A 142,337-nucleotide genomic window follows, 5' to 3' on the forward strand; every position below is an offset into this window, starting at 1 on the left:
ATGCCCCAATGCGTTTCATGGGAAGAGGAGCCTGTGGCCCAGTGGCATGGTTTATCCTGCAGGGAGAGCCCACAGTTGGACCCCTGCGGCACATCTGGAGGGTTCAGGTAGCTGAACAACTGCAGCAGTTCAGGTAGGAAGGGGCTTTCATGTGCTTAATGTGATTTCACAGGACCATAGCCAGGAGCTGCAGTCTCTCACCACCTCGCCTTGTGCCAGATACACACTTCTCCTCCTCATCCACCATGTGGAAAGTAATAAAGACAGGGGGTCTGCAAACTCATTGCTGGCAGAGCAGTGAAAAGGAGCGAGAGACGTCTGTGACTCCATTTTTCTGTCACTCAAAGCGATGATCTTCTCTGCTGCCATGCACCTGGAATAGGGAAATTTTGCTCCTCTTGTTAAAATTCCATGCACGCAGTCTGCCTTGCTTATAAACTGAAACACAAGTTGGGATCCACCTGCTTAGTATAATTCAGTGCTTGCAGTTTAGTGTGATTATAGCTGATTTGTTTGATCTAGTGTATGAAAACTGTTTGTCATCTGCTACTTTACCCGATATGGAAGGTTTGGGGACATCTGCACAGACAGCAATATAGATCTCTGTGTTGTATTAGCTCATAATACACTAATTATCATGTGCTCTATTTTATTTCCTTTCTACACAGCCTGCTTCACTTCCTCAGGGGTTTCTCTGCACCAGGAAAAATACAGAAAAAATGTAGTTTTCATCAAGACCTCTGATGTTTCTAAAACAACGTTATCCCATGACTTCTTCCTGCCAGGCAGGGAATAAGAACTACATTGAATCATCTTGCAACTAAAACCGGTGAGGCTGGGGCAAAGGAATCCTGACATCTTCAAGAGCTGTCTTGTGGGGGTTCCTCCATTTGGTGCTATTAGGGGGGCTCAGGAAAAGAAAGCACATGGCCTCCAGGCTTGCTGGCCTGCTCTCAGCCTGCGTGTCCAGGTCTCCTTCACTCCAGTGAGTCACGAAGCAGTGACCAGCACATGTGTGAGTGCTGTTCCCAGGGGCACCCTTGGGGAGATGTGCACACCGTGTCACTGAAGAGCCTTCCCAGGTGTCATGCTTTAGTGCTACCCAACAATAAAGCAGGTTTTCCCCACAGAGGATACAGCTGAGTGGTTTGAGCACTCTCATGTACAATTCACTTTGCCAGTAGGTCTTTTCCCTCTAAAAACTCCATTTGATTCCTGATAAGTGTTTCCAGTGAAACTTGTCCGATGGTGTCCATCACTGACATCTTGGGTGGTACCACTACCAGCTCCCAGGAGCACATCTCTCCTCATCCTCGCCGGGCTTTGAGGGAAGCATGTGAGTTCCTGATGGCAAAACTCCTGTCACCTTCAAGAGGACAGTGTCAGGCCTTTTGCATCTTCTGCTGCGCTGGTTTTCAATCAGGACCATCAGGCTGCAGCAATTAGCCTGTTCCTAAAACTGATGAAGAGAAACCATGTGTGGCTGCCGATGACATTCATCTCACCTAGTTGGATGGGGGGAAAAAAAAAGAGAGAAAGGTTGTGCAAGTCTGAATTTGGCCACCTATCTCCTCAGACACAACATGTGTTTCCATGCAAGCAAGAAGAAAATGGGTGACTAACACACAGTTCTGCTGCTCGGCAGCTGGCCCCCGGATCCTCCTCCGTGGCGCTAAATGTGTCCCTGGCAAACAGAAGATTGAGATTTTAAATGAAGAATTAATGAAAATGCGCTCTTTTCCTGCTTGTTGTCCCTTTAAATTCAGTTTCCATGGAAACGGGTCTGGAGAGGCTGCCTGGAGGGAGCCAGGAGAGATCTCTGCCTGGCCGCCTTCCCCTCCGGGTGGCCAGCTGAGCCACCCCAATTGCCAGGCATTTACAGAGGTTTTTGCTATCATCATTTATGCCTGGAATAGGAGCGATGGCTCCTCATGGGTTCCTTCTTTAAGGAGTCCCGAGGTGGTCAGCCATGCTGCTGTTGCCTGCAGCTAGGCTGCTTGCAAGTGGAGCTCTTCTCCTTCCATTGCCTGTCCGGTGGAGCACAGGCTAGTCTGAACCTGCCGCACTGCCACGTCGCTGAAAATGTCACTCCTGTTAGAAACGTCCATTCTACTGCTTTTTTCTTTTTTAAAAGTGGTGGTGGGTGTGATCTGAGCATGCAGACCGAGCTGGGAGTGGTGGCAGAGGGACAACTTTGTCGTTAATTCAATGTTTATCCTAGGGGAAAATTTGAGACCCCACCTGGAGTCCTGTGTCCAGCTCTGGGGTCCCCAGCACAAGACAGACACAGACCTGTTGGAGCAGGTTCAGAGGAGGGACACAAAAATGGTCAGAGGGCTGGAACACCTTTCCTGTGAAGAAAGGCTGAGAGAGTTGGGGTTGTTCAGCCTGGAGAAGGCTCCAGGGGGACCTTATTGTGGCCTTTCAATACTTAAAGGGGGCTTATAAGAAAGATGGGGACAGACTTTTTAGTAGGGCCTGTTGCGATAGGACAAGGGGCAATGGTTTAAACTGAAAGAGGGTAGGTTTAGATTGGACATAAGGAAGAAATTTTTTTATGATGAGGGTGGTGAGGCACAGGAACAGGTTGCCCAGAGAAGTTGTGGATGCCCCATCATTGGAAGTGTTCAAGGTCAGGTCGGGCGGGGCTTTGAGCAACCTGATGTAGTGAAAGATGTCCCTACCTGTGACAGGGGGTTGGGCTAGATGATCTTTAAAGGTCTCTTCCAACCCAAACCGATCGTATCACTGAGCCCCTCATTTCTGCCAGACCCATCACCAAGTTGTTTTATAGCAGGGTGGGGAACAGCACGTATCCTGAAAAATGGCCTGAGAGCTTTTGGCTGCAGTCGAGGGTGCAGTGTTTCTTGGAGTTATGCTGGAGGACCGTACCGGGTACAGAGAGCGAGGCGGGATATGGCTGCATCCATACCCTCTTGGATAGCCAGCCGTGCCTCTGGGTTTCTCTTAGAGGGAATTCACTGGCTTGTTCTCAAAAAGACCCCAGGAACAAACTGTCCTATGTACAGCACAAAGAACCAGTGGAGTAGGACCCACTACTTGTGGGAGATGTGGTGGTCGGAGGCCGTCTTGGGTTTAGCGACCATGAAATGGTAGAATTCTCCATTCTTGGTGAAGTAAGGAGGGGGGGCAGCAAACACGCAACCATGGACTTCCGGAGGGCGGACTTTGGCCTGTTCAGGACGCTGGTTGAGAGAGTCCCGTGGGAGACGGTCCTGAAGGGCAAAGGGGTCCAGGAAGGCTGGACGATCTTCAAGAAGGAAGTCTTAAAGGCGCAGGAGCAGGCTGTCCCTGTACGCCGTAAGAAGAACGGGTGGGGAAGACGACCGGCCTGGCTGAACGGGGAGCTCTTGCTGGGACTCAGGAAAAAAAGGAGAGTCTACCACTGGTGGAAGAAGGGGCAGGCAACTCAAGAAGAGTACAGGGATCTCGTTAGGTCGTGCAGAGAGGAAATGAGAAAGGCAAAAGCCCAGCTAGAACGCAATCTGGCCGCTGTCATTAGAGACAACAAAAAATGTTTTTACAAATATAATAATGACAAGAAGAGAGCCAAGGAGAATCTCCATCCCTTATTGGATGCGGAGGGGAACATTGTCACCGAGGATGAGGAAAAGGCTGAGGTACTCAATGCCTTCTTTGCCTCAGTCTTTAACAGGCAGACCAGTTATCCTCAGGGTACTCGGCCCCCCGAGCTGGAAGACGGGGACGGCGAGCAGGATGAACCCCCCATAATCCAAGAGGAAGCAGTCAATGACCTGCTACGCCACCTGGACGCTCACAAGTCTATGGGGCCGGATGGGATCCACCCGAGAGTGCTGAGGGAGCTGGCGGAGGTGCTCGCCAAGCCGCTCTCCATCATTTATCAGCAGTCCTGGTTAACGGGGGAGGTCCCGGACGACTGGAGGCTTGCCAATGTGACGCCCATCCACAAGAAGGGCCGGAAGGAGGATCCGGGGAACTACAGGCCTGTCAGCCTGACCTCGGTGCCGGGGAAGATTATGGAGCAGCTCATCTTGAGGGCGCTCACAAGGCATGAGCGGGACAACCAGGGGATCCGGCCTAGCCAGCACGGATTCATGAAAGGCAGGTCCTGCTTGACCAACCTGATCTCCTTCTATGACAAGGTGACCCGCCTAGTGGATGAGGGAAAGGCTGTGGATGTGGTCTACCTGGACTTCAGCAAGGCCTTTGACACCGTCTCCCACAGCATTCTCCTGGAGAAACTGGTGGCTCACGGCTTAGACAGGTGTACTCTGCGCTGGGTCAAAAACTGGCTGGACGGCCGGGCCCAGAGAGTTGTGGTGAATGGAGTCAAATCCAGTTGGCGGCCGGTCACGAGCGGTGTTCCCCAGGGCTCAGTACTGGGGCCGGTCTTGTTCAAGATCTTTATCAATGATCTGGATGAGGGGATTGAGTGCACCCTCAGTAAGTTTGCAGATGACACCAAGTTGGGCGGGAGCGTTGATCTGCTCGAGGGTAGGAAGGCTCTGCAGAGGGACCTGGACAGGCTGGATCGATGGGCCAAGGCCAACTGTATGAGATTCAACAAGGCCAAGTGCCGGGTCCTGCACTTCGGCCACAACAACCCCATGCAGCGCTACAGGCTTGGGGAAGAGGGGCTGGAAAGCTGCCTGTCGGAAAAGGACCTGGGGGTGCTGGTTGACAGCCGGCTGAACATGAGCCGGCAGTGTGCCCAGGTGGCCAAGAAGGCCAATGGCATCCTGGCCTGTATCAGAAATAGTGTGGCCAGCAGGAGTAGGGAAGTGATCGTGCCCCTGTACTCGGCACTGGTGAGGCCGCACCTCGAATACTGTGTTCAGTTTTGGGCCCCTCACTACAAGAAGGACGTCGAGGTGCTGGAGCGTGTCCAGAGAAGGGCAACGAGGCTGGTGAGGGGTCTGGAGAACAAGTCTTATGAGGAGCGGCTGAGGGAACTGGGGTTGTTTAGCCTGGAGAAAAGGAGGCTGAGGGGAGACCTCATCGCTCTCTACAACTACCTGAAAGGAGGTTGTAGCGAGGTGGGTGTCGGTCTCTTCTCCCAAGTAACAAGCGATAAGACGAGAGGAAATGGCCTCAAGTTGCGCCAGGGGAGGTTTAGATTGGACGTGAGGAAAAATTTATTTACTGAAAGAGTGGTTAAACATTGGAACAGGCTGCCCAGGGAAGTGGTGGAGTCCCCATCCCTGGAGGTATTTAAAAGACGTGTAGATGAGGCGCTCAGGGACATGTTTTAGTGGACATGGTGGTGTTGGGTCAATGGTTGGACTCGATGATCTTAGAGGTCTTTTCCAACCTCAATGATTCTATGATTCTATGATTCTATGACCCAAAAGCAAACTGTAAAGTGATGGTGTTTGTCTGTGTAGATCCACCCTTTTTCCAGGTGAAGAAAACCTAAGGGTCTTAGACCTATAATATTTGGGGGTCGCACAGTCCCAGGAATGGTGGCTGTTTTTACCGCTGTTGAGATGCATCTGCTTCCATTTTTGTTAGCCTTTGAGGAGATACTTCTAGTGTGTCTGTGAAAGGTTGTCTTAATGAAATCTGAATTTTTAGTGGAAGGTGACTAACAGTATAAGCTTCATCCACCCTCCCAGCTGAGTTCTGCAGACAAGTACAGTTCCAATGTAAAAACAAAAGTAATTTTTAAATGTAATTAATTCTAATCAGAATAGTTCAATGTTAGCTGTTGTTGCTTCAGATATGCATAAAAGCATTGCCCTCCTTGGTTACCTAGATGCTTGCCTATAATTAGAAAGACAGACTATCATATCTGAGATGTAATACTGAAATTGTTTTCTGCAAGCCAGTTGAGCAATATCTTGCATATTGTACCAGAAATATTCTCTGCTTGCTGCTGGTGCAGTCTCAGGTGGAGTATAACCTTCACTGTTGTGCAGCCAGACTTCAAGGAGGATGTAAACCCGTACTGGGGAGAATTCAGAGAGCAACGGGTATGACCAGAAGTCTAGAAAATACGACCTATGAGACAAAATTGAACAAACTGATATTGTTTCGTATAAGTGGAGACAAACCAAAGGGATACATCTCAGTGAAGGGATGAAGTAAAACTACAGAGAGGAAGGTAGTAAAATGCTTTCCATGTCCACAATGGATAGAAGAGAAATAATGAGCTTAAACTGCAACAAGGGAAACAGTCTAGATGTTAGGAAAACTTCTGCAGTGATAGGGACAGTCATAAAATAGGGACTTAGAGAGATTATCTAAGCCAAATACCCCCATCTCAAAGGAGAACTGGCAGATGCTTGCGCTCTCCTGACTTAAGATATTCTCAGTATCCAAGATGCCATCCCATCTTTGGACAGCCTGTTGCAATGCTTCACCGTGAGTTCCCTTTGAGGAAAGCTGTGCTTAATTCTTCACTTTTTATCCATGGTAAACAATTCACCTTCTCTTTTTTCCTCACTTTTGCGACATTTGGGCACACTGTGATGCTTTGACCCCTTTCCCTGGCACTGCTCCCCAGCCCGCCATTTCCTGCCGACATGGGAGAGCACTGTCATGGCGGTGTCTCCTCTCTTCAGACTGCTCCTCCAGTTTCTCTACATCATTTTGCATGCTACTCCCGTTCTCCAGCACGCCGGGATAACCCTTCCTGTACAGGGAGAGAATAACTTTTTGCGGGCCCCGTGTCGAGGGCCCCCCCGCCCGCGGCCGCGCCCGGGCGGGGACTCGAACCCACCTCCCCGCCTCAGCGAGGGACCGCCGTGCCGCTCCTCCCCCCGCCGTGCTCCGCGAGCGGAGGAAGTTTGTCCGCTGCGGGCCACCGTCTGCCGGCGGTGCGCAGCCGTGCGGGTCCGGGCGGCTACAGCGGCCGCGGGAGCAGGAAGAGCTGCTCGTGTGCACCCACCGCTCGCCCCGTCCTCGGCCTCGGCCCGGCCACCTGCCCCGCCATGAGCGAGAAGGGCGAGCTGGACCTCACCGGGGCCAAGCAGAACACGGGCATGTGGCTGGTGAAGGTGAGAAGCCGCCGGCGCGCCTCCGGGCCCGGCCCGGCGCGGCCTGCGGCGCCCGGGCTTCCCCTCCCGTCCCCGTCCCGCCGTGCCCGGAGCGTGGGCCGTGCCTGGGGCGCGGGGGGAGCCGGCCCGCGGCGTGGGACCGGGGCTGCCCGCGTCAGGCTTGTCCGGTGGCCCCGGGCAGCGGTTGTGACCGTTTCCCTTCTCGTGGGCGCGGGGGCTGGGCGAGCAGCGACGCGTGGCATCTGCCCGGGTAGCTGCTGGGGTAAATGAGCCAAAACAGGGGAAATTGGGTTACCTGGGAGCTGTCCTTGGCTCGTGCTATATTAGGGGTAACGTGGTAGCATCACTTTTATTTTCCCAAAGCTCTGAGAGCCTGAGAAAGTTTGAGCGCTTCCAGATTCACGTCATTGTTAAAAAAAAAAACAGGAAGAAAAATGAGCTCCCATGTCTCGTCACTACAGCTCACCTTTGTGCTAGAACAGTACAGCTATAACGAAGGCACTATGGAAGGGTATAAAGATCATCAAATCAAACCCAAGCACCGGTCTGGTGCAGGGCCATGCTCATGTCTGCTGCTGCTAACTAGGCCGCCACTGCCTCTGCCTCTGCTCTGTTCTGTGGAGGGTCTTTCTGTCAAGATGTCTTGGCTGCTTCTGCTGGCAACAACAAGCATTGGTTCAGGAAAGAAGGAGACTTGCAGCCAGTGGGGGAGTATGTGCCCTGGTCCCCTTCTAGTGCCCTGTGGATGTGCCCTCGTTTTTCTAGACCTGTATTCTGTCTGGGGAGAAACAGAAGCGGCCTCCTTTTCCTCCTTCGGGGACAGAGATCAGGCTCAGACCATCAACTTGAAAATCTGTGGGGACAGGGGAGTACCCAAGTACTCGTCCTGGGTGGTGAGGGGGTGTGACACCATCATACTTCAGCTAACAAAACATCTTATTGTGGCACTTGAAAATGGTGGGGAATTTCAGAAATTCTGCCCAGCAAAGCAAGTCTGGTGGGGGGTAGGTTGCTGCACCTGGCTTCCTCTTTCGTACTGACACCTGAACGTCTGGTTTCATGAAACCTTACTGAAAACTGCATAGTGCTCTAATTGTAACAGCTTATCCAGGACAGTAAAAATGAAAGCTGACAGCAGAAAGCTGAAGAAGTGTATCATGATACTGAGCGACAGGATGATAAAATGGCAGGTGAAATTCAGAGTTGAAGAATCTAATCTGATGTGCATAGAGAAAAACTATCCTAATACTTACACAGCAAGTTGGTCTCTGCTGGTTGTTGTCATTAGAAAGGAGGTTTAGTTTCACAGTAGATGTAGATAACTGTGAGAATGTCATGTCAAAAGAGCAGATTCAACATTGGGCATGATTACAAAAGATACAGAGAACAAAAGGGAAAATATTATTATGCCATCATATCGCCTGTGTCCTGAATACTGTGTATAGTTCTGGTCTCGTCCTCCACCGTGGAAAGTATGCAGTAGACTAAAAACAGTACAGAGAAGAGCACCAGGGATGATCTGGGGAACAAGGAATGGTAGCTGTGGAGAAAACTCCTAAATACATTGTTACCTTTCAGGCTGGCAAGATGATTGATTTGGAAATCTTACAGAGGTCTGTAAAGTAATGAGTAACGTCACAGGTAGATAGGGAAGAAATGAGTAGGGAAGAGTCAGTTCTAACACAAGAATTAAGGGTGTGTCAAATTAATTCATCTGGTGGGGCTCAGAGCAAACAAAGCAGGTACCAGTTTTGGAACTTGTTGCAATAGGAAGTTGCGAATGTCAAAACTTCACAGAAGCTCAAAAAGCCATTAGACAAATTCAGGCAAAAAAATCAGATTGAGATATTAAAAATGAATATGCCCCCATACCTCAAGGCTGCTGTGTTAAAGATCACAGTAATTAGAATAGCATGCTGGGGAAATACTTTTTTCTTTTTATGTTCTCCTGCTCTTCCGTAAGCACTGCTGTTGGCGGCATTTGGAGACAGGGCACTGAACTTACTTGTCCTTTAGTCTGCTACAGTTTGGTGGTTCTTGAAGCAAGCCAGGAATTCTCAGGCACATCTGTGCTTCTAGTTGATGCCACTCTGTGAGCACAGGGTATTGCCTGGTTTAATGAGAAAACTAGACCGAGAGGAACGCTTAAATATTGTGCTTCCAAGTAAGTGTTAATGTAATCCTTCATGCATGTGGTCTGAATTTATAATTTGGCTGTCGTCTTGTATAATAAAAATAAAAAAAATTACAAAGTTGCTAACGTTGGTAGACCATAGCAAGGGATGTGCAGGATTTTATCCTTTGAATTCCTTCAGACCTGAACTTGGAAGCAATCATCCTTGTTACAAGGACCTTCAACATACTCAGAGGCATGACAGTGTGTAGCACCTGTACTTTTTATCTTCACTAGCTAGGATAATGAGGCTGAATTTATCCTTCCTTTGAGGGAGAGAGCAATCAGCTCTGCTGGAATAAAAAAACTGGCTTATTTAATTTCCTTTTAGCATGTATTGTGATAGCACAGGAGGTATTCCAGAGAGACTACTTAACAGGCAATAAAAAAATGTAGTGATGAGTACTTTAGAAGCATGAGCAGTAAGAGGAGGTACCAGAAATCGAGTGAGTTGCTTTAGTACAAACCCAGAAAGCAACTAGAATAATTTTTTTTTGTGTTTTCAGTGAAAGCTAAGGTATGGGAATATTGTAAGAACTGTTGGTTATGTACTTGTGGTAAAGTGAAGCCCATTTAGTGTTAGCCATTAGAATTGTTAATTTCTTGTTCCCTGTGTGATGCTTTGGTTTTTTAATTTAATCTGCTGCACTGATCTATATTTAGAAAGATGGTATCTTTATATAATTTCTTTTTTGTATGTTCAAAGGAAAACGAAAACATAGAACCCGACATCAGCCTTACTCAGTTTCTGATGTACGTACTGCATACAGATTGCTATATAGAGAAAGAGCATATTTAATTCCATACAGAAAATTGGAAGTAGTTTATTACAGATAGCGGCTGTTTGTCTGTTTTGTTCTAAAGGCAGGCAGGAAGCTGTGAATAAGCTGAAGGATGCGTGGAGCAGGGGCCCTTGTGTCGTACACTACCTGCAGGGTGCCTCGTGTACTGGAGCCTGGGTGTTTGTGTGATGTGAGTAGCAAGAAGAAAACAGCAGTCTGAAGAGGTCTTGGAGTGGTGCTACTTAGTACGTCAGATTTCTTCTCGTGATTAAATTGTATGTTTTTTGGAGAGAAGAGTGCTCTTACCTACAAATCCCAGAATAAAGGCCACTTGTCCTGAAAAAGTTCAGTACCTTTCAGTATGGCGGGTACTCTGTCCACAAGTCAGTCTTTCTGTGGGTGTGTATTTCTCAAAATCCTGCTGTGGGATCTTTGAAAATTCTTTCTGCTCTGTAAAAGCAGGTTGCTTTTCTTTTCTGTACGTTCCTTCAAGGAGCATTAAGAGTTTGAAAACTGACTGTTCTCTATAAGTTAAACTTGTATTACGCTAACGTTAAAAGAAAGTGGCAAGTTAAGATGTCTACAGTGTGTAAGACTTTATTTTATCTTTCCTGTGATTGTTTACGCCATCAGCATGGAGCTACAGAGTTTAGCACATGGTTTTGAGAGTACCGTCTGGTTTTAACTGAAGTAACTGTGTATAGCTAGAAGTAATCCTTCGATCACAGTCCTTCATAACCCTTTTTCTTTCTCTGCATAGCCCTTGATTGCAGACAGGCCAGCAGAAAGACGATTAATTGCACTCTTTGGGACTGTTTCCCATGCAGCTGAAAGAAGTGTGATTGATCTACAACCTCTTAATCTGAATAAATTCCTTGTCTGATTATATTATATAGCAAGTCAGTGATTGTAACAACATGAGAGTCCTTCACTCCTTGTCCACTCATACTGAATGTGTGTCTAGCTTATTACCTGTCAATATAAATTAGATACATATTAGGTGCGAGCACATCATAATATTTCTATTGAGTCAGCTGGGGCACTTGTCATAGCATTTATCTTGGCTTTAGAAAGAAAATTATATCTGATCTGGCATGAGATCCACTGTAGAAAATTACCACTTTGAAAACTGTGGAAAAAATATATATCAGTAGATTGTACCAATTAATGGCTTTCTGTTGTGTATTTGTGGCATTTTTGACCCAGTGTTAGGACTTTATGGCAACCTGGACTTACATTTAGTTTGGCTGAGCAGTTGGAGAACATCTGGATTTTCTAGCTATTCCACAGTACTTCATGGAGTGCTGTGAGACTAAAGGAAAGTGCTAAGCACCAGTACCAAGGTGTTTTCTGGGTTGTTTGGGGTTTTTTGTTGTTTGGTTTTTTTTAAGATTTGAAGAACAGGTAAATGCAAGGTTAGTGTTAAATTCATTTGATCTTTAGGAAGTTAGCAGGTTGCTGTTTGTCAGCAAGTTCCTGGAACAGGCTCTTTGCCTCCTCAGCTGTGCAGTGAAACTTGGCTTAGTTTTATTCTATGCCAGACAAAAATCAGACTACAAAGTGCCTCTTTGCTGCTTGAAACAGAAAATACCATAGGCAGAGCTTAGTACATTTCTTTTTCTCACTGGCTGTGTCTCACACCATTTTTCTACATGGGCACAGATGTTTTCAGTAGCTGTGGACTGTGTGAGCTAGAATAAACTTTGCTGTACCAGTAAAGAACATTGCTGCAAAATTAAAGAATGTAGATTTGTCCTGGTGTGTCATGAGCACATGAAGAAAAAAGATACAAAATTCCTGTATCAGAATACTTCTTTAGTATGTGGCGTTGGAACAGTAAATTATTTTTCCTTTAACAAGCTACTGTTTTGCTAGACACTGAGACTACTGTAGGTCTTTAAGATGATGTTCTCCCAGCGACTGCTGCATCCTTACTAGAAAGAAAGGGGTTTATAGGAAGTAGTAGCTTCTATTAGACTTCTTTCAGCTATTTCCTTTTGGAAAAAAAATCTGTAATTTCCATATCACTTGAACATCTTACGGTTAGTTTTAAATAGATGTGAGATTGTCCTTATTGCCTCAGGTCTGTATTCCATCTCCTGATGTGCCACAGTACTTCTATGTCTAATAGGTTGTGTGTAGGGGGGAAATTGCTCCAATCTCACATTTGTTGTACTAATGTGTCATGTTCAGTCTGTATAAAAAGCCATCATAGAAAAGACAGTCATAACTGCTGAATGGTAGGGAAAAAACCTGTGATCTGCAAATCTATGTGATCTGCAAAACATTGCACTCTGCACTTATAACTGATTGAGCTGGCTTCTTGCAAGGAAAGGTAGACATGACTAGAACTGCTGCCACGTGGTGGAGCAGAGAAGGTAGAGAAGTTCCTCATTCCTCTGGGGCTAAACTGAGAAGCTTGAAGTGCCTCACTGGGGCTGAACACATGGGCTGAGCTGGGAGCTCTTCTCTGAGGCAGGGCAGTGGCAGGCACCAGCCCAGTCCACCTTTTGAAATCCTGGGAAAGTGTACCCTCATACGAGTGCTCATCAGCGATAGCACCATATATCGAAATAAACACTTAACCTTTTGATTTCACAGAATAAATGTTGTTCGCCATCTTTAAGCTTGCTTGGTCTTTAGGGAGAACTGGGGTAACTCTGCCGAAAACTGGACACCTTCTCCTGGCATTACTCTCTCCAGAAAAAAGAAGTGCTGTTGCTGCTGCATACAAGCGTGCATGCATCGTCACATCTGGGACGCGTCTGGGAGCCTGAAGAGCGTGGGTGTGCAGCACAGCGGCAGCAGCAAGGCATTGAGGCTGGCCATGGAAGTGCCAGCTGTTGGGGTCTAGTTTACCCAGCAGTAGTTAGTTGGTACTTTTTTGGCCAGAGAGTAGAGAGGCAGGCTGTGATTTCAGCTACATTGATGGGAAAAGAGGAAAAATGGGTCTGCTTGGAAAGCCAGCTTCCACCTTGTTGGTTGGTTACGTAGGCACCTTTACTGTCCATTGTAAGCCCAGGCCACCTGAGGTTGCAGATACCAAAACTGTTGTAACTGAAGGAATGTGTGTGTAGGTGAGTCAGCATCACTGGAGCAGCTTTTATTCCTTGGATGTATCAGGTTAAGCAGGGCTGCTTGTTCCTGACCCTGCACTGACCTTTGCTTTGTGCAGTTGTTCAGGGAAATGGGTTGGGAACCTGGTTTGGTTGTTCCACATGCTAAATATAAACTCAGCACAGCTAAAATGTAGAAGTCCCCCACACCTCGCAGCCAGATCAGTTTGCTTTTTCCATATGCTGACCAGCTGCACAGACACCTTTCGTGGTAGAGTGGAAGGGTGGGGATGAGTGATGGGAGGCAGATCTGCATAGGGGAGTTCTGCTGTTGAAGAAGCGGACATCTGGTGGGAGTAGGGCTACGGTTTGCTGCTGAATGTGCCTGAGGTTCCCAAACTCTAAGCCTTCCCTTCACACCACCTTTTGGTCTCTGAGCTGTTATTGCCTAACTTCTCATCATTGGGTTTTTTGAGGGTTTTTTTTTTCCTTCGTAGACAGATAAGAATTTCTGATGAATATTTAAAAGTGTAGTATTACTTGATAAAATTATTTGGACTCCTTAGTTTAAGAATACGATGCTGATCTTTGTTTGCCTTTCATGATTGGATAATAGTATTTGAGATTAAAGGTATTATAAGATTTTTCCCTCATTTGGGAAATTTGGGACTCTCCACTGGCCTTATTTTTGTGCTACATTGTTCACTTTGCTCTCCTTAATAGAATATATTGTCTATTATATTTAGATCGTACTGTATTCTGAAGTGGTTAGGGTAAACGCGTTTAAAGTATATACACGTACACAATTTATATAGAATTTTTAAATCTGCTTTTCTTTAAATGTGTCTTCTTTTTTTAGGTCCCCAAATACTTGTCACAACAGTGGAATAAAGCTTCAGGAAGGGGTGAAGTGGGAAAACTAAGGATTGCCAAGTAAGCCTTTACTGTACCTTTATTCGTTGCAATTCTTAGAAGTTACCTGCAGTAAAATAGATTATGTTACACCTCTTTTAATAGATAATCCTGTTTCTTGCAAACACTGTGCATATTTCTCTGAAACCTGAAAGGTACTTGCTTGTACAGTGATTATCAATACATGAATGATATGAAATTATACTAGGGTGTGGCTGTGTACCACTACATGATGTTTGATTTCTTAAACCCAAGAAATATGCACATCTAACTGGATAATGTTCTTTAACTTACTTATGTGCTATTTTGCTGCTTCTGTTCTCACCTGCTGACTTTTCCCATTTATTTTTGGGCATCAGCATAAAAAAAAAAAATTGAGCAGCTCAGGAGTGAAGATGAGTAACAAAACTAGAATTTTAATTTGCTTTTTTATCAGGGAAGCTAAACTTGTGGAATTAGATTATGGAAACTAAAACATTAAATATTTTCTTTTGCAGAAATCAAGGAAGAACAGAAGTAAGTAATTACTAAATACAAAGGCTGTAAATGTCTTATATTTTAAACTCTAAAAATTGTGTAGAACATGCTGGTTTCTAATGTCATATATTTTTTGTTATACCTGTAATGAAGCATTGTACCGCAGAATCAGGAGGAAAGAATTCTGTTTGTAGCTTCTGCCCATAGGTTTACTGTGGGACTTTCATCAAGTCTCTTTGTTCCTGAAGTTTACTTATGCATCTGTAAGCAGCAATGGTAGTAGCGGCCTTCTTTCTAAACATTTTGAGACGTTAGTGCAAAAGGCTGCCTGAGAACTAAGGAGGATGATGATAAAGCGAAAGGAGCTGGAGATGGAGGGTTGCAATTTCAGAAAGTATTTTGTCTTAAATTCGGAATTTGGTCCTACTAAATCTAAAGCAACTTGAAGGTTTTTCTGTATGCAAAGGTAAATGCATTTATTATAGCAACCTCAGTGAATGATGGTAACTTCCTGTGTCTTTTACAAGAGATAAGGAAAGTTGCATTAGTTAGAATTACTTCAAATACCATGTAGGTCTGTCACTGAATTGGAAGACACTCTGGATGAAAAAATGTCAGGGAAGCAGGCTGCATTTGTCATTTGATAACCTGGCCAAACTCCCTTTAGAATAAGTGGAGAGAGTTCTACTGGAGGTTTGGATGTTTGATTGGACTCTTCTAGGCTGGAATACGAGCCAACCTCCCTAATTTTGTGAGCCCCACGCCAAAATCTTGGTATTGATGAGAGCCACAAAGCGCATTTTGCAGTCTGTGTAGAGCCAAGTGGTGAGGAACCCCATGAGAATGGGTGGCTTCCTGGGGACCCTGTTGCTGCATGGCAGAATGAGGCTAAGCAGGACATACAGGGAAAGAATGCACCACAGGTCTGAACAGTCCCTTCTCAGGTTTCTTGCTGTGTCCTGTGACTAGGGATTCTGGCTACCCAGTCCCCCCAGTACCTCCTCAGCTCCTGTATTGGCCATACAATGTAAACATAGCAAAGGAGCTGTATTTGAACCTCTCCTGGGCTGCATGCAATTCAGGAGTCCCCAGGCTAATAACACTTGTGGTACAGCAGCACTTTTTCTGGAACTCAGCTGTCTGTGTGAAACATTTTAAAGCACCCATACTGAACAATGTCTGAAAACCTATTATGCCTTACACTTTAATAAGTAAAATCAAATTGTTCTCTGACTTCACAAGGAAGTAATTTACAATTTTTTAAAAGATGAGTAAATCTTACTAAGTACATGAAAGCTTTGAATTCTGTATTTCAACAAGAGATCAATACATTAAGACTCTTGCCCCACTCTTTATGTTTTTGAAATGGAAATGTGCTATACTACTTGTTTTTTTTATCTGTTTTTGTTTCCCCATAACTCTTAAAGATGTGTAATTGAGTCTGTTTAGTAACACTGTGGTAATTGTGACTGTTAGGTGTCATTTACTTTGAATGAAGAGCTTGCAAGCATCAATGATATTGGAGGAAAACCTGCTTCAGTCAGTGCACCAAGGGAACATCCATTTCTTTTGCAAAGTGTGGGAGGACAGACCTTAACAGTGTTCACAGAAAGTTCAGTAGGTAAGTTAGAATTAAAGTTATTTGTTACGATTCCAGTATACATGATTTCAATAAACTGGCTGCTGTAAAGGCCAGTAGACTCAGAAGGCAGATTTTGTCTCTCTTTTGTTGTTATCTGCATACATATCACTGTTGTTCTTTTTTTGTGCCTGTCTCTCTTCTTCATATGAGCGAGCAACTAATTTGAGTTCTCCACATAGGGTTATTATGTACATTTCAGCTGTGGGTCTGCTGAAGAGAACAGAGAGATTGTGGAGTGCGGTACCTTGTGTGTTCCTTTTTAGGCTTCTCACTGGAAAAAATGTTCTTATGGTCCCACGGACTTTTGGGATCAACTAATATTTTTTTTTTCCTCCTTGAATTGGTCTCTGCTGTGAATATAGTTTTATAAGAATGCTGATTCTTCCTCTGTCCAGTTGAACAGATCCATTTTAGCAATAAACACATCTGTTCACCACATTTTCTTGAAGTATATATGGTTTAAGTGTATTAAAGCTTAATAAGGTCATAATACCAAACAGGGCAGCCGTAAGGTTATAATTTTTCTCACTGGATTTCAGCTGTTTGGCCTGCCTTAAGCTCAGTAGCTGTATGAGTGATTAGGATATTCAAGATCATATGTCCTAAATTGCATGTTAGACTTAAGGTACATGGTAGTGTTACACTGTACAGTAAGGTCAGCAGACTGCCTTGCATGTAATTCCCATGTGCTGTAAGGTTTTCTACTGAGATTACATAGTCATGTTCTGGATGTTGGAGAGAGAAGGAAGGTGTCTGCAGAGCATATCTCATTGTCTGCAGAAGGTACGTCAGTTTCAGGCACTTAGGTTTTGGTGTCCCCAGAAGACAAACAATAGTAATATTTTTTTGATACCTCTGCCTTCTGTGGGGCAGAAAACTACAGTGTGACCAGCTTCTCACGTTTTGATGTTCAAAGGCTGGCAAGTAATTGCTGTGATGGCAGTGTGATGCTTTATCGAATAAATGAGGGAGGGAGAATTGTAACTCACAGGACGGAGTTAGAATACGTAGCAAGTTTGATCACCTCCTTTTTAAAATCTATTTAAAGATTTAATGGCTGTGCATTGAGATATTAAGGTACAAGTAGCTTGACTGTCACAGTTGTGTTTAGAAGTACAAGCTCTTACAGTGCAACTTGGGCACTTTTCAGTTATTATCCCTTTCTCTGAAACTACTGTAGTCATGATACTGGTTTTTCACTTTAAAAAAACTATTGTATTTTCACGTGTGACTTATAAAAACCAGTATTTTTAAGGTGTTGTAATCCATAGATTACAAATGTGGAAAGAGACAGGGAGCAAGTTTTCAAGAATGTTGTAAGCATTTTAGTAGTACCTCATCCTTTTTCATTTCTCTGTGCCTTGACCTCAGAATGCTTGACAGAAGAGAGAGATTTCAGATGTGAAGATGTGTTTAGAATATGCATTCAGTGATTTTTGCATGTTTGCTGGAAATCCCATGGGATTTTGCTTCCCGAGACACCTTTTTATGCTTGCTTCAAAAACCTCTAATGGTAACTTACGCTGCAATGAGTGCAGATGCTTAACTTGAATGTGGAGTATTTGTCATCAGTTAGAATGGAAGTCATTAGAATGTGATAGCTAGAAGATGCCCATTTATTTCTGTTTTACCATCTGTAATACCAGTGTCTTGAAACCTTTAGGTACTTAGAAGCTGTCCTATTTTTATTTACTCAATTAAAAATTTGGCATTTCTTAATAACTACAAAATGTTATTCAAGGACCGTGGATCTATTGAGTAGCAGTTATTATACTAATCGGAAGCAAAGGGTAGTTCGTGAAATGAGAAATATTTGGAGTGAAGCACTGAATAAGCATAGACCCTGTCAAAATTGTTTTTGCTTGAAATTAGCAAGCATAACATGCAGTCAGTGAGTTTTCATGAAACTTGCTTAAATGCAAAATGGCTAAAACGTGTTGCTGTTTTGTTAAAGCTGGCATTGGCAGTACAATCAAAAATAAACTTTAATGTGCTTTTCTTGCATGACTTTTTTTGGTTGTAAAGATGAATGTGACACAAATATTCCAAATTCCAGGCAGATTTCTTACAGACACCGTGTTCCTGCAGCCACACTCGTGGTATCAATACAGGCTGAATTGATGGGATGATGGCTGAATGAAGGGATTGAGAGCAGCCCTGCTGAGAAGGACTTGGGGGTACTGGTGGATGAAAAGCTGGACGTGAGCCAGCAATGTGTGCTCACAGCCCAGAAGGCCAACTGTATCCTGGGCTGCATCAAAAGCAGTGTGGCCAGCAGGTCGAGGGAGGTGATTCTGCCCCTCTCCTCTGCTCTGGTGAGACCCCACCTGGAGTACTGCGTCCAGCTCTGGAGCCCTCAGCACAGGAAAGACACGGACCTGTTGGAGTGGGTCCAGAGGAGGGCCACAAAAACGATCAGGGGGATGGAACACCTCTCCTATGAAGAAAGGCTGAGAGAGTTGGGGTTGTTCAGCCTAGAGGCTTCAGGGAAACCTTATTGCAGCCTATCAGTACTTAAAGGGGGCTTATAAAAAAGATGGCGGCAAACTTTTTAGCAGGGCCTGTTGCGACAGGAGAAGGGGGAATGGCTTTAAACTAAAGAGGGGTAGATTTAGACTAGATAGAAGGAAGAAGTTTTTACTCTGAGGGTGGTGAAACACTGGCACAGGTTGCCCAGAGAGGTGGTGGATGCGCCATCCCTGGAAACCTTCAAGGTGAGGTTGGACGGGGCTCTGAGCAACCTGATCTAGTTGAAGATGTCCCTGCCCATGGCAGGGGGGTTGGACTAGCTGACCTTTAGAGGTCCCTTCCAACCCAAACTATTCTATGATTCTATGTGTTTGAATATATATCGCCAATATGTTTTGAGCTCTAGGGCCAATTTCAACAAATTTTATACTGAATTATGGCTAGTGTGAAAACAGGTGTCTGAAGAGTGGAACGAAACTATATGGATACCCGAAAGAAAGGCTGCTACCCTATTTTGATGCCAGAAAGCTCACGTGGAAAAAACCACTATAATTGTATCAACCATGGAAAAAGACTCAATAAAAGCTTACACATTTCTGCATATCTGTCAGTCTGCAATAAGACACAGTCATAGGAAATTGAATTTAATTCATTCTTATGGTTGCAGACCAATATTTGTCTTCAAATTATAATTAGCATTTTTTTGTGAAAAGCATTTGTGATCTTTTTCCTTTTTCTTTTGCAAAGTGCACCATATAACAGAATCCATATGCCGGTTTGAACCGTGGGCCAAAGATTAAGCTGCTATGGAGCTGCAGATGGCATTTCTAATGTTGCATCTGGAAGGATGCATTTGAGGAATTATGCAAATGAAATATGGATAAAAAAGTGCGTCATGCACTATTGCTCTCAGTCAATACCCTTCTTGAGGACTGAACTTATCTAAAGTGGAGCAAATTGCATAAAACAGTTGGGTTTCTTTTATAAAGGGTGAGTTTTGTTGTGGGGTTTTGTGTGTGTTCTTTTTTTTTATTTTATTTTTATTATTTTTCTGGAGCACATAAAAGCCCTAAGATCTATTCTGTGTGCTGTCCTCTAATCCTGCATTCCTTATGTTGTAGTGACCATCTTTCTGATGGTCTTTCAGAAAATGAGTGAGGAATGACAAAGCTGCCTCTGAAATATTTTGTAATCTTGGAAGATACTGCAGGGAGTTTACATATTCTGGATAATTCAGCACTTCACATTGACTCGTCAGGTCACTTAGAGGAAGCAAAAGAGATCAAACTTGACAAGTAACTTAATATTTTCTGCATTATGTAATTTCCAGACTTCTGAATGGATTTTCTGTGGGGTTTGTTTTGTTTTGTCTTAACTAAACTTGCTTCTAATACCTGTTGTAGTTGGAAGAAATCCTTTAGTTCTTACATTGTAAACCTCTGCGTCTCTGGTGGTCCCATATTAGTTAATGGACAGCAGTAGGGTCTTCTGAGGTGCCATTTATTATGTCCAAAGTCTAATGAATTGCAGTTTCTAGGTCTTCTGCAGTGTGTGTACTAGATCTGAGCTAATACAAAATTTGGGCTTGTCTAGTTTGGAGAAAAGGAGGCTGAGGGGTGACCTCATTGCTCTCTGCAGCTTCGGGAGGAGGGGAAGCGGAGAGGGAGGTGCTGAGCTCTTCTCCCTGGTATCCAGTGATAGGACGCATGGGAATGGTTCAAAGCTGCGCCAGGGGAGGTTTAGACTGGACATTAGGAAGCATTTCTTTACCGAGAGGGTGGTCAAACACTGGAACAGCCTTCCTAGAAAGGTGGTCAATGCCCCAAGCCTGTCAGTGTTTAAGAGACATTTGGGCAATGCCCTTACCAACATGCTTTAACTTTTGGTCAGCTGTGAAGTGGTCAGGCAGTAGGACTAGGTGATCATTGTAGGTTCCTTCCAGCTGAAATGGTCTGGTCTGCTCTATTCTATTCTATGTGTTGGATACAACCAATACATAAATTCAAACACAAATTAAACTCTATTCTAATACAAAGCTGGATAAAGTGGATGCCATCCCAGTTACTATTAAAAATCTGGTCTATGGTGGCTTTCACACATGGTGTACTTTCTGTTTAGACTAACTCTGGGGTTTCTCCTGTTTCTTTTTTTTTCCTATTTCTGTATTTTGAAATAGCTCTAATGAATAATACAGAGTAGTACAATGCACTCCGAAAGTACTAGTTGCAAAATACCTCCTGACTTCCTTTGCGAGGCTGTTTGCACATGTGAGACATTGCGTCTTCATTGCTGGGCAAATCACTAAGACCTGCAGTGGTGTTCCTGAACATCGGTTTAGCAAAGCTGGCGGGAAGTGTGGCTTCTGTGATGGCTGCAGAGGGATCCAAAGCACAGTTGTCTCTTGCTGTCTAGGCTGGTTTCAGTATTATTTCTGCATTAAATATGAACTACATTCTGTTCCATAAACATCACCATATGTACATCAACAGTTGCTATGCAACAATACTATTTGTGCTTCCAGTCATTTTATCTTATCTTTGTCATCAGCTATCATAGCTGTAATTTTTTGGGCGGGAGGAAAGGAGCATTTTGCATATATTTCAATGTGTTGTATTGAACAAAATGAATTTTTCTTACACGTGTATAGCTAAGAACTATCTAGGGGCAGGTCGTGGGCTTGATATAGGGTGTGTTTGGTTAAAATTGTTTTTTTCTGAGCTTCCTACTGGCAGACACCCTGGCATAAGGAAGTGCTATAATTTGACCGTTTCTTTCTTGGTTGAAGGAGTGGGAACATGCTTTTGTTAAACATCTAACAGCAAACTTTTCTGATTGTGATTATAAATTAATTCCCTTACTGCTTTAATTGCCTGTTGCTTAATTTTTCTGCCAGTAGGTAGTTTAGGATTGCTGGCTCTAAATAGAAATAAAAAATACAGCTATGTTATAGTTAATGATAAATGTTTCTTATTGAGCTAGTTCTTGGAAAAATGTGCTACTAATGTGACTTGGGAAAATATAGACCTTGGCAGGCAATTGCATCCCTAACTAAAGGACTGATGGGTGGAGAGGAACATTTTACACTGCAGGCACAAATAAAGTATAAGATATTTCTGCAAAGTTAGGTGAGATGACTCATTTTATTGAAATTTTGAATATATCTTCATAACTCCCCCTTCATAAGTGGGATTGCCTTAATGTCTATTTTAGTGACTTTAAACTCCTTCATGCTCGTTCCGTCTTACTGAAAGTAAAAAGTGTTTAGAGAATTCCATTGACAGAATGGCTACCAGACCTTTGTTTCTGAGCAGCATTCATGCATGGATTGTTTCACTGTTTCATGCTTCACGGAAGATTGCTGGCTCTTAACACTGCGTTCTTCTCCAGTTTTCCGAGTCTTCTCTTCTTTCTGAATCTCAATTCGTGAAATTCAATTTTTTTGTATTCCTGTTCAATAATACACATAACTGCCTATATACCTTAGAACAGCTCCTTTATTACCACACCCCTTGAATATTCTCCCTTGTTTTGGGTTGTGTTTTTTTTTCCTTTATACAGCTTCTCATATATGAAAGGACCTTTTCTGAGTTTGTACATCAATCACGCCTACTATGTAACTTACAATGCGTGATTGTATTCCAGTGAAAATGAATATTCAGAGGTTTGTATTCTGTATTTTGTATATTTGTATTTTGAAATATCAGATATATCCAGCCATTTAAAGAAATGTGAAGGGAAGAAACACTAATAAAAATCCTGGAAAGATGTTTCTTTCTTTCATTAAAGCAGTTACTCCTATAATTACATTTAATTATTTCCAGTAAAATACATAGTGCTCAGAATCTTGATGCCTTGTGATACTACTTCTAATCTTACTAGATGAATGTTTGACTTCTCAAATTTTTCATCAAACTCTTATTTAGGAAATAAACGCCCTCCCTCATCATTCTGCCGTCTTAGCTTTGCCTGCTGAGGAGTTTTGATGTATACCTGCCTACTTTAACAGTACTTTCCAATTGTCTCTATTTGTTCAGGCTGTCACTTAACCACACATTCCGGTCTCCAAAATGCTTTGGGGTCTTACTTAATGCTTCTTTGTTCCTTTATGTACTTCAATCTTTTATGGACTGCTGTTAGCAGAAGAGGAAGACCTATCAGCAGCCTCACGATCAAAAGAAATAGAAGCAACGGCAGCCTTTCAGATCTCTAGCATTTATGCAAATTTCCAAATATTTGTGAGGATCATAAAGAAGATGCAACCCATGATCAGAAAAGCAGAATATGTGACTCAAGCTAGTCTAATTACAGACAGCATTTTGATGGGTCAAGATTTTGTATGTATTATTGTGACATACGGTCCATTTAGAAAATAACTGCGACTGCTTACATCATCTCTCTTCTCCATCTCTAAAAAATGGAAATGATCTTTATTTACTTAGTTCATATGAGTGTTGTGAGGATTAACAAATTACTGTAAAGTGGGTTCAGCTGGCTGGCAGGGGTAAGCTCCTAATTTTCTTTTCATTTTTGTTATTAAAACTATAGACTGTTAATTCCTGTACAAATTTAAACAATTGAGGATATAATGCACAAAATATATGGGATGTTAGAATGGGCTCAGTGTGATGGGAATAGAATTGGCTTTCTGCCTACTTCAGTAACTTTAAATTTCTTTGTTTTTTTCAGTCTCACTGATGTATGTGTAAAAAAACCAAAACAAAACTACCCCCCCCAAACCACCCCAACCTCCTCCCCCCAAAAAAACACAACAAAAAAACTCCAACCAACCAATCCCAACCCGTTGACATTTATCTGTGAATCTTGCATGTTGTGGAGGAGACTCAGCAGCTGTAGTCTGCATTGATAAAATATATTGAGTAGACATAGTAAAACTTCCTTTACCTTCTTCGTGATATTAGTACTGAGAAGATTTTTGAAGCAGAGACTTGTGACCTAATCATAACAAAAACAAGTTGTCTAATGATGAGAAAAAAAAAAATCCACTTTTTTGCAAGGCTTGAATTTTGTCTGGTTTTTTTTTTGTCTCTGCTGTTGAGGGCAGATTCTGTTGCTACATACAAGCGAACACACACACTCCCCCTGTAGACATGATATACATTTATTGTTATTTGAATCAGAGATGCCATTAACAACTTTTAAGTGTGGTGTCTTATGCAGTAGTTTTGGCTAGGTAGCTAGTCTTTTCATTGAAACAGAGTTAAAAAAACCCAGCTTTAAATCTAGCTGCTGCTTACATCTCAGTCCAGGCAGGCGTTGATATCTTAGTATGTTTGCACGTTCTTCATTATGTCCTCTTTGCTTCTTGTGTGTGTACTGAATGTTTCCTTAATTAAGTTACAACTGAGTTAGGATATTGGTTGGGTAATAACATTATGCTGTAAATGTGCTAAATACACACAAAAAAAGGTCAATGAGAAAATACATGTTTTTCAGCAAACAGGCTATCTTGCATGTATATCTGAAAGTTGGCAGGGATCTTAACTCGCTTTGTGAAGGCTCATGGGTGGGAAGAGGCCATATAATGATGTTTTCTCAGTGAGAAAGCACATGCCTTCGGCTGCTAAGACTGAGGACAGCCACTGGTAAAGAAAGAAGGATCTGTGAGGCACTGCTTTTTCCATTTGCATTAGTCCTCAGGCTGTCAGCCATCTCAATGAGTAAACAGGGCCATCAGCCATGAAAGCCAGCAAGAATCAGTGGCAAGAAAAAGGTTTTGTAAAATATTTTGTGTTTTCAGTTCTGTTAATACCCAGCCTGTAAATGGCAGAAATGATCAAACTAACTGAGCTCAAAAATTACCCTTCGAGTTAGAGCAGTAATTCACTCTTGCCTGTAAGTAAATAGTCTGTAATGATAGCTGTGACATGTCTGAGTTGAAAGCTAAGAACAAGTATATTTTACCATTTTTAACTGTATTTCAGATAAGTGAAAATGTTCTTTTTATTCTCTACCTTAGAAGATGCATAAAAAGGAGAAATATAGGAGGAGCAGTCAAATTTCATGTTGACAAATTTATGTAGGGGTTTAATTTCATAGGACTTGGTAAGTGTTAGAACTCAGTTTACCAAAATACATCCGCCGGCTGCCATTTCTTCAAATGTGGGATTGGAATTTCATGCAGAAAGCTGTTTCTGAATCTGACTCTGCCATTCACCCAAGTGATAATTTCTTGGCAAGTCAGTCTGCACCGCTTGTGTCTAGGTTTTTCCTTCATACGTACTTTGATTCTCTGCTCTGTGGAACAGGAGATGTCTCTGATTATGTGTCCTTTTTGTACCTAACAAGTTGGGCTATAGTACCATTTGAGGGCCAATGATCAGAAAGGGAAAAGATTGAAGAAATAAGTCCTTGCATGATCTGCAGAAGGGGTAGAGAAGAGGTTGATCAAGTTCAAAACTTTACCTAATGCCAATTAAGAGCATTCTTTTGCAGAACCTTGATTTTTTTTTTTTTAAATATACAAAAATAATACTCATTTGTCTAGAGTGACCAGTGAGATAAATGGATACTATTCATTGCTTAAGTATAATCCTACTACTGATTTTGTATAAATGTGTAACTTCATTCCTGCAGACCTCAATCAGAGGTGTAATGGAGTTCTCTCATTTAAGTTGTGAGTTTGGGCACTAAAGGAGGTATTTTTTTATTGCTCCCCGTGGCAAATTATTCTTCAGAAAGTAGATTTATAAACATTAATCAAACCCAGTGGTTCTGATTTTTATGATAATTTATCATTCTTTGCTTTGCAACCCACTTTTTAGATGTAATTTCAAATAATCAACACAGAAACATTACGTTTCCTTTTTTTTTCGTTTGTTTTTTTTCCAGAAAGCCAACCAGAAGAAAAATCTGAAAGCAGTACTGGTGAGTGTGAACACTTTCTTTGAAACACTTAAGAAATTACTTATGACTGCAGCTTTTCAGTTTTACTTTTCAAGAAATTGGTAGATTAAAAATAAAAAGGAGTAATTTTTGTTACATTTCTAGGGTAGAATATCATAAAATTGAAAAATTACTTCATGAACAATTGTCTGCTGCAACCAAAAGTTTAAATTATTAATTTTTTATTTAAATGAAGGGGGAAAAAAATGGTGAGGGAGAGCTTTAGAAATGTAATGTTCTTTAGAATGTTATTTTAGATTTTTTTTTTTTTTATTTCTCAACTCTTTTTTGTAGGTTCATTGTCTGTATCTTTTAGTTTGAATTCTTTCCTCTTGATTGGAAAGTTTGTAGCAAATTTCCAAATCTTTTGTTATTTGATTTTAATTGCATAGACTAAGCAGTCAGAAAAATAGTGTTCTAGTATTGTACTTTATTCAGTTTTTCTAATGAAAAAAATCTTTCTTGTGAAAGGTTTATAAATTCTTTGGAAAGAGCCAAAAATGGTTAGTTCGCTGATATTACCTACCAGTTACATGTTAGTCAGTCCAACAATGTCTTTAAGTATGGTTAAAATTTCTAAGGGTGCTTCTCAAACTGCAATTGCTGTAGTAAAAGTCATTTGTTTTTGGGTTTTTTTACACAGTTCAGAGTAGTAAATAAAAGTATTGCCCTTCAATTAGTATATTTTTGTGCAATGGGCAACATGCTTACATCAGATAGGACATCAGGTAACCTTAGTAATCTAAAGATTTTATTTCAGGTCTGAGCTAGTCTGTGCAGGCTTCCTTTACAGCCACTGAAGGAGACCGTTCCAGAAAGTCTTATTCTAACGTAGGTGTGTGCGAGTGCAATTCCCCAGCAGCTCAAGCAGAGCTCTCTCGAGGCTGTGTGTTCCTAGCCTGCTCCCTTCTCTTCTGCTAAATCCTTCGGGCTTACATTAGTGAAATTCCCAGAAAGGTACACGACAGCATGAGACTTTTACAGTGTCAAGTAGTGTTAATAAAAATCCCCTTTTCTGCTTTTATTAAAGAAAGAGATGTTTCAAAAATATCATTAATGTACTAGCACAAATAAGTGCTAATGTTAGCAAGAGCCTGTGAACCTGGGAAACTAGACACAGCTAATACAAAATATATAGACAAATCTCAGTCGTGTTGGTAGAAGGATTACTTCTGATGCACACAGATTAAATAGTGCTGGGACTGGGCTGGTACTTGTAAGTGGTAATGGCAGAGATAGTAGATGGACTGGAAAGAGTCTCAAGCCTCTGCCTTTCTTAAAAAGCAATTCCTAAACATAAGACTAATGCTAGTGGGTTTTCAAAATGTCTTCTTGAAAGTAATTTTTTGGACATTTTAACATGGAGATGTCTGTTTTTTCTTTTATTTGAATTGTATTTCAGCATCAAATGTCAAAAGCGTATACTTTGTGTCTGGCTAGGAGTAGTGTTTGGGTTTTGTTTTTTGTAGGAGGGAATTCTTTGTAATATTGAGATACTTTTTATTACACTGGCTTAAGCATGTCAAAAGACTAGTGTTAGAAATGTTATAGTCTGTAGACTTGTACTGAATCCAAGGTATGTTTTATAACTTGCAATTTTTCTCAGTTACTTGTTAAAACTTGTTCACTCTGATTAAAGCCGCACCACAATTAACATTTAAGGTTATGAAGGGCTGCTTTCTAGAGATTAGTATTTTATACCCCTTGAAAACTGAGACTCACTGCTGTGGGATGTCGCATGTAAAGCAGATCTTGAGGGTTTAACTGCTAAATTGAGTCAGAATTTTTATATTTACATTGCATTTCTCTGATGTTCTTTAGTTGTAGGCATGCACACTTGGTTTTGCTTGGCTTTTGGGTTTTTCTGTTTCAGTTTGGGTTTGCATTTGAATGATTGAATTGTCTGCTCTTAGCTCTTGGTTGTGTAAAAAAAAAAAAAAGCTAATATTATGTAAGATGGCCACATGTTTAGTTGTTTGTATTTTCGTTTTGGTCAGAAGAATGAGTTACTGTATGCTGGGGGCTGTTTAAATACGCTGACAAGATGAAGTGCTAAACCCATTTGATGGAGTCAAGCTGTTTGGGGATTCCATTTCTGAGTGATGGTAGTTAGTTACACTGGGGGCATTTAAAGGAGGACTCAGCCATCAGTTGCACTTATTGCTTATTCACTTTTTTTCTCAAAATCATTGTGGAACTCAGATGACCTTTTCCAAACTACCTCTGAAGTAATTCAGGTTATTGAGTGCTCCATTTTGCTGTTAATCTACTTTATCTTGGCCTACAAGAAGTACTTTTGAGGCAAAGATGATGTCTTTCATGTATTTATGTAGGATTTTAGTATAACAAGACCTTAATGACGGCTTTTAGGTATTACTGTAATAAAAATATGTAAGGTTTATTTGTAGTTAGAAAGTAAATAAAGGAGGTGAATTAGATAAATAACACTCAGAAATCCTTTGATTTACATCCTTAAAAAGTTCCCCCACATTTTTACATTGGGAGGATACTGTCAACCTTCAGAATTTCTTATGTCGTAAATCGTTAGGATTATGTATGACATTTTTAATCACATTTATTGTTGGGCTGGTTGTAAACCACTTACCAAAAGGCAAGATATTACCAGCGTTGCCACTCTGCTTGATACCATTTGGAGAGAGATGTGATACTGGGTCAGACCAAAGATAATGTAGCTGGTATCCTGTCACCAGTGGTGGTCAATAGCAGAGGCCTTGAGAAGAGTAGAAAAACAACACAGAAGCATAGTGATACCTCCACAAAATACTTCTTCCAGCCTTTAATGATTCACAGCTCAGAGAGATCCAAAGCCAGGGGTGCTGGTGTTTTATTTAACAGGCCCTCATGGATTTTCCTTCTGTGAAGTATCCCTGTTGGTTTTTGAGCCCATGTAAACTTTCAGTGTTCATAATATCTTGAATGATGCTTTGGTTACAGTTAAAATAATTAGGAATTAAGGCATACCTTAAACAAGTTTACCTAAACAAAATTTGAGCTCCTTTTGCATATGCAGTTTGATAATTTTAGTTCACTTTTCCCATACAGAAATCCTGTTTGATTAGTGCATATGATAAACAGTGCTCAGGGATTCAACCAATGTGGTTTAGTGCCTGAAGGCTGTTTTTTGTTAAAAGTGAAAGGAGGGTAGCAAATTACACACTCAGCTAAAGGAAAACAGAGATGAGAATTGACTCTGCTTATTCCTGTACGATGCTGAGCGAGTGATTTAAACCCAAATATGTGTATGTAGCTCCTGTTTGCTTATGGCTTCTCTTGCACCTACCTGTAAGTGCCGTCAGTGGTGACAGAAACTGTGAAACCCAAGCATTTCTGCCAGTTAAAGTGTGACCTGGCCGCCACCCCAAAATAAAAATACCCAGAAGCTGCTGCCCTGAGCCTGTGTGGTCTGTTGAGAATGATATGGTGAAGAAATGCATTCTCATGGAAGAGCAAATGTACTTCTGTACTGTCCTTGTGGAAGTGTGTTAAAGGAAAGTTGCATGGGCAGCAGTTGATTATGATTTTGCCTAAGCTTTGAGAATGTAGTTTTGAAAATAGTATTTCTTTCAGTGGGTGGGGGGGATGTATCAGGTCTGTACACAAACTACAGATGCACCTTTGTCTTCAAGAATGTGTACATTAAGGACTGTTACGTGCAACCTAGTAGTTGAAATTCCTGAACCTTCTTCAAACCAATTGAACTCCTGTTGTATCCAAATTTCATCTCTTAAAGTCTTTGACATAAGTTTATAGCAAATAGCAGCCTTCAGTACTTAACATGCTTTTGGACAAGGTGTTAGTCATCTCTTTACCTAAACCTGCCAGTGAGTAATACAAAATGCCTTCCAGTGAAGAGAGGGGCACCACTGGGACTATTTCGGATTTGACTTTGGGTAAAAGGAATAAATTGTCTGAGCTGCTGCAGACAATACAGTGTGAACCTAGTATTAAAGTTTTGCCAATTGTGAATGTACGTGCAGACACAAATATACAGCACTTGAATTGTCTGTGGATCACACTTCATTTTTTGATATTGCAATAAAAAAAATTCAGGTGTTGATTATACATGGAATATTTGAAATTCAGTGTAAGCACTTTGATACACTGAACTGCATGCAGTAAAGTCAGCAATTTTTTGTTAAAGGCACAGAGTTCTTATGTTATGACACAACTGCATAAAGCTGCTAAATGCATATTTGATTTCATCCACTTTAAACCAGTTAACATATATTAATTATACTTCAAAAGTGAAGCTCTAACTGAAAAGTAATCATCAGGAGGAATAAAACAGTAATTCTTAAATACTAGCTCGAAACTCAGTGTTGAAGATGACTTAGTTATAGAATCTGCCATTTTCAAGCCACAGAAACAGTTTTTGTCTTGGAAATATAACTCGTTTTGTTGGTAGATAAATGCAACAAAACTTAAAATACGAGCTTCCCAGTAGTTTTCCAGGAGCTGTAATCAGTAATGAGACTCCATTTGTAGCTGTTAAAACACACAAAGAAGCAACAATTCCTGCTTTAAGATATATGTAGTCCAAGTCTATCATACTGGTTATAATAAATATTGTGGAGAATCAGGGAAATTGCACTGGCAGAACAGCAAACGGGACATGGATTTAATGTAGGTCAACACTAACTGGAGTTAAATTTTTTAAGAACTTGCATAAATGGCCTTAGTCCTTAGGGTCTAGCTATTTATTTTAGTATACTGTATGAATATTCTAACATTTATGTTTGCCTGAGCAGCACTGATGTTTTTATTGTCATGCAGCCTCTATCCTGAGAACAGAACCTGATATAAAACAGTGGGAGTTAATCCCACGAGCCTATTCTGTCCTTCAGCGATGTCTGCGTCCAGCTTGTCGAGGTATTGCACTAAGCAGAAGCATGCTTTTGGCTCGTATCAGAGTTCTTGGTCTTCCCTTCTGACTCTCAAGAAATCCCAGGAATTTCAGCCATGCCTGGCATCGCAGATCATGACTCCACAAATTGTGTTTGTCTTCTGTGAGGGATTTTGCCTATTATTGCAGTTCACCCACTTACCAGCATGATCACATTTGACGGGTTCAGACCTTTGCAGTATTGCAAATTAGAGCCTTGAATGATGGATCAAAGGGGCAGAGGGAGATCAAATGCTTGCTGCCTTGTCCAGTACAAGACTGGCATGTAGCAGATGTAAAGCTAGCAGGAGGCAGTTTCAAAGTAAATAAAAAGAGGTGGTCCTGCACTCAGAATGTAATTGAGCTATTGAATTCCTTGCCAGAAGATGTGGATGTGAAGGTGGTATTTGCTAAAGGCTTACCTTAGAGGAGACCAAAGAGATATGTGAAAGAAAATCCACCAAAGGGTACTAAGATTGAGAGCACATCTGATTTAAGAGACCCCAAGCCACAAAAGCCTGGTGGACACTGGGATGCATACCCAGTAGGAGAATCATACATGGCTGCTCTGTCCTTAGGCTTCTTCACGGATATCCGCTTTTGGCCACTTTGCTGGAGTCACGATGCTGAGCAAAGCAGACCTTTAGTCTGATCCAGTACTGTTACTCTCAGGCTCTGCTCCCCCCCCCCCCTTTTTTTTTCTCGGTTCTGTACTGTTGTTACACAGCTTACATCAGGGATAGTTGAAGTTTTGTCTTTTTAACCATGGAAGTAACTTTTGAGGGGGAAGGCAATGAAGGCAAAGGCAAGAGCAGCTCTTCTAAGGTTGTGTGTAGTCATTTACCTCTGCCTTTGCTAAATGCAGCTGCGAGAGCACTGGAGGCTGCAGCACAGTAGGACCTGAGCTTTCTGTATGCTTTAGGCTGGAAACAGTCTAGCAGAGCTCATTTGGTGCTCTTCCTGAGCTATAAGGCTTTTCCAGCCCCAGCATCTTGCCAACAGTTGTGGTGATACAGGAGCAGGAACAGCATGTAGCTGTGCTACAGCATATTGTCTTACTCATGCAGGTTGTCTTAGGGATTTCTGCATTGTACTCTGTGGGCAAACTGTAAAATCATCATCTGTGCATGGCAGAAAAGTCTTACAGAGGTGGACTTTTACCATCATATGAGAAGGCATAAAATAGCCTACATGTTAGATTCTGCCCTGTTGGGAAAGAAGGTTATTTGCTGTTCATTTTAGAAAATATGTTGGCAATACCACAAGACCTGGCAATGCTGCAGGCCTTAGATAAAGTTAGTATTGATAAGATTCCTAACCTGAGAGTACCTTTTTCTGTGTTTAGCTGATTCTTATCGGCCTGGCTTGCAGGACCTTTAATTTGTCTCCTCTGAGATTACTAGTTTCAGCATTGAGAAAATGTACTGCTTTATCCCTAATACTTGCCAAAGGCTTTATTTAAGTAGTAGAGAGGCAATAAATGACTGGGTTTGGTGTTACAGTTGCTTGTTCTGTTTACGTTTTTTGATGCTTAGCCTGTTCACTGCTAGTTTGTTTGCTTAATTTTTTCTTCCTAATTGAGAGAGTCTGTACCCACCTCTGACCTGTTCTTTTTTTTCTTCATCTGTTCACTATGGTACAAAATCAAGAACCTCCTTTGAGATAACAAGCAGCTTTCTGTGGAGCTGCAGCCATAGATTAGTAGCGCGAGGTTTTCTATTAACAAATTTTAAAAGAAGTGAATGTCTCCATTCCTCTGACTTCTGCTGCAAAAAAGAAAATTGCCTTTCTGAAAACTGACATATGAAAAGCCAAAAGAGAATTTTTATTTTTTTATTTAGTAATTTCAGGATAATTAGACGTTACTTGTCTTGTACAACCTCTGTGTTGCACTGTGCTGGCATCTGTGCCTTCTCCATAAAACCAAGGCCCGCAGGTGATGGTCACTGACACGGAGTCCCTCAGCCCTCCTTTTCATCTCCTAGTGCTCAGGTATTGTAGGCTCTCTCACCACACTGCTCTGTCCCCATCCTCGCTGCTCAGGGAGTCCGGCACTGCAAGCTTCCCTGAGCATCAGGCCCATGGCTCTAGCAAGCCCCTTGGATCCTCATCTTCCTGGAGCATTTCCCTAGTAAGCAGCCTTGGGCTTTTGAATCTGAATTCTCATCTCCTTGGTGCGCTCCTGCAGCTGGTGAAGTGCCACCCCCTTACACAGGATGCCAAATCTCCCTTCAGGAGATGTAAGCAAGAAAACCTGCCGCCTCCTTTTGGCCAGGCTTTCCATACCTGGAACAAAGCTGCTGTTGAAAGCTGGGGGTGGGGTGGTGCCAAAGGCAAAAAAGATGTATCCTGGAAAAGCCTAGCGATCTAGTTTTTCAGGTAACTGAAATAACGCTTGGGGTGGAACTAGTGGAATCCCTCTTTAACGTCCAGAAAGATTGTGGGTTTCACAAACTCTATAAACTGAGGTTATGTCCCCAAAAGTCACAACACCAGTAAACAAGGCAATACTATAGTCATTTTTAGCATTTTCAGGAGAAGTTTACAGACATTCAGAATGGCTCGATTTTTAAAAGTCATCTTCTAACTACTTGGTTTTGAAACCTTAACATGTTGAACCTGCATGTCATCATGCCCTAACAGGGTTTTAAATGAGTAGCTGCTGTTTACAGCTATAATTATTGTACCAGTTTTGTGAATGTTTTTGTTTCTGAAGTAGCAGAGCAGTATTCTTTTCTTAAAATGAACAAGTGTGGTGTTAAATGATAATGGCAATGATGTTAAACTGTAACCAGCACAGATAGAAACAGCTTTTTGGGAGACTGTTGCTTTAGCTGTGTGTGGTACTCCTATTACACACATTTTTAGGAAAAGAAATCAACTGTCTAGTTCTACAGGATATTATGCAATTTCTTTCAGAAAGAAAGGCAACTGCGCTTTCTTTTTCCAAGTGCTTGCTCATCCGCGTTCCTCAGGTGTCATCATACATCTCCCTCCTACCTTCCCCAGTCCTTGCCGCGCTTCTCGTTTTCTGGCATTTTATTGTGAATGATGATGGTTATAGAGGCAGTGTTTTGAGACAATGTTCTGCGTGATAGACATTCTGTAAGTCCTATGTACCAGTATATTTCAAAAGTAATTAAAAACCATAATGTTCGTTTTCTCGTCTTAAATTTCTCATGCCTTATTGATTGCTTTTGTTTCAACCTAGTAAATCACGCAAGCCTATCTCTCCAAATGAAAATACTTTTAGTTTTTTATCTAGTAGTCACTTTCCTGTCAATCTAAGAATTTCTGCCCTGTGTTGCAGGACAGGAGACAAAATTAGGGTTAGGCAATAGTATCTAGCAAAGATGAAATAATTCTAGCCTAAGAAAATAATATTTATTTTGTCATAGACCAAAGTTAACTCGTCCCCTTCATCCCCAGTCCTGATTCATTAGTCAACAGAATTAGGGCAACATGACCCTTCTACGCAAATAAATTCATGGATGAGGCATTGCCGTTATTAAACTGTAGTATTTGTTGCCTGCCCTTATTCTGCTTGTATAGTAACGGGGAGAGAAGGAGGAAGATAATTTTCTTAAGCTGTTCCCATCTTATTGAATGGAAACCTTGTAATACTTTTAAGAAAGAGGTGAAAAAAAACAATGCCACTGATTGCTGCAAATGATGATGTAATTCTTTTTTCCCGTTAGGATCTACAGAAATATTAACTACTGTAGAAAAGAAGCAACCAATTGTCATACACAGTTGTAATAGGTACAAATGCAAAAACACAATTAAAAATAAGACATGAATTTTTGAAAATGTCAATAATGCAATTATGATGCTGTGGAACACTGGTTACTGGGTGAGCAGGTACTGAAGGTGCAGAGTTGGAGCTGTAATTTGACCTTGTTGCACAGCCTGCGTATTTCACAGCCTCAAGGCTACCTCCAAGAAACCACATCTGCCTCTAGAAGTCACTGGGCAGTAAGTGGCTGGAGACTGAGGGAATACTTCAAGGGAGATTCATTGTGTATGTTTTTTTCTGGTTCTTATATTCTTTCCAGGCTTCTGCTTTTGGCCACTGTCTTTGCTGATTTCTCCTCTTGAGTCAGGCTGCTGCCCAACCCTGACAAAGCCCCACAGCCCTCCTGGTGAAAGGGAGGGGTACGGTGAAAGAAAAATGAAAAGTAGCTGTATGATGTGGGAGGAAGACAAGATAAGGGGAAGGATGTGAGGGTCAAAGCGTCAAAAATGGGAATTCTGCCCAGAGATGTGAAGGATCAGGGGATGGAAACAGTTCACAGTCACCAGGGGACACTGGGCTAGATAGACCTTGGCCTGATATAATGCAGCCACTCTTATGTTTTGTCCTTATGTAGGAAAAAGAACAAATAGGTGATAACTATGCCAGTGTACTGCCAAGCATGATAAAAGAGCCATTGGCTTCTCTACCAAAGGAAAAGATGGGCGTACAAGTGTGGGAGGAGAGAATACAACGGGTATTTTGGTCAATTTGGCACTGCTTTTTCATGAGCAGTCATTCAGGGAACTCATAGGGGTGGGGATATTCTTTTTTTTTTTTTTTAGTGTATGGCATCAGTCCTGCCTTCAGCTCCCTCTGTCCCTTCTGAATTGTCTGCTTAGTGGCCTTTTTTCTCACCGGAGAAGGTGGGCAGGGAGGCAAGAGGAGCTGACCTGCGTGGGAGCAGGTTAAGTTCCTCCTTGGGGAAGGGGGAGGAAGTTCCTTTTTACTCCTACCGGAGCAATTGAAGATCATCAGAGAAATTATGGAAATTGCTGTTCTTTCCTGATACTTGTAGGACTGTTGCGAAGTTCATTGTGATCCAACTCATAATGAGAGAAAGATGATAGAAATACTTTGCATGCACATCATATTCAAGTAATGTTGTTAGAACAACTGTTAGTATTTCTGACTTCAGCACTTGATTTTGCAGCTTTCTCATTGTCATAGTAGTGTTAAATATGCAATTTCCAACCTTAAAGAAAAGACAGAAAAGGTAACTGATGTATAACTCGGTACCTTTTCTGGCACAGCCTACAGTGGTGGAACACATGCATCTACCTGAGTGACTGAACGTATGTACAATATATTTGTTATATTGAATATATTTGCAGAGTAAAAAGGAAACATTATGCACGGTATGGAAGTTTTACGTGGTCATTTTGTTCATATACCAAAGCAAGACACTCCCCCACCCTGGTTTGAAAAATTATTCAGGTTCATAACTAGTTTGAAGCATCTTGATTGTAGCTGATATGATGTGATTCAATGTAGTTGTGGGTTTGTTCAGTGTGAACAGGGAAGAGAATGATTTTGTCATCCCCATCTTCCTTCTGTTTCTGTTACGCGAATCAAATGGCTGAGTGATGCGCCTTCAATCAGAGATGGCACGTAAAAATTTCAAACTCTGATGCTTGTAGAAATGTGTGAGTGCTCATGAAAATGGGAAAAGACGACAAGATTGAAGTTAGTGTTACAGCACATGACTTGACATGTATGCCATAGATGTCAGTGTTATTTACACAGAAATAAAAAAAAAAATGCAGTGAAAAGTGCTTAACATAATGAATCATTGAGGTTTAAATTAAAAAAAAAATCCACAAATTTTTTTTTACTAGTGATTAGAGATGTACATTTTTCACTTAAAAAAAAAAAAAAAGGAATTTCAAGTGCTCTTTCTTTTATATAGATTAAGAGGGAAGTAGGTACTCTAAACCAAGGGCCTGGCAAATAAAAGCTTTCTAGTAAATCTTTTAAGAATAGCTATAGACTGTTCTTAGAAGATATTCCAGATGGTTTGAATTTTACCTGTGATTACTAGCTTGTGAATAGCTTATATTCCGGAAGTATTTTCTATAATAAGTGCAGAACCATCAAGTTCTCTACTGCTTTTTCATGAGTGAAGTCATGCTATGATGAAAAACTGGTACTGCTTTCTGTACTAAAGTGCTAACGTTTTCTTGATATTGGGCATCCTAAGAGCCCAACTGAAAGGCAAGCAACCACAGTATATTTTAATTAACATATAAGTATATTAATTGTTTGAAATCAAAATTGATTTTTGCTATTTTTCTTTTTTTCTTTTCAACTGCAATGGCATTTTAAATCTCAATCAAAGATCCATTAGAAGTGAAGGTTATAACCAAAAGCGTTTAAGTGAAAATGGATGATTTGACATCCTAGGAGCAACAGCCTCCTCCAGACTTTGTGCTTATGCAGGCTGTGTATTTGACAGCAGTGAGAGCATGCTTCTTTAAAACTTGCAGATTAGTTGTGGAGCTTTTTTAGACTGTCTTGTCACTTTTTCTTGCTCATGTTGAGAATTATGTCCACAAAGGGCTTTTCATGTAGTTGTTCTGTGTGATGGTGTTTGTAGTTCTTGTCCTAGAAGATCAGCAGGATTTTGGATTTCTTTTAGGGGAGCTTTCACTTTTACTTTTCACAGAAGTCCTAGAGATTCTTGTGTGTACAAGATTAGTGGTTAATAAGGAATTTTTTTTAGGATATCAATTTGAAAATAACTTGGGGGGCGAAGGGAGGAAGGATGACACACAGTGATGGAGTTCTGGCTGGGATGGCCTAGGAGTGTAAAAGAAGTATGTAAAGAATTGTATTTTACTATATATATCTTGTTTGTAGACAGTTAATGCATTTGGACAAACTCAGAGAAGTTTTGGGATACATGAACAGTTCTTCAGCGTGTATGCCTGAAAAGTGGAGCGATCTGATTTTTAAACAGTTCAGTTTGGAAAAGTTCCACTTAGAACCACATCTTTTACGATCCATAAGTCTGTAACATGGGGACTGGATAGAAAAGTTCATCGTTTCTAGATAGCGGGTTCAGTCTGATGGAGTATTCTGGAGAGGTTGGATTTCCCCATTTGATAAAATAATATTGGTGTATGTTTCAGTCACTGCTGCCTGGTCTGGAGATGTAGAGTCCCTCTCTTAATTCAACTCGGGCAAGGGACCCAGTTAACACCACCTATTGTATGTTACAAGTGAAATAGAATTTCACGGTGAAGGGTAAGTGGACCTTGTGTTTGCGTTCCCAGTACTACTAAGGATGGATTTGTTCCTTCTAAAATCCGAAAGAAAACTGTTCTCAGCCTGTCTTGTGTTAGCTATTTTCCTCACTTGTCACTTCTAGCATGGATTGTACTGCATTTTGTTGACATTCTTAGTATTTTTTTTTTCTCTATACAAAATTGATGTTTTGGGAAAGTTGAGAAACTACTTGGTTGTGTTTTCTTTCTTTAATAGCATTTTACTTGAATTTTGGGTTCATTTGAGCTGTGAATGATGGTTGGGTTCAATGATGGACAAAGCTTAAACTTAGAGTTAGTGCAGCTTCTTTTTGCCTTTTGTGATGATTTTTCAGTCCACTTTTGCGGAGTGACTGGTTTGTAATGCTTGTGGTTAAATTAGTTACAGTTGTTCCATAGAAGCTATTAAAACTTTCTTTAAAATATATATGAAAAGATGTGATAAATAGTGGAGATGAGGAGAAAGAAGGTATTTATTCTATTACTTAGTGATGCATCTTAAATGTCAGCAGGTGGTTTATTCAAAACTAATAGTACTAGTTGCTTTTAGTAAGCCATTGTGCAAAGCAGGGGCTCTGTTCATTTCCTTTCCTTACCAGCACAAATGACTAGTAGGAAATAGTGTCTTTAGCATTGTAGGATGTCATTACTGGAAACCTGTTACATGAAACTTTATGTCAAATATTTTTATTAGCCATTTGATATGTATATATAATTAGAAAATATAACATTCTGTGCAGATTCAACTCATTTCCCATAACAGAACTAATCTCTCCAGCATTATTTTGTTGCTTTACATGTTTTTGGCAATTGTTATTAATGTAGTAACACAGCTGTAAATTTGGTTTTAAGTGAGTTGAGAAATCATTTAACTCTAAAATCAAGTTGATTAATTTTAAACCCTCTTGCAATCTCGTCTTTTGCAAATTCAGTACAATAGATTAGCATAAACACTAATGAACATTCAAAATCTTTTATTCCAGTTAAAATCCATTCTGAATTTGTTATAAGCAAAACATATTTTAAGCCTGCTTATTATATGAAAATACTCTCACTGCTGTTCAGCAGAGCAGTTAGGTGTATGAATGTTAGTCATACAAGTACACAAAAATTCAGCTAGACTCTGGTTGAAAGACAGCATCGAGAAAACATCTATTACAAATAGCATAAAGCATTCAATCTATGTTTACAATGTTTAGCAGATAATTTTTATTAAATTCAGGCATAAAATTTTCATTCAGCTTAAGTAAGCCAGAGATGGATGTCATGATGAGATTTACATACCATTAGCTCACATCAGTTGATTAGCAGTCGAGCTCTGTGGTACAAGGCTAGTTAGATACATTATTTGTGATGCCAGGAGGCTGCAGGTCAAGGAGGTTTACTGGCTGCATGCTCGTTTCCTTTGCCTTTGTGATTACTTGATAAAATGAAGTGCATCACTGTGAACAATTGACCCTTTCGAACAATCCAGACTGGTCAGCAGTCTAAATCCACATTTTAAAGCCATCATTATAGCCTCAAACTTAAGAGTTTCCAGGGTGCAGACAAAGGTGTTGTCCTCCTTCAGTACCAGTCGTGTACCGTTTTCAGACTTTATGAAGTACTTGAATTGAATAATATTTGAAGATACTGAAAACTCCTCCGGAAATCCGTCCAGCCTGCTTTTGGACACCAGTACAATTCTGGATTTGATTTTTGCAATGAAATCAGGAGCATTACAAAAGATTCTAAGTCCTTGTGAACGGTCGTGGCTGTCAGTTATTTCCAGGAAAGTAGTCTCTCGAGATGCTAGCTGTTCCTTCTCCCACCTTGATTTCACTGCATCCGAGAGTACCTTAAGCTGGAAAAAATCTGCTTCTTGTGCCAAAAGTTGATTTTCTCGAAACCCTTCTGGTAGAAGAAGTTCTCCATTTCGTAGGAAGTTGAGAATGTGTCTGAAAAGGAGTCCATCTCTGTCTATGAAGTAATGACCGTCTGCATCGAATGGGCACATTATTTTTCCGTTTATGATCCCTTCCAGAAAAGAATCTGGATACTTGGTTAGTGTCTGTTTTTGTGTGATATATAGATAGCCACCAACATTCAGAGTAATCAGAGACGTTTTATAGTCCTTCTCTTGCTCAGAGCCTTCAGAGTTGCTGTGTTTTTCTTCGCATTCCTTTTCTCTTCTATTTATTTTTCTCTCCATTATCGAAGCTAGGACAAAAAGCCAGCTATCTTGCTTTGTTCTTGTCAGCTTGCAAAGAGATTTTTTTTTTTTTTTTTTTTTTTTTTAAAGCACCTTTATTCAGCTCCGGCACAATGTTGGAATAGAAATGCTGCTAGCATTGCTTCGACTGTCAGCTCGGGTTTGCAGTAGGTGGCGTATCAGCTGTGTATGCAGGGAGATATCAGGAATATGACTGTAAAGGAGAATTTGCATTTAACTGTGTAAGGGAAGAAGGGTATAACAACTGTTTGTCTCTTTCTTTCCTTTAAGTCTAGGAAGTTTACATAGTTTGGGGGTTATTCACAGAAATGCATACTACTATTCTAAATGACACCTTAAAGTATTAAAAATAAGATGTATATGTAGTATCAGCTAGCCAACTCATATTTCGTGCTTACAGTGTTAAACAGATAGCTTCATTTATGTTTCAAGGATTTTAATTTTCACAAAGCGTCTTTTCACATTTTTTTGGTACCAATTACAGTACCTGATGCATACAGCAGGACAACACTGAAAGGAAAGGTGTCCCTGTCTGTACAAGGGGGGTGTCGTCTGTGGAGTGCGTGCACATACGTACTCCTCATTTATCAGACACGTGTGCAGTGGTAAGATGTTTTCACAGAAGATACTCTGGAAGTGGTGCTGAGGACTTTTTGGTCTGACTGTTTTAAGTTTGTGGTGAAAGCCTCCATTTGCAGTCGATGGGAGTATCCGCACCAACGCAAGAACTGCGGTCTGATTAGGTTCTGCTTTTTGCCTTTTTCTGTGCCACAGATAAAAACTGTTTTAGAGAGATTTACTGTTTATATCAGTGATTTTTTTTAAGTCACCAAGGCTGTCTATCATCAGTTCGTTCTTTCTCGATAGAACAACTCAGCTGCCCTGCAGAACAAAGGGTTAGTGTGCCTACAGATAGCTTTGAACATCACATAACATTATAGCTTAGCAACACTTGGGTATGGGGAGGGGGGAAACATCGGCAGAGCACGCTTGAATCAAATGGCTGTCTTCTCTCCATGAATCTGTGCTTTGAGGCTCGCTCTCGGTTGCCTCTTAGAAAAGGTTTCCCCTTTAAACATTTGCAGCTTGGAGCAGGAAAGGGAAAGCTCTCCACACATTGCTGTGTGCGTTTCCTTGGGGAGCGGGCGGGAGCCGCAGCATGCATTCCTCAGCACAGCCGGGAGTAAGCACTTACCTTGGGCTGGACCTGGAGAGGAGGTCCTATCTTTTTCGGGATGTATTTTTCACTTCAGAGGTAGATATCTCCCGTTTTGCCCGATTAGCAGTGAAAAGTCAGATTATTCTTCTGTAAATTCTTCTGCTCTATTTCTAAATATTTTATTCCTACTGCTCCCACTGTCTCTATAAACAGGCTGTTTATCGATACTGTAGAGCCATCACTATAATATTTTATTAATTGATAACTGAATCTAGTAGAAATAAATGCACTTTTTTTACTCGCTATTCTCCTTGCCAGGGTATCCCTAACACTGATACGCTATTTTTTTCTGCTGCTGTATGTGATATATGAAGCAGATATTATTCATTAGATTTGATTTATCAGGAATTAGTCATGGTTTTAATTTTAACTCTTTGATGCCGTTGATACGTTTAGCATAACTTCAGTCAAAGAGATTTCAATCAGTTTCTAATTTTTAAACATTTAGACTTTTTCAAAATTAACTCCTTTCACAATTACTGAGTGAATAATTGAGAAAAGGAAAGAGCCAATTAGTTTCAAGTATGAAATATCCATTACAGGAGACATCCATGCAAATTTAGTTTATTGTCAAGTAATGGAAAATTCAGTTAATGTTCTTAGATCGTGCATAGCTAGTGTTGAACCATCTTAGTGTCTGTTAAACCCTAAGAGAATGATTTTTGTGGTGCTTTCATCTTACACAGTGATCTTGAAATACTTTGAAGCTGAACTAGGAATGTCTTGGCACAAATAAGTAGGGATTTCCAAGGAGAGCTGGGATTTGTAAAGGATATGAAATTCTTCATGGCCAGCTAAGCTGTCTACATTTTAAGAGACAGCAGTTACAGAACAGTATCTGCTCACTTAGTTTTTCATGCTCATCATCATCTGAATGTTCTAACACTTGCAGTTGAGATTTTCCACTTTTGTGAACGAGTAAGTATTCTTTGAAAGATCATGCAAAATCATTTTAGTGGTTTGTATGATAAAATATTCAAAAGCGATTTGATGTGGGAAATACACTCTGTGGAGATCATGAATATTTACATTTAAACCTTTGAGACTTGAAAAATGTAGAGCTGCTGTAAAATTTTCATCACCACAAACCCATGTAACTTTACTTCACTGCAGCTGACAGTCATCTGTAACACAAAATTAAAGCCTGGCGGATCTCTGTGAAAATTTTCCACTTTCTGTGCTGTACTACAAGACAACTTTTCCAAAGAGCCCTTGTTCTTCCTATGCAGTTGGTGATACATATGGTATTGCAGTTCATGTGGTTTTAGTAAGGTGGTTTCATATAGCTCACTGTTTTCTGAAGGTGTAGCTATGCCTAGAGGAACTGGATTTCCTTTTTTCTGTCTTTTTGTCCATGCCCTGGAAGATCATCCAGAAGTTCATTTTGGTAAAGGTATGCAAGTCTTTCTTGCAATCGAGTTAGAGACTTTGACCATTCTTGTGCTCTGAGAGTCTTTGTGTTGTGCACCAGGCGTGTGATGGCTGAGATGTGCCCAGTGCATCCCGGATCTTCTTGCTTCCCACTTGCATTGAGACAGAGCAACTTGCAGCTTTGTGCTCTCCCATGCTGTGAGCAAACTGCCTCTGTTTCTGCCCTGTACAGCTGAAGTATCCTGCTTGCCGATGTTGGTAGCTAGCAATCCTGAAGCGACTGCTGCTTCACAAATGGTTAGTGTTACCTGTTTGCTGGGATTGGCCATTCAAGGGAGGAATAGTGCTGGAATCCAGCAATTGCAAGGGTATTGTTTTGGTTCCAGATTAAGTCAGAAAATATGCTAAGCAGTCTCGCACACACTTAAGAGAGTGGCTGTAGTAGTAGTACTCCATTTCCAAGTTACTCACCCTTTGGCCTGCACCAGGAAGGCAATCCACAGAGCTTTTCAGTTTCTTCTCAATCAGACAAGCCACGCTGGAGACAGTGAAAATGCAGTGCTGGTGTCTATCAGCTACACAGGAAAACAAATCCAAGGAGGAAGGGGGCTAGGCATCTGCCCCTCATTCTGTCCTACATGTTTCCTTTTGGAAAATAACTTCACTCCTCCTCAACTTCCATCCTCCTCCTGAACCTCCTGGTCTGGAAGCTTGAGCACACCATGGAGCTGAGGATACAGGACTGCAGCACACCACAGAAAAGTTGGTGCTTTACCCAGGGTTCAACTTACTCACGTGTCTGAACAGCATCAGCTTCACCAGGAGTCTGCTGTCAGTGAAAATGACCTAGGTTACAGAAAACAGCTACTTTATTTATTACAGTACAAAAAGGATATGAGGAGAAATCTGCAGCTATAAGAGATAGAGAATTTTTGAAGTGTATTAGGAAGCAGTGCTAATGAAATCTGTTTGGGCTATTGAGGCAATTTGCTAGTAATTTAATGTCATAACACAGAAAATTGGCCAGGTTGTTGAACAATTAAACCATTCAGTAGTTACTATCTCACAGTGTTAGTAGCATAGACATTCTCATTCCAATAATAACTCTAGGACGTTGATTAACAGCTATTGAAGACAAGCTCTACACACTAATTAAAACTGAAGATTTTCAAATCAGCAAGTCTGAACAGTTTGCATTCAAGAGTTCTAAAAGAGCTGTCTAAGAAACTGTTATCAACAGTTGCTGCTGATATTTTTAATAATTTTTGAGCACTGCAGTTCTACAAGACTGAAAAAGCAAATGCTGTGCCGATATTCGAAAGGTGAATTGGATGGCCCAGGTATTTAAAAATGAAAAGGAACTGTACGAAAAACAATAAAACATCTGACTTGGAAGTCAATCAGTTAAAAATTAAGGGAGAGTAATATAATACTAATCAATGTGGGTGGAGGGAAAATGGATTGTGCCATTTTTTTCCCCTTTTTTTGATTATAATTTGTTCAGCAAAGGAGGCAATGCTTTTTTTTCTGTTAAATTTTCGAGTATGTCCCATTTGTCATCTTGAATTAGAATATATACTGCATTAGTTTCCCTCTCATTTAACTATACAAAAATTATCTGCCAGGTTTCAAACTGGCAAATGTTAAGCAGAGAATTGCTCATTGCTCTCTGCAGCTTCCTGAGGAGGGGAAGTGGAGAGGGAGGTGCTGAGCTCTTTTCCCTGGTATCCAGTGCCAGGACGCGTGGGAATGGCTCAAAGCTGCGTCAGGGGAGGTTTAGACTGGACGTTAGGAAGCATTTCTTTACCGAGAGGGTGGACAAATGCTGGAACAGCCTTCCTAGAAAGGTGGTTGATGCCCCAAGCCTGTCAGTGTTTAAGAGACATTTGGGCAATGCCCTTACCAACATGCTTTAACTTTTGGTCAGCCGTGAATTGCTCAGGCAGTTGGACTAGGTGATCATTGTGGTCCCCTCCAGCTGAAATATTCTGTTCCATTCTATTCTGTTCGATTCGATTCTCACTAAAATGTTGCTGTGATTTGGTTTTTGGTCCTATTTATTTTTAGTCATGGATCAAGAAGGAGATAGTTACTGATGAAGTTTGGAGATGATACAGACTGAGAATGTTATCAATAAGGAGATACGTTGCTGGTGCAGAATCATTTGGATAGTTGGTTAGGATAACATTTTAATATGGCCAAATATGAAGTTTATACACCCAGGAATACACTGTAGATGGGGCTTGCAGTACGCATGTTTGTGGGAGGGGTGGGGCAGAGGCTCTGTCCTATGTGTATAATGCATCATCGTCAACTGAACATGAGGTCATAATTTTGTGCAGTGGTCAGTAAAACAAATGTACTCTGTATGTTTGGATGCCTAAATAAGGGAGTGCTAAGTCAAGACTGGCGATCCTGTTGTATAGCTATGCAGTTAGCAGGAAAGGGTGGTCTGAGAAGGGCACCAGCTTCGAGGCTGCCCGTTGAATAGAAGAGAGGTGTCGCAAAATGCCTCTGGTCCAGAAGAGCAGAGCTAAGGTCTAGTATAGGAGGGGGCTGCCCCTTGTCCAGCCATCACATGCAATAGCCTGGGAAGCTGCACAGGGCAGCAGGAACTACCAGGGCTTCCAACTTGGACGCTGGGAAGCAACAGCCCAACTTCTACCTGCTGAGGAGCTGGAGGTGCACGTGCCCATAGCCTGTCCTTACTGCACTTGCTTCCACTTTTTCCTGCTGCCTGGGAATTGTGCATCCTGAGGCAGGTCTTCATCTCCTCTTTCCCTGGCACCTCTCACAAAGAGCAGGAGCTGGTAAACTCCAGATCCTGTCCCACACGCCGTCAAGTCTGGCTGTGAGGCGTGCAGCTCAGGAGAGACATTAATGAACTGGACCTTCTCAGGCCAATGAGAATGATTAAGAAGCTGAAAAATAAACCTAATGGAAGATTCAAGAAAACATGGTTTATTTATCTCCCAAGTAACTAGCGATAGGACAAGAGGAAATGGCCTCAAATTGCGCCAGGGGAGGTTTAGATTGGACGTGAGGAAAAATTTCTTTACTGAAAGAGTGGTTAAACATTGGAACAGGCTGCCCAGGGACGTGGTTGAGTCACCCTCCCTGGAGGTCTTTAAAAGACGTGTAGATGCGGCACTTAGGGACATGGTTTAGTGGACATGGTGGTGTTGGGTTGACAGTTGGGCTCGATGATCTTAGAGGTCTTTTCCAACCTTAATGATTCTATGATTCTATGATTTTTCATTAGGCTTGATAAAGGTGGAGAGTACATAAGTGCTTGGATGGGCAGAAATGCTTTAATAACAGGCTCTTCAACTTAGCAGTCAAAGGTCTAAAAAGACCGAGTGGCTGGAAATTGGAGCTGGGTGCAGTCAGACTGGAAAACTAACACATTAAAATCTCCAAGCCAGTTCATCTCTCTCCCCCTCCCCCCCCCGCCCCCTCTTCTCTCTCCCCCCCCCCCCATTAGACCATCTTCTGCACAATTCCAGTAAATTTCCCCAGTGCCTGTTTATTAAGATTGCCTTAAGCATTTTAACCATGTTCTGTTCATTTGATGGTGATTGTCAGCAGGATTTGAAGCTGGAATCGGCGTCTCCACAGCACATCTTCCTGTCATCTCACTGAAAGAATCAACATTTGAAATTCCTTTATGAATTGGCACTGGGGTGTTCAGGCAGGGAGGTCGGGGTGAGCATGCATTTGGCAGCTAATGATGAAGCAATGGGTTATGTAGACCAGCCTGTCTGGAGCTGCACTCACAGTGTACTTGTACCTGCCACCCCACACAGGGCAACTGAGAGCATAAAACGCTTGGGAAAATGTCTATTTTCCCTTCTAATCACTGGTCTTAGCCAGTTTTCCAGACCTATTCATTTATCTTGTACTGTCTGCTTTATTTTGAGTAGGTATTTTTAACAGGGAATTGCCACTTTCATGCCTTATTCATCCTTTGGCTTCTAGGCTGATGTGACTGTGGAAATATCAAGGCAGATGTGTAGCACTTCGGATGTCTTTTCATTACAGCTCTGGTCCTGCAACAGGTGAAGACAGACCCAAGTCTCTGAACTTCAGTTTGGTGAATGAGGGCTAATTTGGCTGTGAAGGGAGTAAAAACTGTGTTCCCCCACTACAGTCTTGCATCCGGCATCTTCGCAGATTTATTCTGCTGGACTCTCTGGATGTGTTAAAATCCCCAAGAGGCTCCAAGGAAAGTGGGACATAAACCTTGGCTTTTGAACAGTGGATGAGCTTTGACAGCAGACTAGCTTAGCTGCAAGGCAGTGTTCTTGGAGGCTGCGGACAGCCTTGTACTGTGAAGTGACTGGAACATTAAAAGCCAAATCTGGATCCGTGGTAATTAAAAGAGGGTATTAGCCAAGACATCAAAGATAGGATATTAGTAAGGATAAGCATGTTTAATTGGCAGGTTCATTTCCTAAATAGTTGGTAAGGATAAGCATGTTTAATTGGCAGGTTCATTTCCTAAATAGTTGGTGTGGGGGAGCTATCTGGTTCACTGATCCCGATTCTTAAAACTTAAGAATAATTTGAAAATTATGCAAGATCGATAGCGGCATGTCAGTGTTCAGACAGCTGGGCTGGATGGGTCAGATGAGTATAGGCTAGTTAGCCTTCAACCTGTACCATAGAAACTAGTGGAAAAATTGTCATGGAGTTTAAAAGGTAGAAAACATCAGAAATAGAATGAATGCTAGCAAACGTGGCTTTGTGTAAAGGTTTTCTGGTCAAAAAAACCTAATTTTGTTTATTTTGGAGATTGTGAGGTTGATAAAGTAACAGCATGTTTGCAGCCTGCTTAGCGTTTCGTATTGCACATAATTCAGAAGCTTGTGACATTCTGATTTATGTAAAAAAAAAAAAAAATAGCAAGCACAGAACAAGATTAAAAACTGTCTGACAGTTATCAGAAAGTAATTATCAGTAGGAAGCCTTCGGCTTGTAGTTTCAAGGGCCTCCTCCAGTATTAGCAAGAGGGACAGTAGTAAGTGAGAATCACTGCTTATAAAATGTGTCGTGATTGACACAAATGCTGGTCAGACAGTGAATAACTATGACAGGACTGTCATGGTGTGACCGGGATCACTTAATTCACAGAATCTGTTTAAAGGCAATGCATTTTAACCAAGCCAGAGGCAATTATATACCTAGGAACAGGGAATGTGGAGCACATAGGTAAAATGTGAGGCTTGGAAAAGACTCCAAATATTTGTGATATTGGTGATATAATAGCCAGTCAGCTCCATCAACTCCCAGAGCTTGATTTTTAGAGACAAATTGATCTTAACCCAGTTTTAGCCATCTAAACATGAAACACAGTCATGGGACTCAGATGCACGCACCCCCACAAAAAAAAACCCCAAACCACAAAAAGCCCACCAGCCAGGGGAGATCATTGACTCCTAAAGGACATGGGACCAATTTTCTTCTGAAAGTCTCCCTTCCTCCCTTTCTCAGCTGAATTCAGAGAGTCTGCTGAATAACCTTGAGATGGCTCAAGTGAGGAGAGAGAAATTCCAGGCTCTTCTCCTGTATCTGTTATTTTACCTCTCTATATGGTTTTGGTAAGACCAGTACAAGAGTATTACGTCTATTTTCTGGTCTCTGTATTCTTAAAACATCATTGCAAGATTGAACAGGGTGCAGATGAGAGCCCCAAAACTGATTTAAGTGTGGCATAAAATGCCTTGTGGTGAGATAATGCATGAGCTTGAATTACTTCATTTATTGAAAAGATGATTGAGAAGTGACTTGATTACAATGTGTAAGTACTTTCACAGGGAGAAAACACCAGGTACTAAAAGGCTCTTTAGCATAGTATAGAAGGACATAAGAAGAACCAAATGCTAAAAGCTGGAGGCAAATTTGTATTACAAATTAACCAGCAATATTAGTACCACTTTAGCCACACATAAGTTACTAGGTTCTGTACAGAAGAAAGAGGATAAAATGTATCTGTCTGTGAAACACAGGAGGTCAGGCAAATTAGCCAAGTTGTCTCTCCTGACCGTAAACCTTAGGAATCTGAAAAACCAGAAGTGTTTTCATAAAAATTTGCTTTGTTTCATTCAAAACTACCTGGAAAAGTATGGCATTCTTATTCCTTTCAAGGATTTAGTTTAAATCAAACCAAGAAAATTTAAATAATTTTTAAATACTCTCTGCATTATTCAGGGAGAGCAGACTTAGATTTCCAGATGTAATAATATTTCAGTCTATAAAGCAATAGAGAAGTTACAGGCGTCTCAGAGTGCCTTGTGTTACTTGGCATCAATACTTCTAAGCATTTCTGTTATCTTCTGTGACATTGCCGAATGTCTGAAGGTGGGGGTGACAGTGTAGAACCCTACACCAATAGCAAGAGGAGGCTCTCTGTTGGAACGACATTTTAAATAGCAAGAGCTAATCAAGCTGTTAAAGCTAAGAAACTCATCCTTTCTTGTTATGCAAAGCTGTTCCCAGAGGTGTACATTTTATATATATTGCACTGGCTATGCCCAAAAGAGATGGTTAAGTTGCCACCCCCCCCCCCCCCCCACACACACACACTCTGCATTAGAACGTTGTAGTAGAAAAGCAGGTGTTTGGCCACCATCACTTCTCTCTTCCTTTCTACATCAAGTTGCTTTTAATTTTTAGGCTTTTCCACCTTTACAGAGTAGGCTGGTACTATTGTACTGCTCTGTTAGTTGTCGTTGCTTTAGGCAAAAAGGTGTTCACACCGGATTACAAAGGGACTGTGTTACAGAGGTGAATGTACAGAGAACAGTATTAACTAAAACTTAGTATGTGATCTCCTAGGTTACTAACTGCAAGTTTTTATTTCTTTTCCCTGAGTGTTAGCATATGTAATATTATTACTTTATTGCATTATGTTCCTTTAGTGAACTTTTTTTTTTAAATTGTAATAAGATGAAAATAGGTTAATCTTTTTCTGAGGATAGGAATAAAATCAGCTCTCATTTTATTTTCCACTAATTTTGGATACTTTGATGATCGGATTCTCTTTGTAGATTATTTTTTTCATGGTCACTGACTGTATTCGATGCACATTTCCAGAAAACAGTTCCTAGATAAGCCAAGTGCAACAATCTAGAGAAAGGATGACCACACAGTTACCATCTCTTATTTAAAATTTGGTCTTTGTGATTCATTCTTAACATGTAAAACATCTGATAGCAAAATAAGGAAGTCTAGGGGGTACCAGCTGTGCAAGCATGTTTTTCCTGCTTATTTCTTTGGTGTCTGAGAACAAAGGCCGTGACTCTAGCTGGGGGGTCTGCACCATCTACCCCAGCAGTGGCCAATGCTTCTACACAGACAGAGCTGCTGAAGGGAGAGGCTGCAGTGCAGACCTCAGGCTGCAGGGAGTGCCCAGACCTCTCTCCTGGGGCAGGGACAGGCAGCAGACCTGCCTGCAAAAGGTGTGCACAGGTGGAGGACCTCCTGCAGCAGGTGGCTGAGCTGCAGGAGGCGGTGAGAAGGCTGCGTAACATCAGGGAGGTGGAGAAGGAGTTAGATAGCTGGTTCCAAGCACAGGCTGCAGCGGACCCGCAGCCCACAGTCAAACAGCCAAAAACTCCCCCACCAGCACACACAGAAGGGAGGGGGGCGAATAATGCAGAAGAATGGATGGTTGCAATGGCAAGGACCAGCAGGAAGAAGAGACTTCCCCCGAAGCCTGAGGTGCCCTTGCAGAACCGCTTCACCGCTCTGCAGACTGAAGAGGAAAGACCCATCACAGCAGGAGAGATGCTGGAGCTGAGTAAGGCAGCCTGATCTGCCCCTCGTATAACAACTGGCAGCACTAAGAAAAGGCGCCGGGTGATAGTAGTAGGTGACTCTCTTCTGAGAGGTACGGAGGCACCCATTTGCCAACTGGACGCACTGTCTAGAGAGGTGTCGTGGTTTAACCTCAGTCGGCAACTGAGCACCACGCAGCTGCTCACTCACTCCCCCCACCCGGTGGGATGGGGGAGAGAATTGGAAGAGCACAAATGAGAAAAACTCGTGGGTTGAGATAAAAACAGTTTAATAATTGAAATAAAATAATAATAATAATAATAATATGATGATGATAATAATAATACACAAAGCAAGTGATGCACAGTACAATTGCTCACCACCCGCCGACCGATGCCCAGCCAGTCCCCGAGCAGTGGCCCCCCCAGCCAGCTTTCCCCAGTTTATGTACTGAGCATGACGTCACATGGTATGGAATGTCCCTTGGGCCAGTTTGGCTGTGCCCCCTCCCAGCTTTTTGTGCACCTCCAGCCTTCTCAGTCAGTAGAGCATGGAAAACTAAAAAGTCCTTGGCTAGTGTAAGCATTGCCTGGCAACAACTAAAACATCGGTGTGTTATCAACTTTGTTCTCATCCTAAATCCAAAACGCAGCCCTGTACCAGCTACTAGAAAGGAAATTAACTCTATCCCTGCCGAAACCAGGACAAGAGGTGTGCTGCTTACCGGGTGCACCGAGATGTCACCGAGAGGCTACCGAGCCTCGTACAGTCCACTGACTATTATCCACTGCTGTTGTTTCATGTGGGCACCAGTGACACAGCCAGGAGCAGTCTGAGGACTATCAAGAAGGACTACAGAGCCCTGGGAAGGGTGGTAAGGGACTTGGGAGCGCAGGTAGTTTTCTCATCAATCCTGCCGGTCAAAGGGAAGGAGTTTGAAAGGGCCGGTCAAATCTGGTGAGTCAACAAATGGTTACGGGACTGGTGCCACAGCCAGGGGTTCGGCTACTTAGACCATGGGACTTGCTTTGCGAAACCTGGTCTACTGGGGGCTGATGGGGTCCATCTGTCCAAGAAGGGGAAGAGCATCTTCGGTCATAGGCTTGCCAAGCTGGTGAAAAGGGCTTTAAACTGAAGTTGCCAGGGAGGGGAACCTCAATCCATCCCACTCCTACCAGTTTGATGCCAGGGCCAGCAATAGGTGCCCAGAGCCTGGAGAAGGATCACAGGGCAGCAGGAGAGCGCCTGAAGAGCAGCACAAAGGAACTCCAGCCAGTAAGACAGCTTCATCGGGGGCCCAACTTAAATGTCTCTATGCAAACACACGTAGCATGGGGAATAAGCAAGAGGAGTCAGAGACGTGCGCACGCCTGCAGGGCTACGATCTTATTGGCATCATGGAGATGTGGTGGGATGGCTCCTATGATTGGAGTGTTGAGATGGAGGGATACAGGCTCTTCAGGAAGGACAGGCAGGGCAGACAAGGAGGGGATGTCGCCCTCTATGTCAATGACCAGCTGGAGTGCATGGAGCTCTGCCTGGGGATGGATGAGGAGCCGACCGAGAGCTTGTGGGTCAGAATTAAAGGGAGGGCAGGGACAGGTGACATTACGGTGGGGGTCTGCTACAGGCCACCTGACCAGGAAGACAGAGTGGATGAGGCCCTCTATGGACAGAAAGGAGCAGCCTCACGTTCACAAGCCCTGGTCCTCATGGGGGACTTCAACCACCCCGACATCTGTTGGAGGGACAACACGGCAGGGCATAACCAATCCGGGAGGTTCCTGGAATGTGTCAATGATAACTTCCTTCTCCAAGTAATAGAGGAGTCAACGAGGAGAGGTGCTATGCTGGAACTTGTTCACACTGACAAGGAGGGGCTGGTGGGGAATGTGAAGCTCAAGGGCAGCCTTGGCTGCAGTGACCACAAAATGATGGAGTTCAAGATCCTTAGGGCACTGAGGAGGGCAGCACAGCAAGCTCACTACCCTGGACTTCAGGAGAGCAGACTTTGGCCTCTTCAGGGATCTGCTTGGCAGAGTACCATGGGATAAAGCCCTGGAAGTAAGAGGGCCTCAAGAAAGCCAGTTAATATTCAAGGATCTCCTCCTCCAAGCTCAGGAGCAATGCATCCCAACAAAGAGGAAGTCAGGCAAAAACGCCAGGAGGCCTGCATGGCTGAACAAGGAGCTCCTGGACAAACTCAAACACAAAAAGGAAGCCTACAGAGGGTGGAAGCAAGGACAGGTAGCCTGGGAGGAATACAGAGAAATTGTTCAAGCAGCCAGGGATCAGGTTAGGAAAGCTAAAGCCCTGATAGGATTAAATCTGGCCAGGGACATCAAGGGCAACAAGAAAAGATTATATAGGTACATCAGGGATAAAAGGACAACTAGGGAAAATGTAGGCCCTATCCGGAACGAAAGAGGAGACCTGGTTACCTGGGATATGGAGAAGGCTGAGGTACTCAATGGCTTTTTTGCCTCAGTCTTCACTGGCAAGTGCTCAAGCCACACTGCCCAAGCTACAGAAGGCAAAGGCAGGGACTGGGAGGATGAAGAGCCGCCCACTGTGGGAGAAGATCAGGTTCGAGACCACCTAAGGTACCTGAAGGTGCACAAGTCCATGGGACCTGATGAGATCCATCCGTGGGTCCTGAGGGAGCTGGCAGATGAAGTTGCTAAGCCACTATCCATCGTATTTGAGAAGTCGTGGCAGTCCAGTGAAGTTCCCACTGACTGGAAAAGCGGAAACATAACCCCCCTTTTTAAAAAGGGAAAAAAGGAAGACCCGGGGAACTACAGGCCAGTCAGTCTCACCTCTGTGCCTGGGAAGATCATGGAACAGATCCTCCTGGAAGCTATGCTAAGGCACATGGAGGACAGGGAGGTGATTCAAGACAGCCAGCATGGCTTCACCAAGGGCAAGTCCTGCCTGACCAACCTAGTGGCCTTCTATGATGGAGTGACGACATCAGTGGACACGGGAAGGGCTACAGATGTCGTCTATCTGGACCTCTGTAAGGCCTTTGACTTGATCCCCCACAACATCCTTCTCTCTCAACTGGAGAGGTATGGATTTGATGGGCGGACTGTCCGGTGGGTGAGGAATTGGTTAGATGGTCACATCCAGAGGGTAGTGGTCAATGGCTCAATGTCCAGATGGAGGTTGGTGACAAGTGGCGTCCCACAGGGGTCTGTATTGGGACCGGTACTGTTTAGTATCTTCATCAATGACATAGACAGTGGGATCGAGTGCACCCTCAGCAAGTTTGCAGATGACACCAAGCTGAGTGGTGCGGTCGACACACCTGAGGGACAGGATGCCATCCAGAGGGACCTGGACAAGCTCAAGAAGTGGGCCCATGTGAACCTCATGAGGTTCAACAAGGCCAAGTGCAAGGTCCTGCACCTGGGTTGGGGCAACCCCCGGTATCAATACAGCCTGGGGGATGGAGGGATTGAGAGCAGCCCTGAGGAGGACTTGGGGGTACTGGTGGATGAAAAGCTGGACATGAGCCAGCAATGTGCGCTCGCAACCCAGAAAGCCAACTGCATCCTGGGCTGCATCAACAGAAGTGTGGCCAGCAGGTCAAGGGAGGTGATTCTGCCCCTCTGCTCTGGTGAGACCCCACCTGGAGTACTGCGTCCAGCTCTGGAGCCCTCAGCACAGGAAAGACATGGACCTGTTAGAGCGGGTCCAGAGGAGGGCCACGAAGATGATTGGAAGGGTGGAACACCTCTCCTGTGAAGACAGGCTGAGAGAGTTGGGGTTGTTCAGCCTAGAGAAGAGAAGGCTTCGGGGAGACCTTATTGTGGCCTTTCAATACTTAAAGGGGGCTTATAAGAAAGATGGGGACAAACTTTTTAGCAGGGCCTGTTGTGATAGGAGAAGGGGGAATGACTTTAAACTAAAGAGGGGTAGATTGAGACTAGACATAAGGAAGAAATTTTTTATGCTGAGGGTGGTGAAGCACTGGCACAGGTTGCCCAGAGAGGTGGTGGATGCCCCATCCCTGGAAACCTTCAAGGTGAGGTTGGCCGGGGCTCTGAGCAACCTGATCTAGTTGAAGATGTCCCTGCCCACGGCAGGGGGGTTGGACTAGCTGACCTTTAGAGGTCCCTTCCAACCCAAACTATTCTATGATTCTGTATTTACTAAATGCTGAATTCGTGATAAATATTTCAAATGTTGACCATATTGGTGAATCTTATTTTAATGTCCAGTTTTGCTTTGTTTTTTTCATTCTAGATAAACTTTCCTTGGAAGGAATAGTGGTGCAACGTGCTGAATGCAGACCTGCAGCTAGTGAAAATTATATGAAACTGAAAAGGTAGGAGTGCTCTATTACAAATGGATATGTGATATCTGACTTTGATGCTTTTATTATTGCCTTACTAGGGATGGGTGACTTCAGTATTATCATGGTCTTACATAGGATTTATACAGGATCGGAACTGTTCTTGCTTTTGGGGTGAATTTACTGTAGGGAAGGAATGAAGGCTGGTGTGGGGCTTGTACCTCCCTCTGGTATTGTCTGGTGGGATGATGTAGACTTCTGCGTTCCATCATGTGCAAAACTCTTACTCGAGCACACATCGTGTCTATTCATACCCGAATGTACGAATGTATGGCTATATTCAAATGTGATTAAAGCTGAATTTCCTGAGGACTTAAAGGTTTACATTGGTCAGGTCAGGACAAGCTTCTTGCGTATGGGTTTCTGTGTGGATCGTCCAAATTTAATTCCACTTAATACTGTGCCATGCTAGATGAAGAGCACCTCTGAAAAGATATTTAAAATGCCCCAAATAGGAAAGAGTTCAGGGAGAAGTGCTAGACCTAAACTGGCATGCTTGCTAGAAAAGGTAATGGCTGAAAGTGTCAGAAGTGGCATGGAAACCACAAGACATAAATTTAACAGAATCATTTAGTGACTTTTGAAAATTTAATCCGATACATCTAGAATTTACCATGTGATTCATATATCACGTGGATAATTAACTTGATGATGTTCTCTAGTAATAAATCAGATTTTGAATTGAATTGTGCATTACATGAAATACATACTTGCATATTTTAAGCATGTGGGTTTTAATTAAATCACCCTTTTATATTGTGAGTTTGTTGTAAATAGAGAAATGCAAAGCAGGAAATTTCGGGAAGAGAATCATTTGTGACTAGTTTTAGAATCGTCAAAAGAAATGCACAAAAGGCAAAATCATGTTTTTCCCCAATTCCTGATCTGCTTTCTGTGTATCATATACTACATTTACAGTATCTTATGTTTTATTAACCTCCTTTGTCATCTAAACTGCTCCAGTATTTCTTTACTGTGTTTGTTCAATTCTGAGACTTTCTGTTCTAGCTGTTGGCAAATCAGTACCATAAGTTTGCTCATGTACAGTGAACTACTTCATTTCAGACTGTGTCCTGTGATTGCTATCATGATTTTTGTCATGAGTGTGAAATGGAGTATGAAGCAAATGTGATGTTAGTAGAAAAGGACTCATTTCAATCTGGCAATTTTAAATATATACAAATATAGTCTGTGGGATGTATTTACTTCATAACTGTTTTAATCACAGGTTGACTGATCCAAGTGCTTTTTTGCATTTTGTACACAGTCTTCTATTAGTTGATCAGATAAGCTTCTTCTGGTAAGGCCACAGCAGGAGACCAAAACAAAACTGATAGCTTTAATGACATACTACCCAACCTTTGAATTTTTCAGCATTCTACTTTCTGTCACGCACGCATGCATACAGCCCCTCCTGATCTTTGATTTTGTCGTGTTCAACTCCTATAGGAGCAACAAAGATACAAACATGAAGGCAGGTTTTGTGTTTGGAAGCACTGGCAGCTGAAAACTGACAGTAGTGTTGTTTTTCCTTTCCTGTAGAAAAACTGTCAGGCTGTCTATGCCTAGTTTCTGACTTCCATGTTGTTAAAGATTTTTCGCCTTTTATCAAAAAGTTAAAAAAAAAACCCCACACTTATCTGGTGGGAACCGGCATGAGATTTAGCAGATCTAGCAGTCACAGCCTCAGAAGAAATTGGTTTATGTCCAAATACCGTCTCTGGTATTTCAGTAGTAGGATCTAACTTTTCTCTTCATTCCCTTTACTCTCTCCCACTCTCAGCGTACTGCAGTCTGTATTTGTGCTTTTAAAAAGTGACAGCATTGAAGATAAACTACATAAGTTATAGAACTGTGTTATATTAAACCATTTTTATTCACTTTTCTATTTACTATTGTGCTTTACATGAGAGAGACTCTCCAAAGGTGGAATTGATAATATTGATAAAACAGCAAGTCTGTTGTGTAGGCTTTAAGTGCTACAATAATAAATTGAGTCAGGAAGGAAATAAAAGATAAATGCAGTTGCTTCAAACTTTGAAGATCTGAAAATGAAGTTAAGCTGCACACCCCAATAACTGTAATAATTTGTTTCTGAGAGCTGGCAGTGACCAAAAGGGATTATATGCCTCCCTAGTATTAAATAGAGATATGGAACCCCTCTATTTTACCCTCTGTATCTGGGTCAAGGAAATCGGCTGATGGATACGTGGCGTGGCATTTGATTTCTATGCTGCTCTGTAGAGTTTCAATGAGAGGACAAAGTGATGGTCTTGTGATGGGGCTGCCAGCAGTTAGGTGGGAGATGTGTGTGGGTTTAAGGATGGGTAATGAAAGCACAGAATTTGGTGACACTTACTGGTGAAAGCGTTGTCAAACGTATCAGACGTGAGGGTTTTTTCCCAAGGAGCAGCTTTTGATTGGATTACAGGAAGGTTGTAGATGGCTGATGTTCAGAACACTTTGAATACAAGGTACAAATGTGTGTCTAGGGATAACTAGTCAGAAAGGTAGAACAAAGGTTGTGTGACCTTCACTTGGTATTTTCCATTTTGGAAGTTTTGTGGTTGGCGGGTTTATTTATTTTTTTCCATTGTCCTGAACTTCAAGTTCTAGAAGGGGAACAGATAACCATGAAACACCTGCTATCCTGCACTAGTAAAGCTTCATGCTATTGAATTTTCTAGAAATTTTTTATTAATAATGTGTTTGTTCTTTGTAAAACCTTAGTGATTAGTTATACATTTGCAGTTACTGCTGGTGATGCTGTTGTGGCTAGCTGGAAAATAATATGTGGTTTCCAAGCACCTGTCCCAATTTCTGTTTTGTGGGAGTGGATCTCATGGTCCCACTTAAAAATATTTGGACTGTGTGGTGAAAAAAATAGGCAGACTGTTCCCAACTGTGGATGGTTTTACTGTGTGGTGGTCACAGAAAATACTGTCCCTACACTACTCTTTCTGGTTGATACTTCCCTTCTTGCCCCATCAAGCCTGTTGGATGAAGGAAGGTGGTGGCATGTGAACTGTTGTAGCAGAGGGTGTGTGTCACAGGTGGAATTACACGCATGGCTCATTGTACGGCACACACTGTATTTGCACCAGTCTTGTGCCCCCGCCATCCATGTCACCTTAGGTAGGCTGTCTTTTCCTTCTGCCAAGCTGCCCTAGGCAGGCTCCACATCCACCCCAGCCAGTCCCACCCGAACCGGACTATTTTCTTCATCTTACTGTAGTCAGCTTTCACCATGAGGAGGCATTATCTGTCCCTTAATTTTGTCTTTCTGAGGCTTAAGAGATTTTTGTTTGCATTACCTGTATTCCATGATCCCAGTGTTTAACCGCCTTGGGATTAATGACTCCCCAAAGAGAGAGGTCCTCCAAGAGGCTTGTCTGCACTGGGAAGGACAGGGCACAGAGAGAGAGGAGTCCCCCAAACATTCAGGATCCCCTCAGGCTCCAGATGACTTGAGAGGAGATGAGAATAAGATTTTGATACTCCCAAGGGGCTTTTGCTATGCACAAAAGAGGGAAAATGGGGGACTGGCATGTACCCCATCTCAGATTCGCTCTGCCAAATTACCTGTTTCCATCCTTGCACTGGTCCTCACGTCTGTTCTGTTTGTCCCTCTGACCATAGCGAACCCTCTTCTTCCCCAATTCTTTCTCAGTCCCCCTTTCCCATTTCTGTTTACTTCTGTTTCTCCATTTCCTCACAGAAAGAATTTTATTTTCAAAAATAATTTGAACACATCGTTATCATATATACTCAAACTACATTGCATTTTGAGGAAAAGTTAAGAAGAAGAAAAAAAAAAATCTCTGGGAGCAACTTCTGCAAAGCTCTGATTCAAACTGATATTGTCAAGTTGAGTAGCTGCAACAAGGTCTCCGGGACTGCTCAGGTTCTTTGCAATGGGGTGGCCGGGCACCAGGCTCTTAGTTCTCAGGGGAGGTTTTGAAGGCACATGCAAAGTGCAGCTCAAGCAATTGTTGAATGCAGTGTTTGATAGCACTTCCCCAACAGTAGTGGATGGCAGGCAAAAACTGGGATGAAGTCAGAGCCCTTGTTTCATTCTCAAATGTGCTGGTGAAATGCTGGTCACCTTTTGAAATGGATTTTGGGAGACTCTGATTCAACTACACATAATCTGAATTACGGAACTCTCCCAAACTGTACACCAAATAAAAAAAAAAAAAGAGTCCTGGGATTACAGAAAGCCTAGAAGAGCTGACATTTAACACTGCAGTGAAGCTGGTAATCCCTATAATTCTCTGAAGTAGTTTAGAAATACATCTTGAAGTATCGTTCGTGAAAACGGTAGTTGCCAACATGGCAGCTTGTAACAAGGCTGCAAGAATTTTGTATACCTTCTTGCTTTTTCTTTTAAGAATTTTCTATAGAGAGTGTGATGAAAGTCCTTAGAAAAAGCTACTGGAAAAAACATGTATGATAGGCTTTTAGGAGAAATGGGTTGCAAAACATTCTAGAATAATTCATGAACTTCCACATTTGAAAAGTCACATATTTTTACAACCATATTACAGAGGCCACTAGAAGTCCTGACACTTGGTGGTCTAGGCCAAGCAAGTGAAATTTAATTAGTGCAGACGAGTTGCTCATCTTCTCTAAAATACTGTGAGAGTATTGACTGACTGACAGTTCAGTGTATTGCTGAAAATGAGCATTATGCCAGTTTTTTTCCCCGAATACCCCCTACTAGCAAAAGAAAATGAATAATTTGACCAGCATGACACTTCATATATATTCTTGTAGATATGCTTAGTTGGCTATGAATTCCATTTCAAAATAAATATGTATGAATACATTCGTGCATTTTCCACAAAAGCTGATGTGCTGCACAAATGCTGTTCAGTTTGTTTGAAGTGGGAGGCCATTTTTGGGAGGCAAAGCTGAGATTGCATCTGCCTGTCAGCAATGCAACCTTGATTTTTCAAGTATCGAAGATCTGTTTCTTTGTCTTGAAGTAAGATTCAGCATAATACAAAACGACTTTCCCTAGGATGTTTTGAGTAACTCATCATTAAGTACAAAAAATATATTTTTTTTCCATGTGCTAAAATATTTCCAATCCCAATTTTTCTCGGAGAATAATGTGCAATTTGTAGAAAATTATCTAATAATCATGTTCATAAGGGTTAAGCTGTACTGTTGAGAGATGTATTTTATATTTGCCTTATGTTCCTGGACACCCACCAGTTTTTACAAATCAAGCAAATACCATTCTCCTTGTGAACAATTGGACTGCAAAGTAGCAGGCACACTAGTACTTAAGTTTCTTTGTCCAATTTTGGTCCATTTTTCACATTCTTTGAATAGAGTAATGGAGAGGAGCAAGTAAGAAAAATAAGGTTAAAGTGAGATGGGTTCAGCAGCACGGAGGAGTGGTTATTCCCCCTTTCAGAGGTCAGGAGAGTTGCTTTTGTTGGGTTGCTACATATTTCTTTGTGATCTTAGGCTCTTTTCTCTGTCTCTTGTCCTTTCCATTTTGTCTGTCTTTTACTGTTTTTACAAGTGCTGTTCTGAGTCTGGATTTTAATAGGTCTTTTATATTACCATGCTTTTTTGTTCAGTGGTATGAAAAGGTCCTAATTTTGGTTGCTGCTTCCAGCCATTATAATAATGCTAATAAATAAGGAATAATCTACTGTTCGTAATGCAGCAGATATTTTATCATGTTTCTCTTAACCTTCTGCATCCCGCTGCAGGTTTACCATATCCTTTTTGCCCCATTGTTGTCTTCAGCTTCTAGTAGCCACATGTATTGGGCTAATTTGAGGGGGCGGTGTAGGGAAAAAAAAAGAAGGAAAAAAAAAAAAGAGGCATGAAACATTCTTATTTTTTTGCAATATACTTTCTAGTATATGAATCATATTAGTTATGGAAAACTGATGCTTTCTTAAATTTTGGGAGAGACCGTTGATCTGATTGTTGGATGTCAGTTTCCTTCCTTTTGCAAATGCCTGCAGACAGAAGATGAAAAAAGTAGGCTTCTTTGCTGACTGACTTACCATTCTCCTTTTGTTTTACCTTAAAATGGCTTTGTTAGTGTGGCATGAAATTTGCCTTTTTTCCATCTTTTAAATATCATCATTTCCAGGTGACAGGCACAGAATCACAGAATGGTTGAGATGGGAAGGAACCTCTGGAGGTCATCTCGTCCAACCCCTCTGCTCAAGCAGGGCCACCTAGAGCCAGTTGCCCAAGACTGTGTCCAGACACCCCTGCATTTCTCTGGAATTGAAATCATGTGATAAGACACTGCTGGGATGCTCTCATGTTTCTTAATAGTGGGCATACTGAATGCGTTCTGTGCCTTTTAGAAAGGCGCGTTGTTGAGAGGAGCCTAGCATGAAGGTCATTTTCAGAAAGAAGAGAGATGCTTAGGGATGCATATTTAAGAAGAGTTTAGGGCAAATATTGCATGGATTTTGCCTTATACTCTGGGGAAGGAAATCAGTGGTTGTAATTAGAGAGTTCTCATTGTCCTGTTTCTTTACCACAGAGTTCATGAAATGGTATTCCTCTTCTGCTGGTTACACTGCTCCTTTTCCCCTGCTATCAGAGGCGTTGCATTTAAGAACATATCTAGTTTGCCTTTGTGGTAATTAGCCAAAAAGCATCCATTTCCTTTCTATCTGCTGAAAGGGGGGAGGCTAAAAATAGTCACCCTGGAATATGTTCAGGCTTCAGTCGTAGCCAGCTTCTTCAGGCTGAAAAAAGCCTTATTCAGTACCAGTGCTCAGCACCAGAAGTTCTGGTACTTGTATTTCCAGTAAACCTAAATGTCAGTGGCACAGATTCCTTCTCTTGAAACCAAAGTCTTTGGCGTCATACAGTACTGGAGGTCTTTTTACCTTACTGCTACCAGGGCTACAATAATTACAGGGAGGTCTCTTCTGCTAAGGTGCTTTCCAGATTTCAATGAGGGATTTGTTTAGTACTTAGGGACATCCTTCCTGTTCCCAGGCAGCACTAATTCCTTCTTTTCATCTTCTTTTCCATCTGTAGTATGAAAGTCACACTATAATGGGTGAAAATCCCTGAATGAGTGTGCAGTTTTAACTATCACGAGTTATCCTGTGTTACTAGACATACTAACCTTCTGTTCTTTTCGTTTACCACCATGCTTGACCCTGTCAGGGAAGGTGGGATAACTAGCTGGTGTACAAAAGGCCATTTCTACATCAGTGTCAGAGTTCACATGTAAATCTTCATTTTCTCTGTTGCAGAGCAGAGCTCACTGAAGCTCATGGATCTCTTCCTAGCCGCCATGCCAGATGCTATAGTCATGCTGAGTACTGCTGGTGTTCTGGGTTCTGCAAAACTGCTTTGGCAACTAGCAGGCTGACGAGCTCAAATTTACACAATATGTAGAATGTCAGCACCACAGCACATCTTCTATTTTTAAGCAACTTTGTTCACATACTACTGATGATATTTGCAATTTGTGAGAGATCAGTAGACTAGTATCGTCCAACAGTTACCCTGCTGCCAAGGAGCTCCAAAAATTGTATGATATCACCGAGTACTAAAAGTTATCCTTGTGCAAAACCAAAGATTAGAATTGCCAGGTGGCAAGCTCTGTTGGTGACATATTGATTTCCTGGCTTATTAAAATATTTCTGAAATTTGTGGAACTGCAGGAAGGCGCTAAAACAATAGCCTGAAGGATGACAGGTACATCAGTGTCCATCCAAGTAGCACTTGTTACTTAGGATGTCGCCAAGTTCGAACAAGTTCATAGATGACAAACTATCCATCCTCTATTTCTGGTTCTTTTTTGAGGGAGTGTCTGTCTGTAGGGCTCCAGTTCTTCTCAGACTGGGGTTCCCTGTGATCAGTGGGTGATTTAATTCCTGAAGACACAGCATAATTCCAGCAGGAGCTTAACTCCTGGAGTGCCACAGGGCCAGCTACACCATGGGGGAAGTAAACAGAGGTATCTCCTGTGCTCCTCAAAGGCTCTGTGGATGGAAGAGATCCCAGCTTTAGAAATTAACTACAGCATTACATTTTATGGGAGAATCTTTCAGTCTCTAAATACCTCAGATATTCATACAAGATACTGAAGCACTGCAACCATCAGTTAGTACTCAGACAATCCTGAAATGTTTTCTGAAAGAGGGGATATTGTGCAGCCACCTGCCAATGCTCAAGTCTGGGACATTTTTAAAATGGCTTGGGAGTTGAATTCAAATGAACACCATAAAATGAAAAAGAATAGTGAGTGAGTTTTTAGTTTGTTTTTTTTTTAGAGAGAGATAATGTAAAATCCTTTGAATTTCAGTCAACTAGAATACTTCAACTCACTTTTTTCCCCCTGAATTATCTGGATAGAGAAAATGAGACTGCCGGTATCAGAGGCCAACAAATTGTACCTAAGCTGCTAATACAGTGAAGGAACTTTAAAATCCTAGGGGTTTTATTTACATCTCAAATCAAGTGCAAATCACTTTCAGTAATATTTTTCACAAAAGCTATTCCACAGAATGTTACTTTCTACAGCTTGAAAGAAGCAGAAATGAATACAAAGGGCTACTGCCTAAAATATTTCTTACGTACATTCATGTGCATGCACAAATTTAACGGTACTATAAAAATGATGGTTTTCAAATTCTTTGTATTTCCCATGCCTGCATTTAAATACAGACACATCTGCTTATGGCCTTAAGAGAAATATATGCTGCTATTTTAATTCTGTTACCATCGCAAGACCAACACGGCTGTGAGAGAATGAGATGGTTTCTCTTTGAAATGGTATTTTATCAACAGAATGTCACTTAAATGTCAGTGCTAGTGATGTGCAAATCACGAAAGTATTATTTCCTTTTGAGTCTACATTGAGTTTGAAATTTGCAAGTTGCTTTGTGCTTTTTAATGAAATACATTTCTTAAGTGAACCTCGCAGACAATAAGCATACAGTTCCTGGGGTTTCTGGTTATGATCTATTATGATGTTTCTGCTAAGCTGTTGCCTCCTTTGTTTGCAGTTAGTGGTTTTGGCTGGGATTTAATCATTGTCATTTCAGCATACGTGATGCTTTGCTGAAAATTTTGCACTATACACTAAGCCAGTACCATCAGTGGGACCTAACACAAATGCGTCTGCACTGGTAGAGAGAGCATTACAAATCTGGCCGTAAGTACGTTTGTTGAATAGTACACTATCCATGTGAAACAGTTGTAGGGCTGATGTGCTTTATCCATACCTGAGATTGAAATGAGAAGGCTTTTCTGAGCTAACCTTGTACCTTGAATGCTGTGATGTACCCCCACAGGAAAGCATAAGAGTGCTGTGGACTCGCTGCTGCTCAGTTCCTTCCTTTCCTGCTGCCCATGGCAGAAAGCTGGAACTGAGCACTTTTCTGACAACTACCTGTAATCGTTAAGGTTTAGGATCAGTGTTACTTCAGATTACAATTTTTTTTGAGTTTGTTCTTGTATCATATGGTTATCTTCTGTAGCAAGCACAAGTGTATAATAATATGCAAGGTCCTGCACTTGGGTCAGGGATCCCCAGTGTCAGTACAGACTGGGTGATGAATTGGTCAAGAGCAGCCCTGCAGAGAAGGACTTTGGAATATTGGTAGATGAAAAACGGGACATGAGCCGCAACGTGCGCCTGCAGCCCAGAAAGCCAACCGTATCCTGGGCTGCGTAAAAAGCAGCGTGGCCAGCTGCCACAGGGAGGTAATTCTCCCCCTCTACTCCACTCTCATGAGACGCCACCTGGAGTACCGCGTCCAGCTCTGGGGTCCCCAGTGCAAGAAAGACATGGAGCTGTTACAGCGGGTCCAGAGGAAGGACATGAAAATGGTCAGAGGGCTGGGACACCTCTCCTATGAAGAAAGGCTGAGAGATTGGGGTTGTTCAGCCTGGAGAAGAGAAGGCTCCAGGGAGACCTTATTGCAGCCTTTCAATATATAAATGGGACTTATAAGAAAGATGGAGAGAGACTTTTTACCCGGGGCCTGTAGTGACAGGACAAGGGACAGTCGTTTTAAACTGAAAGACAGTAGATTTCAATTGGACGTAGGAAGAAATTTTTTACAATGAGGGTGGTGAGACACTGGAACAGGTTGCCCAGAGGAGTTGTGGATGCCCCATCCCTGGAAACATTCAAGGTCAGGTTGGATGGGGCTTTGAGCAACCTGATCTAGTGAAAGATGTCCCTACCTGTGACGGGGGGGCTAGGCTAGATGATCTTTAAAGGTCCCTTCCAACCCAAACTATTCTGTGATTCTACGAAAGTAATACATGGATATAAGGCTGGACAGTCGGTTTCATGCCTAAGGCAAGGAACTGACTCCTGCCCACGCAGTGAAGGCAGAAATGCCATATTGCACAGGAGTTGTGAAGATCTGTTTTGCCTTGGAGGCGACTGTTCCAGGTGACTGCTCTGTGCTTTCCCAATGCCTCACAAAAAGCCCAAAATGTCCAAATATAAAGTTAAAATGGATGGCGTGGCACCTGAGAGTTGTCAGCTCCTCATGTTTCAGGTGCTTGCAAGCCACAAGTTTGGAAGCAATGTATAGCATAAAGTGAAACTGAGAGAGATTATATGTTGGTATTTGAAATTAAAGTTTCCAATAGTATATCATATCAGTATATATTGATATATGTCACCTGCCCTATCAAGATTCTTTTGGGTTTTTATCTTTGGGATCCATTGTCTTTACTAAGGTGGTGTAACGTAGCTGTCTAAAGTCATTTCTAGTTGAAATATAGAAACCACTGTGTGCACAGACCAGAACTTACACTTACAAGGTGGAGGAGGGCAGTTGTGAGACCTGCGGTGGGAGACTTACTGAAGTTGGGATGTTTTGGAGGACAGACTGATTTTTTTCAATTGCTCACTCTGTGTGTCTCTCTTCCATCCCCCACTTTTCCTTCCCTTCTCTCATCCAAGCACAGTTACGTCATTCAGACTCTAAGTGTGCTGGGTGCTCCTAGTGTTGCCAAGCACTGTCAAAGATTTGCTGATAGGAGTTTAGGGTGGCCCTTTCTGACTCAGATGAAATCACAAGTGAGTTTATCCAGGGGTCGTCTTCATCAGCAGTTTTGAAATACAAAGCAATTTAATTCTGTGCTCAACTTGTACGATGTATTCTATTGACAATTTACATTTGATTTTACAAATAACTAATGCCAGACATATCAAACTTCCAACTTGATGTGTTAGTCCAGCATGGCAGACGTTTCACAGAATTCATTGTGCTCTAAGTCCAAAAAGACCTGCCAGAAATTAACAGGTATAGCACTATCTCGCAGGTCCTGGACACACTGAAACAGTAACAGAGGGAAGTGTGAACAGACTGGGTCCTAACTGAAGTTAATGCTGATGAAGTATCTACGTTAGGTCTTTGAATACTTTGGTATTTTTGCAGGAATATCTGGCTAACCCGTTTTAAATGCTAGTGGCAGAATCAGGAGGAACTGTACCCTGTGATTTGTAATACAAATTTGAATTACTGTCCTGCTGTTCCCTCAGATTGTGTGTATGCACTTGAGTGCTGACTGAGACCTTGCCAAGGAGGAAGATAAAGAAGAAATAGTAATGAATTAGGAAAAGAAACAGCTCACCAAAAGTTTTCCTCTGCTCCTTCTGCTGTTGGACTGTATTCAATTCTGAGGCTTTGCGCAGCACTCCCATTAACAGGCATAGGGAAGTTTGGGATTTTACAGGGTTCATTTCTGTGAATAACATAAGGCTCTGGCTTCGTGATTCCAGTCTGCAGACAGTGGAGGAGACACATGGGCTTCTGTCCTTCTACAGAATCGGCTGAACCGTGTTAACTCAGGTTAGAATAAGGTAGGAATGTGACAACAGCTTTAAGATGAAGAATCCAAATGTAAAAAAACAGGCTAATGTGAGTGCTTAACTTCTCATGAACCCAGGCTCTTGTTAATCCTTAGACCATCAAGACCATGACAATGCAACCACTTCAGATTTAAAAGCACAGGGAGGTGAAAAAATCACATGCAAAATCATTTTGATAAAAAAAGACATTTAGTTGGAGCTGGAAGCGGTGAGACACACATTCTGGCTGCTAAGCTCATGTTTAAAAGTTCCTGTGTCATATCTGAAAGAAGGAGAAGAAGGGATCCTAGCTCTCTTATAGTGTGAACTATAGCTCTCTCTGAGGTCATAAAAAGCCCTTTGTTCAAAACTTGTTACAAGCTGAACATTATCTGTATCGTGGTTCACTCCATTTTTTTTCTAACTGGAAAACAGACAGGAGAAACGGGAACACAAAAATATCCATGGCCAGATTTCTTTATGTAAAAAATAATGGAAGGAAATCCCAGCTTTCTGGAATATATTTTGAAATGAGAAGTCATCTTGAAGGAGAAATTTCAGTGTATGTGAGTGTAGGCGGGAGTATAAAAACGTGTGATAAAAATAGCAGGCTACATGGAAATCAACACTGATATGCAGATGCATACCTGGAGATGTTACATGACAATATCTGAGAGAGAAATATGTGTTAGGTCTGTGTTTTATATAATACTTTTCAAAATGAAAAAAACTTACATAATTTTCAAATTATATTTCAAATCACCTCTTTATTTTGAATTCTGATTTCAACTCAAACATTGGCTTCTGTTCTCACCTTTGGGAACTACTTAGAAAAATCAAGATCATTTAACTACTTTGCAATTGGTGGCATATGTTGAAAAGGGACTTTTCAACAAAGTCCTTTAAAAGTAGGTACTCTTTCTCAGAAGTAAAATTCAGGGAATAAGTACTACATCCTAAAAGTCTGAAACTATGATCAAAATGCTTAGAGCACTAAGAAATAGCTGTATGGCAGAAATGACCTTTCAGTTGACAAGAGGTTAACTGATCAAATGATTTTCAAAACAAGTGGGTGTTTTTGTAGACTCTCGTGAAGCACAGCTATGGATACAGCAAGCTGAGAATTTTCATACGCAGTCTTTTTGGTATCAGAAGCAAAAGATACATTTTATAGATTGACAAAAAGTATAACTTCATGAGGTTAATTTGTTTATACTGTATAAAATAAACTGCCCTTCAAGTCGGTATGGTAAACCAACTGGGAAAACTACCGGTACTTTTACTTGGCACTGTTTAGTGATTCTCTTACTGTACCTAATGTCTTCAGAAAAACACATTTCAGATGTGCTCTTAAGTGTCAGTTGGTCTTTGTTATAATCAGCATGATGTAGTAGCAGCATCTGTCTATGGGAATGCAATTTATGATAAAATACAGCTAATTAAATCCCTGGAGGATTTATATTCACACATGCTGTGAAACTGAATCATACAAATATTTCCTGTTAAATTGTAGCAGAATTAAAGCGTCTGTTTTAACTTCTGTGTGTGCCTAAACCCTTTTTCCCTGTCTTTCTACCACAAATTTAAAGTAATATGAAATACACTTTATTACCGCAATATCGACCAGAAGAGATGCTCAGGGTAACTTGGAGAGAAACACCTACAGCATAGTTATGCTGCCGCATAATGGAGTAGGAGTAATGGTGTAGGTTTTATAAACTGACACCTAAATCACCTGACCCGAGTAGATTATTAAAACTGGTTTTATTGCTATTTCTTTTTTTAACTCTTTAGCTCTTTTTTATATTAGTAGACAAATATCCAATGTAGTGTCCACTCTAGGGGGGAAAATGCTTCCCACAAACGGTACCAGTTTGTGGTACCATAGCAAGGGCAAAGCTAGCAAATAGTTCTTCGAGATTTGAGCCATTTTATTACAATCGTAAACAGATATTTTTCCCCCTTCTCTGTCCTGAACCCTTAGAGTTCCTTGGTGTGGCACAGAAAGAGTTATCACTCAATACATCCTTTTGCTGTTTTTAAAAAAAAGTAACTTTGAATGTCACTTGGATATTAGTTTGTACTTTGCAGAGGATGTTTATTGTACAGCATTTAGATTTTTTTATTATTACTATTTCATTAAGCTGTATGGAAGTGAAATGCTAGGCTAATAGATGATATATGTTAGCTGTAGCATTTTTGTTCCTGAGCATGCTTGAGAACCAATGCATGTGGAAAATGAGCTGTGGTTTTGTGTATTCAATGAAATATATTAGTTGCTGCATAGCCTGTGCCTATGTAATCAAATTTGTCAGAACATAGATTGGACTATGGAAATTATTTGATTTAATTACTTTGTAGGCTTTTATAAGAAGTTTTTTCCTATTACACTCTACTTCATGTTTATGAATGTGCATAGTACAACTGAAAGAGGGGTTTCACATGCTTTAAGTACCTAAGCATATCATTTGTGGAAGTATAGAAACTGGCAAAATGGAGGATAGGATAAAGTTTTGGCAAAATAAATAGGATTGTATTTTTATCTTCTGTGTGTATACTGGGACTTGAGCTGTATGAAGAAAAGTAAGATTTGTGAAGGCTGCTTGAAAAGCAGCTGCTTGGCCTAAGCAGGGCACAGTCATTCATCTAAATTGATGAGAGAAAAGCAAATAAATCATAAACTAATCTATTGATACTATTTTCCAACAAAGATTTCAAACTTCAAACAGATAAAAGATACATTTCTTTTAATATAATTTAAAAAAAATAATTGTAAAACAATATGTAAGGAATCACAGGTAAAGTGTTACCAGCTTTAGTGAATCCAAGCTGGTATGTTTTAGCTATAGATATACAATGTCATTTTATTTCCTTACTTGTGGTTTTACTTCTCTGAAAGGATCAGTAAATTTAAACGAGTTTATACACCTCAGGGACTTCTTGGTCCCTGAACATCTGGGTGATGAGGCTGGAAGAAGGCCCTTGGAAACAATATCCTCTCTTGTAGAGGAATACAACCAAATTAAATGTATGTAATTAGTGATGTGTTCCAATCTGTACATGGGCAGCTGTGTGATTGGTGTTGTGTAAATATTACAGAGATAAACATAAGTAATGAAAACCAGGAAGTGCCTAATTATGCATGGAGTAATTTGGAGTTACATAGATTATGGGCAGATCAATTTCAGAAACTAATGAGTGAAGCACAAGTGTCCTATGTATCATCCAGAGAAGATGAAGAGGATTTTTAAGCATATTTGCCCAAATGTCACATATGCCATTATTTTAATAAAAGAATAAACATGGAGTTCAAACCTGGGATTTAGGAAACCTGGTAAGTGCAAAGTAGAAGTAATACTTGGTAGAGGTGTCCAAAACTTGCTAGAAAGCAAGCGCTCGAGCTCTTACTAAGTTCTGAAAGACCTATGTCCTTTTTGGAAGCAAGGGAAACATCTTGTTACACAGTCAGCTTTTGATGTTTACATGGGCCTTTTGTTGTATTTGTGTGTCTATATAAAAAGTGACTGATATACAAGACATTCATTTGGCAAAATGTAAAAAGCAAAAATTAAACGATGTTTTGAATTTACTGCTGTGTCAGGATACAATACACCAACTAAGTGGTTATTAGGAGCTTTTAGGGCCTGATCCCTAGATTCTATCAAATCAAGGAGGAAGACTTCCATCAGCTGCAGCAGGTTTTAAATCCAGTCCTTTAATGGTGGTGCAGAATCCTGCATCCTTAGCTGCATTTTGTGGTTGTGCAATACTTGGTTTGCCCTTTTTGCTTTTCTCCCTGGTCTTGCCTGTACTATGTCAGCTGCTGTAACGGTGGGTTTTTTCCCTGAAGCAAAATGCAAGCTGGAGGCTACCCATTCTGTAACACTGCCTTCAGAATGATTAAGCGTTGCTTTGTCACCCAAGTGCTCTTCGGATAACCTGGCTTCTCACACTGGCTTGACAGTTGCATTTCTTCTCTTCATTAATCACCTTCAACACAAGCAAGTGCCCTGGACTCAGTTACTGTCTGAATAAAATAAATTGAACCTGGCTTTGTCTTCAGTTTTGATTGTGAACTGAAAGTCCCCTGTGAAAGGCATTGAGGCTAAAAAGGGTCATCTGCTCTGAGCTCTCAGGGACCAGACAATTAGCACACGCTTCCTTTTTGCCTTCTATTAAGATAAATCAGTAGTTTTCATTCAAAGTATAGAATAAAAGCTGGCTGACAAGAGAATCATCTTGTTCAGACATACTTTCTGGCTGTGGTAGATAGGAGCCTTTTGGAAACAACTCTGTCAAAGTAAATGACCTAAAGCAAGCAGCTAGTACAAATGGATGTGTTTCTCCTAAGAACCCCTACTATACAAACAAAATTATATCTGATGTCCCTAATCTCCTATGTGAAGTACAGAAAATTAATATCTTACGATGGCTGGCTGTTGGCCCTCTTTTCTGTTTGTTGTTTATCTTTTTTCCTCCATATTGTGCCTTTACTCCTTATTGAAGAAATCCTCTTTTGTTTATGCAATTGTGGCTTCTTGGTTATTTAAAAAATTCTTCCAAAAAACCTCCCAATTTTCTGTAACATGTTTCTGTCTACATTTTCATTCTTCATTTTCTCTAGCTTTAGGAGGTGGGCCTATCTGAATGTCTGTACAGATGCATAGGGTTCCCTGCTTGAGACTGACCTCATCAGGTCATGACTATGTTACTTTATCCTACCTAAATGTAGTAACTCCCAAACTTTTTTTTTTTTACTTCATTTTAGTTCTTTTAGTTCTTTTCTATCATGGGTGTAAATACCCAGCTTTGTCGTGGATGTCTATCTTGCACAAGTAATTTAATTTCTCTGCAGTTTCATTGGCCAGCAGGAATAAATGTTTCATTTTTTTCCTCTTCTGTCTGTTTTTGGCTTAACTATTTAGCCTATATGTTACTCCAAAGTGGTATCTCTGTGTTTATTCGCATGTTCAGGGCATGGCCCAGTGGGGTTTGTTAATACTCTGTGTAATGTACCCATATCCAAGGGTCGGGAAAAGTATTGCATTTTAGATGGTCGATTTTATGCTGTGTTTTCAAGTGGGGAAATAGATGTATGAAGAAACTGACCAGTCCAGATTTGGCGAGTGAGCCGATGGTATTCCTCCGCATGTCCTGCCAGAAATTCTGTGGCATGGTCATTTCCCAGCTTCAGGCAAAAACCAGGTTCATCCTATTTTCCTTTGTCTGTATGGGTCATATGAAATGCTTCTTCCCTCCAAGACTCTGGAGTCAAAAGCAAGGCTTTTGAAATAATTATTTTTTTATATTAATATATTAATTGAAATAATATTTTGAAATAATACTTACTTGACTCAGAAAGTCTTCCTTTAAACTTTTCTTATCTCTTAGACTTATTTCCAACAATACGATTGCAACAATATATGCCTTTGTGTCCTTGTATTGGATCCCATCCTTCTGTTAAGAGGTACCTTTAAGCAGAAGCTAATTAAATCTACCACACGTTTGGAATGACATTAAAATTCTTTTTTGTTTTTTTCTCATCTCCTGTAGCTGTTTATGACATTTTATTACTGGCCCAGTAATTAACATTTCTCAGGACTGTCATTTCAAGTGAGTGAGAAGAAATCACAACAATGTCTGATAAGTTTTCTCTTTCTGGATTGTCAATTTTATTGAGCTGGAGTGAGTGCTTAGCACATCCAAATCTTCATCTGTTTCTTACAGGCTTGCATGTAGCTGTGCTGTAGTTACAAAGGAGAGACTCTGCGGCTGCTCCCTTTTGATATGCCCTGGAGGGCATACCTCATGCCTCTAACTGCTCAAGGGAAGGGGGGAGTGCAGAGTCTCTTCAGTTTTCCTGCTAAATCCAGCATGTTATGCTTGTCCTGCGATACACATAATGTTATATTTGATGCATGTAACATGTTTTATGCCTGAATTTAAGACTGCCTCTGCTGGGTCAGAGCAAAAGCTGTCTTACCAAATGTCACGAAGAGTTACCAGTAATGGGTGGCTTAGAGAAGACTATTAGAACAGGGCAAGCACCTGCTGATACTTCCTCGGGACAATCCTTGAGTCTCCAGCAGCTCATACCTCAAGGACTGTTGGGTTGTCCTGGTGTTTTAACAGCCATCAATACAGTTATCTTCTGGGAATTTATCCTTTTGAACCCACATGCACTTTTAGCATCCATAATATCCCGCAGCAAGAAGTTCCATCACTTATTTACAAGTTGCACGAAGAACTGCTTTCCTGTGTTTGCTTTGAATTTTCTGATCTTATAGATTTAATGCCTGCTAGTTCTGGTATTCAAACCATACAATTGTTCCCTATTTGTTGTCTTCCTGGCCCAAATGATTTTGTAGACTTCAGTCAGATCTTCATCTCTCATTTTCTCTTTTCCAGCCCTGAAGAGTCCTACTCTTTGTTTTCTTTTACAGTGTAACTTGTTCCATACCTCTGTGAACTTATACTGGGGCATAATAGTGCCCCAATAGTTCTTGTTTCTTTACTGTCCTTTCAAAGAAGAGAAGACTGCCATTTTTAATGAAATACTGTTTCATTAATTGCGATATCTTACTGGCCTGGAAATAATCATCCTCGCTACTGAGGATGCATAGAATAATAATGCTGAAATCTCACCCTGGCTTCTCAAGCACTTAGCTCAGGTTCATTTTTGCGATGCCAGCGTATCAGATGAGCATCTAACCAATGTGTCAGCCTGACTTTTCAGCTGCTTATAAGAAGGGGTCTTGTGTATGAGATGTCAGCGTTTCTGAAGTCATCTGGCCGGCTGCACTGACAGTGGGTGGAGCGGGGAGCCAGCTGGCCTGGGAGTGCCAGGCTCTGGCATTCCTGGGCAACAAATTCCTGCTCTGGTGAGACCCCACCTGGAGTACTGCGTCCGGCTCTGGAGCCCTCAGCATAAGAAAGACACGGACCTGTTGGAGCAGGTCCAGAACAGGGCCACAAAAATGATCAGGGGGGTGGAACACCTCTCCTGTGAAGAAAGGCTGAGAGAGTTGGGGTCGTTCAGCCTGGAGAAGAGAAGGCTCTGGGGAGACCTTATTGCAGCCTATCAGTACTTAAAGGGGGCTTATAAGAAAGATGGCAGAAATCGTTTTAGCAGGGCCTGTTGCGACAGGACAAGGGGGAATGGCTTTAAACTAAAAGAGGGTAGATTTAGACTAGATATAAGGAAGAAATTTTTTATGCTGAGGGTGGTGAAACACTGGCACAGGTTGCCCAGAGAGGTGGTGGATGCCCCATTCCTGGAAACCTTCAAGGTGAGGTTGGACGGGGCTCTGAGCAACCTGCTCTAGTTGAAGATGTCCCTGCCCACGGCAGGGGGGTTGGACTAGATGACCTTTAGAGGTCCCTTCCAACCCAAACCATTCTATGATTCTAACTCATACGGCTGGACTGCCAGAGACAAGGCACCACGGATGCTCTGGCAGCCCCTGGGCTGGAGTCTAAGATAGTTTTTGTCAGTTTTGTCACCACAGCACACCATGGAAATGGCAGTTGTGGCAGAAATGACAGGAATTGCATTCATTTCAGTCAGCAGCTGCTGAGGATACTAGGAAAGCATATTTTGTTTTGGGAACATCATGTTTGGGTTTCCAAAACAAAATTTTGAAGGATTTCTGTTCCATGAAAACTTTAAATGTTGGCTTACCTCCTGATTCAAGGTTGGTTTTTTTTTCTTGAAAACACAAAAAGCATGTAATAAAAATTCAGATTTCCAGCCAGCTCTACTTACGCTTCAGTTGGAAGATTATTTCTCTTTTTCTCTACGTGTCATTCGTAAGAAACGTTATTACATCTACGCTTTTTGCATGTCTTTCTGTCATCGCTGCAATGACTGTTAGTGTCCCAGTGTGCTGCTTAAATTTTCTTTTCCCTAATTTCGTTTCATTACTTCATTGCACAGCCTTCAAATAACCTAACTGCTTTTTTGTTTACAGCCTTGACATCCACAAATGATGATGCTTTTCAGTCATTCTGTAGCTAAGCTGTGCCTATTTGTTTCATAGTCTTCTGATCACAGAGTAAATATGCAGCTATAGAAAATACACATTCTCTAATGTATATTAGTAGAAACAGATGGTGCAATCTGTTCATCGATGGAATTCAGTTTCTAGAACTGATTTAATCTGGTTTGCAGCAAATACCACTCTGGTACCGTCTGTCATGGAACATGTGCAAAGGGAGACGTTCCATTTCAGGTTGTTTGTATTTCATTGCAGTAGGGTGTTTATTTCATGTGTTAGCCTGGGTATCACATACCAGAACACGTATTGTAAAGGCATGTTGTTTAAATCCACAAGACTACATTCTTTATAATTTGGTATTTTTGTATATTATTATTTTTCATTACTCTTCTTTAAAGCTGTGTACCGCTGGTGCCTTTTGCAAACCTAGTTTTCATGCAGCCATTAATAGAATTTGCACTCAAGAAGAAATGATGGCAAATTATTTTCTTAATATGTGAAGCGGAGAGGAATTTCAAATTAATTATAACAGCGTTTTGCATACATTGGCATTTTTCCCATTGTGAAAAAGAAGTTTCCTCTTTTCTTCAGAATGCAGGATTTTCCAAAATTATCAAGACCAGAAAAGCTGTTTGTGTTCTGATTCTGCTAAGCCAAATGCACAAAAAAAATAGACTGTGTAGTATCTGTTTCCTTCAGCTCAGACAGATCCTGTAACCTCTAAAGCAGGAACTACTTAGGCTGAAATGATGAATTGCCATAGAAGTCTTCAGTCTGTGTATAGCTGAAAAAACATGGTAGCAGAGACAGCTTTCTTCTCCCCACTTACTACAAACACAAAATGTTTGTGGCTCTAGATACAGATGTTGCAAGCAATAAAGATGGGAAAGTGATAGGTAATTTATATTCCATTTCCTTCTGCACTGAAGGATGTGGGAATCCTCCAAAATCTTGTGGAGTTAATAAAATTAAAGGGTGTGGTGGAGTAGAGCAAGTAGTCTGAAAAATATTGCAGAAATAACATGATACAAAAGCATCCATTTGGAAGAAACCTGCTAGGCTTCTTACCTTTCTGAGTAATTGTTTGACTGTTCTCTGCATTTTGAGAATTAAATATTTGCTACAGCTGTTAAGTGATTCTGTTTCCCAGTTCTTTTCTCTAGAGCGTCCTCAGCTCCTCTGGACTTAGGGCTAGAATTTAAAAATCGATCTCCCACACAATTTAAACACTGTCCATCAGCTCCAAAGCTGTCAAATGTCACGACTTTCACAAAAGATGGTTTGCTCCCCAGTTCTCCTAGAGATACTTATAACTTTATTTTTGTACAAAGCCAGTAATTAATACATGAGAAAAATTAATACGCATACTTCAAGGTGATAGTATTGTGTAAAAAGAACGGAACTTAACAGGAGACATATGAGTGGGGAAAATAAAAACTGCCTTTTTGTAAAGTAGTAAATATATGTGATATACCGTAATTGTTCCTAAAAATATACCATGTATGCCACTGAAGAGAGGACGGATACTCAGCAGTTCACATCGTTCTGAGCTGACCTATATTTACTGCTGCGTATCCTCTGCAGACAGTGGTATATGTATTGTTTAGTACAGAGTACTTCTCACATTGGTGTTAAACATTTTTAAAAAATTTACAGCTCTCAAAATCTCTAATCCCAAGGTAACTTTTTATAAAATTACAAATTTATTAGCGTTTCTAAGTGTGGTGAGTTGACCTTGGCTGGCCACCAGATGCCCACCCAGCTGCTCTCTCACTCCCCCCCCTCAGCAGGACGAGGGAGAAAATAAAATGAAAAACTCATGGGTCGAGTCGAGTTTAATGAAAGAAAGCAGTCGAGGCAGTTTAGTGAAAGGAAGCAAAGGTTGTGTGTGGAAGCAAAGCAAAACCGAAGGAGATTGATTCTTTACTTGCCATCAGCAGGCCATGTCCAGCCCCTTTGTTGGAAACAGGGCCCCAGTATGTGTAGCGGCTGCTTCGGAAGACAAACGCCTTAATAACGAATGCCCCCCTTCTCTTCCTTTCTCTTAGCTTTTATTGCTGAGCACATCATATGGCGTGGGATATCCCCTCTGTTAGCTGGGGTCAGCTGTCCCAGCTGTGTCCCCTCCCAACCCCTTGCCCACCCCCAGCCTACTGGCCCTTGGGTAGGGTGTTGGAGAGACAGCATTGATGCTGTGCAGGCACTGCTCAGCAGCAGCCAGCACATGGGTGCCTTACCAACACCCTCCTAGCCACTATATGGGCTGCTATAGGGGAAGTTAACCCCATCCCAGCCAGACCAGTACACTAAGATACGCTGTTCTACACTGCCATTTGGTACGTATATGCACGCTGAATTAAAAATTGTAGAAGTTTGTGGAAAACCATACTCTTTTCTCAATAATAATAGTTTCACAGTATATTGTATTTCATATTTGGATTACTGACTAACAAATCCAGTTCCATGCAGGTTTATGACAAACCAATGAAACTTCTGTGGAGCACTTCTTGTATATGTTTAATTCTTTTAATTGCAGCCTTGGGTGTAATTAAGAAAAACTATGCAGAGCAGGCTTTAAAATATAATGGTCCTGATGCTTCTTTCAAGACTTTTTTTTTCTGTGGAGGATGTACTCAACCAAATTACACATGCATAGAGTCTGCTTTCACACAGATCTTACAGACAAACCCAATTATCCAGCTTCCTATTAGGGAAGCTAGACAACATTTGTGCTTCAGCCATTAACTGGTTTTGGAATTTGTCATGCCAGACGAATCTATAATCAAATCTGTGGGGTTTTTTATTCAATAACAGAATAGGTATGGCTTCACAAAGTCTGGGTGAGTTTCTTCATGTTCACAAATAACAGACACTTTTCTAAAATTCTCTGATTAAGAGGAGAATACTAATGTAGCAGAGCTCAGAAGTGCACGGAGCTAAGTTTATTTCTTAACAAATAAGCTCTCTAGGGAGTGTTCAAAATATAAAGTTCTGAGCTACCAAGCTTATGTTGTTTTTTTCTCCAAAACAAAGGCAAAGTTAGTTTTTAAATTACATTTTTAAAATGCAAAATGAAATCTTATGCTTTCATTTGACTCGGTTGCCTCAAAACCATGTCCTTGTTGTGCCTTGTATTCATTGGTGTGTTTTTAGAAGAAAGTCTTGGAAAGATTTTTTTGAAATAACTTTGAGAATTGTTAGTTTAAAGTTGTAGCAGAGCTTGAAGCTGAGCCACAGCCTTCACATCCTGAGGGAATTTTTGAAATACTGAGTGAGAGCTCTTATCAGGGGCTAACGATGATACACCTGTGGCTGCAAGTAGCACCTTAAGCCCTGGAGGTGATGCACACAAGCCAAGTAAAGCTTTTTAAGAAAACGACACTCACATTTGCCCTCTGCAGTAGGATTTCAAAGACCAGACCTTGGGGAAGGTGACTCGAGCCAGGCTGAATGATGCAGGGCTGGTGTAAAACCGTCCTTCACACAGCCTGGTGAATGGGAGCAGAGGTCTGTGGCGAGCGGCCCCACGATGTCTCTTCTCTCCCCGTTGCCATCATCTCCCAGCCGCAGAGCAGCCCGGCAGCTCCCACCCCTATTCCTGCTCGCTGGGCTCCCTCCGCACGGCTGGTTTCTGCCTCTGGCTTTGCTGCAGCCACGTACCTCCTTGCTCTGCTTGTGGGAGCACGGTCCCCACTCGAACAACAGCTGAGGGATGTCGTAGCAGCGATTTTCAAGCAGAGGTGGACAGGTATGTAATGTATTGGGAGAAGGAGCTGGGGAAGCACTTGTTTTGCAAAACAGGAGGAGGTAAAATGTAGTTAAACTATATGAACAAATACAGCAGAGCAGCAGTGCTGTACAATTGGCAAAGGAAGTACAGTTGGCTGAAAGAATCATGATCAAACTTTAAAAAAAAAAATCTGCTTTCTGCTTTAACTGATACATCTTTCAGTCTGTACTTTGTTTTACTGTGTTACATTTCTTTTTTTTTCTGAGGCTTGCAGGAGAAACTGGTGAGTTTTCCAGTTGGAGGATAAGCAAGACTGCTTTTTCACATGGACTAAGGAGAAAGGCAGGTTTCTTTCCCTTTCTGTGTTTGCTCTGTTGTTTATAGCATAGGGTTCCAAGGGTTGCTGAGCCTACAAAGCTTTTCTTTTTAACGTAATGCTGGTTTTATTTGGATTAAGCGTGTTTTCAGAGTTCAGTTAACAATTTGATTCTCTGTGCTTGAGGGAGAGAGTTAATTCTGCAGTTTAGCGTGAGGTAATGCAGCAGTTTAGTGCAAGCATATGGTTAAGCTATTTAACAGTAGCTGAACTGTGCAAGATTACCTTTTAAGCTACCGACAGCAGTATATAGTCATCCACACATTAACACATAGGCACGTGCAGTGCTTTCTCCCAGCAGTTTTGTTTCAGTGCCCTTTGCAGCAGTCCCTCGCTGTTGTTTCCAAGTTTTTTTTAACAGAACGGAGGTGGATGCCCTCAAAAAGGCGTTCCGCTATCTGGCATTTTAGGTCTGCAGGCTAAGGAAGGAAGAGGCAGAGAAAAACCTCGAGAATTTGAGCCAGCTAGGTTTTCTAGGGAAGCAATCCAAATGTTTCCCAGATTGCCACAGACTGTTAAATTGTTTACAGTAAATTTTAACTGGAAGATCCCCAATGGAGCCAGATGCCATGGCTGTTTGCAGAGCTATCAGGGGAGTGGTGAGGTATTTGGGAAGTGGCATTTTAGAGATGGGAGCGTGTAGTCAGAGGCAGAGTGCTGGCAGCTGTAACTCCCTAAAGACGTTTTGCAGGAGAAGAGGAGGAGAGGTTCAGACTGAGGAGAGTTAGCTGAGATGCTGTAGGGACTTTATTCACTTGAGGACTTGTAGCTAACAGGCTGCCTCTTTCTTTCCAGCTTCTCTTTAGCTGTGAGTGGTTTCATTGCAGAGTGAATTGACTGGGCTTGTAAATCATCCACCTTTTTACCAGTAATTCAAGACCTAGGCTTTTCAGGGTATGGTAAAGATGTAGCTTTTCTGTCTAACAGACTTCTTCCTAAAATTCTCCTTTCTTATCCCCATTAGCAAAACGTTACACTGTTTCTGGATCTGCAGACACCAACAAAAAGTGTTTGGCTTTGTGTTGCCTCGACTTACAAGTCCCCGTTACTTATACCATTGTTTTCAAAGCAGCAACAAGCATTGCAGATTAGTTCTGGCAGGAAAATGAAGATTATGTGATTTTGAGGCAAGTCTATTTATTTTACTTTTAGAAATAATTAATAGATGAGAATGTAAAATTCCTCTTCTAAAATCTAAATTGAAATAGCATCTAACAAATAAATCCATTTGTTATGGAGAAATTTGGGGACTGAGGAAAATGGGAGCAGAAAAGGAAACTGCATCTTTGAAAATGGAAGTAGGAAAGGAGCTTCATCTTTAAAAACATGATAAAAAGGCATAGACATACAGTAATTCTTCATCATTTTTTGTTTTTTTAATCATGACAGGATGTTTTTCTGTAAATGATGTAGCGTAGTGAAATTGAAATTATGAGCCTGAGGTGTCACTGGATACTCTTCAGTCAGTAGTACACAGGAGAAAAATTTAGATTATAATTTCATGATTATAATGGTAATTTCTGTCTTTAAAATATATAAATACTTGAAGGTAACTTCATTTTTAAAGATCTGTTTTGTCTTGGTTTTTACATTAGGATGTCAGATCTTTTCTTCCCTCTTACCTACTCAGGCATCAAAGTATAATATTGGCACTAATTGGTTTATGATATCAAAGAAAATATTCAAGTTGAAGTTTTTCTTAAACAGGAAACAATTTATAGCTGCAAGTTCCCAAGTACAGGTGCACACACTTTCAAACACGTTGTTTATTCGTATTGGTGGGAGAGTGGGCAACCCAGGGTAGTCAGGACAGACCTAAAATATAGCACCTGATGGTTCCCAAAGTTTGGATAAGAACAGGACTCCAAATTGCATAATTTTCAGAAAGGTGTACATGGTGTAACAGGGTGCAGAGCTGGGAATAGTGCTTGACTTTAAACATGTCTTATCCCAGGTTCCTGTTCAAAAATCTCAGGGGCATGGGCATTGTTTGTCACCTAGATCAATACTCAAAGTCCTTGGCACTTGCAGGGTTTAACCCTTTCACCCATGCTGTTGTTTTTGGCAGTCTGCATTTTGTCAGTGGTGTTTCAAATACTTTATTTCTCGGTTGGTTGGTTGGTTTTGTTTGTTGACAATTTAGAATAAACTCTTTTAGTAAGAGGCGAGAGATTTCCAAACATCTGGCTGTGAAGCAAGAAAAAGTCTTGAGCCAGCAACAGGGGAGATAAAACTATTCCTTACACTTTTGCCTTAAAAATAATAAGTACACTTCTTAATATATTTTTGCATGTATTTAAGCTCACTTACGCGTTTTCGAGAAGTCTGACCCCTCCCTAAAACCATGTAGTCTTTATTGTCTTTTCCAACTGACCTTCTAAACCGTCCAGTAGCATAAAAGAGGAAGAAGTGATGTTGTATAGTTGTTTCCTAAAGGATCTTTTTTGACAGGGACAACTAAAATATGTGTGCATGCATGGTTAAAATTGTAGGTGATCCTTTTGAAAGGAATACATCTGGCTTTAATTCAGGAGGATAATCTTCATGTTAAAATTAAAGGGCTGGGCTTTTTCTATCCTGCTTAGATTGTTAATGAGTCACTTTTCCTAGATCTCCAGTCTTCGCCTTCTGTAGTATTAGTAATGGGCTTGTGAGATACCTGGTGCTTCCCTCGAAGCAAGGAAGTGCTTTCACTGGTTATTCATTCCTACCGATCTTTAAGACACAGAGTCTGCGTGTGTTGTACAGACTCCTGTACAGACGATGTCGGATGGTTAGCTCAGTGGTAGAGGTCTGTAGATCGTCCTGTGCATGTCTTAGCTGAACAAACCCAAAGGGAAACTGACTTTTAAACCTACTTTTTGCCCTTCCTTGCTGTTTTTCTGGAGTACGTGCACCAGACTCCTCTTCCTATCTGGCCGTTCCCATTGTGTCGTGCTTCTCTTCCAGCCGCTGTGTTGCCTCCTTCTCTTCTTCCATGCGGGACCGATGTGTGTCATGTACATCTGCATGGCTCTTCAGAGCTCTCTCCGAAATTTCATCTGCATTCCCATTTCTTCTGGCGTGCTGCCTAATTTCTTCTGCTCGTCATACCTTGTCACTCTGCCAGTCTTATGCCTCATCTCATGCGTGTGCTTGAGGTACTCTGCACGCTCTGGACAACACAAAAGGACATCCAGATTTTACTTCACCCTAGTTTTAGACCTTTCTGTCACTGGAATAAGCCACAAGTATAAGCAGTCTGGTATAAAAATGTACTGCGTCCTGCAGTTTTATCCACTTAGAAACTAAGATGAGGTGCCCCATACAGAGATACAGCATGTAACGGAGTGTGCACGGATGCACTTGCACCCTGGCTTAGTCCTCGGAGAAGACTGTCCCCTCTAGCTCTGCTTTTGTTTGTTCTTGAACTTGATCTTCTTGCTTGTGTTGGGATTTGTGTTGCGCTGAAAACTGGGCAGAACAGAGATGATCGTGGTGTGTGTATTAATAAGAAAATGTTGAAAGTATGATAGGAACCAATAACAGAGGATTTGTTTCCCTTCTGGGCACTAATTGATTGAATATGATGACCGTAGGATGGAAAGGACTGTAAAATCCTGACATTTGCAACAATTGCAGAGCTACAGACTTCTTTTCCAGAGTACATGAATTGTAATAAGGAAATGTTAATTTCTTTGCGATAAGTGATAGGACGAGAGGAAATAGCCTCAAGCTGCCCCAGAGGAGGTTTAGATTGGATATTAGGAAAAATTTCTTCACCGAAAGGGTTGTCAAGCATTGGAACAGGCTGCCCAGGGAAGTGGTGGAGTCACCATCCCTGGAGGTATTTAAAAGACGTGTAGATGTGGTGCTTAGGGACATGGTTTAGTGGTGGACTTAGCCGTGCTAGGTTAACAGTTGGACTCGATGATCTTAAAGGTCTTTTCCAACCTAAATGACTCTATGATTCTATGATTGACCGGTCGTGCAAGGCCTTTCTGTTGATCCACAGCATGACAGTGGTGGAAGGGTCTTTTCACCTGGCAAGAGGGCGACGCTGGGTGGACCCAAGTCCTCCTGGAAGGGCAAGGAGGGTGTAGAGGCTACTTTGCTCCACAAGGGTGAATGGGCTTCTGCGCCCTTAAGGGTATCTGGTCAAGGACCCCTTCCAGTGCAAAAAGGGGTGTTGACTAAAGGGGGAAAGCAACAAACAAAACATTCAGAGACACAAACCTGGACAGACAAGCCTAACGGAGGCAAAGACAAGAAACAAACTTTGTCAGCCACGCTAATGGATGGGCTACTTATAACCTCACTTAACAGTCACATTGCATAGAAGATATATCTGAGTTATGATTCCTTTTTAAGCTTAGCCTTGGATTACACGCTTCCACTGTGTCCCCAGTATGAACCAGGCACTGCCAGAGCCTGACTTTGTCAGCATCAGGACACTTCTAGAGGAAGTATCTGTAGACACATGTGAGCTTGATTAGAAATATCCATGGTGTCAAGCAGATCTTGTAATTTTCTTCATGCTAAATGCATTAGGGCATCACTTAAAATGTTTAAAGTTGGGCATCAAATAATAGAGAAAGTTATTCAATTATATTAGTCCTAGAATGCTGAAGTCTGTCTTATTTTATCTTTACATTATTTATCCTCACAACCTTAAATGATTTTTAATCATTTGCAATATTAAGCTCAGAGAGGAAAAATGGGAGCTTAGTGGTTTTAATAAATTATTCCCATTTTATCAAACCAGAAAATAAAATGCATCATAAATTGTTACTTATTGTTGAATTGCCATTCATAACATCTCATGTTCTGTACTGGAGAAAGATGTGTAGAATTGGAGTCTTCAGTTATGACTGTGGTGCCTGTCTCAATATTAGACATGAAATTATCTTATGTTCATATGAGTCATTGCTCAGCCTTCAGCATATATAGTTGAAGATGTCAACTTAAGAAAAACCTAATAGGTTTCCTGAACATATAATAATTGCAGCACTTTTCTTGAAATGCCAGGATTTCAGGACTTACACTTAATTATAAATCAGTCTATATTAATAATCTGAGACATTTTGTTATTTAATGCTGGTAAATGCACTTCTTAATGCCATTTCCATTCAGCTTATCCTCTTCTCTGTCTGCCTGTCTAGTCTTTATAAATGGGGACGGACTCACTTAGCTTTGACTGGGTGTGTGTGCTGGAGTAGCACTCAGCGTCTGAAGGAGAATAGTAGATTCATCCGTGCAACGGGCTGCAGTCATCCACCTCCATTTAATGTGAGACAGTAGGACTTTTCTTCTTACAACAAAACACAACATGCTGAATTTGCATGTTGCTAGTTCTTGTCTTTCAGAATATATGACATTGTTTTGTGTAGCAATAGGTTGTCATCATTATTATTAGATAACGTGGATTTTTACCGATGAAGTCATTCTGGTAATTTCCTATGTTGTTTGTGGTTGAGCACTGCCATGGGGTTGTTTCAGCAGGATGTGCCCCACAGGGTGCTGAGTTCCCTTAGTTCTCACAGAATTACAAAAACTTTGAGAAGTTTCACCATCTCTTAAGAGTTTTCATCTCCTGCCCATCATCTGCTCACTTGTTGTAGTACTAATGCTCTTGCTTGGAAGAAAAGTCAGAAAAGATGCTACCTGAACCTCAGCGAGGTGCGGTAGGCCAAATGAACTCAAGAGAAGTAGGTGTGAAGCTATATTGCTACATTTATTTTGTTAGCTTGTTTTGGATGCGATTCTGCAGGACGTACCTACCTCTATTATGTTTGGGATGCTTAGCAAAACAGGAAGGCAAATAAAAAATCTTTGTTACAGCTATTAGGTATGGTGAAGCTTCATGTACTGCAGCTGCCTGTGTCTGGTTCAAGTACAGAAGTACCGAGTACGGGACTAAGAGAGCATTAGTCCTTGGCTTTCACTCCCCTGGTAGCAGGCTGGGAACTTCTGCGAGGAGTCAAAAAAAAAAAGCTGCAAATCTGTGCAGAGCTGGAGAGTTTGTGTTTCTTCCCCTCCAAAGCTTTGGGCAGCGGGCCGGCTCTTTTCCAGTGCATCTCTGTCAGGTGATGTTGCAGATAGCGAAGCAAACCAACCTTTCCTTTTTTGCAACAGTAAGGTTGGCTTCTTACTTATTGGTGCCCTGTGTAAATACAGCCAAGCAAAAAAGGTGTTGAAACTTTTCAGTCCCATCCTTGCAATAATTTCTTTAGAAAGGTCAAGAATTCAGGCCCTAGCAGCGTTTCTGATTAATACCTGCTTCTAATCTTTGAAACATTTGTTTTGTGGCAGAAGATTAATCAGAGGAAATCATCTGTTCTAAAGGTCTTTGGTTTATTTTTTATTGCTGGAAGATACATGTATTTAAAAGCCATTGAGCATCTCCACCTAGAAGTGTACATATTGCCTTCATCTGTCTCCCTTTATGAGCCTGCTGCGTGTTGACAAGTCCTATAGAATTATTTCCAGCCTGTTCGAATGTTTTTTCCCCTTATTCAACTGTAGGCACAATGACAAATCAGAGTTGCAGTATAAAATGTATTTTGCTGGGAAATGGCCGGGGCGAATTCGATGCTGTGCTGGTTACTTGCTGTATTTCAAGGCAGAAGAGCTGTATTTCATCTTGGGGGTGGAAGAGAAAGCCCCAGCATGCAGGCTGGTGGCTGCTCCGTCACTAATTTATTGGCAGATTTAGGAAAAAAATCTGTATTCTTGTTTTATTTTTTAGGCCAGATATTAGCATGAATTACGGCACTAGCTATTTCAACAAGAGTCAAGTGGAAAATTTAACTCCTTGGAGAGTTGTGTGTAGTTCTGAGCCATAACTAAGGCTTTTAACTGTCACACTCCTGCAAATCATAATAAAGAGTAATAGGTAAAAAGCCACTGCTCCTTTAAATCAGTGTCACCAGTGACTCAGAAATATCTATTGTTTTGTTGGTTTTTTTTTTTATTCCTACCAACAGTTTCAATTAAGATTCAGCAGATCCACTCTGAGAAAATCCTGTATAAAACACCTCATAATATTTTGGTTTAATACTGTTTTTTAAATTCTGTTTAAGAAATGAGCATTGAATAGTAATAATGTCTGTAACACATTAAAATATTGGTCTAAAAGGCTAATGCCCAATTCATAGCTTTTGTTATAAATTTTTGAGTGTATAATTACTAGAATGTATAAATATATGTTTCATCAACTTTTTTTCAGACAACAGCTATACAAATTTAATAAGTCAAATATATTCACCCAGGCATATTACTTTCTGGATACGGGAGAATTATGGCATGGTTTTGAAAAAAAAAAAAAAAAAATCACAACCTATTTTCCCTGCAAATAGTATCTGTACTAACAAATCATCTGGACAAAATGATTACAGGTATTTGTCTTTACCTTTTGTAATGCACTAAGCAAATTTCAGTGCTTCATCCACACATGAACCATTTGCTAATTTGCGGTATATACCACATTTGTCAGGCCCTTTACCTGTATTTGTGCATTTTGGGGAGGCTAACTCCAGATGTGCAGCAGCTGTTGTTCCACATAGGATTGTGTGACCGTATTCTGCCTGGCTTCTAGGCGGAAGGAAGGCAACATGAGGCTCTGTCGTTCTCCAGGAGATCTTGAAAGCTGCAGAAAAAGAAATCAGAAGGGCAGCCATTAGGGAGAAGAGCAAGATGCATGAGTAGAATACATACATATTAATAAAAAGGTTTGCCTGCTGAGTCACTGTGCTTCCCATTTAGATTTCCATATTGGCATGTGGCAACTGCTATAATTGATTGCATTAAAAAGTAATACCAGGGATGTAATATATTTTTAGTTCTCACTACAGCAGGGAAAAAAAGTTAGCACTGTACTGTTAGCCAGTTTTCTGAAGACCATCTGAGATCTGTGGGTTGTAATTTGGAAACCTTTGGCAAAGAACCTTGAAGTACAACAGGGATATCTCTGAAATGTCCTTCAGAGATGCGTACATTTGTAGCTGATACATTTGTTAGTTGGTACACCTAGATCTTTCTGAAATCTTCTGTCATTTCACAAACCAACTTAGATTTCCCGTTTCCATTTTCACTTGGTAGGTTTCCATCCCATTTCCTAAGCAGGCAAGAAGCTTTTCTTTGCTTTCAAGATTGTGTGTTGGGGAACTTCACGTTAAATGTAACTTCACAACCTTTGGAGGCCTCTGAGAAGTGCATTAGCTCTCCTACACATTTGGTTTTCTACTGGTTTGGAAATTAGCAGGTTAAAGTAAAAAAACTGAAATGCATATCCTGCATGGCAAGTGAAAAATGTTACGAAATAAATTGCTGGTGTTCTTTTATGCAGAGAAGGATTAATTTATGGAAGCTGCACTGAAATAGGTGATGAAATTTCCTGTATTGTAATTTTAAAATGCCAGAACAGGAAGGGACCTTCAACACTGAGTGGTGTCCAAAGTTCATGACAGGCTCTAGGCTAAAGAGCTATGAATTGTTTGCATGCTTAAATATCTAATTTATTAAGAAGCTGGAGGAGGGTTCACATCACCATTCTAAATCTTTTCCTTCTGAGAACAGTCTGAGGTGTTCAATCCATACTTTCAGTGTTCTGGCATTTCATCCTTGAAGGGCTAATGTTCTTTGGCTGTTTTCCTGAAGAAATGGAGGCTATTGTAAATTTACATTGTTAAGAGTAGTGAATATAAAGCCCAGTGCAAGGAGGATTTAATCATGGAGAAATGCCACCATTCCAAGCCTAGCACTCCCCAAGAACAGGAGACCATCTGATGTATTTCAATATTGTTATGAACCTTTTTATCGCTTACCTGTGCTGCAGCTGTAATGAGAAGGACTCTGGAACAACAAAACAAGTATCTAAATCTGGTCCATGTGAAGAAGAGGGTGGTGCAATGGCCTGAAGGGGAAAGGAGAGACAAGAATTCCCACTTCATCTCCGGGAGGCCCTGTCTCATGAACAGGAGCAGTATCAGTAAACAGGTTTAGAGCAGGAAATGTATCTCTGCATCCTTTACGGAAAGAAGAAGTGTGAGAGGGGAGAAGTGAGGTGAAAAATAGCTACAGTGGGGGAAAGGGAAGACTGGAAAATTCCCCAGGTCAAAAATAGGAAAAATGGCAAAGAACTGCAAGAAAAGATTAAAAAAAAAATAAAAGCCAAACTATATAATCAGGCTTTTGTTTTTAAAAATTAAAAAAAAAAGTCATTGAGACCAAAAAGAAAAAATCAAGCAATGAAGAAGTGAAGAAAAAGACAGATTTGGAGAATATATATTGATTTAGCTTTAGCCTGTGCCTCTTTGTGAAACTTGAGTTTAGAAGACCTTTGGTAACCAGATCAATAAAATCTTCGAAATCGTTTAATTAGATTGAAGGCCAAAAGATAAACTCTTGTGATAAAAACTTCTACCTTTGTTTGCCAGAACAGGAGTAAAAAGTGTTCACTGCTTGTTTACCTTCCGATTGATTTTCCTTCAAGCTAAGAAAAAACGTGCTACATTTGGACAGAAGAAGGCATTGAGGTACCTTCTCCTGATTTAGAAATGTAGAATACAAGGCAATGGTCGCTTAAGGGTAATGAAAACTATAGAACAAATGACAAGTCTACAAAGATTCAAGAGGAAGCAAGTTTATTTCTATGTATGAGACAAAACTACCGGCAATTATTGTCCAGCAATATTAGCTATGAAGGATGTTTGGCTTTATTTCCAGTTGCTACAACTAGAGAATTTACTTCTTAATTTAATGCTTACCTCAAATGTAATTTATGTAGGTTGTTCACGTGTTAAATCAGAAGCATGCTGAATTTAAATTTACCTTTTGGGGTGTACATTATATTTTTACGAAAAGAAATCAGTGATCTCAAACACAGTGTTTTTTAAAGTACTGTCTGTTTTATCACTTTTGTGTTTTACATTAGTAAACATGTAGTTATTATTTGCGTTAATGTCACCATATTAGTTTTTCTTTGAAAAGAAGCAAACATCACTGTACATTTATTGGGCTATAAGTCTTACATTGTGTTTAATGAAAATTGACTCTTCTGCCTGTAAGATACACCTTTGGAAACAAAATAACGCTACTGATGATAACTTAATTTTATCTCAATATTAACTGTGCGTGCCATTAAGCTATTTTCTCTGAAGGGATGTTGTCCTGCACCTTTCTAAAGCTTGGTTTCGTGCATCATCTTTTCAAGTAGTAATTCTTGAGTAACCTGAAGTAAATGGAGCACTCCTTCTACACCATCATATATAAGCTTTACATTACATAGGGATGAGCTTGACAAAATGTGTTCAACCTCTGACCTTCTCAGAGTCTTTCCCGAAGAGGACTGAAGGTCACCTTTCGTTAACTGTACGATTGAGACTTGATTGCAGTCCTAAGCATAAATACAGGCTGGGCGGAGAATGGATTGAGAACAGCCCTAAGGAGAAGGACTTGGGGGTGTTGGTTGATGAGAAGCTCAGCATGACCCGGCAATGTGCGCTTGCAGCCCAGAAAGCCAACCGTATCCTGGGCTGCGTAAAAAGCAGCGTGACCAGCAGGTCGAGGGATGTGATTTTCCCCCTCTACTCTGCTCTGGTGAGACCTCACCTGGAGTACTGCATTCAGCTCTGGGACCCCCAACATAAGAAGGACATGGACTTGTTGGAGTGGGTCCAGAGGAGGGCCACGAAGATGATCAGGGGGCTGGAGCACCTCTCCTGTGAAGAAAGGCTGAGAGAGTTGGGGTTGTTCAGCCTGGAGAAGAGAAGGCTCCAGGGAGACCTTACTGCGTCCTTCCAGTACCTGAAAGGGGCCTACAAGAAAGCTGGAGGGGGACTTTTTACAAGGGCATGTAGTGATAGGACAAGGGGTAATGGCCTTAAACTGAAAGAAGGTAGATTTAGATTTTTAGATAAGGAAGAAATTCTTCACTATGAGGGTGGTGAGGCACTGGAACAGGTTGCCCAGAGACGGTGTGGATGCCCCATCATTGGAAGTGTTCAAGGCCACGTTGGATGGGGCTTTGAGCAACCTGGTCTAGTGGTAGGTGTCCCTGCCCATGGCAGGGGGGTTGGAACTAGATGATCTTTAAGGTCCCTTCCAACCCAAACCATTCTATGATTCTACGATTGTATGTTGGTTTGAACCTGGGTGGATTTCTCTATCTTCATGTTTTTAAAAGTGCTCGTAAAACAGTTATTTGTGCTCTGTTACTCTACTATAATGCCAAAAGAAAGGTCACGGAAATTTATATTATTACATTAAAATATCTAAGAGAAGGTCATGGAGTCTGATCTTCGCTGTGCTCTGGGAGTCAGCAGAGGTGGATTGAAAGCTTTTTCAGCACTCAACTGAGCAAGCTGGGAGATTCGGGGTTCATTTGGATTGGATTTCATCTTTTTTTAAGAGCACAGGCTTTTCTTCCACCTGAATGTCGGGCTTTTGGAATAAAATTTGTGTTCAGGCATGGTTTTTACTATCTTCCCTTCACAGTTGCTTGGTTTTTAGTATTTCAGTGTCTTCTGTAGCATATCGTGTCATAATAATCCAGTGTCCTTGAGCAAAAATAGAGTAGGAAAAACTTAATTCAGAAGAGTGCATCTGTTTTGCCTTATGATTTGTTTGCAGCTGACCTTTGATAAGGGCTGGTTCATACTTGCAGATTTTTAGAATTCATTTTGAGTGTGTGCTTGTCTGAACTTTTTATTAATTCTCTTCTTCTTTTCTTTTGCAGATTACAGATAGAAGAATCTTCTAAACCTGTAAGGCTATCACAGCAGCTGGACAAAGCCGTAACCACAAACTATAAACCGGTGGCTAATCATCAATATAACGTAAGTAGCTTTCAGTATTTTCCTTTATTCTCCTAGCCAGGCATCTGGCTCAGGACTCCAGAATCACTCTGCTGCTGTCCTGCAGCCCTTTCGCTCACAGTTGGCCACTGTCTTTGGAAATGTTCCATGTTATCTGGTTTCTCCCTGATTTCGTCTTCTGGGGATCTTCTTTCTGTCTCAAGACCAACATCAGCCTTGAGGCTAAGGTCTGCCAATTCTAACTCTCTCATGTTACCTGATGGAGGGCAGACCACCTTTACCTAAGCCTTTTCTAGTGTCTTTATTACATTCTTCCTCTAGTCTTTTTTTTTAAATGTAATTCTGAAATTTGGGGATAAAAGGCAGTTCTGGCTTTGTGCTATGAGATGTGGAAGCACTCCTTTGAGACAAATAAAATATCATATGGAGGTGGGTAAAAAGCTTGAAAAGAATCATTAGTTTCCAGTCCTCTGCAGGAACTGACAACAAGTAGAAAAGAGTAACAGCTGATAATTTTTAAGTTTCATACCTTCATAGTACGTGTTACTTGCATCATTAGCTTTGTTAATATTACATCCACACTGCTGTTCCAGATCAGTTGATGCACATACAAACTATAATGTCCTTTTTCTTAAAGATCCTCTTTGAGTAATTTGTATGTATGCATATATAATTGCTGTTACTGTTGAATGTGAGAAATGTTAAGTCATACTGAAAATGAGTCACTCTGTTAGTCATTTAAACTTTTACACTTTTTATTAAGATTTTATTTACATAAAACAAATGACAATATACTGGATGATATTTAAGCACTATTCTGAAAGGCAGTTTATTTTTACAGAACCAAAAATAATCATTTCTCTCTCTTGAGACTGTTTTGTAGTAGTTACTGTTCAAAGTCTGATCTATACATAGATGATAATACCAATATAACTATTTCAGCTAAGGGAATGACATTTAACCAAAATAGTCATACTGGTATATCCTGCTATGCAAATGCAATTTTATATGAGTATATTGTTTTATGATGCTACTGTTATTCTCCTTCTTCAATTCTGGAATAAGCTACGGTGATGTACAGCATCTCTTTTTAGTGGGATTCTGTGCCATTTCCCTGACACTAGCAGTATGACTTCAACCTGGAGACAATCTTTGAATCTTTATTCCAGTTGCAAACTGCTGTTGTCGTATCATTACAGAAATTTAAGTCTTTTGTGAGATTTGGGGCGCATAACCAGGACATAACCAGGCTTCTTGAAAGTTATGATGCTCTTGTGTCCTAATCGTAATGTTTTTAGCAGTTACATAGCTGTCCATGCTAATGGGAATCCATTGGCAATGTGTTTACTTTTCATGTCTGCCTTAAAGGTGTTCTGATGAGAAAAATCTAGTAGGACATACACTTGAGTCACTCTTGGCCATGCCTTGACTCTAAAGGCCCAGGCATGACTACTTTCTACAACACCTTTCTTTTCACTAAGTCTTTTATTAAGGTTCGGGTTAGATGGCTGAAAGGATGTATGACTGGGAGAACACATCTGTGAACTTTTTAAACCTCTTGGTTAAATTTTTCTGGTGTATTCAAGCAGCAGTTGCTTTCTTAAAACTTGCTGTATTGCTTGTAATCATATGACAGCCCTGTTGGAGACTTTTCACAAGAAAGAAGAAAAAAAATGTACAAACTACCATACATGCTGAGGCATTCGGTCATCTTCAGGGGAGTTTCTGAGGAAAGAATGAGCATCTACTAAGAAAGAGAGGAGTAAAATTTCCTGAAGGAAGATATGATAGAATATTAAATGGGGCTTAAGCGTGGCTGCTCCATGTACCCCTAAATGAACAAATAACAGGAAGGAGGATGGAAAGAAATTACATGTGGATGGGAAATAGCAATAGCTTGTTTGAATACAAGGACAGGGAAAGTGATTTTTTTTTTCCAAGAAATTGTATTAAACCCACATTTTTATTAGAAGAAATTGCAATTCCATTACGATATATGCCAGGATTATAACTTAGCTTCTCTGCAAAAGGGACCTTCATTTTCTGTATCATCTGTAGATGATATACATCTTTAAAAGGTTGCAATGTTAATGTTCTTGCAACTGGAATGTTTCTGTGACTTCATTATTTTCTGTAACACAGCAGAAAAGTTCTCTAGTGGTCCTGTTACCCCTTCAGAGGCTTCTTTGTGGTCTCCCCTCTTCCCGCTCTCCGGTACTATAGAGGTTGGTATCCGTGCTCCAGGGGATGGGAAAACCTTTATGACTTCTTTCAAACAGCTTCAGATGAAACTTTAGATTTAGTCTCACTTCTCTATCACCTTTGTATGAGCTGTCTACCGAAACAGTGTAATACATCGGCTTCGGTATTAATGATATCTTCAAGAAGGCAATTTTGGCAGCTTTTCAGCAAGCTTAGCAACATACTGGGAAGGTAAACAAAGAGAAATTGATTTCTGTATGAAGACTTGCAGGGATAAACTCGCAACTTCTACACTCGCCAGCTTGTTCTAAAATGGTTCTTCCTTGAAAGCAAATCGTATTTTAATGCTTTTTAAATTTAAAACCCACAATTTTAAATAAATGCATGCGTTCTGTAATATGACTCTCAAAAAGTGCTTTAAGCCTACTGCATAAAACATCCTATTTGCAAAGAAAACAGGAAGGAAAAAAATGAAAGGCTGCATTGTAACTTGCTATGAGCAGTGTATTCACAAGACAAAAAGAAGAAAACAGCAACAGATACCATGCTTTTTTTTTTTTTTTTAAATAGCACTTCACAATGCACTCCGTGTTTTTAGGCAACAGTGGGAGCTGTTGCTGAAGTTGGAGGGAAATGCTGGAGTGTTGCTAATTAAAATGTGGGCAACTGGGACGCCAGCTGCAAATAACTTTTCAACAAAGGGAGGGTTTGATACTCAGTTTTCTGTGTGAGTTGTTTTTATACGTTAATGAATTAAGAATATTAAAATATTCACATTGCATTTGTATAGGGAATACAAACACTCTTCCTTGATTTACTTTAGCTCATCCAGAGAATGTAAACTAGAAGCTCCTACTGGGGAGAGTGTACCAAGGCACTAAAATAATAGAGTAAGAAGAATGCTGGGCATTACAATTTACTAGCAAAAAAAGGATTGTGCTTTGGTTAAAAAGACTACTTCATGTTATTTTCCAGGAGACTGTTATTCGTGTAATTAGGATTTTATACTCAGTCATGAAATAGTCCTGTCAGAGACCTAAAATCAGTGAAGATAATGTTGAGAATTTCCTTATTGTTACTTTGTTCCTTTATGTAGGAAGCATCAGTTTTAAAGCGAGTAGTTTTTTTCTCCACATGGAGAGAGCTGTAGCTAGTAGCTAGTTGCTAGCTAAGCACATTTTCGTGATATGTCATTTGAAGAGGTACAAACAGTACCATGGATTTTTTGTTGTTGTTCTCAGAGATTGTCTGGAGAGTCCCAGTAAATTTTCCCATTATGCCCATGTTATTTACCCGTTATTCCCATAGCTCTGCCACGTACAGAAGGAATAACCTCAGTGCTTTGCTCTTGTTCTTGCTCCTTAAAAACAAAACAAAAACCAGAAAAGGAGGAGACGGGTTTCTTCCATCGCTTCAGCTTGACCTTCCACCTGAGGGGGTTGCAGTTTGTTTCTGTTTCTGTTTTTCTTCTTCTTGTTCATATTGTTTTTGTTGTTTGGGGAGGTAGAAAATTGCGGAAGGGTTGGTAAGAACAGGCATAATAGCTGCTGCTGTGGCAGAGTGATGCAGCCTGTAACTGGCTGTCTTTATCTTTCACACCATAACTTTCAACTCATGTTTTTGAGTCAGAGGAAAGTTCCTAACCTCAAAAACAAAGATATAGGCCTTTACACTGAAAAGTGACCTCAAATGTATGCAGGAACCCAGAACTCAGTCAAGCTTTGCAAACAGAGATGCCTTCGTCTCTCCTACCGTCTTCTGGACTTGACCTCTAAAGTATCGGAGGCTTTTCTGGCAACAAATTAAGGCTGGATAATCCACCTCCTCCTCTTGTAAAATGTTAACATGTGCATATGTTCAAAACATTATTAAGTCCCCAGTCCTAGTCTCCCATAAGCCGGTGTCTCAAATGCAGTAGGGCTCTACTGAAAATCCAGTAGTGTTGTTTATCAGTATCAGCCATGACCTGATCAGCAACTGCACAGAGAAACTGGAAAATTCTGTGGATCCCCGAGTCAAAACCGACTGAAAACTCAGGCTCAAGAAAGCCCACTGCAGTTGATTGCAGTGGCTAATTAGAAAACTGCTTCCAGGAGAACATAGTGTCAGTGTCTTGATTTTTGAAGAGGATCCCATAAAGTTGTAGTTCCTGCTTTCCTTCTTATATAGAAGGAAACGTATAATATATCCCACGGGACAGTAATTCCCATTGTTTGACTATGAAATACCAAAGTGAAAAAATCTGGAGCAGTTTTCAGACAGGAATAAAAAATATTTGTTCTACCCAGCTAGATTAGATTATTTTTAATAATGTTTGGGTTGCTGCTGTTGACTCATTTTCTTTTGAAAACACAATGTAACATGGCGCTGTTGGCAACTTTGTGCATGCCAGGTAATTTCTCTACCTTGGTTGCATTCCATGTAAAATGATGATACTGCCATGCTTTGTGATGATCTTACTCATTCGTTTATTTGAAACACTGTCAGTCTTATTACTTATGGGACAGTGGGTTTGCCCTTTGACTCTCCAGCTTAAAAAGCAAAGAAGCAGTTTTCAAATACAAATAATATTAGAAAACAGAAACAAAAAATGTTCTTGTGGATGGAAATACAACTTCCAAAATATACAGTGTAATGGGATTCTGATCATAATGGGTGCTTTTCAATGCTAGCATGAAGTATCAACTTCAGACTGTAGCCTGAGATGTGACATATTAATGTATTTTTTAAGACTGAAGGGACAGCTATCATACTAAAATAAATTTAAAATGCATGTCTTAAACCCTGCATATTTCACTGTCTTCAGGATGCACCCACGTCCTTGCAGCAAGTCCTTACACCATTGCACTGAGTTAGAACATGACAGTGGTAGTAGATGATTGCTCTGGAGAGATGGTTTCTCTGTCAGGAAAAATATAAATGCTCGTCATGTATCTTAGTAAGTTCTGATTTAAGCCAGGTGTAAATTAAAAGCATTTTTAATGCCACAAACTGACTACTGTCAGATCAGATGAAGATAAGATGTGAAGAACTTTTTAGCAATCAGCTGATTCAGTGTATTGCTTATCTTGCAGGTAGCAGAAGAGACAAGTGCTCTCACACATCTCCTATTTCATCCTACATTTCATGCAGTGAAGGGCCAGTGTCCTCCTACTTCTCCCTCTTTGTATCATTTCTTTCAGTGCTTCATACAGAAACCCTTGCTCACCTACCAGGACGTGGGTAGTGCTGTAGGTCATAGTAGGCTTTTAGGTGAATGAGATTTTCCCTAACTCTCCAACACCTGTATGACTACGTGAATATACCCAGTAGAGAACTGGCCAACTGCTTTGTTGGTGGAGTTGCAAGGCAGAGCACACCCCGGCCAGGCTGCTTGGTATTTTGGGTTTGTAGTTTTGAAGAGTGTCCACTGAGTAGACTTGTTCATATATATTTCAACGCCATTGCAGTTCTACTTCATGCGTTTACGACTAGATGCAGTCTACTTGCATTATACTGTGTAGTGAGACTATACTGGTAGAGAAACAGAAAATGAATCCACAGCAGGGCTTCCAAAGCTTACAATTAAAACCTTTTCAAGGTCAACAGAGGTTCCTAATGAATTGCCTATTGTACTTTCAGAAGAAGCAAATGTTTTGACACACTATTGTTAATAGCAAGGCCGATTTCCTAGATTTATGTTCCTACTCTAGTTTCTGTGGCATAGCAGTTCTGTTGTAGATCATGGCAACCAAGATGATGTATTGTGAAGCTGTTTTACTTGCCACTACAGTTTGCTATTGTTGCAAAGCTATTACTGTTTTGAAGATTTAAATGCAGAGGCTAAAGAGTTAAGTAATTACACCAAAGTGTATTAGTGGATAAAAAACAATTGTGTGGGTTTGTGTGGAGGGGTTGTATCTTTTATAACACTAACAAACAGTTGGGAAAGCAGACAAGTGTTTGGTTGCCCAAGCCCGTCTTAGGTTTTAAGCAGAAGCAACAGACTTCAAGCTACAGGTTGAGAACAATTGCTCAGTGTTCAATTTGATGACGTACATCTGTTTCAGGATTTGAAAGAAAGAGTTGGCTGGCCAGAGACCTGTAAGCAATGGCAAAGGTGGTAATAGTCTTTAGCCACTTTGGGACAGATACCAAGAGACAGGCTATTTTCACTCGGAGAGTAGGAGGGAGTTAGCTGGCAAGGAAACATAGGAAAAAATAAATTGTGCCATAAAACTAATCTCTCTTCTTAAAAATAAGATTTTTAGTATCCAATAGAACTGTGAATTTTCATTTCTAAGCTTCTTCTCTGAAGGTCTTCCTTTTGAGGGTCAGGTTTGACACATCAGAGGCAGAACGACTCCCATACAAAGTTACCCACTGGCAGCCAGGCATGTGTCCCTTACTGATCACGTGCATCTCTTCTGCTGTACGTTGTGCCGCTTCGGATTCACCCACACAGTTTGCCCGAAAGCACTTGATGATTACATGAATTATATTACCTTCTGGGTCACCTTTGTTGGTTCCAAGGAGCTTGATGGTTCTCTGTTATCAAGGGTGGAATTGGAGGTGGATGGGGTGATGTGCTGGCAGATGTTGCAGTTGGTGCTCTGCGGTGATTGGGGTTTGTTTGGGGTGTGCTGGTCTGTGCAAATCTTGCTTCTGATGATGAATCTGAGGACATGCAGGAAGTATTTTTGGAGGCGATAAAAGTTTCTGCAAAAATACATGGTCATCCTGTGCAGATTATAATAGTTAAGTACTTTTTAATGTGCATGCTGAAATAGGATGATGTGTGGCAACAAGGGGCCTCTACTGTAACTTTGTGTGTGCTACTCAGGTTTCTCCTGAAGAGATACCATCCATGTCCTCAAAGCGTGTCTTCACTTGGTGAAGATTGGTTTTATATTGCCGGAGTGGTTGCCTTGAGTGCTGTTTCTGGAGCAGATGAGGCAGTGTCCAAGGGCCACTTGAGCATCCTTTGGGCAGGTGGTGGTTATGGTTGTGGATATAGCCATGTTGGTCTGTGGATTTTCCCGAGTATGGCAAATTGTAGGTTGTTTGATATTTGTCATTATACTTCAGAAGCTGGTATCAACAGAGGTGGAGTGAAAATACCGTCTCAGTTTGGATTCCTGTACTTATATTAATTCTCTCTCCAGGTTTGGGCACATCATGCAGGCTCTGCTTTAATCAGTAAAAAACCCCAGAAACAGAGATACGTATCTGAAAAGCTTATTGTCCTGAGGACAGAATGCTTAGTTTATGTTCATTTGAGTGCTCAAAAGAAAATTTTCCAGATGAAAAGCACTGAGTGATTGAACAGTGTTTTATTAAATAAAAGAGGGGGGTTTTTATGTTCAGCAGTGAGAATTATACAGCATTACATATGAATGTCTTTAAAATGTGCTTTGTATCTGATAGATTGAATATGAGAAGAAGAAGAAAGAAGATGGAAAACGGGCTCGAGCTGATAAACAACAAGTGTTGGACATGCTTTTTTCAGCCTTTGAGAAACATCAGTATTACAACATTAAAGACCTGGTGGACATAACCAAACAGCCGGTGGTACGTACTAGTAGTCTTGTAAAATAGCCATTTTCAGTAGTTACTATTGTGTATATTTTCCATATCCAGAAAATACTTTAATTTATACTATATGCCTTTGAAACAGCTCTCTAAATATGTTTTACAACAAACAGAAATCATCAAGTTTTAAGTTCACCATTGCAGGGCTGTGTAGGATACCAAGCATTGCAGCGAGTATGCTTTTTCTTGACAGAGGTGGTTTAAGTAACCTAAATGGTCTCTTTCTTATTTAGGTTTGCTTTAATACTAGAAACCAAATGCCGTAATGCTCTGACATCTCCCATGCTACTCCTGTCCTCACTGAAGTAACAGCCTAGTTCTGTTGCTGTTGGCAGTATAGAGCTTGTGTGAGTGAGTGGTCAGCCCTTCTTTCAGCTTCCAAACTTATAGCAACAGGAGTTAGTCTTTTTCTGTGGGTCTAGAAAATTGTGTTTCATGGAATTAGTATTAAATGCACGTATTATCTGTGTTAGGAGCTCAGGCATCATGTCAACACCCCCAAAATCACTTGATTTCCTTTACAAATAGAATAATTTTTAGACTGAGAGTTTAGGGGTTTATTTTGATTTTTTTTTTTAAACACTGTTTTGATACACAAACAAGAAAAGCATGAAGACATGTGCTTACATGATGGTTTTGTTATCCTGCAGTGTCTGCCAGCCCCTTTGTCTATGAACCCTAACTTTCCAGTTCTTTCCCTTCTTCTCCTGTTCAAGCTTTCCTTGAGCAGACCAGGTGGGAGCAGGGGGAGACAGTGACACGTGAAGTATCTTTGGTGCTTTTGATGTTTTTCGCTGCTGACTTCAATATCTATCCTCAACCCAGCTGCAGTTTTCAGAAAATTTAAAGGGACTTAATTATGTTTGAGTCTAAATGGAGCAACAATTTCAAAAGTTGTTAGAGCTAAGGCAGAAGAAGGAACAGTGACAGCTGGATTATGGAAAAAATTATTCCCCTGTAAAGGAGGGGAAAAAATGGAGATGCTTACTGTTTTTTCTTAAATGGATCTGTATCAGAGGATTTGTATAAGGTGCACAATCTGTTTGGTTAAGAAGCTGCACAAAGATGTTACCCAATTCAAATACATGCAGGTTCACTGTGTTCTAGTACCTTGGAAGAAACTAGTTGGATAATGTATTCGTGTCTTCTGTTCCATTCATTTATCTAATGAGTCAACCCCTTATCTGTGTGGCAGAGAAGGTGTGTGGATCGTGGGAGCTGAGGAGGAGGAAGGAATAGGAGGAAGATATGGAGGGAGTGGCAAGAAAATTTTAAGATTTTTTTTTTTTTTGTAAGAGATAGGTATGACAGTCACTATCTCGATCGCTTTGAATGTAAGTAGGTACAGATTTATCCCATCTAACATGACTTCAGCTAAAAATAGTCACCCACAACTCCCACTTAAGCCATGGGAGAACAAAAGTTTTCTTCCTCCTGTGATGTGATTTACATCTTGAATGTACCTGTCTCTCTGCATCAGCTCAAAGGAGCCTGGAAAAGCTGTTCTTCTGACACACCTTTCTTCATTAAGCACCAAAAGTTGGGCAAGATTAATCCAATTTTGTCTTAATCGCTGCCCTAAGGATTAGATGTATAGGGTAGTTATTAGATTAGACGTATAGAGCAAAATACCTCACATGAATACGTCTATTACGTTTATGATGAGTTTCTATGCCTGTCTATATATCTCTGCTGTCATCATATGCTCCTGAATATATTCTGCCCATAGCATAGTAGATCTGTGCTGTGTACTTTCATCTCAGCAAATCTAGCCTTTGTTGTTTTTTTTTTTTTCAACTATTGTAGTAATACAGGTATGTTAAAAGGAAATTGTAGACTAATTTGATCCAACATCACATGTTATTTGGGCTATATCTTTGCATCTGTGTTTCTTATTTGAGTCTCTCTACTGATGGCTAAAAGTCCCGTAGGGCTCCTGAGATTAATCAAACGATTAAACCCTCTTCCCCTGAGTGGGCCGCGCGGTCTCAGTTTCGAGCTGTGTGTGAGAGTTAGGGGTTTCGTGTTCATTCCCAGCCAGGGTTTTGCCATAGGTGTTGGTGCCCATCCAGCTTCCCCAGACCCGGGTATCCTGAGAAAATAAATGACCAAAATCCTCTGCCTGATGCCTTTCTTCATTCACTGGGTAGCCAGTATGGTGATAAATTCAGAACTATCTTTCAGTACATCATCTACCCCTCATCTAAAGCTATCCTGATTTCCCACCTGGGTTCCCATTAAAAACTTCTGCAGGGAGTTGCTAACGGCATCCATTTCCATTTAAAAATACCATCCCTTGGTTCCTGCTGCTCAGCTGGTGTTTGCTCCGTGTGTGAGCATCCCTCGTGCTGCGGACTTCAACCTCTGGTGTGCAACTTTTTTGGTTTTTTTTCTGAAAATTTCAAGTGTCTGTTCCTAATGCCCACTGTGACTTCATTGTTTGCAGAGCAGCTATACCTGACAAAAAAAAGTAAAACATCAATAGGTGAATAGGCATGCTTTCCAGAAACCGTGCTGTACAGAGGTTGGCTGCTAATTAATCTCTGCTGAGTGTTCACTGCTTTATTTTCTGTCATAGTGTCTAAGATTGTCTGGGTATGTAATTTCTCCTCTGAGTTTCTAAATGTTGAGGTTATTTTCAGACATGAGGAAAAAAATGCTGCTGCTGTCTCCTCAGCTCCCGTTAAAATGAAGTTCTAGGTGCTTACATCACTGGCTAATAATATTGAAAACACATTTGTCTAAGGGAATTAACATCTTTGTTAGTGAAGTAACAAATAAATAAGGGTATTTTTCTTACATAATGGTAAATGTAAATAGTAAATTAAACCCTTGCTACAGAATATGTTGCATGTTACATGGGAATTATCTGACATCTTTATTTTGCAATCGTGAAATCACAAAGCAAGTCTATTCTGAACGCAAACTACTGCTATATTAGGGAAACCTGGGTTTATTTGTTTTCCTTTTTAGTGAAAAATAACAATTTGCAGTAGTAGGCAAATCTGTTGCCACCTACCCAGATGTAAATACCGAGTGCTCCCTGGAAATACTGCAGTAATTCTAGATTTGGACTTCATGGCTGAGAACACAATATGCTTTTTATGTGAGCAATCAAATATTTGTGAAGAATGGAACCATTATGGAACCAGTGGTCTAATATGAACTGTATTTTTTCAAAATGGGGTAGATTGTTTGCAGTTTTTTTCTTTTATTTCAGCTTTAAGTAACGGTTATCCTAAATACAGTGGGGAGTGTTTTCCCCTCGAAGTTTCAGAAGGGTTTTCAGAGCTTGGAAGTTAACTCCTCTCTCAGAAATTTTTATCCCATAATTCTATAATAACATTTCACTTTTTATGGAAAAAATCATGAGGGAAGGTATAACAGAGCAGAGGATGCCTGAAAGGTACAAACAGATTACCTACAGATTAGCTTTTGTGTTAGAATTATATGTATATAAACATATTGAATCCCTTTCTGAGAAGAAAATTGTGGGCCCCTGATTAGCGCTCACCAGGCTCTAAAATTCAGTATTTTGCATCACTGGAGGAAGTGGGGGGTTTCTCTTGATGATACAGTATCAGACTGAGTAGTATGCTTCAAGACGTATAGGCCAACCTGGCACAGCGCAGACCCAGGTGGAGGGTCCTGGTTTCTGGAAGGAGAAGTGATCCTGCGGGAAAAATCGTAACGTCCCCTGAACTCATCTCCTCAAGCCACTTGCTCTCAAGTACGGTACAGTACAGCAGGATTATCCCCGATTTGTAGTTGTCTAAAAGCTCCAACAGTTCAGCATTGTCTGTGCACACAGAGTGATTTTTTTTTGGGTTAACGCTCTCAGCTGCCCTCCCTAAAACCACTGCTGCTTGTTTCCCCCTGCAGCGGAGATGGCAAATAGGAATATGTTGCAAATCCTCAGTTGCTGCAGTTCACGGTCCCAGCTTGAAGTGCCCTTACGTGTGGCACAGACGTTACCTCGCTATTCAGTTCGGGTTGGTTTTGTTCCGTTTTGTTACGCTGTTGAATCAAAACTCTTGGAAGTTTTGCCCAGAGAGAAGCAGAACTGCCTGGGGAATTGAGTCTGAAAACTAGCTGAAATTAAAAGTAACCTTCATTTAACTGGGTGGGTGGTTTGGAGGCGTGAGCAAGTAGTGAGAGGTGAGAACTGCCTTGTGCAAAATGTCACCCAAAGATACTGCCACCAAACAGCAGCGAGCCACCAGAAGCTGTGGACCATGCAGCCGCAGCGGTCTCGTTCTGCCTGAGCCCTGCGGCATCGTCACGCCTGGTGACCTGGCTTCCCAGATGCAGAGTAGGTCTCTCAGCCCAGGAACTGCATGTGGATGTACTTCATGGGACTAAGTGCAATTATGTTTTTTTTCCAATTCTCATTAATCTGTCCGTGTGGTCTAGAGCAGAATTTAACCTTGAATCTGAGTGTTTCTTCCACCCACTCTGCCATCTTTTGAAGCGTCTGTCAGTGACACTACTGAAAGCTACCTTGTGTGCATGCACAAGGACTGCAAACAAAGCAGTGGATGTGCAGGTATACACGTCTACGCATACCCATGTAGAAATCGCTTTTTCGCCTGCTTTCATCGCCTTTTAAAAAATGCATTGCGCAACAGCAGTGTCGTCATACAAAAACGTTTGCGCACTAGTTGCTGTTGTAGTGAATACATTTGTCTTAGGTACCTGACTCTCAAATAATGACAGCATCTCTGTAATAGATGAGATAAGGAAAGGTGTGCTAAGAGATGTATATCGATCTCCTGCTGCCACCTGCTGGGGTTTGCATCGTGCACGCTCGAAGACTGAAGAGCCATCCCCGCCCTGCAAAATGAACTCCCCGCTCACGGCTCCTGTGAGCAGCCACTCTGCTCGAAGAAAAGGCCCTAAGAAACTAGTTTGTATACGCAGTCCGTTAGGGTCATCTTTCTTACTTGTTAGACAAGCGCCCCTCATTGCTTTGAGATAGGTTTTTAAGAATAATTTTGCTACGTGAGTCCAAATGAAGTATCATCATTAGTGTGGGATCTGGATTTTTTTTGCTTTGTAAATTTTTTATGTGTACCTGGAGAGAGAGTAATGATCGGTTTCTCTAAAAGAGACTTTTTTTACTGACTGAGAACATACTTTTTATTTATTTCCCAACTTCTCCATTTAGCAAAAAATGGGAAGTATGTAGGGAAGAGACTGGGAAATCGGCCTTTCTTTTTTTCCTGTCATCAACAAATGTTTGCTTTTTTTAATGAGGTGGAGTATGTTGATATTTGCGTTTAGTGGAACTGTAGATACAGAAAATACAAGGGTTCCAGTAACTCCAGTTCAATATATGCACTCAAAGAGGATTAAATTGCTCAATCTAAAGCAATTATTAATTTAATGTGAGGATTCTTAAACTGTGGTCTGCGGTTGCCATGGCAATCCACTCAAGTCAGTCCCAATTAATACTTAAACAAACAAGCAGGGAAATAGCTCTTTAAAAAATGAAACAAATTACTGGTGTTTATTATAAAGAATAAAGGACGGTGATATTAGTGAGCTGTCCTGTGTCAAAGGTTATACTACTGGTATCACAGCTTTGCTTGTTTTTTTTAAATTTCTCTTCCTAGTCTTAATACTTGAATGTATTAGAAAATTCTCTGGCACCTACTCAGCTCTCCTCTAGAAACGAGGCCATAATAAAATGCTTAAAGCTTTGCAAAATGGCGTGAAATCCAACAGCTCGGGGCTTTGATGGGGTCTGAATAAGGCAGGGAGTTTCAAGATAATCCCAGCCCAAGCAAGACGAAAAGCCAAAAGCTTTTAGCTCAGGTGGAGAAATTCCAGCAGGAGGAAGATGTGTGAGACAACGGTGATGTACAGACCCGCACAGTGGCTGTGTCCCACCGCCCCGGGGAGCCCCTCGTGCACAGCGGCCACCCGCACGGCTCGCTGCCTGTGGCGGCAGCGAGTTCCCAGGGCAGAAAGCCTGCCCGCATCCCCACTCCTCCGCAGTCATGTGAGAAACGTGACGGCGCGCAGATTTTTAGACCAGCTGTGCATCTGATACTCGGGGTACGTCGGGAATATCTCAGCCTTTTGATTTTGCAAGTGCCCCGTCTTGAGACAGGAGCTGTGGAGCATCTCCACTAGCTCATCCGTGGGTGGGTGCTTGTAGGTCTGCAGTAATCTCGGCATCGCCTTCCCAGAGGCACTGGGAGCTTCGTTTCGGCAGCCCGTGGAGCATCCATCTAGCTAGTACCTGCCTCTCCGCACCCTGGCAGGGCTGCGCAGGGACTGCCCAGGAGCCATCGCCCTTGGGGCTTGTGCCAGGCGTTACACCCCAGCTGCTATAATCCCTCTTGGTGCCTGGGGGTTAAAGTTATTGCACAAGTTAGTGCCGATCAGCCAACCTTGCTGTCCGCCGGGTTGTTTTTATGAACCGAGTTGATGTGATTGAGCAGATCGTGAGACGTCATGTAGGAGCCGTGGTAATTGCCTGCCTGTATAATTTGAATTTTTGTTTCCTTTCAGATATACTTGAAAGAAATTTTAAGAGAAATAGGCATCTACAACGTGAAGGGGACCCACAAAAACACATGGGAGCTGAAGCCAGAATACAGACACTACCAAGGAGAAGACAAGAGTGATTAACAAAAGCGTTTACGAAGCAAGAGAGAATTGGAGTGATTGCACTGAGGGAACCGTGGTGGGTTTACAGACAGGACTGAGCACAGCGCAATTCTGCAAGGTTCAAGTTAAATTAAAGCATCTGATACTTTGTAATTTTCCGTAGCTTCATTTTTTTTCCAAGGAATATTTCTTGTATGTTTCAGTAAGTGTTTTGTCTTTTGACAGGAAAAAAAAATTTATAGAACAAACTTGTATTAGATTTATCTTTATTAGAAATCTTTTGAGTTCTTATCTTACTTTTTCTTGGTAGCTTTGTGGCTTTTCCAAGCCTCGATGACTTTGAAGGGAAACGTCCTAGAGGACCCCGTAACTTTGTGGGTTTGCATTCCAGTAGGACCAGATTAATACCCTCACTTCTGCTGGGATCTGTCAGGGCTTCCTCTGGAAGGCTGCAAAGGTACACCACCCTTTGCGCAGTGTTTGGGTGGAAGGGACATGATGCTCCTTTTGGGATCAGGCTTTAGGAAAAACAGCCACAACCGCGGTGCTCATCACAGTCCTTAGACTCCATGGGAACAAATCAACAGTTAAAAACCCGTAAAGTGAAGGCTGTTGGATACACAGGTCTGTGGGAAGACGACAATCCCCTCCAGGTGATTAGTGAGAAAAAAAAATGAAATACCTGTCTATTAGGTACATCAAGGAATAGATTTATCTTTTGTTAGTTTTTTATGATGTTACCTGTTTTATGTTTAAGCATATCAATAAAAGCGTTATTTTAATTTGTATCAGGCAATGTTCTACGTTATTGACTGAACACGTGTTGGCATTTATATAGCATAGGTATGAAAGGTTTTTTCAAACCATGTTTTTATTGCTGGCTTTGCCACTGGGTTTCTGTGTGTTTTGGGGAAGACTGCTTAATCCCTGTCTCTGTTCCCCCATTTTTGAAATGCACATTGCAAGGGTTGTCTATTCGGCATCCTTCTTGGGAGGGAGCAGGGAGGGAGATGGGATGGGACTATTTAATTATATTCTCAAAGCTTTTACGCTAAAAAAAGAGTGAAGAAAACAGAGTGGAAAAACCCTCCTTAGTATACCTGTAAATGAAGCAGAAGGTGAGGTTTTATAGCACAACTTTCACATTCCCTCAGGTCCTTCAGATGTGTGCATCACTTCTGCACACTAATAAAATAATAGGTCTGCGTGAAAAGCAAACATTCCGGTTTTGGTCCACTTGGAAGCAGTGAAAGGTTCGGAGGGGGGTCAAATGCCTTTGGAGGTTTGTAAAACAACTCTGACCCTTTATGCGTAAGTGACACATTTTAATTTTGCTCAATTCATTTTTTCTAGAATTATTTGTGTAGGTATCTCTCTACAGATATGCTTCCCGCTGGTGCTCAGCTTCCTGTGGCTTGAAGTGTCCGGTTCCTGGGAGGTGGACTAAGAGTTTTTGAAGGGCAGATCACGTTCCAGGGATGTGTGTGTGCGCTTTCATAAATATTGCCGTCGACTCCTGTCTCCTCAGGCTCTACGAGCAGGACCCAGCTTGCTAACGGCTGCGGGGCGTATCTGAGGATGCTGAGAGGAACCCAGGAAGTCAGCCTTCATGTCTTGCTTCGGTACATGATGTGCTCCCCAGCAATAGCCAGAGCCTGCACACATTGCTGTCCTCCTCATGCTGTTTGAGTCCTCCGGAGACTTGCGTTCACAACCATGTAGGATGAGAACTCTTGCTTTTCATGAGCTGGGCCTCTCTGTTGGATTCGTGTCCTGTTTGAGCAGCTAAGGTACCTAGAAAGTCTAGGTCAGCTTCTCCCTTGTGTTGCTCCTCACGTGGTCTTCTAAAACCACGCAGGGGAATGCCATGCAGCCCTGATTTAGTAGTGTTGTAATCCAATGCCACAGGTAAAAATGACCATGCCGTTTCAGAGGGAAAAGGTTGCCTTTAGTGGGATCCCCAGCAGGATTATCTTAGCAGGAAAGTATTTTGGATCTGCTTGTATTTTTGGTTTTATGCGAGTTGACTGCTTCACAATTTGTCTTCAGTTGAGAGGGACATAATCAGTCAGCGTGAAATGCCAGAAGATCTAAGTAAAGTAGGTATTTTATTGACCTGCAGAGTGCCTTTGGACAGGGCAAATAGGCTTACGAGTAATGGAAAGTGTACAGAGCATGCCATTTTTTATGGGTTTTATGCTTTTTACCAAAAAAACTATTTTTATGGGCATCATTAAAAATGAACGAGCAACAGAAAGGTTGAGGAAACCCAAGGTGCCCTGTTTCACTTGCAGCTTCCTCTGGAGCAGCACCAGTAAGGTGCTTCAAGGTAAAAGGGGTACAGGACAATGAGGAAACTATTTAAAAAAACAGCTGGGAAACATTATGCCAGGATAAACTAAGAAAAGACATCTAGTGGACAGTCTAGAAGCCAGGCAGCTCGTGAAGCATTTTTTTTCCTGCTTCCTGCATGATTTTGAAGGCTTTCTAGCTTGTTAGTGTACAACTGGAATTTTAGCCCCAAGAGCAGCCACAAAATCCACGTGGCGTGAGAGAGGGGCACAACGAGCCTGCGGGGGTGCTGAGCAAGAGGATGAAAGATGCTCTCCTGTGCTGTGCATTCAAGGACTCTGCTGCCTCCTGCATGGTGGGAGCGCGCAGTAAAGATGGAGGTGGAGTTGTTTGTTAGGTGCCGTTTGCAGGTCATCATCCAGCCTGCAGCCAAGCCACGGGGTCTTGCAGCACAAACCACCCTAGCGACAGAAGCAGCGGGGTAGACATGCTGCTACAGGCCCCACGTTCTCCCCTTCTGCAATAACTCAAGGTATCGCAGGACCGGTCTAACTTCACGCAAGGCTGCGATAATGATTTAGCATTTAGGGCAACCTCACGACCCAGCACGTAATAACCAGCAAAAACTCTCCAGCTCCGCTCCACTTGTTCTGCAAGGGGACCTTACGCAAGTGCTGTTAGCAGGATTGCCATCTGCTGAAAGAGAGGAGGAGGAGGCTTGTAGGCGTTCAAGTCTGATTCCCCAGCTCCCACGTTTGGATTAATTTAAACTCTGAACTCACAGCAGTGATGAACACTGATTCCCTGCTGGTCTTCCCACATGCTGCTGTCTCTGCTCGCTGCTGAACTCTGCTTGTGCAGGTGTTCTTGACTATCGGTGGTCAAAACACTGGTCCACGAGCAGGTCCCATAGGCACAAGCAGAAGTATCAATGTGCTAAATGCCATTAAATGAGATTAAAAGCACGTCTACTCTCTAGCATTACTTCTCCCGAATGACCAGTTCTTTGAGTCATCAGAAATTTTATACTCTGTAAGCCCAGCTGGTACAGGCATGGGCCTGAGCTGCTGCAAGGCAGCAGTGATGCAGCTGCCCCAGTAGAGACATCCCCATGCCGGTGGGCTGGGAACGGGTGAGAAAGTGCAACCCTGGAGGCTGCCACTGCTACGTGGGGAAGCGGGGTGGATTTGAACCCAGCATGGGAGAGGCTGGTCCCGGTGCTGCCCTGCTTCCCTCCTCACCAGCTCACAGCACTAAACATCTGCCTGCCTCCGCTGCTGCCTGCCTCCTCCGCAGCCCTGCCTACAGCCAGCCTGGAGGCTGCTGGTGGGACAGGCAGGCCCGCACGACGAATGGGAGCAGAAAGTATCAGGCGTGAATATTAGCTGCGGACCAGCAAACAGTGATGTGGCTACAAGACCTCCGCTGCCCACGCCACATCTTTGATGCAGAGCTCGTAGTGGGATCGGTGCTCGCTAGCTGCTTTGATCCCAGTGGATGCTCCCCAAAAGTTGGCCATGCTTTGAGTCAGCTATGTATTGTCTTCACCAGCTGCTTGGGGTTGGCTCCAGCTGAACATACCTCCTGCGTGTGTCAGCTATGCCCACCCACATTCACATGTCCCTGTCGCCAGGATGGCATTTTTCATTAGTCACTGTATTTATTGACTCCTAACAAATCATTTTTCTCGCTAATGCAGTATCAGAGCTGAGCTGCTGCTCCAGGCTCACCTGGAAGATAGCTCTGCTTCTTGAGCTTTTCAAAGAGCTGTGGCTGGGTACAACCTGCCCCATTTCTCATACCGGTGGCAGGACTGGAAGACTCTCTTGGCTCTCCTAAACAAGACTGCGTGTGGCTACCAGGCTGTGGGGTTAGCCTCTCTCTGGGAGTGTTTAATTATTTGCACAAGGATGACAAACTCCAACAGAAAAGATCAAAAAAGGCCATTTCCAGAAGAGCTCAGCACCCAATGCTACAGCAGGTGTCTTAAGGCTCACATCTCTTGTCTGGCTCAAGCAGGTCAAACTTTTCCACCTTCACCTCTCATCAAATCCAAAAATTTCAGAGTTCATTGCCTTTTGGAATAGGGAATTGGTAAATATCTTTGGATGGGGAGCACGGGGTACCCATAAGCCAGAGGGGTCAATGACCACAGGTGTCATTGAGCATCGCTTTGGCTAACCACACCTAGGGCTTGTGCGATGAGCAAGATTCAAGCCCCAGCAGCTGAACTTACAGCAGCCCTGTTCTCCTTCCCAGCTCAGCAAATCTCAGCACAAGGAAATGCTTGGTACTGGTCGTACTGACCAAAATGTGCCAAAACGTGTCCCTTGGAGGAGTGCAGCCAGCTGAGAGGGGCTTTCTGCTCCTGACAGCGTCACACAGGGGTTTGGGCTTTTGCAGCTGGTGTGTTTGCAATTATAGGCAAATAACCAGGAGAAGGGGGAAGCTGCAGTATTTGGCTTTCAATCTTGAAAGGAACAGAACGACTGTTTCTTTTCACCTCCACTCCATTAACTAGTTTTACCTCTGGAGCTCATTCTTGAGAGTGGGATTTCCACGGGGACCTGAGCACCTCCCTGAGGCAGGGAAGGCTTTCAGCAGCAGCGAGACACATAACCAAGTACCAAGGTCCAGAGGAACAGGCGAGGGCAAAGCCTTGATTAAAAGCAACGAAGGAAACAACAGTCCTTCCTCAGCCACATAGGTCTATGCCTGCACCCGGCCAGCTGCCCTCACCAGTCTGTGGTGGGAGGGTTGGTAGCACTGGAGGAGGGAAATGAGACCCACCCACCCTGGGCTTCACACATCTAATTTAAGGTCTTTTTTTTTTTTTTCTCCCAGAGAGGCTCACGTAACACCCAGCATGGATACCTGAAAAGCCTCCCTCCACCGCCAAGCTCAGCCAGGGAAGAGGCTATTTATACTCCAGCAGTGGGAGAGGCTGCAAGCAGCAAGGGCTGTGTCCATGCCGGGTCCACCAGCCCAGGCACCCCCAGCCATGGGATCTTCCTCCTGCATGTCCTTCCCAAAGCTCCCTGGCCCACAGTAAGCAAGGTGGCCATGAACACAAAACCCTTCTACTTGTGGGCAGCTGCTGTCTTGACCATTCATCTTAAGAATCAGGTGGGTTTGTGGGGGTCAAAGCACTCTTAGCCCCACCACGACAGGTGAACTGGACTGCACATGCTGCCAGGAGGCAGCCGCTGGGCTGGGGCAGCCAAAGCCAATGGGTGAAGGGCTATGCTAGCCTCCTTAAACACCTTTTTATGGGCAGCTTGACCAAGCACCAGCAGCTGCAGGAGGTTTTATGGCTGCAGCCCACAGCAACCACACAGCTGCAGGAGGCAGAGAAATCATCCCTCCCTGCCTCGGCTGGAAGGGCCAAGGGTGCCCAGCTCAGGTGCAGACATAGCTGTACATAGAGGAGGTGAACCTCAGCCCTTGAACCAGACTATTCCAGTAGCAACAGCATGGTTTTGCTAGCTGAGCATCCACAGCAAGCAGGGAGGGAACAGCCAGCTTTACACAGCCTTTCCTCAACTACTCTATTACAAAGAATTTGGGAAGCTAATTCTTAAACCCTCTCTGGACATCAAATTTTTTTGACATTGCCTATAAAAATCAAACAGCTGCATTGCTTTGGCAGGGCTGCTGGCATGCCCGCGCCTTGCTGAGAATAGGAGGAAAGGGGCTGCTCTCCAAAATGCCAGCAGTGCTTCCCCCCACCGCTGCTGGTCACAGACGGGGAGGTGAATCCAAGCTGTTGGCCCCCAGGATAAACAAGAGGGCTGCAGAGAAACAATTGCTCATCGTTTTTATCACTGTGCTCAGCCACTGCCCTGTTGGTGAGGTTGGGATCACACACCAAAATAGTCTAAAAAGGCCTCCTAGCATCAGTTTAAGGGTCTTTTGGCTCCTTTCTGCCAGAAGTGGAAGGTGATGAATGCAGCTCCAATGGCTCAAAACACCCAGCAGCTACACATCCTGAACAACATCCTGCCATGCTCCTGCAGAGCGCACTTCCAAGGTTACCAGCATTTGCTGGCACCAAAAAAAGCTCCCCCAGGCCCCCAGCCCTGGCCACAGCCACTTGGCCATGATCTCTGCACAACAGCTTCCAGCTGCGGCTTCAAGCAAAAGCCAGCCAAGGCACAGGGACCACAAACCAGCATAGTTGCACCCCTGGCAATGGATTTTGGGCTATTGATGGCAAAGTCTTTCAGGCTTGGCTAGGTTTTTTTTCCTCCTACCAAGACATTTATCTCAGAGCTAAACAAACATGGTGTTTAACTGCTGCTCTCCTGCTGTGGGCTAGCGGCGATGTGGAGATTTACTCACCGGCTGGTGCAGAGTGAAACATCCCAGTTTACAACAGCAGCCACATCCTAGGGAAGCAGCTGCAGAGCTGAAGCGCAGCCGGAGGCCTATGAGAGCAGAGGGAGGCATCTTACCTGCTCCAAGCCAGCAGCAGCATGCGAGAAAGCAGAGGTATCTTGATGCAAATACTATTGTCGTTTAATAACAGCATCCTCCTTAAAGGGCTGTCACTGAGAACAGTGCCAGGACTGTAGCAGGCTGACCTGAGCCAGCTCAACAGTCAGACTTGCTAAGGGAAGGAAGCAAGTTGCAGCTTTTTTTATTTTTTTTCTACATATTTTTTAAAAAATAATCTAATTTTACTTCTCTGACAACAACCATGTCATAAGCTTACGATAAATCCCTCCTGGCCTTGAGCTAAACCACTTGAAAAAAAAAAATCCAAACCAAACCCAACTCTGTTCCCTACATCCATTCATTTAAAATTTTCCCTTTGCAGGTTCTTCCTCCTTGTGCCGAAGCTGAGGGCTGCACAAGGCTCCAGCACCCACCCCCTGCCCATGCCGAGTGGACAAAGCCAAGGGATGGAGCCGTGTTGGTTCAGCTGGGTACCTGAGGGTGCAATGGGGGTATCCAGCTCCCCATGGCCCCACCAGCGCCTCTCCCAGCACACCAGGTGTTCCCTCCACTGCATGAACATCCCCAAGCCTACACCCTTTCTCCTCAAAGCAGGCAGCCAAGGAGCAACAAGCTGCTGCAGCAGCGTTCGGACGTTAACAGCACAGTCACTGGCCCGGGGGAGGTGGGATTTTTTGCCGGCGCTTGGCTGAACCCCTGCACACAACAGGTTGTGGGCTGGAGAGGCTGCGGGGATGCTTTGAGAGGGCAGAAGAGAGTGGATTTTTTAGACAGGGCAAGACCCAGCTGGGGCAGCAAAACTGTGAGGGGGGAGGCATTGAGGGAGAGCAGTGGGGTGGGAGGGCAAAAGGCCAAGGGGACCATGGGACACACACCCAGCACAGTAGCTGCTTCCTCCAGTCCCAAGACATCACCCCCTTAACCACAGAAGTACGAAACTAAAAAGGGAGGGTTTTTTCCCCCTCTTCATAAGCAATCAGCTTTTCTTCCCCTGCCAGCAGCCAGCTCCTGGCGGGTGCAGGAGCAGCCTCCTGGCCCTGCACAGTGCTGAGACCCAAGCCGGCAGAGGAAAGGTTTCTACCCAGTCGCTTAACCGCTCCATGAGGCTCGGGGGAAAAGCTATTTGGATCCTTCCCAGCTCCACAGCCCTTCCAGGCACAGAAAATATCTTCCCAGGAATGCAAGATACAAGCCTGATAAGCACATGTTTTAAAACAAGATGGGGATAGGTTTTAAAGCTGTCCTTTGGTTCAGGCTGTGTTTAAGCAGCACCAGGGTAATTTGTTACGATGGGGGATTTTTATCAATTTAGTAACTCCAAAGCTGTAGCGTCACAGCAGTATGAAGCCTTGCCTTCTCAAATCACTTTAGCTTTTCAGCGCCAGAAAACAGCTGCTTGAAATGAAAAGGGGCCAGAAGAGGAGGAATTGGGTTATGAGGAAATACACTGACTTAATTTCCAACTCGGAGTTGCATCACGGATTGTTGACAAGTGCATTTACCAGCCACGGGCCTCCCACTTAACAGCATGTAGCAACTCCCAACGCAAGGAGCTGGATCCCGACTTTCCCTCGCCCTGCCTCCACTGCAGGCCGCTACCACAGCAGCGTGGCTGAGACCACCGCTTGTTGCCGATGGCACAGTCCTTCCCTGCCATCAAGTGTGGTTTAACCTCTCCTCCCTGGTGCCTGGCAGGCAGAGCAGCAAGGCTTGACCTCTTCCCTGAGGAAACTGAAGGCAGCAATGCATTTTTGGGAAGCACGGTGCAGCCAGCAGCAAAACCACTTCTCTTGCAGCTCACTGGAGAGACGAACAGAACAAAATCCTGCATCTCAAGAGCCTTTGAACTGACACTTTCCTACAAGAGGCTGAAGGGAGACTTCCCATCAGAGGCTGCGCCATGCAGAAAGCATACGAGACTGACAGGAGCATGTAACCCTCTAGTTAGGCATGTTTGCGCGCACCAACTAAATATCCCGATTAGCCTGGAGTACAGACAGGACAACACGCAATTTGCCACGAGCCATTCAACCCAACAGCAAGGCTGTGTGCATCATGCTTTTAAGCACCTGCTTTTCAAAGCAGCACCTCATCATTTGTACGCAGCTGCCACACAGCAATTTGCTCCAGGCTTGTGCCCAGGGTCCCCAGCCTCAGCGTAACTACCCTGTGCCTGGCTGCTTGGCAAGAGCTGTTTTCACCCCCACATCCCAGCTCTGCTTTGAACACTTTGACTCACTGGAAGCGGGAGCCAGGGGTACCAGGGACTGCATGGCCATGTGAGCCCTGCCCTGCCCACACTAAACTTACTCCACTGAGGAGCAAATGTCCCAAACTAAGCAAGTGCTTACTCTCCCCTTCCTTTAAGGCTCCCAGTTTTCAACAAAGATGCAACAGGAATGCTGAGAGTGCATCCTCACCCGGCCCCATTTAAAAAATCCTCTACAAAGAAAGCAAGAGCTGGCTCACAGTGATTTTATTTAGACTTTGAACCTGCCTCCCTGCCTTTCAGCCCCATTGGGCGAAGGCAGAGGGGCATTAATTTACATTGCTCAGATTACACCAAAGTTGTACCTCAGCCAGAAGCGCAGCTGGCCCAAGACCCTTTCCTGGGAGAGCTAAAAATACAGATATGTAAATGAAGTTCCCACAGAACTGAAATAGGGTGTGCTTAAACCAGACAGGAACCTCCGAGATAACTAGGGCACACTCCACTCCCACCTCCACAGACAGTATCTCGCTCCTCCCATCCCGCTGCCGCATCTTATCTCGCCCCTGCAGAAACCTGCCTCCACCTCAGCCCTCCGGCACCAGGGGCCAAAACCTGACACGAGAGAGCAGAGTTTTGGCATCTCGGCTGAAGTGGAGGCCCAAGGCCTCACAGATCAACAGCTAGCAAGTGGGTCATGCCCTCCCCTTTCAGGCACCTTAACCTCCTATACCTGTAACAGTCAATGACTTGCAGTCCAAGGCAACATCCCTGGTCAGGCACACACAACCAACCACGTTGTCATCAGCAGCAACATAAACCCCCTTGCCCCAGCTGAGGCCCTGTGAAGGCACCTGTATTCCTTTATTCAATCCAGACTGCCACAAGGTCAGGCAGGTAGAAAGCGCAAGGAACCCGTTACTGTTGCATCTCAGCAAGAACCAGAGAAGCAATGGCTGTTTGCTCCAGGTCTGTCAAACAGATGCATTTCCTAACGAGGAACACAGCAGGAACAGAAGTTACCTAGCAATTCCACCCCCTCCCCACAATGTTCCCACTACCTGGGCTCAGACAGAGTGCTGGCGTTACACTAATGCTCCATCCATCCTCCTACCTTAATCTTGAAGTCGTACTACAACTGAGAACAGACTCAAGTATCCTCGTCTGACAAAGCAGCTCAGCCAGCACTCAGCTTGAGTAGCACATATTCCATTCTGTTTAATTTTGGTTATCTTCCAGAGACAGAAGTCTCTGTGCAATCATGAAAGATGAAGAAGGTCCACTCCACTACGATGACGTTTCTTGAGCTTTGCCTTATTCCCCTCAGCCTGCTCTTGTACTCCAACGCCACAGGTAGAAACTACGTGAGGTCTGTCTGGAGACAATCAAGTTGTAGTGCGCTAAGACCAGGCTATACTACTGACAGTACCAAATCCTTGGACAAACATCTTGCTGCAGCCTCTCCTGCAAGTCACCCTAAGAAACACACTAGACCAAAAGGCATCACCTAGAATGGGTTTAAATGAGTTTTATTTTAGACAACCTACATGACAGATGTTTGGTTTTTTCTTTTTTAAAACAATGCCTCCACTCCAAATCAGGGTCAAAATAAGTGAATAAAGCTCAAGATGACATCAGTCCAGTTGTTAGACATTGCCGATTCCTGGTGGTGTGCCGATGAAGAAGAAACAGCAGCCAGCTATGAAGACAGGTGGTCCAAAACCATACTGTTTGATTCGTTACTGAAACAAGAGTAGCAAGCGTTAGTTCAAGGTCATGACAGTCAGGGCAAGTTTCTGTAACTTATTTGTGTATTCCCCAATTCAATCTGAGCTGCCACAGTCAGGCAGGCAGGCAGAAAGCGCAAGGAAGTTATTTTTGCATCTTAGTGCAAACCAGGGAGCAACAGGACAAGTGCTCATGGTCTATCAGAGGATGCTGATCTTTTCTACGATCATACAGAGCAACTGGCATCAGCTGCTGAGCAAGCCCAACAAGATGCTCATTCACACCCTTTTTGCTTGACACACCAAGTTTCAGATTTCCTCTCACGTAAGAGCATGGCCTAAACCAGAACTAAAGCTTACCATGTACGTGCTGTCTCTTACAAGAGCTGGAACAGTTTTTTTGCCCACCGCAACGCCTTGCTACTGTTCTTTTACCCCATCTTGAAGTAGATGGGGTTATCCGAATTACACATCCAAAAGGTCTGCCCACGTAGGGGAGATGCAGACAAGCTTCTGCTCAGAGGAGGTACCTTCCAGATGACTGCCTGTTCTGGGGTCCAGGACAGACATCACCCTTCAGTCAGGCTGCAGGCAGTGGTAAGTCTGGGCCAATAAAAGTGTTCCTCTAGTTGGGCTACTGCTCCACGCTAGGAGTTGGTTCATCTTTACATGACTTGCATACCAGAAAGCCTGTAAGAGGCTTTACAGATAAATTTAGCTGGCTATAAACAGCCTTCGTAAGTCCGCAATGACTGGGCAAAGCAATTGGTGATCCCACACTGCTAGCCTGCAATGGATTCCACAGCTCTTGGAGTAAGCCAAAAAATGCAAGTGTTGGGATCCAAATACTGTTTTGTTGCAGCCACATTCCAACCCGGAGTAACTAAAGAGAAAGCAGACCACAGGAGCTGCCTGAGCTCAGGCAGTTGGAGATTCCAGATAGAATAAGGTTAAGCACTCAGTCAAGTATTATCGTGTTCCCAAATTTAGGGCAATATTCAAACAGATGGTTCTTGCATAACAAAATAAGGGCATCAGATTAAGTGAAAGAAGATGAAACGTGACCATGTAAGGTACTTCAGAATTAACCCCTGCAAGAGGGATCCAAAGTAGAAGTGCTCCATTTCAGAGGACGTTGTCTGTGATCGAATAGTTTAAAGCCATTACCAATTACTCACGTCTCACCAAGGCAATTCCTTCTGCATTTCTTAGCCATTAAGTCACAATGAATCATTGCAGTGAAACTACGTCCCCTTGGAGTATGATTCAATAGTATACAAGGGAAGTTTCAGCCACTTTGTATAATACGAAGCAGCAGTTAGCCGTACTTACATGAACTTTAAACTAGCAGTTACTGCTCAACAGGGATACGACAGAACAAGTGATACACTGAAAGAGCTAATCATGTAGTTAGGCACATTCATCCTATTCAGGTCAGTACTTACACATTTCTCAATTTCTAAGCCGTCCTTAAAGAAAATCATATATGGGGTCACACCATCCTCACGGAAATCCAGGAGAGCCACCATACCATCTGGATTCATGTTCTCTCCTACAAAGAACTTCAGAGAAATGTGTTACTGAGACATTTAATGAGCTACTACCAGGGCAAAGTGCCTTTTATACAAGAAAGCCGTAACATCTACTAGTTCCGTTTAAAGGTCTCCCTGACCAGCTGCAGGGATTTTGCTTTCTGCAGCTTGTCCATTTTAGTACGACATAACTTTACCACACTGCTGTGAACAGCAGAGCAAGACACAGCAGGGGCCAGTGTGATCCATCTTTCAAGTAGTTATCACTATTTAGGAACCACAGAGTTAAAGACAAGTGTTGCAGGCTGAAATGAAACCCCCAAACACCTAAGAGCCTTTCACTGTTTCTCCTTCCTGACTCTCAGAGCCCCTAAAACTCTCAGAGAAGGGTAAGCTAGACATCCTCACAACAGGAGCCCTCAAAACCCTCCACAAGCTAGTTCAGCAGATGAACCAATTGCAGCTTGTATCACTGCAATACTGCTGTAAGGAGACGTAAGTTTCATTACCTGGTAGTTTTTGAAGTTAGCAAGGATGTGTTTGATTTGTTCTGCAGCCCCTGTCATGAAAGGCTTTACTCTCTCTGGCTTGTGTTCCTCAAGTCTGGCTTTGATTCTGGAAGGGGAAAAAAGCTCTGAAAACGTGTTCTAGCCTAATAACTTCACTGTACAGCATCACATCACAGCAGAAAGAGTTATGGCAGTTAAACTGTTTGATTTTGCTGCTTTTCCCCCCTCTCCCTCTCAAAGCCCCCAAGTTTTAACTTAATATTGCTAGTGAATTAGCAGAACAGTGCCTGCCACTCATATCAAGCTCATTATACTTCCAGGCCAGCGGTAGACAAAAATTAGCAAGCCATTTCCACAGCATCAAGACTACTATCCATCAGTATCACAGAGAAAGTGTTTTCACCTTTAATGCTAACCCACTAAACACGAGCAACATAAATTATACCTTGAATTAGCAAAAATTTCCATTCACACACATTACAATTGGACATTTAAATTGTCAAGTTTGAAAAGCTTCCTGAAGCTTTCTTCACCACACCACCCCCTTCCCCGTGAAGGTTTGGCATAGAGGAATCAGAAAGAAAACAGCAAGGTTACAAATAATATCCAAAGCACATGATCAGGTCCTCTACCTCAGCCAAGATAAACTTAGATATTCTAGTATCAATTCTTTAGAGCTCCAGTTTTGCCAAGTATTAAGACATTATCAAAGTTCACAGCCAGTTTGGCACCTGTATCAGAACTAACACCTACTAGGAACAAGGTTCAACACCATTTTTAAAAATCTCAGCGACCTAACAATTTCGCCATCCCATTTAAAGACAAAGCCGACCAACACTTACGCTTTCATGTAGTCCTTGATGTACTTCTTGTAGGATTCTTTTGTAAAGCTGGTTTCCTGAAGGTGGTGGTTTATTACTATATCAACACCAGTTATGACCGTGGCTTCTGTTCCATCTCCCTCAGGACCTTCAGCAGAGGCATTGCCACCAATTAGAGAGTCATCAATTTGACCCTCTGTCCTGGTGACCATCTAGATTTAGAGACATCAAAAAACTTAACGGCTCTGCAAAAATCTTAATGCTACCGCTCTTACACATCTATGACCTGACAGCAGGGCATGATTTCAGAGCCACAGTTAAGCACAAGGAATCTGACTGCAGCCCGAGCACAGACTTCTTAAACCAGGTTCCTCTCCCGGCGCCTGACTAAAGGTTTGTTACACAGCCAGCGCTGCACTCCAGCTCTGCTGCCCCGGGCCCTCTCACGCACCACTTGCGGCAGCAGCCAGCCCTGCCCCGGCCACAGGCACCAAGCCGTGGTGGGTCTCCCCCTCTCAGGCCCCTCGCAAGGAAGCCTGCCCCCTCTCCCCAAACCCTGCCTCCGCCACCGGCCCGGCCCCGAGTCACCGCAGCGAAACCTGCCTCCCCCCACCCTCCTTCGGGACGGGCGGGCCACTCACCTTCCCCTCCACTTCCAGGCACAGGCCGTTCGCCACCTCCCGGATCTTGTAGATGTCCGAGAACATCTCGTCCTCTGCGGGGGGACAGGCACACACAGGCGGGCGCCGCCGCGTCAGCCTCCGCCCTCCGCCTCCCCGCGCCGGGCCGCAGCCACCTTCCCCTCACCACCCTTCCGGGCCACGCTCCTCTCCGGCTTCCCGTCGCTCCCACCCCCGGGCCCGGCGCTCCAGCCCTGGCACCGCGGCCCGGCCGGGGCTGCCCGTGGTCCCCGTCCCGTCCCGCCGCCCCCCCCCCCCCCCCCCCGCGCCGCTGCCGCCCGCACTGCACATGCGCGGCACCGTCAGGCCCAGCGGCCGGGCGCAGGCCGCGGCCAGCCGCTTCCCCCGAGCGAGCGAGCGAGCAACCGCCCGCTCGCCCCTCCCTCCCTCCCTCCCGTCCCCGGCGCCCTCCCCCGTGCCGCGCCGCCGCCCTTACGGCTGATGCAGTCCCGGTAGATGATCATGGCGGCGGCGCGGGTCTCTGCGCAGCGACCCGAGAGCGGGCGGGAGCGAGGCGGAAAGGGCCGAGTCAGCGCCTGCCGGAGCTCATATAGCGGGCACGTCCCGGCGCGTCATCGCGCACGCGCGCCCTCCTTCCTTCCTTCCTCCCTCCTTCCCCCCTCCCTCCTTCCTCCCCCCCGCCCCCGCCCCGCGCGGCGCCCCCGCGCGGCCGTTGGGCGGGAGGCGGTTGGTAACGGGGGGCGCCTGTTGCGAGGCCGTTAGAGCGGCCCGCTGAGGGCGGGGGGGGGGGAAGGCTTCTGCGGCACAAACCGCCTCCCCGCACACGCCAGTAGAGCCGGGCCGGCGGGAGGGGGCTGTATGCCTGTGCTGACGAGGCAGGGGAAGCTGCGGCCGTAAGGCCAGCCCTCTTTGCCCTCAGCCGAGGGCAGGGGTTGAGGGCGGTCCGTCGCTGCGGTGGGCTTCGCTGTACTTTGACTGGCAGATTTGCCCAGCGGCTGTAGCCTTCTTCCTCTTGCTGATTTTTTCCACTGACCTGGGCGTGAATCTTGCTCTTCAGCTCTGGCGCAAGCTCGGTTTTCAAGGAGAAACTCTCCGAGCCCTTCCCAGGCACTTCGAGGAAGCGGTGCTGCGTGTCTCCCAGCGCGGTTGGGAGTGCCGCTGGGTCATTCGCTGTGCTCACTCCATTAACAGCCTGATAACGTGTCTGTCGGCTGTCCTGACCGCCTCCAGCTGCTGCCTTCTCACCTATAGGGTGTTTCGCTATGATCTCCGTCATCTGTAGTGACTACTGCAATGTAGGCTGTGCTCACTCGCTGCTGAGGAGCTCCTGACACCGTGTAAGGGCTGTGACATGTATTCACTGTACTGAGTGCTGTGCCTTCTCCAAATAAATTATATTTTTTTAAATGGAGAAATAATTAAGAAGCTGTTAGACTCTTCCTGTTACTACTCCCTCAGATAAATCGAAATGGGTATGTTCAGAGACACCACTTCTGCGCTTGCGAAAGGACTGGTTGGGGCAGGTCTATTTTTCTTATTTTTCCACAGATAAGTGAGATTAAGCCCAGCAGCCAGGGTCGAGATGAAAGGCAGAAGGACAGTAATACCTAGGCCTCTTTTTTCCCCCCTTGCACATACTTTTCTGCAGCAGCTTGTCACGGTTGAAATAAATGTAGATCTCCCTTGAACCCTGATTCTTAGGGGACATTGACAAAATACCTTCAAAAGACATCATGGGACCTAAAATGGTTAATGCTGCTAACGATCCCGAGCTTGACAGAGACACCAGGGCACAGGATACGATTCCCTGTCCCTCACCCTCCTCAGGCAGTAAATTACTCATTGCTTGCTTTGCGTGTGGCAGAGGAGCTTGTGTTTTATCTCCTCCCCTCCTGCTATCCCTTCCTTTGCTCCAGATATCAGTGCACTTTTTTTTTTGTTTCAGATGGTCTAGCTGCTTACGTAATCTAATTAAATTTATAAGTTGTTCTCTGCTGTTTTTCACCTTCAAGACTACTGCTGCTATTTTAGACCTGAAGAAGGGGCTTCTGCCCAAAAGCTTATCTGTTTTTTTCTCAGTGGCAGCTGGCCTGATAAAAGATAGCCCCTCTTTTTACAAACCACAGTACAAAAAGAGCAACTTACATCTTTAGCAGTGGGTTGAGTGACAGGGGAACATTTGGCTCCTTCTCCGTAGTGTAATATGCAGCTAAAAACATCCAGTTAGTAGGTGTGCTTCAATTTGGTTTTATTTTAAAGAGATTGTTCTAGAAAAATGAATATTTCTGTAGTAGTATTGAAACCTCTTACAAATTCCGCGGTTGACTCAATTTACTGGAGTCGGGGTATAAACCCTTTGGCACAACTGCTAAGGTAGACGGACCGTCAGGTTGCTTTGCCTGTAGGTCTATATTCAGAGTTGCAGCTGTGAAATGGGAGATATTATTTAAAAATGCATCGGTTAAATAGGTCAAGGCTCCTGTGTGAACACGGATTTGATGTGGAGTGAAGCTAAATCAATATCAAGTTGAAAAAGCTTTAAATGAGACTAGGAGTGTTGACATGACAAGGTTTTGCATCCTTTTAACTTGGGTTGCTTTTAAAACTCATTTAAACTCAGAAAACCCTGAACAAATCCCAGGACTAAGTTAGTGATATTTTAACTGGTGTAGGCTTTGCAAGAAGCACTTCACCAAGGTACCAGTGCTGAAAATTTCCTGTGGTGCCATATAAACAGATAATTATGTCATGTGCTGATGCTTTGTGATGAACTAGATTAGAAAATGCATTCTTTTTTTTTTCCCAAAAACCAGCGTCGTTTGAAGAAAACCATAGTGTTCCTCACCTGCCTTCTGTGCCGGCAGCCCCTTCAAGCACCTCTCGCATCCAGCCAGGGTTAATACATTCCGGAGTGGTAGGTTAAAAAGGTGCTCCCCCTGCAGCAGGGTCTTTTTAGGTGCCGACCGACATCTAAAATGGATGTGTAAATCCCCAAGGACTGACGGAAGTCCTGTGTTTTTATAGATGAGGCTTTTAGTATCATTTGAGGAGGATTTTCTAGGCAGGTGTCTGCAGTCTCACAAGAAGCCTTTCTTGTAGAAGACACATCTCAGCTAGTTGTGAATTACTGGAGTGTTACTCACTTCCATCAAATATTAGCATCTGGATATGACTGTGCTCAACTAATTGTTTGTGTCTTGGATTAAAATGGCAGGTGACAGCTGATACTTGGCCATTCTTTCTCTAAGCAAACAGTACGTTTTCAGCCCATCGTGGCAACTCCCATTGAGCTGTATGAAAAGGGAGGAGATCCTGCCTGCAGCTAAGTCTCCTGCCAGGTGCAGTCAGTGGAAATACATGAGAGGTGAGGCTGGAGGAAGAGAGGTGAGGCTGGGCTGTGACGTAAGGGACGGCACCAGTGCGTTTTTCTAACCTTTGTGAAAGGCTGTGAAGGTCACATAGTAGTGGTGATATTTTACATCATTTGCTGGATGCAGGGGAGTGGGTCCTAAAATATATATACATATCCTGGTAGAGAGAAACTGGAAAATTGAAGACTAAACGACTGAGCAAGACCTGGCACTGCAGAGAGGCCTGGCAGGGCAGTCTGTGCCCAGTGCCCCCTTCCCCAGCATGTCTCCTGGCACGAAGGCTCTTGGACTGGGAGAGGGATGCATGACAAGCCCATGATCAGCTTGTGTCTTCACAAATCTGGGCTGGAATTTAGGACCGAAACAGGAGCTGAGACTTTGTAGCCCCTCATTCCACCCACCCAGGTGGAAACCGTAGCTCTAACTGGTTTTGTTCAAGTTCTTTTCCCAGGGAGTTTCAGGGCAATAAAGATTTGATCTCTAGGTACTAAACCTTCTTGTTAATTGGGAATTGACTTCAGAAAACCAAGCCATCAGTTTGACTCTTTCAGGTGTGTTTAGGTTACGCAATTCAGCCTTTCAGTCCCTGGCAATCCTTGGAGCCTTTTGGATCTCGAGCCAAAATTTGTAATTTAGATCTACGTTGGCAGTGTACTAAGCCAGAATCCCAGATCCCAAAATTGGTACTTGAAAGAGTTGAGCTTTGATCATCAGTGGAGCTTATCAGGTCTGATCTGTTCACAAATAATGGAGTATGTTAGACTGGATTAGATGGATGAAGATATTCCAGACAAAGGCATCACTTCTTAGAATACAAGAAAGGTCTTCAGTTCAGCAACAACGCCTCCTGCACTCAGAAGAAATGTAGGTGTTGCTACCCTGACGTTTACAGTATTTACAATTCTTCCTGTTGCAGCTGGGTCCCCGAAATTCCTCTGCATCTTCCTTGGCTGTACACCCACAGCTGTTTTGCTTGACGGCCTTGCTGCACTTCTTCAAACAGACAGAGAGGTCACTGCGCAGCAACAAAAAGCCTTTTTATCGGTGACATTAGACGCACCAGTTCAGCTTACCTAAAACCCTGCCAGTGGGGATGCGTGAGGGTGTCAGGCTCCGCTGCGACTAATGCGTTTTCAGGAAAAACAGGACTGGAATTGCCAAGAAAAGAAGCACCTTTGAAGCAAGGTGCTGCCCAAAGCTGCAGCCACATTTTAGACTTAGTAACCTTATAAAGATCCATGTGACTAAAAGAACTATGGTAGAAAGGCCTGCTCCTGTCTTGGGTCTGCTACCATTCAGTGTTTCACTAATGTGCTGAATGCTGGAACAGAGGGTGCATTCACTAAAATTGCAGACAACGTTATGTTGGGAAGGACCACAAGTGTATTGGAGATTGAGATTAGAATTAAAAAATGATCTTGACACATGGGACAAATGGCCTGAATCATTAGAAGGCACTTGGACAAGGCCAGTAGGTCAATGAGCAGTCAAACAAATTTACTAAAGGAAAATCTATCGAAGGCTTTTAAACACAAAGATGCAACACGACGTTCAGGCAAGCTCTGAGCCACACACTGCTAGAAGCTGAGAGGGTGTATGGGGGAAGTGCTGCCTTATACTGGCCCTGGTCCTCTGCTCTTCCCTAGGCTTCTGCTGCTGCAAATGCCAGGGGATGCTGAGCTGATGCTGGACTCCATATGGCTGCTCTGACGTCATGCTCTTGAGTGCAGAGCAGAAATGATCAGCTACAGACACAGGACAGAGAACTGGGCAGCAGTTCTGTAGAAAATATCTGGGTTACTGGCAGATCCAAAGCTGAACCAGAATCATAGCACCAAAGAATCGTTTAGGTTGGAAAAGACCTGTAAGATCACCAAGTCCAACCATTAACCTAGCACTGCCAAGTCCACCACCAAACCATGTCCCTAAGCACCACATCTACACGTCTTTTAAATACCTCCAGGGATGGTGACTCCACCACTTCCCCGGGCAGCCTGTTCCAGTGCTTGACAACCCTTTCAGTGAAGAAATTTTTCCTGATATCATCTGTCTTACCTGTTTTAAGAAAAGCCCACGCCATATTGGAGTATGTAAGTGGTGATGTTATGTGTAAGAAACTTCTGCTGTCTTAAAGATGTGAGGGGCTGAGCTCTGTTCAGTGCTGCTAATACCTCCTGGAACACCGACTCCAGTTTTAGCAACGCACTTTGAAAAAGGTATGGACTAATCGGCAAGGGTTCAGAAGAGCAGCAAGAATGAGTAGAAGGAATATGAGTTGGTTTATTTTGCTGCCAGGAAGTTTTAGATTAGGCATTGGAAATGCTTTCCAGTACTGTCAATAGAGAAGCAAGGAATAGGCTGTCTACCTAGTACTCTGTCCTTGCAGGTTTTTGAGAATAGGCTAGAAACCTGCTCAGGTGAGCTCAGAAAGCATGTTAGATCCACCATGAATGACAGAGAATAGCTGATCCTGCCCCACAACAGAGGGACAGAATGCCTCTAGGTCCTTTCTAGCCCTATTCTGTGTCACCCAGTGATTCTTAGATGAACTATGTACTGTCGTTTACACCTGTTTAGACTGGTTACACAATTGGGATAAAAATAATATCCTCGTATCCCTATTCAGAATGGACAAGAGGGTTTGGAAAAGGGATGTCGTCAGAGAGGGATGTGTTTGTTGTCCTGCATGGCAAGATGGGTCTGCGTGGAAATCACATGTGTGCAGGCAGAGAAGCATTCAGGTTCTGCAGTGCCCAGAGATTTAATCCTGGTACGAGTCCCTACTTTAGTCCTATTTAAATACAGTGTGGTACAGTCCTTTGACTCAGATTAGATACAAGCTGCAGAAAGGGCTCCTTCCATGCCAAACCTAAGGGAAAGGTGAGCAGGGATTTAGCTACTTGTGCTTGCCGGGACTCTGCTTAATCCGCAGGCAGTAAAGCCTGGATGTCTCTGCAGAGAGATCTCCTCTTACAGCAGAGTGGAAGATTTAGAAATTCATCCACAAAAAAAAAAAAAAAAAAAAAAAAAAAAAAAAAAAAAAATCAGTGCACACCTGGCTGGTTCAATTGCTTTGCAAAGAATGAGGGTGGAATTCATCCTATTTAACCTCCACAGTAGAGATGGCTCGCCACTAGATCCCTTTGTTAAGTGAGCTGAATCCAACTTCTCATGGAGCAGCAGGGTCTGCTACATAAGGGAAGGGAAGCTGGGTGTGCGGGTGGTGGCGAGGCAGGCAGGGGCAGCATCCCCCCCAGCAAGGGCTCAGTCCCACGGTGCCCCAGCGAGGCCAGTGGAGTGGGACCAAGGTCCGAAGTCAAACCAGGGCTGGGATGAGCAAGATATAGAGCCAGGCCCGGCATGGCTGCAGCCTAATGCAGGCGGGGAGCGAGGGAAGGGCCTCAGCGCAAACGCAGCTGCTGAGATGAGGGGGAAGAGGGTCCCAGTGAGGCTGCTCATGGCTCTGTCTCACACCGCAGCTGGTTTTACCGCAACTTGAGCCAAGGTTGCAACTTCCATCTAGTTGGAAGTTTCATCAAGCCACTCTCCATCATTTATCAGCAGTCCTGGTTAACGGGGGAGGTCCCGGACGACTGGAGGCTTGCCAATGTGACGCCCATCTACAAGAAGGGCCGGAAGGAGGATTCGGGGAACTACAGGACTGTCAGCCTGACCTTGATGCTGGGGAAGATTATGGAGCGGTTCATCTTGAGGGCGCTCACAAGGCATGAGCGGGACAACCAGGGGATCCGGCCCAGCAAGCACGGGTTCATGAGAGGCAGGTCCTGCTTGACCAACCTGATCTCCTTCTATGACAAGGTGACCCGCCTAGTGGATGAGGGAAAGGCTGTGGATGTGGTCTACCTGGACTTCAGCAAGGCCTTTGACACCGTCTCCCACAGCATTCTCCTAGAGAAGCTGGCGGCTCACGGCTTAGACAGGTGTACTCTGCGCTGGGTCAAAAACTGGCTGGACGGCCGGGCCCAGAGAGTTGTGGTGAATGGAGTCAAATCCAGTTGGCGGCCGGTCACGAGCGGTGTTCCCCAGGGCTCAGTTTTGGAGCTGGTCTTGTTTAATATCTTTATTGATGATCTGGATGAGGGGATTGAGTGCACCCTCAGTAAGTTTGCAGACGACCCCAAGTTGGGCGGGAGTGTTGAACTGCTGGAGGGTAGGAAGGCTCTGCAGAGGGACCTGGACAGGCTGGATTGATGGGCCCAGACCAATTGTATGAGGTTCAACAAGGCCAAGTGCCGGGTCCTGCACTTCGGCCACAACAACCCCATGCAGCGCTACAGGCTTGGGGAAGAGTGGCTGGAAAGTTGCCTGTCGGAAAAGGACCTGGGGGTGTTGGTCAACAGCCGGCTGAACATGAGCCGGCAGTGTGCCCAGGTGGCCAAGAAGGCCAATGGCATCCTGGCCTGTATCAGAAATAGTGTGGCCAGCAGGAGTAGGGAAGTGATCGTGCCCCTGTACTCGGCACTGGTGAGGCCGCACCTCGAATACTGTGTTCAGTTTTGGGCCCCTCACTACAAGAAGGACGTTGAGGTGCTGGAGCGTGTGCAGAGAAGGGCAACGAGGCTGGTGAGGGGTCTGGAGAACAAGTCTTATGAGGAGCGGCTGAGGGAACTGGGGTTGTTTAGCCTGGAGAAAAGGAGGCTGAGGGGAGACCTCATCGCTCTCTACAACCACCTGAAAGGAGGTTGTAGCGAGGTGGGTGTCGGTCTCTTCTCCCAAGTAACAAGCAATAGGACGAGAGGAGATGGCCTCAAGTTGCGCCAGGGGAGGTTTAGATTGGATGTAAGGAAAAATTTCTTTACTGAAAGAGTGGTTAAACATTGGACCAGGCTGCCCAGGGAAGTGGTGGAGTCACCATCCCTGGAGGTATTTAAAAGATGTGTAGATGCGGCGCTCAGGGACATGGTTTAGTGGACATGGTGGTGTTGGGTCAACGGTTGGACTCGATGATCTTAGAGGTCTTTTCCAACCTCAATGATTCTATGATTCTATGATTCTATGATCTACAGACACCCCTTTAAAGTTGAACAGCTTTTTTCTAAGGCCAACTAACCTCTCTGCCTAATTTTTCTCCCCGAAGATGCTGAGCTGAACTGTATCCTCAGTTAACTTAGCAATCCCCATAGAGAAGACTCAAAGAAGACTTTCCCCCCGCTAGATCTCTGTGTTTGCCCTCCAGATGTAAGACTTTCTACTTATTTGGGTGCGTCCTAGGTACTTGCCCATGCTATCCCACACACCCTGCCACTCATAACTATCCAGCCTTGGGGCAGATCTCTGGATGATATTCTTAAATTGCTTATTAACCTTAGACAAAACTGAAACAATATTCCCAAGAAATACCAATAGAGGTATCTTTACCCAAGGATGTTCAAGATATTGAAAAGTTACTGTAATGAAGGAGGAAACATCATAGAAGAAGGTAGCAAAGGTGCCATTCTGTATTTCCTCCATAAAAAACCTCTCAGAGGAAGAACTATAATTGCTAGTTGTCTCCACGAGGTAGTACCTGAAGTACAGTAATAGCTTCAGTACAAAGCTCAAATACCAGATTAAGCTCAAGGCCAGTGTTTTAATAACAAACCTCCCAGGCAAAACATCACTAATCACTGCAGAGCACGGCAAATGGCAAAAACCAACACCAATCTTTAACATTTACAGCAAAAAAAAGAGCATGATGCAGATCAGATAAACTAATATCGAGAACAGATGAATAAATATTGTGACCCGCAACTGTTAACAGATATAAATTCCTTAATACGCTCTGGTTAATCTGTTATTATCTTAAACCCTTCTTGCCCCATGTTGGGCACCAAAAAGGACTGTTGTGGTTTAACCTCAGCCGGCAACTAAGCACCGCTCAGCCACTCGCTCACTCTCCCCCCCCGCGGTGGGACGGGGGAGAGAATTGGAAGAGTAAAACTGAGAAAGCCCGTGGGTTGAGGTAAGAACAGTTTAATAACTGAAATAAAATAAAGTAAAATAGTAACAATAATGAAACCAGGACAGGGTGCCTGTGACATAGGGAGACACCCCACTAGATGGCGGGGCAGGAGCTGGTGGATGGCAAGCAGGGCTCTACTCACCTTGGTAGGAGGCCAGAGCTTTTTCCACTGGTGTTGGTGTCATTCCCATATCACCTGGAATTCCCCAGGACCAGCACAAGAAAAATTTGATCTTGGGCCTGTAACTGATAGAGCCTTTCTGGGCTCCTGGCCAGTTGGATGCTGCACACAGATACCATTCTCTCCAGATAATTAGCATCCCCATGTGATGAGCTTGGGTCTATTGAGTTTTTAACCATTAGAGGGGCTAATCCTGCCATGCGACACTCACTCAGTTGCCATTTTTCAAAATGGCATTTGCTTCACAAATGTTTTGAAGCCTGAAATTGAGTTCTGCCATTTTAATCCATCGCTGCGTGCTTTTTAATTCATTGTTATGCAGTGTGAGCTCTTGGTCTTGTCAATAGACAAATAATCATCAGAGCATGCGGCATGTTAATGGTGTTATTCCTAAAATTCTGGCACTGGATTTGCCAGCAGGTAATAAATAAGGAACACACTCAGTTACGTTTATAAAGCAAACCTTGCTGCAGATGCTCCAGGAGAATGGCAGGAATAAAGGTGGCATTATAAGGAAATGGGTAGAACAACCTTTTGGTCTCCCAGCTGTGCAAAGCATCACTTTAAAATACTGTAGGGGAAAGCAGGCAACAGGACTAAAAGACTGCATTTTGGAAAACAGCTTCCTAAACGGCAATCCAGTAGCTCAAATTCATAACACCTGTCAGCTGCAAATATAAACCTGCTATTATTTTCAAAGATCCCAAGACAGATTTGTTATTTATTATTTTCTGGTAAGGATTTTGTGTCTACTATATTCCCCCCTTCTGTGAAAATCAGAAAGGGACGTGAGCAACAAAGGATATGTTGGAGGGTTAGGAGGTATCACCCAGCTTCTGAGTGATTTTGAATTGCTCTGGTTTATATTGTTTTAGAAAAGTACAGCAGTACTGTAGGAGACGCTATGAAATGGGGAATTTTAATGGAAGGACGGTAGAAGCAGCTCTTTGCAAATTGTCCCCCACAAATGTGCTCTGAGAAAATAAGGGCTGATCTGTTTATCTGCCTGTGAGATGGCTGATAATCTTAGGCACTTTAAGATAAGGGTAGGAAAGGACCTTGAGAGGTCAATCAGCCAGTCTTCTCGCATCAGGGGGATTAGTTAGACATGGACCACTCTGGGGAGATGTTTGTCTACCTTGTTTTTCAGTTCTCCTGATGATGGAGATTTCCATCCTCCTCTGCAGAACAAACATTTACTGAAAAAGGGGCTGGGGGCTGGGTCCTCCCATTCCCCTGTGAGTGTTGTAAATACAGGATGGATCATAACCTGTATCAAAGTGGATTTAGGGGTCTGTCTGATGCTCAGATCCCTGTGGAGCTCAGCCTGCCTCATTCTACATGGACACTTGGCTGCACAGTTTCCGTATTTATCAAAAAACTTTCTGTATTATTTGTCAGTACTTTCACACAGGAGGAACCAGGATGTTCCTCACTGTTTGGTTCCTTCACTGGGCCAGTGGGCACATGGAAGTCTACCTGCAGGGCCGTGATACTGTAGGTAGAGAGGAGAAATGGAGGAACCAGCCCATCTCGTGTATTTCTACCGAGAAGCTTTAGATATAAAAAGCAGTTTAGCTAATGAAAACAATTCAGGGCAGAGTTGCCTGAAGTGCTAATAGATACTTCTGTGAAAAGATAAGAGCAGTTCTCAGTGCTGATCAGAAGACTAAACTGTTAATGAAATTTTAAGAAGGAAACACAGAATAAAACCAGAAACATCCCTGTCATATATATGTCTGTATACACACACACACAGCGTAAAAATATATACATATACACACATAGACATTTTGTATGTAACTGTTGTATGCCCAAATGTCAAATGCCATGTGCAGTTCTGGCCTCCCAGTGTCAAAAGGGTGTGATAAAAGTAGTAACAGTACCAAGAAGAGAGGCAAGGAGCAAAATAATAAACTGGAATAGGACACACCAGCTTTAAAAAGAGATCTCTGGGGTGGTGGGTATGATGGCGGACTTTGAAATTAACAGCGGCATTGAAAAAGTTGAAAAAGGTCAATTATTCACTGCCTGTCAGCATACAGGAACTATGGGAACATCAAGAAAATGATGAGGTGACAGGTTCAGAAGAGACAAAAGAAGGCTCCTTTTAACACCCTGTGCATAGTTATATTGCGGAACTTACTGCTCAAGGATGCTGTGGATGCCAAAAGTTTAGATTATTGCAAAAGCAATTAGAGAGTCATGGAAAAAATGCAGAAGGGGCTATTAAGCACTTGTGGCTCAGGAAGAAGCCCTTCAGCCAAGGACTGCTGGAGGCTGGGAAATTTAACACTGAAATGTTACCTTCCTCTGCATTGATTTGTAGGTTTTATGGGATAAAGGGCTTGGAAAAGATCTCCTGTATCGTTGAATCCCTTTTATTAACTTATCAATCATGGGCAGTCTCAGGGAGGGACATTTCTAGGAAGGAAGAGGGAGCAAGAAGGTTGCGAGGAGGCTAGGGAATCACCTCTGGCTGTTTCTCTGGCCTGAAATAACCCTCGGTGAGCTGTGGGGCCATGCTGAGGTGAGGGAGGACTGCTGCCTGCTCTTCCTCACCAGCTCCCAGCTATGCTAATTGCATTAGCTGCCACCCTGAGGATTTCTCCTGGTCTAATTTTGCTGCCTCATAGTTCTGACCTGGTTTTGACATTTGAAAGAGCAAGTAAAACCCTCACACGTCAGGTGGTTTAGCTGCCATCAGCTTCCTTACTGTTTAATGACTGTGCCCAAATGCCCAGCCAAGGCGGTGTTGGATATCCCTGCGTAAGCGAAGGATTACAGAGGTGCTGCAAGGTCAGGCTGCTTTGTTTCAGCCGTGCCAAGGAATCACGTCCACCCTCCGCAGCCTTTTGGGCAGCCACAGGCCCCCCCCCAATCTGTCTTATTTTTGAGTTGTTCTGCAATGTGGTCTAGTCCTGTATTCCTCTACCTGTGGCTCACTGGGCATTAAATGACAGCAAATTTCCCATCTGGGACATCCTGACATACGTGCACACCTCAACCCACAAACATTTACATGTGTGCAAGCAAGCAAAGTGCGTTGGGAGATAGAAAAGACATATATGCACATCCAAAGTTGAGCATACATATTTTTCTGTTGTAAATGAAAACCACTGTGACCACAATGCGCACAGTTCCTGTTAGGTCTGGTTTTGTTATTTTTTTCCTAAAGGGTTACGCCGTCCTTCAGTTTTGAAAAGCTCAACAGCATGGGCGGGAGCACAGTACACACCTGGGAGGCAGCAAAGAAATTCCTGCGTGCCAAAACCAGTTTTTACAGCCGCTCTCCTCTGCGACGGCAGTCAGTGCATAACCCTCCCGTCTCAGATTCTCCATGCATGAAATGAGGCTAGTAATGTTTATCCACCTACTGTGAGGGTTGATAGAACAAATCATTATTACTCTACGGGGATAGGAAACCAGGAAGAAATCCCATTGAAATAATTAATATATACAGGAGCAAGTGAATGCAGAGAAAAGGCGGCGGCTCGGGGGCGTATGCTCTTATAGCACAAAGCAAATGATTCTCCACCGAGAACAGCATGAATATGGAAACCATGCAACAGATGCACTATGCTGAACATCAAATGTATGTAAATGATTCTGCTTGTCTTTTTGGTGCATTTCCTCACCATTTACAAATGGGTTTGTGCTAAACATCCGAGAGAGAAGCTGAGGAGTTGGTTTTGGTTACAGTGGGTGCTGCAGACACACGGTGAGAGCGTGCAGGGTACGGTGTGCTGGTGCTGCTCAGAGCTGTGGTCAGCCCCTAAATAGCAGGGTAGAGACTGGCCTCTGTTTTCAAACTCCTCTGCGGCAAGGCAAAGGGGGCAAGCCCCAGCCAGGCAATAAGAGCAATGCCGTGGCAATGGGGACAGTTTTTCTTTCTTTCTATTAATCTGAGTTTATTATCCACTCCTTTGGATTTCTGCTGGCAGCCAGTGCTATTTAAAGACTTGGCTTTTATCCAAAGCCCACACTCACATGCTTCATATAAGAAATGCAGACAGATAAAAAGCAAATTCTCCATTAGTTCATTGAACAATTCTGCTGCTGCTGAACACAAAGGGCGCCGTTTTGGTTTCTGCACGCAGACCTGCCTTATAAGCAATCTGCTTCGCTGAGGGTCAGCTTTGCCAGAGGAACAACCTGACCACTTGTAGGAGCAACATGTCTGTACTACTTGGAGTTTCACCTAGGCAGACAGAGGCTTGGGGCAGGGATTTTTACTTGCAATTCTTTTTTTCTGAGGATTTCACATGAGAAGTGCAAACACAAAGGCTGAGTCTTCTGATTGTTGTGGCCCACTGAAAATTAAGGGCCATGAAAATTCTTCTTCATAATTTCCTTGATTTCTGATGATATTCTCCATTCCTGAAAACAACCGTGGTGGTTGGTAGCTATATTGACCAAATGTGTTTATTCATTCGTAGCTTCTCTTTTGATTTAATGCAGTTGTGACAAATTATTACATATTTCCATAGGTAGGAAAACAAAACTATGGAGATCATGGATATTCAAGAAGGATAGTAAGAACCCGAGATCTTGCCATGATAAAATATTTCAGTGGTGCTGATGCAGGAGTTTGGTCTTCAGAGAGCTACAGGGTTTGTTTTCACAGTGTGGCATTTGGCCTTGCATCCCCAAGTTACAAAATGTTAACCCTGAAGGAGAAGTATGAAAAAGGGCTGGGTTTTGGACTGACAGCTGGAAAGCCCCGTGTCCCGGCCCTGCTGGAGCAGTGCCGCTTTCTAGGGTGTTCAGGGCTAAGCTTGTAAATCTGTATTTAGGAATCAAAGTAACTTTCTTCTGATTCTCAGAGGAGGTAGGAGCTTCCTGTGATGCTCAGGTCTTGCTCTTGGCACTCAATTTGGGCTTCTAGCTTTTGGTTTCAGTTCCTTTATTCATAACCTGTACCTGTGGGCAGTAACGCAGACCACACAGAAGTACCCCGAAGACTCACTACCTACAGCTCAGAAGTGCTGTATATGGAATGAGACCCTTTTAAAGCCTCGAGGAAGAAAGCCGAGTATTACAAAGCATGTAAGCGTTGCACCCCCGTGCTCAAGCCCAGTTGCAGAGACGTAAACAGCAGCAGGCACTGCTCCAGCCTCTTTTGACTATCAGTGCAATTTCAGTCCTACTCAGAATTTTGAAGTCCTTTATTTGCCCTTTTATACCGTTAATATGAAGGACCTACTAGCTTAAAAACTGTAACTAGGAATAGCTATGGATTTACCAGGAGGCACAAAGGGGAGAAAGACAGACTTGTGCTATCCCCCCAATATTTCAACAATACTGTTATCATCCATATATCTATCTCAAAGAATTAAAAATTATATTAACATGCATACAATGTTAACGACTGTTAGCTAATAAATATTTTTTTATACGAAAAATAGGAAAGCTACTGACTGCATATACTGCACACAGGGACTTGCATATATAACCCATGGAGAATGTACTGGTGATCAGGTAACTTGAGTCTTTTAACGCAAATGTCCGGTAGAAATCTGAGAGGTAAAGACTGTTGAATATATGTGTTCAGGTTTTGTCTGGTGTGTGATACAGTAGTAATATTAAGATGACTGTAGTTACATTTTTTAATCATGCAGCTTGCAAGGAAAGAGCTGTGATTTACAGTACAATGTTTTATTTTCCATGCTCTGGCAAGTGACACCATGGCTTTATTTTGACTTAGTTCAAACACAAATTCATATGCTAATAGTGTATAGTAGCAGGAAATGAAGCCAAACAATGATGATTTGCAAAATCTTGGGTACAATTCTTTTATGATTTCCCACTTGTTTTTCAATGCTTGCTCTGCAAGGAAGTGCATTTGAGCATTTTTAAACTAAGAAAAAGGATGGTCTGAATTATTACTGTGTATGAACTCAGTTGGCATAATATTTTAGCTGATGCATCATCATTATTGCCACTGTTATTAATTAACATGTTGAATGTCTCGAAAGTATTAAGGCATAGTAAATTGGTATTCCATAGACAAGGTTTATGTTAACAAATGTTTGTGATTAATTTACAGTTGATATAAAATACAGCACTATATTACCAAAAGTCATGATGCATTTGCTACAGGATCTTATGCATTCTCTACAAATATATAAACAGCTCTAATTTGTGCTACTCTTCCTAGTTTTCTTGTGATCACACTTTTGTTTTGTAGGTGCTGTATTTTCTCTTTGTAGTGCTTGCAGTAACTCAGACATTAATCCATTAATGGAATTACGGAAGTGTAAAGCAGAAAGCAAAAAGCTTACTTTTTAATACAGCAGCGCAGAGTGACCCCACAGTAAGGTCATGCTACTTGCACTGGCTCCTATCTGTGGTCAGGAGAGGTCTCTGGGAGCCGGTTTTGGAACCTGGCACAAACTTGCTCTGTCATGCGCTATTCGGGGAAAAGTTCAGACATTCAAATCTGGGCCCAGAACGCAGGCAGCAAGAGCCGAGATGCAGTTCTGAGAGAGGAGATTTATGCTATATTTTCACCTGTCCCACAGAGCTCCTGACTGCCCTTTGAAGAGTGTACCTTTCAAAGTTCATGTTTGGAAGCACCTCTTCAAGTATGAAGTAAGATTGGGAGTGGGGTGGAGGTGATGATGATATCTGGGTATGTGGCGTTCAGTGATGGCAAACATTTCTGTGTACGCTTGATAAGGTTTTAAATTGGAGACATACTGGAGCCAAGATAGACTAATGCATAAAACCAGCCAGTCTCCGTCATCAAAAATTCAAAGTGACTACTATTACACCTTGACACCTTTGACTCCTCACCCCAATGGCCACAGTCAACCAGAATCAACAGAGCAAAGCCTATATGAGCTCAGAGCAGTGTTTGAACATACATCTCTGTATTTACAGTGCAATACTTAACATCGGCGTCATGGCATGTCTTTAGGCTTAATGTATACTAAAGAGGATCATCTGCTCTATAGACTCAGCTGCACCTTTTGCGGCAGCACCTTAAGCGCTAGTGCACATGAAGTATTTTAACATTACCATGTCTAGCCTAATATTTGAAGATATGAGGTTAGACCTTCGGTTTAGGATGAGCAGTTGTTAGCATCCTGACAGAAATCTGGGGGACATATTTTGCTCTTGATTTTCATTCAAGACTTTTTTTCCCATTTTTGCCTCCAAAACTTACGCTCTGAGAACTTTACAAAATAATAATCGGCCTCCCACCACTGCCCTCTGATATAATCAAAGCTCTGGCTTTCCAAGCATTTTCACAGTACACTCCTCACCAGGCTAAGAGAGATCAGCTAAAAATTGGAGGCAAACCTAGGTCCATTTAATGAGAACAGTGTAGAGAGAGTAAGTTCATCTATATTGTACACATCATTGTTCACTCTTTGCACCTCTCCCACCTAAATTCAGCTCAACCTCCAGCCACTTTCCTTGGAACATTTTGGCTCTCAGACTGCTGAAGGTGTCAAGAGAAGCAGCTTTCACCAGTAGCACTTTCCTCTGGAACAAGTTACCTAAATGCCTTAATCCTCATGTCAACTATTACAGAACTGGCAGCCCATCTGTTTTCAAAAGATCCCTTATTCTTTTCACTTACAAAACCCCTCTTGTTGTTTCAGACAGTCTAGCACCAGTAAAAGCTTCTGCACAATTTATACATGCCCGTTCTCCTCGTGTCTCTTGTCTCAGCCTTCATTTGCACTATCTTCTCTTGTTCATCTATGTCACTCTTAATTGCTTTTTTGTCTCTCTTCTCCCTGCCTTCTTGCTGGCTTTGCATTTGAAATGAAAAGCAATGAAATTTGTAGGCTGGTTCTTTGATTCTACAGGACTGGATTCCCCACAGCCTTAGAGCTGAAACAAGGCCAACCCATCTCCTGCATGAATTAGCTAGACCCCGACTGCATTTTTAGCTGTACTGTAGGAGCCCATCCGAAGTCCTTGGATGAGGTTTTACACATGGTCCAGCTGGCAGCCTGCAGGCTGTCAGATGGCTGTGCCTTGTTTGCAGTCTCTGCTCTACGACCTTGAAGAAGGTCGGAAAAAGTTAGCGCACTGTGTGAAGTCCAGTGGTTAATGCCACCTCCTGCTCACACTGCAAGCTAGACAGGAGGCCAAAGGTATTAGGATGTGGCTTTAAAGGCAGGATGCATACTGCAACCCCTCAAATGTTTTTGCTGTGCCAGGTACTTGTGGCTAAGTCCTGTGAGATGTTGAGTCATTCTAATAGTTTGATGCTTCCAAAAAGGCTGAACCCACTGCAAGTCATGCACTTCTGCTGCTTCCGTTACACTCGTGCTGGTGCCAATGTAAAGCCGCTTCAGTTCCATCAGCTGGCAAAAGACTAGGTTTTGATGGGTACTTTCTGTAGATTTAGTGAGTTGAACCTGCTCACGAGTCAGACGAGAGCTATCGCCAGTGTGAGCGAAGGGCCAGAACTGTGTCTGGGAATGGGAGGGGGATGTAGGAAGGTAAGGGAGCATCCTCCTTTGTTGGTAATGAGCTGCTACATCAGTGCTGCCGTGTTGCAGAATACCCTTGTTGCAGGTGCAAGGCGCATCACTGCGCTCACTGGTGCTGCCACCTAAGGCACGAGTGAGTCCAAAAGCCGTCGTCCACTGAACGCCGTGTAGGGGAGGACGATGATGGAAAATGGAGGAAGGTGTTTAAACACGTCAGCTGTCACATTTCCCCAGAAGCCCAGCGTGTCTATCACTGCAGTCTGTGCTCGTTCAGCCCCTGGAAAATCACCGCTTTCCCACTCTGTCAGGCTTTGTTACTGGAAGCGAGTGGAGATGTGAATTCCTACTGGTGGCTGCTGCTTTTCAGGAGTTTGACATTGGCAGGGAATCCCAGTGCACACTAAAAGATCCTGAGTGACTTGTCCAAGATGTGTTTTTCGTGACAGATGACTACCATAAGGACAAAATCCTACAGCTGTTTTCCCCTGCTGTGCAGAATAACCTGTCTTGCTCAAGGTTAACAGCAACCAATCAGCTCGTCTTGGCCAAACACAGTGTTAGTTCTGGGACCCTGGTGTTGTCATGCTGTGAATCAGCAGGCCTGTGAAGCAAGAAAATACTTCCTTCAGAAAGCATCCTGTCTTTTCAAAATCTTTTAATTCCAAAAAAAAGTGATGTTACTTAAATGCTTCATTTTAGAAAATTTTGTAAAGTATATTTTTAAATTTAAAAAGAAGGAAATGATATTCAAACGCTGATAGGAAAAGGCGGGTTACCCAAAGCCAGACTGTGGTAAACAGAAGAAAAGCTGGATTATTTGGGTAATGATTTAATGCAAAGTATTCTATAGACACTATGGCAAAATGATCAAAACTTGGGAATTGGGAAAGAGAATAGTGAGGCTCCTTTAAAAAGTAACAGCACTGAAAGTTTGAAATTTTCCTACATAGGCATTTCTGTGTTTTGATCAACCTAAATCCTGTGCTGTGAAGGACATGGCTTGGGGTCACCTGCCACCACATCTCACTGTCTGTTGTCTTGTGTGAGTCACATTCCTGTTACTGTAGAACTACTTCAACTGCAACTCTGCTTTCACAGGATTGTCAAGTGCAAATACGTATTTCTCCCAGCAGATGCTTCCTACTATCCCTGGATATTGAGTACTGCCAGGTAAGGGGTGTACTTAAAGTGGCACAAAACATACCGTATGTACCATGTTCTTTGGTGTCACGCTGACCTCTCTGTCCTTTGTTCAACATTGAATCATCTCCTCTTGTGGAAAAGGTTAGGCCGTATCTTACCCCACGTGCTGCCTGGTTTTTAGCAGGGCATAGAAACATGTTTGCTTTTCTTTGTGTTGCATCTACTAGCATTCAAATTGGCATAATTTCTTCCAGCTGCGACTTGTGTAGCTGCAGTGCCATGCTGGACAAAAGCCTCTGTGAAGCAATTGTGACTGATCTTTATTTGGCAAGTGGTCAGAGGACAATAGCCTACTTCTCAGATTGCCTGTTAAGGTTGGAAAGCATTGTGTAGGAGTGAAAAGCCTACTGTAGTGCCTTCCTATTTGAGAATCTCTAACAGCTTTTCATTTGCTCATTCAAATAACATCAAATCCAACACCGTGACACACACAGAAATTATTATCTCTGTAGGGAGTCTCAGAAATGAAGATAAATCAATTTCCCAGGACCTGCTGGAAGATTGCAACACTTTCAGAAAATTTTGTCTGGATTACAGGTTTACATTTACTAGAATTGCCTTGCTGGGAACTCATGCTGTATGACTCCCTCGTCCACTCAAAGCCCGGAACTATCCTCAGTTCCTTCACCCTCAAAGCCCGGAACTGTCCTCAGTTCCTTCACCCTCTACACATTAAAAGCAAATAACATGCTCCTTTTATATCCACCAAACTAGGACACGATGAAGACCTTTGTCTCTTGCCAATGCCAGAGCCCAAATCAGATTATCAAAAAATATTAACAAAAAGGCTGCGAAATAGCATTTACTGTTATTCCTGCTTTCACTTTCCTTTCTCCTTGAACTCTGCACATCAGAGTCTGTTACTAAGTTAGAAACTGTAAAACATGTTGTCATTGTATGCCTGTATGACATATGCTAGAAGCTGGAACAGGAAATGTCACTGAATTACAGAAAAAAGGGCTGGAAAGGTCCTTGAGAGTCCATCCCTATGCTTGGGCTGGATAATCCAGACTGAAACTACTCCTGAGAAACAGCTGCTTAACAGTTTTTAAAAGCCTGTGATGATGAAGGCACTGCAAGCTCCTCAGTCAGTCTCATCTAGCACTGTCCATACCGCTAGAAAGTCTGTGCTAATGTCTAATACAAGTGGGGGAGAACAGATAATTCCTCTGTGTGGCCACCTTTCAGTCTTGAAGATTATGTTATCCTCAATCATCTTTTTAAAAATAAACAAGTCTACTTCTTTCAATCTTTTCTTGCAGATCGTGTTTTGTATCCCAAGCTTTATTCTCCTAACTCCTCTCTACAGCCCTCCTGAAATGCATCACATGTAGCTGGATGTGGTGCTCCAGCTGAGGCTTTGCCCCTGGCAAACACAATTGAAGGACTGTTTAAATTGTCTTATATTTTTACACATGCCAATAGCATGTTGAGTGTTTATTTTTTACAACAAAGTCATCTACTGTAATATGACTGAGGGTCAGATTAACTCCTTCTTAGACAGAAAGTGCAAACACCAAAGATGAGAAGGCTGTGCCAGGGCAGGGAGCAGTTGACTCCCATGTGCCAGACTTCCTTTCATCATGCAGCCAATGGGACATGAACAAAGCAAATGAATTATGTGACTAATAATTATGAAAGTTTCCAAGGGACAAAGGAAACTTTCCAGTGGTTACAACTAGTGACAAAATGACAAGGCAGTTTGAATAATGCCCATAACCATCTGGGTCACTTCACTAACCATTCACTTAAGCAGTAGGACACCAGGCAAACTGTCTTCACCACTGCAGAGACACGATTTTCCATTGTAAGTAGCAGTGGCAACAGTGAAACAAGAATCAATGCACAAAAAGCAGAGCACTCTGGTAGAATTGTTTGAGGGTGGCCCTCTTTTGTTTAAAAAAGAAACACAAAAAATGTGTGAGGAAACTCAGGAGCAGTAAGGTTAGGGGTCTGGGAACTAATTAATTAAACCTTAGCCCTACACAGCCCAGCAGGAGAGAACTGGCTTTTGGACAAAACTGTTGTAAGACTGTGTAACCAGTAGCACACCAGTAGCACATGGATCGTTCAAAGACATGTGAAAAGATGCTGAGCACCAAAGTCAACTGCTGATGTGGCACTGATGTCAGGCTCAAGGCAGCTTGCCAAAAATAGTCTACTGGCTGTTGATAAAAGCATTACGTATCTCGTAGTATGAATCGGGTTGAAAATACAAGAAAAGAGGTTATTCAGAGGATCAATCCAAAAGTCACTAGAATTAACAAAAGCTACCCTGAATTCCTCTTTATTCAGAAGTACATGGCTGAGTACTAACAGGTACTTAAGAAATGTGATCACGTGCAAGCTGTAATGTGTGAGCAGGAACCGGTTTGCATCAGAGATAATAAAAACCGGCTGCCTGTGGAAGGAGCTGGCCAAACTCCAGGGACAACTTAAGGTCAAACTGGAACTAAAGTCCTTCTTAAAAGGAGAGAGAAATTTGGGAAGTCAGAAGACAGAAGTGGCTGTCCTGCAAAATCACTCAGCGTTAGAATCAGTCCAAATGATCTCTGTGTAAAAAGAAAGGAGCTGTTCAAAGTTTACCTCAAATAAGATCCCCCCCGCTGTAGATATAAAACCTGGAAAGTACTAGACAGTCACTAGAAGTTTCAGGAGGGGGTGTGAACATGAGTACCAATTCTGAGGTGTGAGTTTGTACCCACCTTCCAAGAGGCCCGTCTGCAAAGATAACTTTGCAACACTGCGACTGGAGCATGAGCTCTGTGGGCTGCCCATGCCCTAACAAGTGAAATGTAAAATTTCTGGGAGGTCTGCGATGGACTTGGATGGTTGTAGAGAACTATTTTCACTGTATGAAGCATTTACAGCACACTGGGGCCCAAATTTTTAATTCCTTATGTTTTATTGACAGATTCATGTAAGGCCATAGCCAGCTTCTTATTGAGAGCTGAACGGGCGTTATCCCCTTCCTCTACCAGCCGGTAAGCTTTGAGTTTCTCAGCTGCCAGCCTTGCCCTGAGATTAGCGAGGGGAGCAATACCACAGGATGTTTTGACCTTTCAGGGGTAAGGCATGCCATCCACTTGTGAGGCAGCAGAGTGACAGCGGCAGCAGGGTTGCACCACGAGGGTAGATCCTACAAGCACATGGGGGTAGGTCCTACAAGCACATCTGGCAGCAGTTCGGTCAGAAAGGGAAAGCGCCACGTTGCCAGAACAGGCTGCCTTTAGGGACAGAGGAAGAGCTAATTTCAACTATTTCACAGGGAGTCCTGGGCTCTGAACCCACGGAACGGACTAGTTCTGGTTCTCGTCCAGTCTTCATGGACTGGTCACTGCCACTTGTACAGCAGCTGAGACATGCCCTTTTCGATAGCCCCCATGTTCCTCCTCTGGCCAGGCAGCATTATGTCCTGTACAGCACACTGTGATCCTTTTGGAAGGGCACTAGATATACATTTACAAAGCAATGTAAAGCTTACATAGCGAGTGCATAATTTCAGCATTGGTATTGCAAAGAGACATAGTTAGAATTGCACAAAGCTGCAAAATAATAATAAAAAAAATCACCTGTGGAACTATTTTGTCAAAAATATTCAACGGGTTATTTTAAAGAGCAAAGTAGATTATTTAAACCCACCCTGCCCCTTTCTGTTCCTCCAGAGCAGATATCTAAGGTTCCTGTACCGATTTAAGGAAGCTTAACCCAGATACTGCTGTCGTGCCGCTAGGCAACACAGGCGGCCATACAACTGTAAACCGAGGGACAAAATCAATGTTGTTATAGTTAATGATGATGAGAAACCCTGAGGGGTGAGTGACCTGTTCGTTAACTGAGGAGCACTGAAATACCTGACATACCTGTTCCAGTCTCCTGGGGCGGGATTGCTAGTGGAAAATACCACCCTGCCTCCCCCCAGCCAGCCATAACTCTCCCAAGGCCAGCGGCGAAGGGAGACTTCTGACTGGAAGGACAGGGCGGTTAATTTTTTCCCCGGTTTATTACAGGCCGGCTCGGCGTCCCCCTCAAACCAAGCCTCCCCTCACGGCCGCGGCTCCTTTAAATCCACCCCTTCCACTCACACACACCAGTCCCCGCCGGCTCGTCCCCTCAGGCGAGGCCGCCTTTCCCGCCCCCGCAACGGGGGAGCGAGGCGGGGCCCCGCATTCCCCAACGGCCGCCCCGGCTGAGGGGAGCGGGGCAGGGCTTTATAACCGGCGGGGCAGGGACGGGCTAGCGGTTTAGCGTGGCGGCGGTTGGCGCGGGAAGACGCGGGGGTTGAGGAGGTAAGTGGGGAGGTGGCAGGTGTTGGCTCCTCAGATCGTGTAGGGGGGGTGTCATCTCTCACCCGGCCGGCGAGGCGGCGGAGGGGCTGGCCGGGTGCAGGTATTCCTCTGTGAGCTTCACCGAGTGCTATCTGTGAAGGAGGGCGGGGGTTTCCTGAGCTTTGCTCGGCACCCTCCAGAGCCCTCCACCTCCGAGCGGGGACATGCCGCTTCCTTCTCTTCGTTGTTTTCCCCTCCTGATGCTCTTCATCTCAA

At 42.8% G+C, this 142,337-nt stretch overlaps 3 protein-coding genes and 2 non-coding genes across 7 annotated transcripts; 1 reads left to right on the plus strand and 4 right to left on the minus strand.

Annotated features, from left to right (window-relative positions):
- The first annotated feature begins 6,853 nt into the window (after positions 1-6,853).
- Positions 6,854-105,219, plus strand: GTF2F2 (general transcription factor IIF subunit 2). 2 transcript variants are annotated; one of them, XM_076363594.1, is made up of 9 exons: positions 6,854-7,001; positions 13,872-13,945; positions 14,422-14,440; positions 15,878-16,022; positions 25,362-25,397; positions 54,210-54,291; positions 89,962-90,061; positions 97,649-97,792; positions 104,333-105,219. In XM_076363594.1, the coding sequence occupies exons 1-9, from the start codon at positions 6,936-6,938 to the stop codon at positions 104,450-104,452; spliced, it is 786 nt and encodes a 261-aa protein (XP_076219709.1). In that variant the 5' UTR covers positions 6,854-6,935; the 3' UTR covers positions 104,453-105,219. The 2 variants fall into 2 exon arrangements, with proteins under 2 accessions (XP_076219709.1, XP_076219702.1); XM_076363587.1 differs by lacking the exon at positions 25,362-25,397 and having other exon boundaries at positions 6,858-7,001.
- KCTD4 (potassium channel tetramerization domain containing 4) lies at positions 38,335-40,840 on the minus strand. 2 transcript variants are annotated; one of them, XM_076363575.1, is made up of 2 exons: positions 40,785-40,840; positions 38,335-39,751 (listed from the first exon to the last, which is right to left on the minus strand). In XM_076363575.1, the coding sequence occupies exon 2, from the start codon at positions 39,566-39,568 to the stop codon at positions 38,795-38,797; it is 774 nt and encodes a 257-aa protein (XP_076219690.1). In that variant the 5' UTR covers positions 39,569-39,751; positions 40,785-40,840; the 3' UTR covers positions 38,335-38,794. The 2 variants fall into 2 exon arrangements, with proteins under 2 accessions (XP_076219690.1, XP_076219682.1); XM_076363567.1 differs by having other exon boundaries at positions 38,335-39,782.
- A 9,023-nt stretch (positions 105,220-114,242) lies between the features above and the next one.
- LOC143155985 (small nucleolar RNA SNORA31) lies at positions 114,243-114,378 on the minus strand. Its single transcript, XR_012994539.1, has one exon. It is a non-coding gene; the product is annotated as a small nucleolar RNA SNORA31 (small nucleolar RNA).
- Positions 114,379-114,903: 525 nt separating this feature from the next.
- Positions 114,904-119,205, minus strand: TPT1 (tumor protein, translationally-controlled 1). Its single transcript, XM_076363602.1, has 6 exons — positions 119,096-119,205; positions 118,621-118,694; positions 118,001-118,191; positions 117,159-117,264; positions 116,563-116,679; positions 114,904-115,132 (listed from the first exon to the last, which is right to left on the minus strand). The coding sequence occupies exons 1-6, from the start codon at positions 119,121-119,123 to the stop codon at positions 115,130-115,132; spliced, it is 519 nt and encodes a 172-aa protein (XP_076219717.1). The 5' UTR covers positions 119,124-119,205; the 3' UTR covers positions 114,904-115,129.
- LOC143155984 (small nucleolar RNA SNORA31) lies at positions 115,198-115,331 on the minus strand. The gene has a single exon (XR_012994538.1). It is a non-coding gene; the product is annotated as a small nucleolar RNA SNORA31 (small nucleolar RNA).
- Positions 119,206-142,337: the final 23,132 nt, after the last annotated feature.

This window comes from Aptenodytes patagonicus, chromosome 1, assembly GCF_965638725.1.
Source record: "Aptenodytes patagonicus chromosome 1, bAptPat1.pri.cur, whole genome shotgun sequence".
NCBI lineage: Eukaryota > Metazoa > Chordata > Aves > Sphenisciformes > Spheniscidae > Aptenodytes > Aptenodytes patagonicus.

Coding starts and splice junctions, on each gene's coding strand:
- GTF2F2 (XM_076363594.1), top strand. CDS start 6,936: ATGAGCGAGAAGGGCGAGCTGGACCTCACCGGGGCCAAGCAGAACACG. Junction 7,002..13,871: donor CGGGCATGTGGCTGGTGAAG/GTGAGAAGCCGC, acceptor TTCTTTTTTTAG/GTCCCCAAATACTTGTCACA. Junction 25,398..54,209: donor AAAATCTGAAAGCAGTACTG/GTGAGTGTGAAC, acceptor TTTTCATTCTAG/ATAAACTTTCCTTGGAAGGA.
- TPT1 (XM_076363602.1), bottom strand. CDS start 119,123: ATGATCATCTACCGGGACTGCATCAGCC. Junction 117,265..118,000: donor ATCAAGGACTACATGAAAGC/GTAAGTGTTGGT, acceptor TTCCCCTTCCAG/AATCAAAGCCAGACTTGAGG. Junction 116,680..117,158: donor CTAACTTCAAAAACTACCAG/GTAATGAAACTT, acceptor ATTTCTCTGAAG/TTCTTTGTAGGAGAGAACAT.
- KCTD4 (XM_076363575.1), bottom strand. CDS start 39,568: ATGGAGAGAAAAATAAATAGAAGAGAAAAGGAATGCGAAGAAAAACAC.